Below are 136,519 nucleotides of genomic sequence, written 5' to 3' on the forward strand. Positions count from 1 at the left end.
TATTTTTGTGTGAAATTTGAAATTAATCGACTCAGAAATAAATAACTTATAGTAAATTCCTGTGGGAAGAACTATTGTATTAATGTAAAATAAATATTTGACAAGAACCTTTTAAAATGGCTACAAACTCAGGATAGTCCCATCAAATGTTTATCAAAATGGTTGGGAGTTAAGCTTAGTAGTCACATAAGGACGGGATGTAGCCCAGTGGTTAAGTGCTCGCTTGATGCATGGTCAGTTTGGAATCGACCCCTGTCCGTGGGTCCATTGGGTTATTTCTTGTTTCAGTCAGTGCACAGCGACTGGTATATCAAAGGCTGTGGTATGTGTTATCCTGTCTGTGGGATGGCTGCATATAAAAGATCCCTTGTTGCATGGGATTTACCTCAGTTGAGTGCTCGCTTGAGCTGCTAGCATCGCAGGATCGAACCACCTCGGTGGATCCATTCAGCTGATTGGTTTTTTTCTCATTCCAACCAGTGCACCACAACTGGTCAAAGGCCGTGGTATGTGCTTTCCTGTCTGTGGGAAAGTGCATATAAAAGATCCCTTGCTGCATTAGGAAAAATGTAGCGGGTTTCCTCTGATGACTACCTGTTAGAATTACCAAATGTTTGACATCCAACAATCAATGATTAATTAGCCAATGTCATGATTCAATGTGCTCCAGTGATGTCAGTAATCTGAGTAAACAAAACAAACTTTAGTAGTCACATGCACAGTCAGGGCCCACCCCGTCCATTGACAAATGCTAATTTTTATACAAAGTGGCTGAAACCTTTATTCTGTGACTATGCCAATAATAATAATCAAGGAAAAACTTTGCTAAACCAAAATTTAATGAAGTGCGAGTACTGGCAGTGTACATTTCAAATTTAAGTGACGTAATCCATGCGGCCTTGACTTTGGCATCTCAACTGTTGTGCGACCTTGCCTTTAAAACTGCAAAGGATGGGTTTTCGGTGGAGGTTTTTTCTCTGTGTAGCAACCACCAAGCAAAGGCCGCAACTCTAAACGCGTTTTATCATTTTGCAAAAAAAGCGACCCTGAATACCTACATGTCGATTACGGCTTTACAGTCATTAACGGCCGACTTAATCGTTAAACATCGGTAGTGTTCGTAAACTAGAATGATGAATAAATTTGTTTACGTGAGTCTAGCACCTTAGTTGCAAATTAAAAGTAGTAAAATTATTTTTCCAAATATAGGTTATCAATTTATAACCCTTTATCAGCCATAAACACCATTTATATGTATATGTTATTATGTGCAGTATTTTAAAGAACCGATTTATGTCACTAACATAAATTTAAATCATCGTAAGTAAAAGAATTGATTTATTAAAGTAATTATGATTGACCGGGATTTTTATACCAAGGGACATAACTTTTGAAATTCTCGCCACTAATTTTAAGATTGTTTCTTTCATAGCGCACACAGAATCTCAAACTTGCATACATATTACTATTATAAACAAGACTGATTGATGCCAAAAATTAAATAAATAAATTGCAAAAAAGATTTAATAAGCACAAATCATTTCCAGTCTAGATTTTGCCTAATATTTGACTAAATACAGTTATGGGCCAAATGTTTTCAGTGTGACAGTGGTAAACCAAAAGTATAAATGTAATACATAAACATGACAATTTGGTATATTTACAATGTGAAAATGAAAGACAAGTATGTACTTAAGATATACATTAAATAAAGGTATTGCAATTTGTTCACATATGAATATTTATAGTTCACATTTATTTACCTGTAAATTAATTTTCACCGACAGCCCATCACGACTCCATACTAACGTCTTTCTAGATGCTTTGTTAACCTCATAACAAAACAGTTTCAAAACGTGAATTGATACGTTTAACGCACTCTGATTCAAATCAGCTCTATTTGGATCTTTACTTTCCAGTACAGGCCAGTGGACCTGATTTTAATCAGATTGCGTTTAACGTTTACCTAACAATGTTTATCGTCAGTTCAGTATATTGTCATTAAAATTAAAATGCTAACACTTTGGCAGGAGCAACATATGTAGGCCTACTTTGGCCAGAATTAATGATGGTTGATTAGTTTTAAAGCTAATGTCCACTAATAAAGCATAATAAAATTGCACTTTTCAATGCTTTCTTTATGTCATATTAAAAATACTCTACACCTAATAATTGGTTCCCAACCCAGGGTTTCTGCTAGAGGGAACGCAGGTAAAATTACATGTATGTACTCGAAAATCTCGGAAATTAATGGATATGTTTTGTTTTAATTTTTTAGATAGATTATAGTAAGATAATTGCTGTTTAAAATTTGTAAAAGTTCATTAAATAAAATGTCCAATAAAACAACATTTCAAACCCATAACTACCCAATATATGCCTTTGAATAGATTTAGTTTGTATTACGTAACCTCGAATTATGTTCTGGCACACCCACCCCACCCCATCCCAGTTCCTACGGGCCTGATGTATTTTATATTAATAAATGCAAAGACTACACAATGATATTGTCTATAGGACATATCAGGTGTAAAGTGATTGTCAGTATGTGACAACATTATAATATTTTCCAACATTTCTGTGTTTCTGTGCCCGGCTGTGGACAATTTTGGCAGACGGGCAACAATTTGCTTAATAATTAAAAATACACAGTTTAACCAAACACATTAAAACTTGGAGGATAACTAGCTAAGATAACAGAAAAGTGTGCTAGTTTTTTGTTAAAGTATTATATCCTGCTTTGGTGAGAAGGGGACCCTTTTTAGTAAATTTGCAAAATTGGCCTCTGGAATAGGCTATCCACTGACGTGTCATGTTTACATGTACGCTGAACAAGATTTATGATGAAATATTATTACATTTTGTGTGTTTTTCTTCTAATTAGGTCCATTTGCTTCAGTTTACATTATAAAAGTCATAAAAAAAGTATGTTAAAGGGACATTCCTGAGTTTGCTGCATTGTAAGATGTTTCGACTAATAAAATATTTCTACGATTAAACTTACATATTAAATATATTTTCTTCTTTAGAATGTCAGTGTCTATATATTCAGTGTGTTTCTGGTCGTCTTAATGTTTGTAAGATGCCCAAAATGGATTTTGTCTTCAAATAATTTCGTACATACGAAAAAATAAAATGAAATTTAACCTTTGTCGGAACCAAACTGTTAACAACTACAAAAAATTACTCTCCTACCTTTAATTGCCGTTAGACTTCCTCCAAAGTTTGTCCAGACACAAATCGCAAAAAAAAACCCACTACAAATATATAGATTCCACACACGAGACTGCAACGATGTCGCCGATATTGTCTTTGCTGATTGCATAGGGAAAAATACATGCAGTTTTCTGCCGTCTGCCATGTTGTTTGTTAAATGGAATACTCTTCAAGAGGGGTGAAAGCCTCCAAAGTATGTGACACAATTATTATGAAATCGATGATCTCTAGTGGTATCATTAAAATAATAATAATAATAATAACCCAAAAAAATTAATAATATGACGTCATCGTGTTCGCTTTTATATATCATAACATTTTATGATGTTGTTAGATTAAGTCCTATCCTTTCACCCCTGTTGAAGAATATTCCATAAAAAGTCAAAATGGCAGTTGATACAAAATTCCCTATGCGCTCTCAGCGAAGTCGATATAGATGACATGGTTAGCATCTGGTATGTGGAATCTGTGTCACTGTAATGGTTTTTTCGAGATTTGTGTCTGGACAAACTTTGGAGGAAATATAACGGCAATTAAAGGTAGGAGAGTAATTTTTCGTAGTTGTTAACAATTTGGTTCGGACAAATACTGAAATAGTACAAATATTAGAACATCAGAAACACGCTTAATATATAGCCACTAACATTTTATACAGAAAAATATATTTGATAATTAATTACAACCGTTAAAAAATCTCTCTTTGTCATTAACATCTTAAATATTGCAGAAAACTCAGGAATGCCCTTTTAAAAAAATGTTTCTTGTATGCAGCAGGCTCATATAGTTCATAAAAATAAACTCGAATGTAAATGCAATGTGTATTTACATTCGAGTTTATTTTTATGAACTACAGGCTCATAGCATGCTACTCTGTGTAAAACATTACGTGACAAAGCCTATTTTGCATGCACCTTGGGTTGCTAATACTTGCAGCTTCTCCCCAGTCTTTGCAGAATATTTTCAGTCCATCATCATTTGTAAAACAATTTTCCTGTTTCTGATCTGCGTTGTTATTTTCAGTTGATGACATTATGAAAACAAACTGTTGGCTGGTCAGTGTCACAACTCTGTCTCACGCACCACTGTGTAGGTCACGTGTTTGTAAACAAGTCACTCGGTGATGTTCGTTACCACAAACGAGTGTTTCCGACATCTATCGAGTCTAAACACGGGGCGATAACTCTTAGCTTACTATCATAAATAATTTCATTTTAAAAAGGTCTTTTTTTTATTTTTATAAATTTAACGACACCACCACAACACGCGGACTATTTAATCATCGGCTACTGATTGTCAAACAGTGTGTAACTGCGATGGAACGTAGTTTTACGAGGAAACCCGATACTTTTTTCCATTAGCAGCATGTGATCTCTTTATTTGCACTTTTCCAGACAGGACTGCACGTACCATTTCCTCTGATATACCAATCGTGTAGCACTAGTTAGGACTGGGGAGAGGGGTGGTCAGAAAAATATTCTGTAACTCCATTCATACTCCGCAGGTAAATATCAATGCAGTGATGGTTGTGTACCGGTACTGATTGACTGAAACATATTTCACTGGCGATGTTTTATATATGTGTGTGTGTGCGCGCGCGCGCCATACACACACTTTTTGGCACCTTCCTACGCCCGTGATTTTATTATTTTCTTAAAAGAACAAATAGATTAGGCACAAGTAATACAACTCACTAGGCCTTCTCTATAATACATGCATGTCACGACAGTAATAAAACCAAACAACAACCAAACAAAAAACGTTCATACATTATTTACTAATTAAGGGAAACGTTTTGTTTCATTTATATACAATTATGTACATGAACATTTTTTTAAAATTGTCTTCTTCACTTAGAGCACTTATACCTGTACATTTATTGTCTGAAATTAGACCTCTTTCACATTCCCATTGCGCATGTGCGCGAAGAGTACCATCCCTTGCCGAATTGGACGGTATCGAGGTTATATACAAATAGGGGGGCATGATCGACAGTTGTCATGAGCGTCGTGAGTAGCTTCGTAGGAGCTGTGAATCTCTAGCAACTAACGTACATATTTCGTATCAGATATTAAAATGGCTGCGAAAAACGGTCTACTAAAGTTTACATCGGAATGGTTTGAGACCAAAAGCAGTGAAACATTAACTTAGACGAAGTCTCTGGAGCCGCCTGTCAGGGGTATTTTAACAACGCAAAATTAAAAGATTCATACAGTAAAATTAACTTTAGTGTAATGTGGGTTTTTTACTTTTAACAATTAGAATTATAGTTAAATACTCCAGTGATGTTTAATTCTCCACATGTATCAGTATTTAAAATTTAATAAAATATGCCTCCCCTTCCCTCTAAAACCCCCAACAAAACCCCCAACTCACATAGACCTTTATCACAGCTGTATTTCCCCCCTTATCGTTTCATTAAAAAGACAGTCGTACAACTACTAATCAATGTTACATGTCTATCCACAAATTATTTATTTAAGTATTTATTTTTTACTTATTTATTTATCTTACTTTATTTATTATTTTATTTTATTTTCACTATCATTTATATCAGATACATACAACTTCACTTGAAATAATATCTGATATTTACGAAGTTTTAAAACATATACGAGCTGTCACAGGCGAAAACCTACAACTTAGGGACCGTAACAAAAGTATATTGAAACCAGAGAGACTAAGTCAGTCTGGGGGGGAGGGGGTTTACGATTTCAACATCTCCATTTAGGCTTTTTATCACTTTTGGCTTCATTTGCTTTGAACTTGAAAATCATCATACAAACACAACCCAAAAGGCTTCAAAACACTGGCCAAGGTATTTATTGTCGACCTACTGCCCATGCAAACCAGGATATCAAGGTGGCTAGGTATGTATTACAGTCAACTCTCGTTATAACGGCCATGTTGGTACCACACAGGTCTTGCCGTTGTAACGATCGTAAAGAGTTAGCTCTCTTAGTATGACAAGTGGTTTGGCAATCATGTGTAACACTAATAAATAATAAAGTAATGAAACAAACAAAACAAAAAAACAAACAAACAATTGTTGTTATACATCTTGAGCGTGTTTAGGATGATTTTCTTTAATAAGAGTCACTTCTCTTTTTTCACTTATCGAAATTTGCGTGTGGCGTCGTGTCGCGGGTGGGTGTGATATTTTCTCCCAATAAACAGCGCATTAAAACATTTCACGATATATTGTAACGTCTAATTAACAAAAAGAGACTTGACAGGAACAACTCAACTCTGCATCAAGATATTAACAACAATACAAGTTGTTTAAAAAATCTCTACCTTGCACATCAAGCGCTGGAACAGAGCCGAAAAACGGCAATTGCAACAGCAAAAAAGAAGAGAAAAGAAGCATAAATTATCTTAAATTGCTGGAAAATATGACTTGAGAAATAGGCCAACTTGGAGCTTATGTCATTGGCGTCTGATGAAAGATACCAATGGGCATATTGTCATTGGATGTATAGTTTAATAGTTACAAAGCCTTTCAGAGTGCCTTGGTTGGCCTCATATCACTGTTTAAAAACATTGTTTCACTATGTGCATTCATGAATAAATACTGTTTGTATCTTTTATATTACTACTGTCTTCCTTTGGTCTTTTCCAAACCATGTTCTGTAACGTCAATTTGGATGAAGCCAAAGTCAACTGCCCATTTAGTCTTTTTGAGGGGGGTGGGGGGTCAGAATCAAGACTAAGTGACTTAGTCTCTCTGGCTTCAATATACTTTTGTTACGGTCCCTTAGCAGACGTCGGAAACCGAGTAAACGCGGCTCAAAGTTTGACATCACATGTGAACGTGGAAGTAAAAGTTGCTGTTTGCGTTGTTTGTTTTGAAGAATTTAGAAGATGACATTTTCTTCTTTACGTGAAGATTAGTTTGAAGTAAACATATATCTGTATGTACAATAGTGTTTGGTTACTATTTTGTATTTTGAACATTGGTCGAGATCGTTAACAATACCATCAGCACTTTGATACACAAGTACAGGGAGAAGTCCTATATATCGATATGGTATGCAAGTATCACACGTTTTTATAACGTACATGATTATACATAACATAAAGTGCATCAACCTTTTCAGAGTGGTAGACACATGCAACCCGATACGATCCTAATTTGATGTTTGGTCTAACTTATGAATAGTGTATATAATTTCAGGCTCGTAGCCAGCATGATTAGCGGGGGGGGGGGGGGGGGGGGGGGGTGGGATCGAAATTTCATGTAAACGGAACTCATCAAACGCGAGCGTCGAAGGCGCGGAGCCGTAGATGGGGGGGGGGGGGTGTCCCCAGATATATATACCACTACATAAAAAAGGAAGCATAAATGGTGTTAATAACTATCTTGGTATTATCCTACTTAGTTGCCTGGGTAAACTTTTTACAAAAATATTGAACAATCGACTTAAATGTTGGGCAGAGAACTGTTATATATATGTTGAAGGACAAGCTGGATTTCGCACAGGCATGGGAACAACGGATAATTTATTTGTATTGCATTCGTTAATAACACACTTCGTGAACAGTGGAAAACAGCTTTTCTGTGCATTTGTGGACTTTTCTAAAGCTTTCGATTATGTAGTGAGACAATTTGTGGTATAAATTAATAAAATTAGGAATTAGAGGAAAACTGCTAAATATAATACGCGATATGTATAGATGTACAAAATCCTTTGTGAAGGTCAACGGTTCATTGTCAGAACCTTTCCTATGTGCAACTGGTGTTAGACAAGGGGAATGTATTTATCCTTTTTATTTGCAATGTATATCAATGACCTAGAAGAGGAACTAATTACTAAAGGTGTAGATGGAATTGACATAGGAATGATGAAACTATTTATATTTTTGTACGCAAATGACATAGTTTTAATGGCTGAAAGTAAAACTGATTTACAATTATGTATAAATACTCTTCATGACTACTGCATATGTTGGAAACTTCAAGTTAATATCGAGAAAACTAAGATTATGGTGTTTCGTAAAGGAGGAAGACTGTCTAAAGATATACATTTTAAATATGGAGATTGTCTACTTGAAATTGTTAATAGACTTTCTTATTTAGGAGTAGTGTTTACCCCAAAGGGATCCTTTATTGAACTGCAGAAAACGTTAGTAGGTCAATCACAAAAGGGAATGTTTCAGATGAGAAAATATTTGAATCCATTTATTTCTTTAAAACCAAGTCATGTGTGTTGTATTTTTGATAAGTTAATATTTCCTATCTTATGTTATGGATGTGAAGTCTGGGGTTTTAGCCCGGCAACATACATAGAAAGAGTACACCTAAAATTCTGTAAACAACTGCTTGGGGTTAAACAGAATTGTCAAAACGATTTTGTATATGGTGAACTTGGTAGATTCCCTATGATCATAAATGACACTATAGAATTGTTAAGTTCTGGTTAAAAATTATAAAATCCGATAATAGAAAATATGTCAAAATGTGTTACGATATGATGTTAAATGACATTGTTATATTTCCTAACAAGATTAACTGGGCCATAAATGTGAGAAATTTATTGAATGAAACCGGCTTCTCTGAAGTATGATTGAACCAAGGAGTTACAAACGAAGTACATTTTAAAAAATTATTTACACTGAGATTAAAAGACATATATATACAGAGCTGGCGATCACGACTAGTACAATCTACAAGAGCTGTATTATATCGTAATTTCTCAGATACATTTAGTTATAAGCAATATTTAGACTGTGTGTATGTTGAAAAATTTAGATTTGCATTGTATCAGCACATAGGCTATCTGTCGAAACCGGAAGGTGGGAAAAGCCAAATGCTGTATTACTCGAAGACCGAGTATGTTATAACTGTAACGTTATTGAAGACGAATACCATTTTATACTTATGTGTCCTGTTTATAATACCATTCGTAGAAGATATATTCCTGAATTTTATACAAGAAATCCTAGTATGTTTAAATTTATTCAATTATGTAACAGTGAAAGTGTTCAGTTATTGAAGAAACTAGCTCTGTTCTGCTATAGAGCATTTGAACACCGAAATAATATATTATATAATTAATTTAAAGCTTCTCCAGCATAACTCATGTATAATATTAATATTATTTATTTAATTGTTGTATTAATGAGCTTATCCTCTTATTATTATTACATTGTTAGCATTTATATAATGAAATGCATGTATATATACACCTCCTGTTTTATAATGTATTTACTTAATGTTATTTTGTATGCTCAAGGGCCATGCAGTTGGCCTAATGCAATAAAGAATATATATATATATATATATATATATATATATATATATATATATATATATATATATATATAACCCCTTGCCAAACAATGAGATGATGCCAGTTACACGAACACGAACTTTTGTTGCGAAATATACGTTAACAAGTTGCATTAAGTTGTGGTATGCATGTAAAATGGCCTGGTCACAGAGCCACAACAAGAAACCGTTTGTTTTCAGTCGTACCAATGTATTTATAATAAATGATACATGGCATACTTCTCACATCCCACAAACAGGATAGCATACACGACGTCCTTTGATGGATCATTGGTTGGGACGGGAAATAATCAAACGGGCCGACTGAGGAGGATCGAACTTTCAGCAAATGGAACCTCAGACGTTCTTGTTACGTTATCCCGGTCATTTGGGGACAAGGACTTTTATATGTAAAATCCGAAAAATATGTAAAACTCTCAATCCTGCGTGGGGGGATCGTCCCCCATGCTACGGGCCTGACATGGTACTTAATATGCTTCAAACGAAGTACCTTATGACTGCGCATAATAAACCCTCATGAGTTTATAATAAAGAGACCATCCTGAGTTTGTAACTATATTATCAAGCTGTTGGCTAGTCTAATCTGTTATAAACAAAACTTACATCTTTATTAGGTTAAATAATCTTGCTTCGAATTTAAATAGCTGTATATGCAATACAGTTACTTTTCTGACCATTTTCTGGTCGGTAGCAACCAATAAGTCCGGGGGGGGGGGGGGGAGGGAGAACTATAGCCCCACTTTTATAAACCCGGTTTAAAATATGGTTTTTGAAACCCCCCCCCCCCCCCCACCAACTAGACTGTCTCCCTCCACTACAGATTGTACCCCTCTCCTCCCCCAACTCCAGATATCATTCCTACGGGCCTGATTCTAATGTTTTATATACCATAGCTCAACTTTCATATATATCATTTAATTTTATTCCAAATACCGAATAAAATTTTAAATAACTTGGTGAAAAGAAATCCCAACAAGAATCCTGAATGTATTTATTTGTATAATGCTTTATAAATATTTAAATTATGTTAAATACAATAAATATCTGCATACATACACGCGCGCACACATTAATATTATTTCAGCCCACATCCGATATTTATTGCGTACGAATCCGAACCGATGGTTTGTCGGGCGTTAACAACAAAATATTTTTTATTTCGTGACAAGCAATAATTCACAAATGTCTCCAATAAGTCTTGTTGGATGTTGACAGAATTTTCGGGTTCTCTACTGATAGAATAATTAAACATGGAGATATTCACATTCCTATTGCGTGGCCTCCCATTGTCTATGCCCCCCAACTTGTCCACAGGTCTATTTTTGCGAGATCTCGCTTGAGTTTGCGGTTTGCGTCCTCGAGTTACCTCGCAACGGGCACATGCGCAGTGGAATGTGAAAGAGGTCTATTCCAGAGAATGCGTCTTTGCCTTTCATATAATATGCATTCAAAGAAAAAAAAATTGTTTTCGAAATGATATCCACAACTACACGACGGATCGGTGCCAAGGCCAACTCGATACAAGTCTGCTGGTAAATTACTACACCTGTGTCTTAACTTGGTATGCAATACATTTTCTTTTCTATTACCAAATGGATACTAGTAGTATGGTGCAACGCATAGAACATCGGGTTTTATTGTTTTTTAAAATGAAGATATGTTTCGATAATTTCGAATTTCAGCTCGTAGGTTGTTTCAAACTTTTATTGTCGACTGAATAAATGACGATGTTATTTGTATCGTCAGAAAATAATATCGATACACAGTTTAAGTTATCTGCAATATCATTAATATAATTAAAAATAATAATGGTCCTAAAACTGAGCCTTGGGGTACTCTGGCCATTAAAGTGCCTGAATTTGACAAAGTACCTTTACGATGCTTTCTGTTTAATATAAATATTTTTAATCCTGTTCAGTACATTTCCCGTTATGTCGCAATTTTTAAGTTGATGGATTAATCCTTTGTGCCAAACTATCAAAATCAAATGTCTAACCATTCATAGAACACAGCACACGTGTTCTGTCCAAAGATTCACAAATTTGGGACTATACTTCTAATAACTTATGAACAGTGGTTAGGTCGATAAGCGCACCGATACATTGCATTTGTATGGGTAATAGGATATAAAATAATTGTATAAATGTTTGAATAAAATTCTTTCAAATACTTTTCCAATGCAACTTAGTAACGATATCGGTCTATAATTAGTAAACTAACATTTGTCACCTTTTTTGAAGAGAAGTTTAAAGGGACATTCCTGAGTTTGCTGCATTGTAAGAGGTTTCCGACTAATAAAATATTTCTACAATTAAACTTACATATTAAATATATTAACTTGTTTACAATATCAGTGGCTGTAAATTCAATGTGTTTTTGATCGTCTTAATATTTGTAAGAAGCCCAAAGTTGAAAATGAAGTTTGTCTTCAAATAATTTCGTACGTACAAAAAAAAACATATTTTAGGAAATAAAATGAAATTTAACCTAGTACAAATAATAGAACGACAAGAAACACGTTTAATATAGCCTACAGCCACTAATATGTTATGCAGAAAAATATATTTGATATGTAATTACAATCGTTAAAAAAAGTCTGTTAGTCGATAACATCTTAATAATTGCAGCAAACTCGGGAATGTCCCTTCAACATGAGCTACTTTCCATCGGTTTGAGAATTTTGATGTACACAAAGATTTGTTAAAAAGCAACTGAAGAGGAATTTTGATTGAATGACTTATTTCACTTTGACCCGTTGACTTATTTGTTGCCAATATCTGTATGATGTTGACATGGAGGAAGTTCTTTATTTGTATAATCCTCCAGTATTTGATTAGGATTGCCGGGGCAAAGAGGCTGGGGGGGGGGGGGGGGGGGGGGGGGGGGGGGGGGGGCGCGCAAGAATTATTAAATTCTGTTTCTATAATATACAGACCTGCAGACAGCATGGAAACCTACTCGGGCCTTCCAATGAGCTAAATACTAGGAGTGAAGTTCATATTTTTATCTATTCTATGCTGTTGTTCATACACATAATTTAACCTGGTATGGTACGTATTATAAATAATAAAACTCGGGTAGTTACAGCGGCGTAGAGAGGAGTGTCACGCCCCTCCTACCCCCCCATCAAACGTTTTTTTCCTGTATTAATTATGAAATCATACATATTGTGGGTTGGTCCCCCCCCCCCCACCATATAAAATCGTGAATACGCCAGTGGATAGTTATGCACTCAAGGCGATCTTAACGCTAGGATCTCTTTGTGGAACGGGGCCCAGGACGGATCCAGGGCCGGGTGGTCAAGAGCGTCTCCCCAATCCCACTCACGATGAAATCCCTCCCTCACACTTATTTCAGTGCATTCACTGTAAATAGCCTATACAACTTCTGTTTAGATAGTTGCATGGAGATACCCCCTGCGTATTTACTTGTTTTTTCTTTTATTATTATTACACTACTTTAAATACTTTGTTAATAATTGAAAATGGCAATACCCAAATCAAACCTTTGGGCGTATCATGTTGTGGTATTTTTCGTTTTTTTTTTTTTTTATGTCACGAGAAAAGATAAAATGCATTTGAAACTTTATATTTATATTTAAACAGGCTCTTTGAGAACTATGTGGTTGTATTCGGTGTTAAACATCAAAGAGTAGCATATTATTTAAATTGTGGATTATTTCTAACATTCATTTTGCGACTGAATGTAATTTTTTTCAAATGAGGCTAGAAATAAACTAAACAAATATTAATACACTCAAGGTCAGAATGTTAATTTTTTTATTCTTCTGGATTATCACAGTAATGTAAAACAAAGTAAACACAGTATTGTCAACAGATGAATATTCAATTCAATTCCATACAGTGATAATGTATTCAAAAAGAAGACAGGACCCAAGATGAAACCATGTGGGACACCAGTGGAAATGTTTTTTGTGTATACATTTTGGTTCGTTTACGATTAGCGACATCTCTCTCTGACCAGTCAAATGTTTACTCTTTGTTCCAACATTTACTAATTTGTAAATTAGACCCTTCTGTTAACCTCATTCAAATTGTTTGTTAATGTCACAAAATAAAGTTGTAACTTGTTTTCCATCATGAGATAGGATAATGACAGGTCAGTGCAGATGTGCCTAACCCATATTTCTAATTTGGTTACTCCAAATGTATTTTAAGGTGCCCTTTTCAAGAGTTTGTCCATGTGCCCTTTTACACTGGGTCTTATCCCAAAAACAGTTCCTCAGTCCACCTTCAGTTCTCAACCACTGAATCACAATCCATAGTTTTAACTTGATCTTAATACTTATATCCAGTTAAGGTTCAAGCAAACTCTTCTCAGCTGTCTGGTTACTTGTTATGGTTAATGGGAGAGCAGTCAATTCTTACACTTCCCTAATGAGTCATTAAAACTTGTGGGTGGAAGCCGGCAGTGGGATATGAACCCAATACCTACCAGCCGTAAAATTGATGGCTTTTTTTTATGTCTTCTTTTTTATTCAGAACATCAACATAGTACATATATGTTATATAAATATATAAAAAACCTGAACACACAAACAACTACTCACTAATTCACTCCAACCACTCTTAACAGATTCATTTGTAATCAGATATGAAGGAAGGAAATGGTTTACTTAACAACACACTCAACACATTTTATTTACCGTTATATGGTGTTGGACATATGGTTAAGGACCACACAGATATTGAGGGAGGAAACCCACTGTCGTCACTTCATGGACCACTCTTTTCGATTAGCAGCAAGGGATCTTTTATATGCACCATCCCATAATCAGATATGAATGTGGGTAATACAAAATATAAAAATGGACCTTTTAAAACAGGTGGTTGTGTACTGAGATTGGCCCTAGGGTTAGGGTTGCATAATGGTCTAAAATGATTTCTCCCCCACACCACACCACCCCCAATTCAGAATATATTCAAAATATCAGCCTGAACTATAACAGGTTTTGGACAGAGAAACACTGTAAAGATCACTAAAAATCCAGACATAATTATGCACTATCACCCCTATCCAGGGTCCCCAGCCCCCAATCCTAATATCTCAACTTCATCTGCCCGTCAGATGCATACTTTTAAAATCTAATTCTATCAACCAAGGTTCTGAGTAAATATGAATGTCGGTATCTAATCAGTGAAAGACAACTTATGGTTAATAAACCTAAACATGCACACCCTTTACTATAAACACGGAGTTAAAAATGGCTCACACATTTTCAAAAATAAAATTTGTTTGTTTAATAATACCACTAGAGCACATTGATGAATGAATCATCGGCTATTGGATGTCAGATATTTGGTAATTCTTATTCGTAGTCACCAAAGGAAACCCGCTACATTTGTCCTAATGCAGCCAGGGATCTTTTATATGCACTTTCCCACAGACAGGAAAGCATATTATCATAGCCTTTGACCAGCTGTAGTGCACTGGATGGAACAAGCAAAAATACAATCAGTTGAGGTGGATCAATCCTGTGACACAAGCACCTCAGGCGAGCACTCAACCAACTGAGCTAAATCTTGCCCCTCTGGTTAATAAACCTAAACATACACTCTTTACTATGAACACAGAGTTAAAATGTATTACACATTTTCAATAAACCTTTGCTTATTTTGACAGCAAGGCTTATAAATTATTTTATATCACTAATTATTCATTATTAATTACAGTTTATTTACAATGCTAGACGTTCCAGGTCTGTGAGTTTAGTATTATTTTGACTTCTTCATATACTCCGAGAAATATAGCACCACCAATAGAAATCCAAATCACTCGAGGAACCACTCCTGCAAATAACCTGTCAAAAAGATAAAGAGAACCTATGAACTAATTTCTACATCACTGGTCATTTAAAACAATGTTATTAAAGTGAATGCTAAATAAAAATAGATATTAAAGAAACAAAACAAAAACCACCCTTAAACAACAATGAACAAACATGCATACCAAGTGTCTTCAGTCTGAATTTATTTAAAGTTTTTACCAAATAAGAGGTACATGTCTATTAAAGTATATTCTTGAGCATTCTAATGAAGATAGTCCTACTATAGTCCGTTTGCTGCAAAAGGGAACCAATAAATTGGCATATAACTATATACTGTATAAGCTCAAATATGTATAAAAACATTTTATTAAGTTTTAAGCCCACACCAACTCTCACAACATTTTTTGCAAAAACAATTATGTAAATAAAAAACTTTGTTTACAAATTAACACCCAATTGCAAAGATTAAAGCAATTTTCTAATACAGGGGTGAAGGAAGGAAATGTTTTATTTATTGATGCACTCAACACATTTTATTTGGGGTTATATGGTGTCGGGCATATGGTTAAGAATCACACAGATATTGAGAGGGGAAACCTGCTGTCGCCACTTCATGGACTACTCTTTTCAATTAGCAGCAAGGGATTTTTTATATGCACCATCCCACAGACAGGATAGTACATACCACAGCCTTTGTTACACCAGTTGTAGAGCACTGGCTGGAACGAGAAATAGCCCAATGGGTCCACCGAAGGGGATCGATCCTAGACCGACCGCGTATCAAGCGAACGCTTTATAATACAGGGGTGAAGACAACATGCTGGAGCAGCCAAGGTATGCAGCTTCAACTGCTGTGATCGACAAAAGTAGAATTGCAGGTACTTCACAATGGAGACAAAAAACAATTCTTCGAGAGGTTTTATCACAGGAAAAATTGTCAAAAATCCAAAAAATCCCTAGTTTCTGCCCGTGAAAAAGGAAACTAAATTTAGTTAATCTACAAACCTGCAACACACATTTGGATAAAGTTATAATAGAGAGAAGCTAAAGTCTGTGATGTATAAACAGGGAAATACCTTCTGAAATAGACTAGAGCTTGCCTTGATTACCATTACTTTTCAGACAAACGTGCCTTTTTAGAATTATGAAAAAATGCATTTCAGGGTAAAAACCTGGATGACCATAACAACTTCAGGTGAACCAAAAATTAATAATCTAAATAATAAAATGTAAGTACATCTATTAAACGGTTTTAATAGTAAAAAAATATGTTGCAGTGTTTAAAAACTATGGTCTGTTACTTTAAAACTTGTCAAAACCACATACAGCTTTGGTTTTGTAGAATATTCTTTAACATAATTGTTTTTGTGTAATTAATGTTACATACCCTTTAATGCCCCTTTGCAACCTGATTTGTCTTAAAGTATACAGAATGCTGCCTTGGGCAATCTTGCTGCTTTTCTACAAAACAAGAACAAATATGCTATGTAAGTAGGACACATACAACTGTATATTAAAGACAGAAAGGTGTAATAGTTAAGTCTGTAAAAGTTATCTAATCTTGAAATAGAAGATGTCAATATTTAGTGGAAATAGAACTTTTAAACAGGATTAATACATTTTACAATTAACTATGAACCAAAATATAAATTTTTAATGGACTTTTTCCAGGACCATTTAAAGGATTTTTCTGTAATTAACAAAATATAACAATATTACAGTGAGTTGATTTGAACTGTTAATCTTTTCTTGTGTTATTTTAAATGAGGGAAAATTACATGTAATTATATCAGTTTTCAATGTCCAAAATTCTTCATAGACCAAACTAAAAATTCCACTTTCAAAATATAGGAGATTCTCATTAAACTAGTGACTCAAAACATAATATATTTAAAATAATTAAGAAGAAATCATGAAAGATTCAAAAGTACAGGCTTGTTAAAATCTTGAAAGTTATTGGAAACAGAAAACAAATGAAAACATCACAAACCTCTGCTAACATAATTCTAGTTTTTGCTACATCAAGTGGCGTAGTAATACCAGCTGCAATGCCACCTAAATAAAAATAAAACAACAGCATGTGATTTTAAAAAAATAAAATCATACAACATAGGATATACATGTATATGTCCATGTATAATGTAATGGTCACAGAACTGCAAGCCAGTGTTTGTTAGACAGTAGTAGCATAAGGCAAGATTGTTAAGTGCAGAATTAGCAACCTCTCATTTTTGGTTATGTCACCTAGAACAGATGTGATTGGGAGAGCCCAAATTAACCTCTACCCTATCCCTACAAAAATTGTAAACTTGACTACGATCATTTTCATTGTAAAATTGCCACAGAAAATTGTCTTTGTCATGATTACAAAGAATTTCTAGAGTTTTCAAAAAAAAAAATGAATTTCAAAAATTGCATCATTTATTCAAAATTAAAATAGTTTAAAATTACATTAAGATATTTGATATTTACTGATCACAAAGTTGAAATGATGGTCCTTTAATATCCTGTCGTTGATTTTAGTTATATTTTTCTTTTCAAATATTCCAGGTATGCTGAACAGTGGATTAGGTTCAAACCATATTTCAAGCTTTCTTTCAGCCATAGAGGTGCAACAGTCGAGTGACTGGGCCATATATAAGCTGGAAAGGGAGACTGCCCGATATAAGAGCAAGTAGCTTGTGCAAGCTCGATAAAGAACAAAATGTCACCAAGACGAAACACAGCCTCACTGATCAAGAGCTTCAGCTGACATTCGAACTCCTGGAAGACGACACAGATGAGCATAAAGACACAGATACCACACCAAATGTCCTGTTGACCCTGAAGTATGATATGGGATGGCAGAAACAGTCATCAGGGCAGCGGTATGACAGTGCTTCTGGAATGGGATCAATGATCAGCAACAAAACAGGGAAAGTAGTAGTACAGGCCTGCGGATGTCAACAACACAGTCAAATTTGTGTATTTTGATACAGAAAACACATGTTTGATGAGGAGCATGTATGTATTCAATGCGTATGTTGTACCAAACCAACCTATTCCTCCCAAAGTAACTGACATAACACAATTCTCTATGTTGGGCTCGCAGAAGAAGAAGAAGAAACAGGCTGTTAATAAAACAAGTTATTGATTGATGTCTGTGGTCAGGTACAGTTATTTTGTTACAAAACAAAGTGTACTTGTACCTATTTATGCTCTTCAGTCGCCATCATAGTGCTGGTAGCTGGTGACTGTGTTTGGTGGACACAGTGTGGCCAATTTGAAAATAGTGCATCCCAATAGTGTTACAATTTTAAGAAATATGTCCAGCTTGCTGTTACATTACCTGCCAGTGCTCCACATATACCAGACTGCCATGCAGTAATGGGTACACCTGATTCTCTGGACCACAGAACCTGGAAACGTAACAAATATGTCATGAGATATTGAATGAAACTGTATTCACTGAAGACAAAAACGAAAATGATATATAAAAAAAAAAAAAAAAAATCCCAGTAAAGTCCAGATGTTACCCAGAACTGTTATTTCAGTATCAACGCACTAAACTCTCTGGGCCGAATTTACGACATCTGTTTTTCTTAAACGCAGGTGTTTATGCACTGTAAATGTATGTAGTTACATGCCTGTAAGTCTGTAAATTCAGCTTATTATCTACAAGTGGATCACTACAGTCTAAAATGCTCAAGCTCAAGCACGACTCCTTTATTTGCTGTTTTTTGTTACCTTTTCCTCTTAAAGTACTTTTGTCTCCAATAATTAAATACAGTAATCATTAAGCAGGCATATGCTTAGAGGCTACTTTTGACAGTCTGACACTTTCACAGGTGACTGTTTAACACAGGTATATCAACTGGTGAAGATCACATTTGAGATGTCATACAAAAAAGGAATGGAACAGAAGATTTGTTTAATGACATCTCAGATCATTTTAATGTGTGGTTATTTGTTCAGTTGATCAATGCATGAATGAATGAATGTTTAATGACACTCCAGTAAAAACGAAAAATACACCAAATTAAAGAGGTTAATTGCTCCAGTAATAGAGATTATTAATCCTGATACGAGTTTCATAAAATCAGTACAATTCACAAGCAAATGTGATCATTTCTTTATTATTCACATTATCCATAATATTATTTTTATGAATAACAAGCCAGGACCATGTCAAAACATTTCAAACGTAACTACAAGGAGACAACGAAATGATGTCATTTTCAGAAATGACATCATTTTTGTTAAGGATTATACAGAGCTAAAATTAGGGAAGCTGCATTATGTTATGATGTCGCTTCCCACTATTACGTCATTCGTTGTGCACGTGAAATCATTATAACACGTGTGTCATACTGGATATATTTTCCTGTATATCTTGAACTATGTGGATAATGAATCATGTTATAGCAGTAGATAAAATATGTGATAATGTGTCGATAAAACCCCCCATTCCATTCCATTCCTTTCTTCTATAAATATTTAGTTTGCCATAGCTACATGTATGTAGTTAAAACTCTAGAACTCAAACCTTGAAGTACTCCCACAGTGGAAACTGTATAAATGCAAATGGGATTTCTCTGGATATGGTGCTGATGTACCCTCTGTACAAACCAAGGAATCCCTGCAATAGAAATGCAGACATATTATAAACTTTACACTGTTAAGCTGCTGGTGCAGGACTTGGCCTAGGTGTAAATTGGTATATCAAAAGCCATGGTATGTGCTATCCTGTCTGTGGGATGGTGAATATAAAGGATCCCTTGCTACTGATGGAAAAATGTAGCAGGTTTTCTCTCCAAGACTATATGTCGCAATTACCACATGTCTGACATCCAACAGCCGATGATTAATAAATCAATGTGCTCTAGTTATATAAAACAAACTTTAACTTTAACCTTTTTAAAGCAGCAAAGTCTGTGCCCACATCATCTTCTCCCATATCAAACTTAAGGTACATTGTCCTCTAACAACATTATACAGTTTCTAGCTTAGAATATTCATTTCTATACACTGTGTATAGACTATACACACAAAGGCATGTTCTGAGTTGTACAGTAAAACTTGTCTAAATTGGATCCTGAGCAAACCAGAATCTTGTCAAAATGGGCCAAGTTTCTATGTCATGAACTTTCTAAATTCTAAAATGCGACCCTCTAAACATTCACAGTGGTTTAGACAGATTTCACTGTAATAATTTTAAGGTAGTGTCTTGATGTGACAGTATGGCAATTTCAAAATGAAATATAATATATAATAAGGAAGATTGAAATATAATACGTATTATGTACCATACTGTGCTGCAAGAGTACAAAATACATTATAACAACAAACATGTCCATTAGTCATTTGGTTGCAAAAAATGATGCCAAATGTTCCATGTACCTTGCGTATAATGGAAATTAGGTATTTTAATTCACATTATAATGTCTTTTGATAATAATACTGTAATACGGTACTGTATCAGCACAAATGAGCAAAACTGCAATATACTGAAATAGTTTAAATCAGTTTCATACCATCATACTCTCACCTCAGTTGCGACTGTCTTGCGGAATGCATTAAATGAAGTGGATGAGTGTTTGGTCTGAGTCCGTTGTTTCACTACTTCCACTGGAACTCGTAACAGACAGGCTGTCTAAAAACATCAACAGGAATTAGGTTTGTCATAATATCAGCTGGTACCATGAACCCATGTCCTACTTAATGTACATGTATGTACATGCATATAGGTAACTACAGTAGGCATCAACATGTCCTGTAATTTTTGGGCATAACTCTTTTTTAAACCAAATTACTGGAGCAGGATGTAACTCATCATTGTTAACGTACTTGCCTGAGATTAATAGACTCCGTCATATGTGGTCATGTGTGATAGAAAAAGTACACCCAAGGTGGTGGAAATTTCGACCAGGGACGAAGCTTGTCGAGTCCCAGGGTTGAAATTTCCAACACAGAGGGTGTACTTTTTTTGATCCCATCCCATCCCATTTTTTGATCCCATCCATTCGATAAATAAACCATTATTTTACACGAACAAACAAAGATGGCTAAAAACAATTGACCATTTTATCATAAATAAACTACTCTTATCATATTTGCAGCATTTGTTTCATGTGTTAAATATAATTTAACACTACAAATTAACAAGATAGCTTTTATAATGACGGTTTTAATAACAAAATATTGATCCCAAACTAACCAACTTGCATTGATAAATTGAATGACGTCATTGCCCATTTATTCTGTATGGTCTAATGTCATGGAATGGGTCCGTCTTGCATGGCTGGGATGGGAGAAATTTCTTTCTTTCTATCTTTCTGTCTTTCTTTCTTTCTGTCTTTCTTTAATATTGACAACATAAAACCCTTCTTGCAGTTCAAAATTGCAAAATACATTAAAAACGAAAATGCTATGGAGACTATTTTGTGACAGCGTTTTTGTTTTTTTTGCCTCTAGTAGCACTTTTCTTAATTGCCAGGTTTGGGTATGTGCTGTCCTGTCTATAGGTAAGTGCACATAACACATTTTATTAATAAATGGTAGTTGAGTAAAGGAAAAATAAGAGTCACTTACAACTTCACCAACTGAAGCAGCAATCATGTGTACTACTGGAGCCAAGGATTGTTTGTCTGTGGAGTGGAACGCGGTCTTGATCACTTCATAGGTGCTAAAGAACACAGCCGCTAAAAACAGTATTAGTAACCACTTTAAAGACTTTCATCTTTGTTTTCTATCAACCTTTTTTTATTTTTTTTATTGAGATTATTATATTAAGTTTGAATCTTCAACTACATACAACACAATATTAGATATATAAACTAAATTTTGCCTGTACAATATTTTTTTCTTCTAATTTTTCAGTTATTATTTTGTTTTGATGGTGTAAAATTATAGCTGTCTGCAGCCAATATTAAAAAAAAAAAAAAGATTTCGATAATTTTAAAATATAATATTGGGCTAACAAATTGTTCATGAATTTTTATTTTTAATATGCTGTATTTTTCTTACACAAATTATAAAAAATCCGCAATAAATTGTTTTATAATTTGTGTAAGGAAAATGTAATAATTTTTTTAATAATTTGTGTAAAAAAAATACATGACAATTATAATAAAAATTCTGTGGAATTAAATATCTTGCTGGTTTTATATTTATATAAATAAATAAATAAATAAATGCCATCAAGATGAGATGAAAATTGTCCTTTTTCAAAATAAATGATAAGTATTTGAGAAGTTTTGTTTTTTTAATATATTTTGACTGCTAGATGTTAGGTTAACCTGTGCTCTCCAACTTGTATATCAAAATCTGTGGTATGTGCTGTCCCATTTGTGAGAGAATGTATATATAAAAAAAAGATCATTCAAACTGTTGCTATATGGAAACAGTGGTGTTTTGCTGCTCTAAAATTCTAGATTAAATGTTATAATTACCATTTGGCTTCTTTCTTTTTTTTAAACATCTCAACCAACATAGAAAAAATATTGTATCTGCTGCAGAGTCCGCATGTGACACACAAAATTACCTGTTGGAGCTGATCCTAAAGCAGCTGAGGCAAGCCCCGAGTAGATCCCACGAAATCCACCCGACTGTGTGAATCCATGATGACTTTGTAACCGTGTCTTCAGTGTGTCAATCGGAAACAGAATCACATCCACCATCGTCCCAGCTGATCCACCAGCCTGTCAGAGAAGGAAAGACTTTTCTGCCGCTGACATTCATATTATTAATTACTACTCATATGGTTAAAAATATCTTGGTACATATCATAGTGTTATGTCTCACTAGAACTAGTAGAAGATGTAACATCTCGATGTCATACATCTGGTGCACAATTCAGGACCGTACGTTAATCAAACAAGTTTAATGATATAAATTGAAATTGATTAATGGGTAATAAATAGGATATTAAACTCGCTACCATTTCGTATCGTGCTTATGGCCCTTGTGACAATTGAAAATTATTTCATCGGGACACAAAACATGTATGATATTAAATGGAAGCTGTTTCATATCCTATAAATACACATAATGTATTACAGTCTGTTTGCATGGAGTGGGAGATAGCCCAGTGGCAAAGCACCCGCTTGATGTGCGGTCGGTCTAGGATCGATCCCAGTCAATGGACAAATTGGGCTACTTCTCGTTCCAGCTAGTGTACCATGACTGCTATTCTGTCTGGGATGGTGTTTATAAAAGATCCCTAGCTACTAATACAAAATTGTAGCATGTTTCCTCTCTTAAGACTATATGTCAGAATTACTAAATGTTTGAAATCCAATAGTCGATTAATAAATCAATGTGCTCTAGTGGTGTCCTTAAACAAAAACTTGCTACGTAAGGGCGGGACGTATCCCAGTGGTAAAGCACTCGCTTGATGCGCAGTAGGTTTGAGATCCATCTCCGTCGGTTGGCCCATTGGGCTATTTCTTTTTCCAGCCAGTGCACCACGGGTACCAGACGTTTCGCCCCCCAGCCAGTTCGCCCCCAGTCAATTCGCCCCCAGGTCTGTTCGCCCCCAGTCAGTTCGCCCCCAAATAGGATGTCAGTTCGCCCCCACGTGCATAACCAGTTCACCTCTACAAAGGTACCAGTTCGCCCCCAGTCAGTTCGGGTCATGTTCCTGGCCTGGAAAGTCATGAAATTTTTATATTGGTCATGGAACGGCCCGAGTGTAATAAAGTTCAGGTCAGGTCATAGGGTTTTACATGCATATTCAGAACAAGCTGTTGTAGCGCACGCCTGTCACGGGCCTCCGTCCATGGTTACTAATTAGTGGCCAAAAGAACCCCCGCAATAATCCCTCAGTTAGAATAATGCTCACCAGAAGAGGCCATATCGAATTGCTGTTCAAAGCCCTCTTAGGTGTTAGCCGAATATGCATAATCAGCATGAAGGTTATGTAGCTGATTAGCCATTGTTTTATTTCTTTCTTCTTAAAACAGATCATATCTGGCAGGAATGGATGTTTTAATAAATGTTGATGTGGTTTGTGAATTTGTGAAAAAATGTCGGTGTCTACTCTTATTCAGCACCCTACGTTTAATTACATCTGAAAAAAATATAACCCTGTATTACAATTCTTATGACTCATGATCAGTCCAAATTGTGGAAGGACAACAACCCCTCCCCTCTAAGAAAAGAAACACACACAACACACACACGAACACACTTTAACATCCTCTAAAGAAACAGTACAGTAATTGTTTAAAAATAACAACTAACTGGGGGCAAACTGACAAATATTTGGGGGCGAACAGGCAAACAGTTGGGGGCGAATCGTCTTGGGGGCGAACTGGTACATGGGGCGAACAGGTCAAACTGGGGGCGAACTGGCTGGGGGGGCGAAACGTCATGGATTCGTGCACCACTACTATTATGTGAAAGGCTCTGGTATGTGTTATCCTGTCTGTGGTATGGTACATATAAAAGATCCCTTGCTACTAATGGAAAAATGTTGCAGATTTTCTCTCTAAGACTATGTCAAAATTATGAAATGTTTGATATCCAATGATTAAAGGGACACACCCTAGTTACGGCTAGTTGTTAACCATTACGGCGTTGTTTTTCGCTATTAAACCCATTTTTTCACAAATAAAATTTAGAATATACATTTCCATTCACCTGAAGTGTTTTTTTGTAATCCTGGTAATCCTGGTGTTTGTAATACCCCAAAATGCATTTTTCGTATTTCTGAAAAACGGACTCACGTTTGAGAAAAAACTGTTGAGCAAACAAGGTCTAATCTATTTTTAGACGGGATATTTTCATTTCAATGTCACAGACGTTGGTATACCACGTGACCGTTATCATTTTGGTTCGGTTTGTTTTCTCGTGCACGGTTCGCGCAATCAACATCCGATTTGTTGTTCATTTGTGAGATTTTTCTTCACAGTTCGTGAACATTTTCAGTAACAATAAAGTTCAGACAAGTAAGTATCTCAATACAAAACGTTACAAACCCTTAAAACCAATAATTTTGCTAAGTCTTACGATATCTGGAGAGGGGATACAACCAGGACAGAACAGTTGGAACATGTCCAGGAGAGGTGAAAAGAACGCATCCCAAGTCTGTAAAATTTGTCGTGACGTAGGCATTGTTGTGCTTCGAGCGACATCTACCGGTGACATCAGAATACAAACTTTCAAAATTATTTCAAGCAATTGGGACATGGGGATTCCCATGGTATTTATCGATACAAAACCTGCTTTTTCACTCCATTTGATAAAAACGTGATCTAAGTGTGTTACAGGTTTGTAGATTAACCAAATTTAATTTATTTTCGCTGGATGGAAATAGGTTGTGCGGCTTTAATAAATCAATCATTCAATGTGCTCTAGTGATGTCGTTAAACAAAACAAACTTAAACGATTGCTACATAAAGCTCTAAACACACCAAAAAAAATTGTCACGGTAAAATGACCTTGCCCTCTAAATTGCCAACTTCTAAGTCTGTGGACGTAGATATTTCGGCTTTTGAGTATTTAATTTTCATTAGAATTGTGCTAACATTTAAGTAAACATTTTAAGTAAATGTGGTATGAGACCATTGATTTTAAAACCTTTTCCCCCCACTGAAACTACATGATTAATGAAAGCGAACATTTTCTATTAGGAGTAACTTACAATCAAAGAATTTCGAAAGTCTTTTGCATTGTTCATTGTTTTTACACGTATTTATCATGGTTATTAAAAGTAAGACATGTCACATGGCACCAACAAATGACAGACAGCATGAAAACTCCAGTCTCGTTATTTACGTCGTTTTTGGAAAATCGTATTGTTATATCGAGACTCAACGCGTGTGGGATAAACAACGTGTTTTTGTTGTAAATGAAAAGTCATGAACGAAAAACAAATTGAAGTCAATAGTGATTTTAAAAGCATAGCTGCGTCATGGTTAGGGGTTGATCTTGCCGATCTGAAAACTGAAAATAGAGCCGATTTGGATGACGCCCAAGAGAACACAAGTTTTTTAAACTCGAAGTATGCTTTCAAGTTACATAACATTGTGTATTGATACATTTAATATAGTGCCAAAAGTTTATGTAAGGAAATATGTTATTTAACGACGCACTCAACACATTTTATTTACGGTTATATGGCGTCGGACATATCGTTAAGGACCACACAGATATTGAGGGAGGAAACCTGCTTCTGCCACTTCATGGGCTACTCTTTTCCATTAGCAGCAAGGGATCTTTTATATGCACTATCCCATAGACAGGATAGCACATACCACGGCCTTTGATGTACCAGTCGTGGTGCACTGACTGGAATGAGAAATAGCCCAATGGGCCCACCGACAGGGATTGATCCTAGACCGACCATGCATCAAGTGAACGCTTTACCACTGGGCTACATCCCGCCCCTGCCAAAAATTTATGTAACGTTACTGGGTGTCCAAGTTTTATTTCGTTTGTAACAATTTTACGTATACATATACCGTCTTTGGGGGTAAGACATATGTTATTTATTTTGCAGTGGATTGGCCAATGTCACGTTTTACATTCTGAATTTCTTCCAATAAAAGACAACATTTTACATTTGGAACACCACTAGTCCTAGTTCACCAAGGTAAACATCTGTGGTCTGTTTTTAACATTTTGACATTTATTGGACCTCCACACAGCAATAAACATCACAATAATAAATATTGTGCCGGATACATTTATCTTGGTGAACTACACTAGTGCAAAGCTTAATACCACGGCCTTTGATATACCAGAGTGGTACACACACCAAGCAGGCATACGAGTCATTGACTCATAGATCAAATACTTTTTCATCTTGAGAAAATGTGAATATAATCGTTTCTTTGTGTGTATGTGTTCCACTCTCTGTCACTATGATGATTGTCCGCAGCCCAGTGGTAAAGCGCTCGCTTGATGTGCAGTCAGTCTGGGATCGATCTACATTGCGCTATTTGTCGTTCCACCCAGTGCACCACGACTGGTATATCAAAGACTGCATGTGGTATGTGCTATCCTGTCTGTATGATGGTGCATATAAAAGATCCCTTCCTACTAAAGGAATAATGTAGCATGTTTCCTATCTAACTATGATAACATTACCAAATGTGTGACATCCAACAACGAATGATTAATGAATCAATGTGCTCTAGCAGTGTTCGAGATTAACGGTATCCCGATATCCTGGGGATACCAGAATTTAATTTTGGATACCAGACTTCAAGAACCCAGTATCCCACCGGGATACCATATAATACTAAATTCTCAGGTGGGATACCAGATTTTGAAATGTTAGTATCCAACTGGGATACTGCCCCAAAATTTTAATCTCGAACACTGTCTAGTGGTGTTAAACAAAACAAAAATTGATGATTGTCGGGCACTTGTCATATTATCATATGAGACAGCCCCTGGAAGAGGGAATCACTGAGTGGGCGATCATGTGATGTTAAGTCACGATATAGATCAGCGACCTTAGAATTCTGCTGTCCGAAGTTTGCCGAAGCTAAGTTGAATGTGAGTGCGGTCGCGTTTGTTTCTGTAGTGTGTGTATTAGTGATTAATATGTGGATTTTTAAAAATCAAGGAACTATAAAATGATCAATGTAAAGGTATTTGATGTCAAACATAGGATTGTTGTGGTATTAGAGCGGGAATCATTGACTACTCTTTGGTGGGCAGCAATTGCAAAACAGTTACATAGCTTGGTCTCTGACTCTAATGAGAACGTATAACCTTCCAAATGTCCACAGGGCTTCTAGAATTTTTATAAAATCCACTAGCCATGGGATCAGTGATTTAAAAAAATTACTAGCCATCATTGAAAATTCACTAGTCCCTACTTTATTTTAAGTTAATACAATTTGACTAAATAATCGTAATAATCGGATATATCACCTAAAAGGGGAGATAAAGCTTAGAAACACTAACATTGGAGGGGGGGGGGGGGGGGCAGGATATTTATATTTACAAAATAGACTTAGCAGCAACATTTGACTAACAACAATTTACTAGCCATCGGGCATGGCATTAGTAGTTATTTACTAGTCCAACATTGAATATCACTAGCCATGGGAGCGGGGCTACCATAATCTAAAAGCCCTGGTTGTCTAGCTTTCTTACAGAGTACTCGGGCTGTAATAATATGTATGACATTGCCATGATGTTAAAGTCTCAGACTCTGTTAGATTTAGAGTCTTGAGTCTTAGACTCTAAATTTGTAACTGTTTTATAAGCACTGGGCCAGTAGTGATATAAAATGTAGTAGTACATGTAGTTCATGTAGAGGTATGTTGTGTTGTACTATACTCTTAAAAAAAAGTAGGGGAACTCTAATAAGAATTTACAATTGACAAAATTGTAAAGTATATTAGCTGTGGGGAATGGTTATATGATAATAGTGAATTAATTGGGCAAACATTACAACTAGTAGTTCAGTATTACAGTATGCTTTATGACCACCAAAGATCATGAAGGACGATTGGGGTCAGAAGTGAAATTTGAAAGTTGACGGGTTTTTTTTATCAGTAAATTGCAAATTCAAACAATAAAAATTACTAAAGGTAGTACTAAACCAAATAACTTCCGGCTGGTTCAAAGTTCGAGGTGCACCCAACTTTTGATAGAGAAGTGAACACCACAAGTCCTGTGATTGGTTATAAATGTGAGTGTGTTGGTTATAAAAAAAATCAGTTTCATCTGGGCTAAAAATGTATGCAATTTTATTTCATCTAAGTACCACTGTGTCAAGTAGCCTTGTGCTTGGAACATGTATGGGGTACCTGTAAAAAAAAGTACTCAAATTTTGTGCGGAACTAGGGTAGTCATAGATGCTACCCGTTATCTCAGAAATGAGCAGCTTGACACCCACTTTTTTGTGATTCACTTTAAAGGTGAGGGGTGGTAGTATTTATATCCGTGGCGTTTATGTCGATTGATACGTTGCAGGTAGGAGTTTTAGCCACATACTAGTATGTTACTATTGTCGTCTATGGGATTTGATTTGGTAGTATACACCCTATAGCACATATTCAGTGCATAATAAAACATATTATGATTTTGTGATTTTTTTAAATTAAATGATACTGGTTGATTAATTAGCCGTCACTGGACCACGCAAGTTCACAATGACCTTGACCTTGACACTATTCACTGTACATGGCTCTGAATGGAGTTTGAATCAAAGTTAGCACTGAGGAAAAGTTGGTTTTGGCCTATAATTCATACTGTAAATATTTCAATAATTTCTTTTTACATGGTATTTGACTTGCCATATACAACTGATCTTAAATACGGTGCTTTATATAGGCAACCTGAATTAAGATTTTAATAGCAGTTTATTTTTATATTAAAAATAACATGTGTCAGTAGTGGGTTAATGTCTTTAGTTTCCATTAACATAGTTAATTTTTCATGTATGAAATTCTGAAAACTCAAATTTGTAAAGAACTCGATTTTTATTGTAATTTTGACATATTTATAGGGTGCTAAGTTATATTTTAGACAAATTTGTAGTTTTATGCAAAATATAAAATAAATTTAAAGAAAAACTTCACCAAAGACATAATTAAATTTGTTGTCACTATTGTGCCTTCTGTTCTTAGTTATACATAACAATAAGCTTGTTAAACATACCTTTAGATCTCCAGATCAAATTTTTTCTTTTAATAATCACTTAGTTTGCTCTCATGAAGACCATTTTAGGTTTATACTAGATTCAGAACCAATTTTTTTCAGATTTGATTATCTGCCTTGGAGTAAGTGGATAATTTATTTTATTGTTAAAGCTGTATTACCCAGTGTTACTAGCTAAATAAAATGCTGGATTACTGATCGTAGGAATACATCCAATATACATATTGTATTGATCTGGATTAGAAAATAATGCCAAAAAATAGATGTTCGGGTAATTATGTCATTTAAAAATGTTTTTTTCAGTAATTAATCAAAAATAAATGTGTGAAAGCTGGATGATAATTCCAGATATCACAAATATTAAAAGCTCCAACTACAGTAGGCTACAAATAAAATATAGTCAGGTATATGGGTGGTTCCCAATGGTTTTGTTGGTTCATTGTGAAAATCAGCATGGCCGATGGATTTAAAATTCCCATACCTGGTAACTTGAAGATGGCCACACCCTGCATACAGGATTTCCTCCCAACACTAATGTCCAGGACATTAAGTCATTACTTTATACAGGTACAGTCATGTTGGTGTTTCCTTCCTCAGACACTGCATTTTTTTTAATACTGATATTTCTTTGATGTACCTGTTCAAGTCTCCTTATCTAGGGGTCAGTCAAGTGCATGTATTTTAATGGAATACTTTAAAGGAGTAGAGGTACTCTGACTATCTTTGTTGTCTCTACATATATACCTGAGTACACACACCCAACTGACAGTAAATATCTTCAGGAGTTTTATTTTAAAACACTTTGTTGTTTAATATGACATATTGCATTTGTACAAAACTGTATACAATATATATATGAGGTGTACATTATATTAGGTTGCACTGTAGAAACAACAGTTTCAGTGAGGCTGTCACTTTATGTCAGAATACACCAAATCCTGGTTGTCATAAAAACACATAGCTGGACACTTTTTGAAAAATGTATGTTATCAGTATAGGTAGTACTAAACCAAATAACTTCCGGCTGGGTCAAAGTTCGAGGTGCACCGAACTTTTGATAGAGAAGTGAACACCACAAGTCCTGTGATTGGTTATAAATGTGAGTGTGTTGGTTGTAAAAAATAATAGTTTCATCTGGGTAAAATAAATGTGCAATTTTATTTCATCTAGTACCAATGTGTCAAGTAGCCTTGTGCTTGAAACATGTATGGGGTACCTGTAAAAAAAAGTACTCAAATTTTGTGCGGAACTAGGGTAGTCATAGACGCTACCCGTTATCTCAGAAATGAGCAGCTTGACACCCACTTTTTTGTGATTCACTTTAAGGGTGAGGGGTGGTAGTATTTATATCCGTGGCATTTATATCGATTGATACGTTGCAGGTAGGAGTTTTAGCCACATATGTTATTATTGTCGTCTATGGGATTTGATTTGGTAGTATACACTCTAAAAACAAAACAATAAGAACTGTATGATCAACAGAATGAAAAAACGATTGACAGAAATAATGTTCCACAGTGAATAATCGACCTTCCTGGAAATTGTCAAAATTGAGAATGACACCCTCACGCACATAAACGGGGCAACTGCATGATGCACGTGCAAACTATGGAATGTGTTTCGGTGTGTAGATAAACAGGCCTGAACGTTCTTTACTAGGATGTCTGTGGTCAAAATGTATGTTTGGTCTAATACATGTAGTTGAAATTAACATTAATATTTCAGGTTCCCCTACTTTTTTTGAAGAGTATATTTTGATTATAGACATTACTCTATACCTTAATCTGCATTTTTATTCTGATTGAAATCCAATATTCGTACTCTCTGAGATAAGCCAGCAGTTCCTTGATCCAAGAATCAGTGCATTTTTTAATGATCATTTATTCATATATTAACAGTGCATTTTGTAATGTGTCTTTTAGAGTAAAGACAATATCATTTCACACAGAGAAGCTTGATGACATTCAAACAGTCTTCCCCAAGGCAAAAGTGAAGAATGGCCTTGATTCAACAGCCATGTTTGTCGGCGGCAAGCTTCAGCGAAAATTACAGAAGGCCAAACGAAGGAAAGATGAAGCCAAAGATGGTACAAAACATGACTTTTTGTCAATTTTCATCTCGTCTTGACAAATTCTAAAAGCGAGATATAGATGTTTTATTTAGCTTGAAATTAGGTTTTTACATTTAGGTCCATTTCTCACAAAAATAAACATAAACATTTAGCAACCCTTTGACAGTTATTCGTGAGGACATGCACTCATGGACATGTTTTTTCCCATTCCAACCAGTTCCCCATGACTGGTACTTCAAAGTCTGGTATGCATGCATTGAACTTAGGAATGTTTTGTTTTTTTAGTATTCGACTGGAATGGTAAAAACAATGCACGTAATCTAAATTTTTGGGGATTCTATCTCATAATCTTATGCTTCGAACCCAAAATATCCTTTTAGAAGCATGGAATCCTGCTAAATTTATAGTCTGGTATGTACTGTCCTGTATTTGACAAAGTGTATCAGAAGATTCCCCCTTCTCTATTTCTATTTCTCTCTCTTGTCTCACTGTCTCTCTCTTTGTGTGCCTGTCTCTCGCTCTCTCTCTCTACTCTTTCTGTGTCTGTCTGTCTGTCTGTCTCTCTCTCTCTCTCTCTCTCTCTCTCTCTCTCTCTCTCTCTCTCTCTCTCTCTCTCTCTCTCTCTCTCTCTCTCTCTCTCTGTTAGAACTACCATATATTGGACTCCAAATAGCAAAATAACAGTAAATATGTGCTGAGATGCCGTAAAGCACACATTCCTTCTTTTATATAGTCATGTATTAGAATATGACTAATCATCTAGGATGGATGAAGGATGAAATATATTCTTGTTTATTTACACCAACTTGTTTCTCACTAACAACTAACCACTAACCGTATGCCCTGGACAGACAGCCCAGAAAACTGAGGTGTGTGCCCAGGATAGCTTACTTAAACCTTAATTGGATATAAGCATGAAAATAAGTTGAAATAAAATGAATGTCACAGATTTCCTCTAAAACCAAATGTTTGACATCCAATAGCCGATGATTAATAAATCAATGTGCTCTATTTTGACAATATCTACTGATAATGAAAACATGTAAATTTAATAAAATTGTAGTTGTGTTTGGGTTTTGCATTAGTAAATAACATTGCAGTATTTGAAGATGATATTACTTTAGATTTTTATAGTATTTATAATTTCTTTTTCAGGAGATAGCATACATTCTTCGATTAGGCAAGAGCAGTATTTTGATGAAGACAGCAAAGCATCAGCCATACAAAGCAAGTCTAAGACGTTAAGCAAACATCAGAACATGGATTTACACAACTCAGAAGAGAACATACGGAGACTGTTGGCTACAACAAAGGATAAAAACACAAAGAAGAAATTGCGTAGGAAGTTAAAAAAACTGCTTAAAAAAAGGTACATATATACATGGTGTATATATTTTTTTGTTTTTGTGGTGGACATCAACTCTAAGTTGCATGTATTGATGTATATTTTACATAAATTAAATTTGTAATTAATTAATTTTTGTCAGTTAGTGTTAGCTATGGGTGAGCAGAACATTTTGCCAAGTTATCTATTAAACTTCAAGAATTCTAGAACCCCAATTATTTTTGTAACAAAATGTATATTGTTAAATGAAATTATATATCGCCAGATTAAACCAAAATCTGCCAGTTGTTTTCAAGTTTCACAATTGGCGAGTGCCAGAGCTAGCCTTGCATTTTTATAAAGTAAAGAGGAGAGATGTAATATTTTTTAGTGAGATTCCAGTACAAAGTTTAATTAGGAGCTATTAGATGCTTAAAGCCGCACACCCTAGTTCCATCCAGCGAAAATAAATTATAATTTGGTTAATCTACAAACCTGTAACACACCTAGATCACGTTTTTATCAAATGGAGTGAAAAAGCAGGTTTTATATCGATAAATACCATGGGAATCCCCATGTCCCAATTGCTTGAAATAATTTTGAAAGTTTGTATTCTGATGTCACCGGTAGATGTCGCTCGAAGCACAACAATGCCTACGTCACGACAAATTTTACAGACTTGGGGTGCGTTCGTTTCACCTCTCCTGGACATGTTCCAACTGTTCTGTCCTGGTTGTATCCCCTCTCCAGATACGTAAGACTTACTGGTAGCAAAATTATTGGTTTTAAGGGTTTGTAACGTTTTGTATTGAGATACTTACTTGTCTGAACTTTATTTTTACTGAAAATGTTCACGAACTGTGAAGAAAAATTTCACAAATGAACAACAACAAATCGGATGTTGATTGCGTGAACCGTGTGCGAGAAAACAAACCGAACCAAAATGATAACGGTCACGTGATATACCAACGTCTGTGACATTAAAATGGAAATATCCCCTATAAAAATAGATTGGACCTCGCTCGGTTAACGTTTTTTTTTCGACAACACGTCTTGTGAAAAAATGCAAAAAATGCATTTCGTGGTTTTACAAACATCAGGATTACCAAAAAGCACTTCAGGTGAATGGAAATGTGTATTCTAAATAATAAAATGTAAGTAAAGTGCAATTTTATTTGTGAAAAATGGGGTTTAATAGCGAAAAACAACGCCGTAATGGTTAACAAATAAACGTAACTAGGGTGTGTCCCTTTAAGTCATGCTATGGTCTCACTACACAGATGTCATCTGCCATTGAAACCCATGTTAAATTGCACAACTTTAAATGAAGATTGCCAATAGAACGGGTTCTCGTTGGCACTAACAACATACACCATTGCGAACATATAGTATATAAGCATTTATTTTCACTCCAAAATTGAGAACATTTGCGTCTCAGTTTTTTGCTATATGACTGCATCTGGCTGTAATACCGGTCCGAACAGGTGGTTCATTAACCAATTCACTCCAGCTGTCTCTTATGCTATACACCCATGTCCCAAAAGGTCAATGCACAATATTACAAAATAGCATAGGCAAAATACAGCCAGAAGGCTTACCATTAAACATACATATTGTTTTAATTCTTCACCATTTCCTAGAAGTGAATGTGTGAACCATAACTTGTGTCACAATTAGGAACTATAGTGGACCGTGATGAATGAACTCTCACCCGGAAGTGATCTGTGTAGTGAGACCTAAGTATCAGGTGCAGCTCCAGGCTGAGGGTGCTTGAGACATGGGTTCACACCTCCTTCCCTGAATTTCAAAGTACCATGGAAATCCTCAGTATAATTATAATGCATGTTAGTGTACTTTGGTATAATGTAGGTGCAGTTTTTTAACATTGCACCCGTTCCGTAAGAAAAATCCTACAGCAGCTCCTGATCATAACACTTGATCTGAAAAATGCGAGATGAAACTGGCTGCCATCATATCTGTATATACATATTATTATTGATTAGCTGTTATAGGTTTTTCATAAACAGTTTCTCAATAAAAAAGTACATACCACAGTCTTTGATTTGTGTGTTTGGATTACCCATAGTTTGACACCCAATAGTCGATGTATTTTTCATGCTGGGGTGTCGTTAAATATTCAATCATTCATTCATTCAGTTACCGGTAACTAAAATATGATCAGACAATGTCATTTTTAAAAATGCTGTACATTTACCAAGTTGAAATTGTATTTTTGTTCTCTTAATTATTTTTCAGTTGTGGTTCCATCAACAGTGAAAATGAGTCGAATATGCCTTCTCAAACGAGTGTGGAAACATCAACACAGCTGCAGGAACATGCTGTCACTAACACGTCAAAAAAGAAAAAGAAAAAACCTAGTAGTCCGATATCTGAAACTAATGTTTCAAGAATTGAATCTGAAAATAATGATCAGGCTTTAATAGTGTCCAATAAAACTTCCACAAAAACAAGCATAGGAAAGCACTTGAAAAATGGCAGTAAAAAAACGAAAAAGCAAAAGCAGGGAAGTACATGTAGATAAGAAAAAATATTCCGATTCCATGGATTTTGATTCTACAGATGGACAGATTTCATGTAAGGATAATGAAAGGATGGTCAAAACTGCATCACCGCTTGACAAAAGTTCTTGTCCAACAGAAGAAGGTATGGGTAAAAAGTTAGAGAAGATGAAAAAGAAAGTAAACAATGAAACTAAGGATGCATGTTTTGAGACCAAATTTTTAAAGATAGATAAATATTTGATGCAAACCAAAGATGAAATATTATTTAAACCAGCGAAGAAGAAAAAGGTGACTATGTTATCTGACTTGTCTGGAAAGAAAAACCTTAAACAACTGAAGAGAAAGCTAGATGTATGTGATGATAGAGATAGTGTTTCTGTTATCAAAGTCAAGAAAAATGACAGTCAGACTTCGGAATTGACCTTGGATACTGGACACAGTGCTGGTTCAACAGATAAGGTACAACTTCAGTGGCATGAAATTTGGAATTCTTTATATGAAATAGTGTAAATTGTGGTTCGAAGGGACAGACACTGGCATGTTGAGTTGGATGTAAGAACGTACCAATTAGAAAATGCTTTTAGAGGGTAGAGAAAAAAACACGCTGAAATGGTAGAAAAGTAACATGACACTCATAAAAATAGATGGGGATATCAACTAGAAACCAAAATTGTACAACAGGTTGTTTTGTATGTATACTGATTTATTTATTTTCCATTAGCGGCCATTCGTATATTATGTAATGCTCGAGGGGGTGGGTGGGTGTAGATCCAAACCGTATGTAGTGTAACAGAGGGTGGGTGGGTGTATTTAACAGTGTTACGTAATGCACTTTCTTCATTACTCCGACGCCATATAACTGTCAATAAAATGTGTTGAGTGCATCATTAAATAAAACATTTCCTTCCTTCTTTATTACTAAAATCTACTCTCTTTCTTTTTCTCATAAACACTCTTGCCATGGCAACAGTGTTCACGGCGACAATGTTTAACGTAGGTAGTCATAGCTAGACATTTACACACAATAAGAATTATAAATAGAGTTAAAATGCATGTCTGCACTTTCCCAAATCGCAATACAGTACGTTAAAATTATATTACACCCATTGCATGACTTGTTTGTGAATGGGTGGGGATTGTCCCCAAGCGTTACGTAATATTTGAGGGCGTATGGTCTAGCATTACAGCGGAGATGGAGGGTGTCTAATTTTGACCAAAATAGCATTATGTAATATTTGAACGGCTCCTTAATAAAAAAAACCCACAAAATTGTTTCTTTATCTTCAATTCTTATTTGATTAGTGGCATGTCAGTTTGTATTTGGAGATGGGCAGCAATAAACCCTTGTCTTATGTGGACAGTAAATTTACAAAATATATACCTGCAACAGTATGATGATTAAATATATAACGATAACATTTTAGTTGAACTGTGTTCTCTCTCTCTCTGTAGTCTAATGATGAAGAAGCAAGGAAAGATCGTCCATTCAAAAGGAAGCGAAAAAAGAAGCGGAGTAAACAAAAGAACATAAAGAAAGATCATCGACCTGATCACATGGTATGATGCAGTGATAGAAATAAGCAGAAATTTCAACTAGTCCAACAGAAAAAGACATCTAGAAATTTACTTGTCCGACAATATTTTCATTTGTCCAAATAAATGGTTTGTTTTATTCAAATACAAGGACGATGTTTTTGATTGCTTAAAACGAAACTTCATTGAACATTTTCACTTGTCCACAGGACAACCACCAAGGTACATTTCACTTGTCCGAATATATTTTCACTCGTCAGGACAAACGGACAAGTGCTTATTTTAAATGCTGTGATGTTGTTAGCAATTTATATGGGATTGGGGCTAGCTCTTGCACTCGCCAAATTTGCCATTTGTGAATTTCCAAAACAATTGGCGAATTTTATTTTAATTTGGCAAAATAATTTCATGAAATAATTGATGAAAAATAACAGGGTTCCTGTAGGTTTTAAAGTTTGATAGATAATTTGGTAAAAAAAATTCTGCTGACCCAGAACTAGCCCTGGTTGTATATATATATAATGACGTCACACGCATACAATTTGTATGGCGTTGTCATGACTTTACTGTATCAAACTTGAGTCTAAGACTAAAAGTTTTATAAGCTCATGTTATTTTTTGTTATGGTAATTTTTTAACAAGAATTTATCCAGTTATTCTGTGTTAATATTTTTTTGTGTTTTTCTTTCTTGTTTTCACAGAAACCACCTCACTTGAGAGCTAAAGCATCTGAAGCCGTTGCAGTAGAAAGAAAAGAATATTAAAACTCATAATTAACTTGCCAGGTCTGATGTACCATTTTGGGGTGGCAGGCGTGGTGGTTGCTGCCCCAATATTTCAGCAAGAAACAATTTTTTAAAAAGTCTTAATTTACATTAAAACATTTCCCCTTTTTCTACTTGTACAAGTTTAGTGGACATTGTGTAAAGCAGCAAATGCTTGTATGATGCTGAAACATAAGCTGCAACAATTGGATGCTGTTGAAAATATTTTATCAAATACAGTGAAACCCCACAAAAATCAGAGTCTCAGTAAACTGGTTTTTCATGGTCCCTGTTTACACGCCCGTCTATGATGGGTCGTATTATGGTGTGACGTTGTCCGACCATCCATCTGTTAACATTTTCTTGTCCGGACCATATCTTGCATACAGGACCATCAAACTTCACATGTAGGAACAACTTGGGATGATGATGTGTTGCGTACTATTACTAGGTCACTGTGACCTACTTTTCATGGTCTACTGCACATAACAGTAAATCTTTGTCCAGACCATATCTTGCATACAGGACCATCAAATTTCACATGTAGGAACAACTTGGGATGGCGGTGTGTCGCGTATTACTAGGTCACTGTGACCTACTTTTCATGGTCTACTGCACATAACCGTAAATCCATGTCCAGATTATATCTTGCATACAGATGCATACAGGACCATCAAACCAAATGTAGGGACAACTTGGGTGGTTGGTCCAAAACAAACTTTTCATCCATCCCATTACAAAAATTTCACATAATTGGAAGTGAATCGTACCCATAACATATTCATTAATATCTATGGTTTTCCATCAAACTCCTGGTGGGCATATAACGTAACTCAATGGTACTCTTGTTTTAAATATCAATACAAAACTGAACCTCTCTAAACTGGATACCCCTTAAAAGTGGATGTTTGTCTGGTTTAGACGGGTTTCACTGCATATATGAAAATGAAATTGGTCAATAAATCACCCAAAAGTGAATCAAATTCATATAGATATTTCAAATTTGTTTTGTATGGCAACACAAGCAAAAGGGGGACACAACTCCTGCACCCATCCCCCAATGTCAAATTCCTTCCAATGCCCCAGCCATTAATACCATTTTTTTCAAGGAATGGTGTCCTCAGTGCTGTAAAGTCACAAAAAAGTGTACTTGTAGGCTTAACACAAGAGTATTAATATAATCCACAAGCTTGCAGTACAGTTGTATACAGTATTCTTAATAAGGAATTATTTTTTTTAATGAATAAATGTTAGGAGTTGTTGACAGAGAGCAGGATTTGGGTAACTTGCATTCCCAGGAGTGCAATGTAGCTCAGTGGTAGAACACTTGAGGTACGATGAGTCGCAGGATTGATCCCCATCAGTGAGTTGTGGTTTACCCCATAATAATTAGTGTTCTGTGATATATTAATGGCTGTGGTGTGTGTTGTCCTGTTGAAAAGTTCACACATAAAAAAACACTTACGGGCAGGACATTTCTCTTTTACACTAGACCAGTATTCAAACTACCATGTGTTAAAAATTAATGTTTGTTTTGTTTATCGTCACCACTAGAGCACATTGATTTATTAATCATTGGCTATTGAATGTCAAACAATTGGTAATTTTGTAACTTGTAGTTTTAGAGAAGAAACTTGTTATTTTTCCATTAATAGCAAAGGATTTTTAATATGCACCATCTGATACACAGGAAAGCACATACCACATCCTTTGATAAACCAGTCGTAGTGTACTGGCTGGAATGAGAAATAGTTTAATGGGCCTATCGATGGGGGCTAATCGTAAAATCACTGTGCATAGCTTGAAATACCGGTATGCCAAGATGACCTTAAACAAGATATCATTCTTTTCCATTTCTGGTTCTAGCCAGTGCTTCAGGATTTACATTTAAAAGGTTTTGGTGTATGCTGAAATATCTGTCTACATATAATGGTAAAAAGATTCATAGCTGTCAGTCAAAAGTGGATTTATTCACTTATTCTGTAGACCAATTATTGCACCTACAATCAGTATTTTAAAAATCTCAGCTATGAAGGTGTGTACCCTCCAAGTGGGGGGGGGGGGGGGGGGGGGGGGGGGGGGGGAGACATTTGCTCCTCTGAGAATCTCACTTCTTGTTTTTTACTCCAGAAAATAGGATGCACATCTCAGGGTTTAATTTTCATAGTGTTTTATTTGTTTATAAAAAGTAGTGCCCCACCCCCCTCCGGATTTTGATCATGGTACGGCCCTGTTATGTGCCCCACATGACTGGACCAGCTTTTATGTGAGCCATGTCTAAAATTTCATAAGTTTTTGTGATATTGTCACTTTGTACATCATTGTATTTAGTCCCAAGACTTCTCGCATTTCACAATGCTATGGTAGTATGCTCTTTGTTGCTCCATCAAATTATCTTCAGAACCTAAAAGGTATTCAACACAAGTTATGTCATGATCATTTGAATCTAATGCTCTTTCTGCAACTTTTGGGAATGAAGAAAGAATGCAGAAGAAAGAAGGGAATAAATAATAGCTGAGTGCTACATTATAAGGAAGATGGGGAGGGGCGATGGGGAGGGGCAACTTGAAGCCACATTCACTTGCTGTATTCTACCGTCAAACTTGGTTGTAATCCATGTAAAAATGCGTAACGATTCGTTTGCAACCCTTTATATAGCTGTTTGGTAGTAATGTTAATAACTGTTGTTATGCAGATTCGGGCATTTTCGTTTTAATTCGGGCAAAAGCCAGTCTGTCCCCAGTCTAAAGCCGCCTACAAAAATGGGAGCCCGTACGCCTATGGTTAGGCTGCGGATTGTGGGTTTTTTAATGTTCCCCGCTAATCGTGATTGACTGGAACTAAAACAGCTTCAGTTACATACACTATCCTACTTCATGAAATATGATTGATATAAGTTAAAAGTTACCACATACATACGCAGGGACGGATTATGGGGGTTTCCCAGTTGCACGAAGTCGCCACCCCTCCCCCCCTCCCCCCGCTAATAAAAAACAAACCCACCACGTAGATCTAAATTGATGGCCACGTAAAATGTATACAAATTATAAACATTTACATATTGTTTTGGAACCCTCCCACCCCCTTACCTAAAGCATAATCCGCTCTTGATACGAGTGGTGTATGAATACGCATTTTTTTTTTTTTTCCCCGAGTGCGGCAGCACGAAGTCTTGCACTGTCAATCAAAATTCAAAAATTTATGTTTTGCATAATCCGGTAACTGACAATCGTATAGCCCCCGAGTGCGGCAGGCACGATAAAGTCGCTTTTATCTACTGTCTGTATCAAAACACCTCGTAGTAAAAAATGTGCAAATACTCATCGCAGGGAGACCGGCCTCGGTTTATCGGCATAATACGGTCCCAACGAGGCATGGGATTTTTAATCCAGATTGACTACCATGCCCCTATGGGTAGGTGTAAACCACTTTAGACGATCCTGTGAGAGGTGATGGTTGATAAAGTGCGCTTAAATAGATTTATTATCAGTGCTTGTAGTGGTACAGCGGGTTTCCTCTCAAAAAGCGTAGTGAACAACTAGATGACGCAAGTAACCGTAAATAGACGTGGTCGCAGGGAGAAGACCTGGGGTAACCACACCCCCAACACACCACACACTCACCAGGTTAAATATTATTTTGATATTGCCCCATAACATGACTCATAGACAATGTTGGTCCCTTCAATATGGTCACCCCCACCCCCCCCCCCCCCCCCCCCCCCAATATAGCATATTTTGGATATGCCAGTGGACAATTAGGCCTATGCATATACTCCAACAATCTATTATAGACGCACTGGGCATTGAATGAGGAAGCATGTTGCAGGGGGGGGGGGGGGTTGAAGGTTTGCGAAAAGAAATTTAAAGATTCTGACCCTAGTTTTTTGACAGTGTAAAGTATTTTCGGTTGTCACAGCTTTATTTTTAAAAAAATATTTATTTATTGTTTTATAACCATTACCTTACACATTACTAGCCTAAACGTTTTGCTTAAATCACACATTACATAAACGTTTTGCTTAAATTATACATTTTGGTAAATTCAACGTGTTTCTAACTTTCTGGTCGTCCTATATTTGTAGTAGCTCAAAATTAATTTTATATGAAGTAAAAAATATATATTAAAAAGTAGGCCCTACGTACGTACCTGGAAACTAGGGTCAGCGCCATAAATAACAATAGTATTAACATCTGATTGATCGATCGATTGATTGATTGATATTGTTACGGTAATAAATGACTAACGCATTTTTATAGAAAATCATTTTTGTCGGCAAAACCTTTCACAAGAACTCTAGATAACATATTGATCGGAGTCATATAATTATTATGACACATACAGTGACGTCGAGTGATTATGACGTCACCGATAAAATACCGTCTGATAAATACCGCGATATTTATATACGTTGGATAATAATAACATTGTTACGTATGTATCTATAAAAGGCGCAAAGCAGATTTCGGTGTGTCGATCCGTGTTAAGCGAAGCGATCTATTATCAGGCAAGGCGGGCGACAAACCTGCCGTTTTGTGTTTCTATGTACCCGGTCGTCAAGCGCGCGAGTTAGATCTACTTGCACGCAGACGACGATTTCTATCTCAATATCAACAGCAGCATCAGCTATAAATATGGGTGAAGAAGGTACGTCTGTCACGTTAATAATATAAACAATGGAAAGTAATAACAGTTACCAAATTCATGTATAGCCAGTATATATAATGCCGAATTCGTTTGGTTGTCGTTTGTGCAGGTAGGTACACGCACGGTGCAATTGGTTGTAAATAGGAAGTTCATAGGCCTAGTGTCTCTAGTGCGTTCATAACGAAAACTACCTTCATAAAAAGTGTTTAAAGGAATCATAATTGCATAAAGTCTCTGCACGCGAAATTGCAGTCTGTGTCTAGTAATCGTACCCTCATCAAAACATTATTTTTCAGGGAGTATCTAACATTGGACAACGGATGGGGGGGGGGGGGGCGTGCTAAGATTTTTAAAATTTGACACTGCATTCTTGGTAATTTGGCCTACTCAAAGTACGTTTTACAAATTGAGGGGGCGTGCCCCCTCCACGCTCCGCTGAAACCGCGCCTGTTTTTCCTTCCGTAAGTTATTAGATTCTCGAATGAACGCCATTAAAAAACTACACAGTTGTGTCAAAGATCACAGCGATATAAATGGCTTTGATGTGAGACTCGGGCTGGTATTAATAATAAAGATCAATATAATATCTCGATTCCCTATAGTCTCATTTGCCAGTGTTACGGTCACTCAGAGCTGTTCATTTCCCACACAAAAGGTATGTCGACTGATTGATGGGCTAACCTGTTTGGAGCAAAACAGATTTTAGCTCCATGTCATAAAGGTCTTTGGCTAAGATGACAAGGAACCGCGTATGGGGGGGGCGATGGCATGGATGTTTCTTAAGGTAAACAAAACGCATTTTGGTCCTTGGGTGGTGGGGGGGGGGGGGGGTGGGGGCATATGACCCTCAACTCCTCACCTACCCCATCCCCGGGCGCCTACGGATCTGGAGATCCCATTCCTGCATCAAGGTGTGAAAAAAAGGTTTTTAATCAAAATGTTATACAACAGGGAAATTATATTTTAGCACTGGGAATAAAATGAAATCTGTTGCTTCAAGCATTATGACCGAGTAGAAACATATTGAATATACGAATATTCTAAACAAGAAAATTATTTAATATACCAATTTTAGTCATACTGTATTTAGTGGAAAACATCCTACAATGGCGGGAAGTTCAGGATAATCTCTTTAACGCGATTGGGGTGGGATTTAGCTCAGTCGGTTGAGCGCTCGCCAGAGGTTCTTCGCGTCGCAGAATCGAACCACCTCAGTGAATCCGTTCAACTGATTGGGTTTTTTCTCGTTCCAACCAGTGCACCACAACTGGTCAAAGGCCGTGCTATGTGTTTTCCTGTCTATGGGGAAGTGCATATAAAAGATCCCTTGCTGAATTAGGAAAAATGTAGCGGAGTTTCCTCTGTTGACTACGAATCAGAATTACCAAATGTATGACATCCAATAGCCGGTGATTAATTAATGAATGTACTCTCGAGGAGTCCGTAAACAAAACAAACTTTAACGCGACTGTTACCACATCCCTCGGGTAGATTCTGTTTCAAGCTATTACACGATAATTGTTTTAAAAAAGAGAAAAGAAAAAAAAGATGATAATTCCTAAGCAGACCATTCGCCATATTAGTATATGAGATGGGGATTTCAGTGCAAAATAGAATGGTTATGGTATTTTCTCCCAATACGTTGGGGGTGGAGGGACGGGACGTAGCTCAGTGGTACAGCGCTCGGCTGATTGGACTATTTCTGGTTCCAGCCAGTGCTCCACAATTGGTGTAACAAAGGCCGTGATATGTACTATCCTGTCTGTGGGATGGTGCATATGAAAGATCCCTTGAGGCTAATCGAAAAGAGTAGCCCATAAAGTGGCGACAGAAGGTTTCCTCTATCAATATCTGTGTGGTCCTTAACTATATATCCGACGCCATATAACCGTAAATAAAATGTGTTGAGAGCGTCGTCAAATAATAGGAGTAGTAGTTTGCTTTTTTTTTCCCCGCTTAGTTTGCCGTTATATATTGTGCTAATTAGAGGGTGGGATAAATTAATGATGAAATATTATGGTAGGGGAAGAAATCGATTGGATAATTAGCGGGAACATTAAGATTACCACACCCCCCCCAAAAAAGAAGGGCACATTGACTCGTCAAAAGGGCACCTTACTACAAGTTTTGATATTTACAATTAATATGAATTCCTACAGTTCTACGTCATAATATACTAGCAATAATGAAGTAAATTGGCGTCACTCGCGTTAGAACCTCAATGGGGCCCCATTGAGACTCAATAACACAGACACATATCTGCAAGCTTGCGCATGTACACGAAAATCTTGATTTCATTTATCTACAATATAATTATTGTTTACTTAAAAAAAAAAAAATTCTACAAACAAAAAGGGCACTTGGACATTTTGAGGGCACTTGAACAATTTTTTGGGGGGACGCGTCCCCCTGGTCCCCCCCCCCCTTGGATCCGCCCATGTTTACATTGTAGCTTGATGGCTAGATGTAGTGCTATCGCTTATTGTGTGCATGCCCATCAGCTCTCGCACATTTGGCGCTAGTCTCGCGCATTTGTAACCAATATTACGCTCTCACGCAATGCTATAATCTCAATCTTTTTTAAAATAAAAATATTTTATAATTGTGGTTTGTATTTTAGACCTGAACTGGATTATATGCTTATTTAATCAGGGTCTCTGTATTCGTTACCTACCAATAGTAATACAGCATATCGAATCTGCCTTCTGTTTCAAACACGACAACTGTTTTAAAAAATGAAAGAAATAAAATATCGAATCTGCTACCGATGACCGTCTTATTTGATTTAACACATGTTTTATTTGATTTAACATATATATATTTATATATTTTTTTAAATATAAATCATCATGCAATGTCAATTCTAGTGGGGTATTCTGTACATATAAAAGAAAAATAACCCTCCATATTACTTCAAAAATAAAATAAAATTCAATCCGAGCATGTATCCCAGGGCTTCTAGATTATAGTAACCCCACTCCCATGGCTAGTCATATTCAATATTGGGCTAGTAAATAATTATCGCCATGCCCGACGGCAAGTGAATCTCTTTTCTGGGGTCAAATGCTGCATTTAAGTCTATTTCTTGAATATCAATACCTGAACACCCCCCATCCACCCCAATCTAGGGGTTTTTAAGCTCTTTCTCTCCTTTTAGATAACATATCTGATTATTACTATTAGTAAAATTGTATTTACTTAAAGTTGGGATAGTTAATTTTCAATCGTGGTTAGTAATTTTTTTTAATCACCGATCCCATAGCTAGTGGATTTTTATACAAATTCTAGAAGCCCTATGTATCCAGACTATAAACTCTTGGAATTCACTCAATGTAATATTTAGTTGCGACTTATCCTTTAATATTTTGACATCTCTTCTTAGCCTTAATGAATGAATGAATGAATGTTTAACGACACCCCAGCACGAAAAATACATTGGCTATTGGGTGTCAAACTGTGGTAATGGAAAAACAATGTGACGATCAATATCTTCTTAGCCTTATTTCAGACTATATATAACATTACAACGTCAATAAAACTTACTTTTTAAAATACTATTAATATAATTTCTGGAGATCTTTAATATAAAAAAAAATAACGTCCCATTGATTTCCCTTTGTTTATAACATATTTTCATAGCAGTACTAGTCCAACAATCAATAATCAATATTCATATACGACACGCTTATCAACTCGCCGGTTGTGTGCCAAAGCTCGGGTCAAACGGAATCATTTGAGTGGTCTACAGTGGAGAACCAAAGAAACCTGTCATATAACCTGAATATCAAATATACGAGTCAATAACGCTAAACATCAGTACTCCGATTCATCAGTTAAATTGCACTTAGTGGTAACTATGCAACAGAGGTCGCGTTTTTATTTAGATGTTGTATTTCACACACTTCATGCGTTCGCAATAGCAAAAGTATTGTGCAGTGAAGCTTTGATGTCCTAGTTGACTATTAACCTACACATCTCGGTGATATTTACTTTTCTCTCTCTCACTCTTATATGGAATAAAAATGGCACTGACGGAAAAGCGAAAGATTGTTAAGCGTTTAAGATGTAAGTTAAATATGTGTTGAAGTTACTGAATATATAAAATGGCTTAAAATCTGAACATTAAAGATAACAGTTGAAGGTCTTTTAATTTTACCTAAATATATTAAATACAAATGTGAAAAAAAGGTTGTTAAACGTTTAAGTTCAGTGCATTGAATGCGAATGGCGCTGGTGAACTGTTAAATGGATACTTTTGTTTGTTATAATAATTATAGCCTTTTTAGACCATCTTCTGTTACACCGCAACAGTAAATACTAAAATTTGGTAGTTCATGCATGCCAGTTTCGAAATGCATTCACTGTAGTTCAATAATGCATTACTCATTGACATGGTTTTTTTCTTCTTTCTTAATTTTCTTTCCTTTCACTACAGCTAAAATAGACATGCCGATATTTGATTGGTAAACCATCTATACATTCATTGTTCATGCGCCACGTTATTTTTACGATTCAAATGTTAGAAAGAAGCAAAGAGTTTTACAACATAAAATGTATATTGATTATTTTAATTTTTTAAAAACGTTTTGAGATTATTTTATTTGATTATTTATTTTTACGGAATTTTTTTTTTATTATTATTATTTTCTGTTGTTGTTGTTGTTGTTTATAACACATTAGTATATCTATTTGCCTTACAGTTGCCACTGTCCCCACGGGCAAGAAGGAACCGGAGATACTGCAAGACAGCAGCTTAATCTTGTTGGCGAGACACATAGCCCAAGACAAAATGGACTACCTCGAGTTCGGCATGAGACTGAACATACCCACTACCACCTTGGTGAACATTGTCAACAGCGTGTCCAACAAGGAGATCGTAGACGAGAAACTGAAAAAGACCGTGGCAGAGAAATCCGTCCTGCTGTGGAAAGAACGGACCAAGGAAGTGAAAACCAGGGAAAGAATCAAGGTCATTGAGCACGCTCTCCGGGCCATGGACAAGAATGATTTGGCGGACACTTTCCTTGAAAGACACTCGCAGAATCAGGAGCTCACGGCGGATTGTTTTCAGTGACGAATCCATGCTGAGGCTGGTGTTTCAAATCAAAGTCAGTGATAGACCAATAACATTTTTTGAAGAAGAAAAGTGCTCGATAAACATATTTATGCATTTTGTTGGTACCGATAGCCTTTTTATTCATCAGACGTGTAAAAGAATATGCACTGTATAAATGGGGGAAAAACCCCGCAAAACAAACAAAATGCCAAAACAATTTTGAAGACATTTCAAGATACGAAACAAAGGCGTTGAAATATACTATTGGTATAATTTTGTAAATATATGCCATCAAAATCAGTATAAATATGTGAAATTATATAAATTATTTTCAAATGTTAGTCGTGTCTATACCCATGCAATGCGAAAGTATATTGATTTTAAATTTATATACAAAATAAAATATTTTAACATTAACTCTTCGATTACGTCTGCAGTTAATTATATCCTACGATGTGTTACCATTAACACAAAAGAAAAAGAAACATGGAGGTACATCACGGAACAGGACCCGTGACTTGAGACAATCCCAATATTTCCATCTCTGAGTGGCTTTCAAATGCATTTTTCTCGTTCCAGCCAGTGCACCACGACTGACATATCAAAGGCCGTGTATGTACTACCCTGTCTGTGGGATGGTGCATATAAAAGATTCCTTGCTACTAATCGAAAATAGCCCATGAAGTGGCGACAGCGGGTTTTCTCTATATATACTACTCAAAAGAATTTAAGGGTCAAAAATTTATAACCAAATAAGTTTCAGAGTGCATTAGATTGATGATGTAAACTACACCAATTTTTTTATTTATTGTTCCATATTTACAAAAAACCACAAATAAACGTCACTGTATACAAGAAAGTCACATGACATGCTGTCAAAGTTGAAGGTTGTCAAACATGGATTTTACACATTAGAACATTCGTTTAATAGTGTGTGAATCCACCCCTGGCGAGAATACACTCGACACATCGTTGCCTCATGCTGTTGATCAGACGTCTGAAGAACTCTTGGGGAATGGCCTGCCACTCTGCCATAAGAAGTTGACCCAGATCATGAAGGTTGGCCGGAGGGGCATGGTTATCCCGAACTCTCCTGCCTAATTCGTCCCAGGCGTGCTCTATTGGGGCCAAGTCAGGCGAATATGCTGGCCAATCCATCCTGGCGATACCTTGTTGTCTGAGAAAGTCCGTTACCACCCTGGCGCGGTGGGGTCTGGCATTGTCATCCTGCAGAACTGCCCCGCCGCCAATCTGCTGAAGGCCTGGGAGAACCAACGGCCGGATAATCTCATTCAGATAGCGGATTCCATTCAGATTGCCATCCACCACATAGAGGGGGGTCCTGTGGTTGATAGAGATGCCGCCCCACACCATGACGCTGCCACCACCGAACCGGTGACGTTGTCTAACGTTAACGTCAGCGAAGCGCTCCCCAGGACGTCTGTAGACACGAACCCGACCGTCGTTGAACTGGAGACTAAACCTGGACTCATCAGTGAACATCACTCGACCCCACTGAACACGTTGCCACCGCAGATGAAGCGTGCACCAGTGACGTCTGGCCGTTCTGTGACATGGTAGGAGTGGTGGTCGAACAGCCTGGCGACGGCAGCGTAGATTATTGGCTCTCAGACGATTGCGTATGGTTTGATCAGACACTCGAGTTCCAGTCGCAGTCCGCAGATTGTCACGTAATCGGCGTGCAGTGGTTGTGCGTTGACGTAGAGCCATATTGGTGATGTAGCGGTCCTCTCTATTTGTAGTGCTTCAGGGTCTTCCCGAACGTGGACGATTTCGAACAGAATTCGTTGTTTGGTACCGTTGCCACAGTCGGCCAACGACACTCTGACTGACACCAAGTCTCAGAGCAACATTTCTTTGCGTATTGCCATCCTGAAGCCAAGCAATAGCCCTTCCTCGATCTTCGATAGTCAGTTGAAGTCGTACCATTGTCGAATTTGGAGTGTGCACCCTACACGAACGCAAGCTCCAATTATACGGAAATTCAGCATTGGGAACATGGAATACACGTGCAAAGCGTGCAAATGAAGCGCTTTGTGAAAAAGCAAGTTATGGGCACTTAGCAGACCTTTCTCTTTCGCCCTAACTTATTACGTGCAAATGTAAGCATGTTTTCGCCATTAGAACTAGTCGACAGTGTTAATGACAGTGGATTTTAATTCATTTATGGGTTGCTTAGACCCACTTTCGTCAAAATGGAACAATACCACGCGTGACATTATGGTCTAGCTAATATAATTGACATTCAGAAAATAATGTCGAAAATATCGTCTGACCCTTAAATTCTTTCGAGTAGTATATATCGGTGTGGTCCTTAACCATATGCCCGACACCATATAACCGTACATAAAATGTGTCGAGTGCGTTGTTAAACAAAACATTTCCTTCCTTCAAATACATTTCTTAGAATCTGGAGAACAAAATAACTGTTTTGGATGGAAATTCTCAGCTACTTTAAAAAGGTATTTACAATTACATTCTGTGATCCTCAAATGGGGGATAAACAGCCCACTCACCACTGACCCTACAAGCCTGGGTTTTACTTATTTCAACCTTAAGTAACCTACTTATAAAACTTATTCAGTACGTCGGTGTATGATAATTACCGATAGACGATCCGTTTCAAAATTACTAAAGCTTTGGCAAGAAAAACCAAAAATTCATACTTTGAAAAAGTAAACATTTTCTAAAAAAATAACAACACGCCAAACGCATAGTCAATGCTTTAATGCACTCAACAAAATTAAGGTGATAGCTTACACTGGTTCTACAACTGGTTCTATTTGTGGTAAAATGTAACTATGTAACTAATACAAATTTGGGGAAAAGACGATGACATTCAGTCTTGTACATTTATGATGTGGTCTAACCTCTATAACACTTTATCTTCAGTTACAAGACGGATTTCTCCATAACAGTTCAAATAGAAGTTTTAGTCCTTGATCTAGACTCATTTACACTCAGTTCAATATCACACTATATTGATTTCATTATTTTTGTACTTACATTCAATTAAGAATCAAGCCTGTTGTCATGGGCATGTCTCAGTTATCTAGGCTGTTGATGGTGGATACTGTAGCCTCACACCTCATCAATCAGCTATTCAAAGCTACTTTGGATTAAAGATGGTACTAGGGATCTGGGCCCCGTTCCATGAAGCAATCTTAGCCCACCTTAAAGTGAATAACTACTTAAGGTGATCTTAGCGCTAAGATCGCTTTGTGAAATGGCGCCCTGATACCCATTTAAAAACAAAAACTGAAATTATCTTTAAATATTTTTTTTGTGCGAAAATCATTTTACAAAAAAAATCAACGCATACAAATTGCATGCGAATATCATTAAAGATCTGAATTTTACAACCACAGTCCCAACACCTACCTACCAGTCTTAGAGCTGATAACATACTGTAACCAATACATCATAGAGATTGGTATTACACTCTGAACATGTGATACTAGTATTTTAACTCCAGATAGAACCATATGGTCTACTGATAGTGTTCACAACATTTACCTCATCAGAAGCTTAAACCAATTTGATTTATGCTTTTGATCAAGAAAATTAGGCATGGTTTTTGGACAAGACAGTACTAAGTAGAGGGCAAACTAATCGTTTCAAGAAATGTAAAGTGCAGTTAATCCTTTCTAAAACTGATAGAGGGTGTCTAGAATTTAATAGATGTTTTTGTTAATAAACAATAAAATGACAACATAATATATACATGAATGGTACAACCACTGGCATAAAACAAAGTCCACAATAATTTAATTCAATTTTTTTTTTTAGTATTAAATATTTTCGACTTGATACAAACAAAAATCAAAACATTTCAGATGTATATGGAATCGGATAGTCAGCTGCCATCGTTTTATTTTTAAATTGTTGATAACAGGATTAGCAAGACATAACAGCATTATGACTTCTGCTAAGTGAATATGATGTCATCGTTTTCCCCATGGACATCTCAAAATAATTCACTTTATTTTTTATTTGTAAGAAACCTAGGACATGTTTATCTTAAATTTACTGTATTTATGTTCTTTTACTTCATATCACTTTCAAATAAAATATTTCTGCAGGCTTTATTTGATTTGAATTCAAGAAAGATGAAACTGACATAAGACATTATACAAAGAAAATACTACTTTACAGAACCTAAAAGCCATCTTTTTGGTTGGTATTTTCTGTAAATAGTAATAATTACAATTACATAATTATACTAAATACATAGATGAATACATTTACAATGATAACAAATATGTGATCCATGCATAAAAATGTAATGATATAAAAAAATATTTACATTACCATTTATTTATCCAAGGTAACAAGCAACTATTTAACGATAATCAATTCTCTTTGATCATATATGTAATGATATTAATATTTTGGAATAGCAAACAATTGTGCTGATGCAAAGTTCTATAAAAGTAAACTAACTATTGTAAAGCAGCACATATTTTTAGAAGAAAAACTGTACAATCCCCTTTCATATTTTTTGTTTAATGCCAATTTAATGTTATGTTGAAACTATTATATATAAGAAACATAAATTTAGGTACATTCCCATTCACAACATGAAACAATCATGTTGAAGTAAGCTATGGTTATTTATTTCATTTCAAGTTACATGTATTTCCGTGTTTATATTCAATTAAGGTTCACATACACACGCACACAAGCATGCGCACGCACACACACGCGCTATAATCTGGGCTGCATGTTCAGAACAGTGAGTTAATGGTTAGTTGTATCGTGAAATACTGTGAACCGGGCTATCTAACAAACAGACTACTAGTATTTACAAATCGCTTGTTTTTAAGGAATTTGCACACAAGTGAACACTGACATCAGAATACTTTTGTTGAATTAACAAAAATCTCCCAAAACCAAATGAGAAAAAACAAGTAGGCAAAAAATATATATTTATATAGAGGAAAATGTATACACGACGGCAATTTTTCATGGTAGCACTATAATGAATGATGTGCAATATTACACAAACTAATTCATGTGTTTCAAAACAAATGGCGCTGTACATTTCAATTAAATAAGCTTTAAAGAGATGGCAATATAAGATCAGCTGTCAAACAGTGTATGCGTCAGTTGTAAAATCTTTTTCACTTTTTGTATTCTCATCCATTCTTTGACAATAAATAATTACTCTCTCATGTTCTAAATCATATAAAATAAAATAAAAATCACAAACTCGTACAGCAAAGAAACTCCTATGAAGGGCCTGCTTTGTCAGTCCTTTTAAAGGGAGATGACTCTCATCAACTTACAGTTTGTTTTGAATGAAGAATAAAACAGAAACAGTTAAACACACCACATTATGGGCCAGGAATTAAAAGTCCATTATATACTAAGGAAAACCAAAAACATATCACTAATACAGATTAAAGTACTTCATCCCTGGTTTTCAACGAAAAAATAATTTGCAACATTTAATTTAAGACAAACCTTTTTTTTTCTCCCAATAATGTGACGTACCATTTTGTTAGGATGGTTGATAATGACTAAATATTTACTACTTTTTCCCCCCCAAGAATTGAAAAGGATTTTGGACAAAAAATCGAAAAGACCTTCCTGGTTCATGGAAAATAACAAATTTACTGTTAGCTTTTAATCAAAGAAGGGAGATTTTTGTCTATCTGGTTTTTTTTATTATACTGAAAATAGGCCAAAATTAAGAAAACTATTGTAAGTCGTAGAAAAGAAATAAAAAAAGGAATTAATGCATATACATATATGTACTTTAAACAAGTCAATGACTTGAATTTTACCAATCAAATAAAAACCATTAAAAGATAACTGTATAACTGAGACAAATAGCAATGATAAAGGAATATAATTGAAAACATTACATATCTAAGTTGCAAAACACAACTATCTGAAAGTGTTCATTTGGCTGCTACATCTACTACAGTAATATACAAACATAAATTGTAAGTTAAAACATTAGAATATCACAATAAATATTCTACCTAGAACATGGAAACATTCATTTAAAACTGCACACTGAACACATTACAAGGCTGTTGTTTCCCCTCCCATTTTCCCAGGAATCCTAATTCCTTCAAAAGTACAAACACTCAATATTTTTTTTTATAAACCAGAGCAGCACCTATTCATGTTGCATAAGGCGAATATGACTGTTATACACTGCATAGTTAGGTATAAATTTATTGTCTATTTTATTATTATTATTACTATAAATAATAATGATACATCTGATATATCTCAGCATAAGAAAGTTTGTATTTAATTGCTTATAAAAGTAATAGCCATGTCCACAAGGGTAACAGAAATACCGTGGGAATATGATAAATTTGATTAGAAGAGGATTTCAGTCCAAATATACAAAATACGCAATAAATTATTGTTAAATACCTTCTGTCTACCAAGTGGAATTTAAACTTGTATTTCTTTTTAGCGACATCACACTTTGTAATTAATGAAATATCAGGTTTTGTATTTTCCATCCAATTGTCTAGAGATCATATGCAGTGACCATATTTATTAAAATGTATTTACATGTGTATATTTAATTTATTATATAGAAAATCTCATCACTTTTTGTAGGATTATACAGGGATATGACCACAATTAAAGATATACAAATTTCGCAATATAATGACTTTACAGTCGAAGTTTTCTTATTTTTAATTCTGTTCATAACCCCGTAACACTAAAACAAAATGCAAACAATCCACAATTAATCTTGGTAAGGTGGTTGGGTTAAAAACAAAAGCACAAATTACAATGCAATATTATACAATGGAAAACAATGAAAACAAATGTTGAAATTCACATGCATAGCTGCCAGCATCTTAAATGTTCAATTAGTTTTTACAATTGGGATGATAATATAGTGTGTGTGTGTGTGTATGTATGTATATATATATATTTAAAAAGTGTATGTTTAAAACATAACAATTTAGTATCTAGATTCAAATGTCTGATTTTTTTAAAATGCACTTTGGGTAAACAAAGCAATGAACCAAATACAAGATGTAAATCTAGTAGTTTAAAGATAGTATTTTCATATGTGATCACTTATATTATAACAAATAACAAAACCTTGTTACAGTTGGCAGCTATGCATGTGTGCTGTGATATTTAAAAGAAAATAACAAAATATTGTATGTAAACATACATTAAAATATCAACCAGTTTGTTTTGGGATGAAAAACAATCCTGGATATATTAATTCTTCTTGAAACAAGTACAGCATTTTCTTTCAAAACGTTTACGGCAGCTTATTTTACATAAATCATAGCCCTTTAAATACTGAACACCATTTAAAAAGTAACTTGGGGTCGAGCTCAAGGGCCTAGCTTGGGATTTTCAGGTGGTACGCAGACTTTTTCGGAGATGGAATAAAACGCTATTGGCTGTGTCCACACCCCACATATTTTAATAATAATAAAAAAAATTGTAAGCTCAGGTGGTACGTAGCTGCATATCTGCGTATATGGAAGCTAGGCCCCTGGAGCTGCCAGAGTTAAAGGATCAAACCCTTCAGTGGACCCTTACTCAAATTAATTTTTTCCTGTCCCAACCAGTCCCATGACTGGTATATCAAAGGCCATGGTATGTGCTGTCATGTTTGTGGGGGAAGTGCATAATTATAAAAGATACCTTGTTGTTAAGGAACAAATGTAGGCATTTGTTTCTAAGGCTGTCAAATTGATCAAGTTTGACATTCAGTTGTGGATGATAAATAAATCTAGGTACTTAGCGTTTTTGTAAAACAAAACTTTTTTGTTACTGGGGGCGAGATGTAGGTCTGTGAATTTGAGGTGCAAATGGGTTATAAAAATTACCCTTTTGTTTTTCCTGTCCTAATTGGTGCTCCATAACTTGTCTCTGGTAAAGTGCATATAAAGAACTCGTGTTGCTCCTGGACATCCTATCCTCGACGGAGGAGCCAGCACTTGTGCCCAGAACATATGTGCACTACAACAGCTTGCTCTGAATGTGCACGTTAAACACCATGACCCGACTTAACCGGTAAGAGCAGCCTATGTGGTAGAAATGGGTTTCTGCTTTCACTCTTCAGACCACCTGTCTCAGTTATATTAGATACTCAATACCTGTAATTTATGTACCGTGATTGTCATTAAACAAACGTTCTTATTCTTTCTTATGTTACTATTAAAAAGATTACTTGTTCCTTAGAAAAGTTACAAGTACAACACCGTTTTCATCAGCATTAAGAACAGTTCATGAATTCTCTTTAGGTGTAAAATGTTTACTTTTAGATGCTGTTGAATTTGTAACAAAGTCTGCCATTACACAAATGTGGATTATAAAATTTTACGATTCATTCTGTGGTTCCATTGTGACCACGAAAATACCACAATATGAGTAAAGTTACAAATTACAAGGCTAAAACCACTTTTAACACATTTCCTGCAATGTGGAACAAGATCTATATCTCCAAGGGAAAAAAAAAACAGTTTAAAAAAGCACTTCAGCCAAGTTTGCACCATTGAGATAAAAATATATGTAGTAATATTTGGTTCTTTTTCCACACTAGACAAAATTGATTGGTTGTGAAAGCTGAAAAAGAGAAGAAAAAGGTAAATTAAACTACACATATGTAAACGAAACTTACAAATTTGTATTCTAAGTCGTGTTGTAACTAATATATATTTTGATGCAATTGCACACTATGTTAACTTTGAACTTTCCGTAAGTAAATGTATCAGCATTATGATTTCTGCCTGATATTTCCTGTCAATGTGTTACCCAAGTGTATTATTACAAGCAAATGTATCATTTTAACATTTTTTATTATAACGCCACAGTGTCATTTCTGGACATAGGAGAACATGTTCTTTAAATCCTACTTATAAAGAATGTATCAGTATTCTCACAGCCACAGGTGGGATGTAGCTGAGCTGAACTCAACTGAGGTACAGTGTGTAATAAAAGCAGCTTACGTCACAGCAAAGGATTTGCTCTCTAATACTCTAGACCTAGCAGTGACTAATAACACTCCACAAGTGGTCATGTGGGATAGAAAAAGTACACCGAGATGGTGGAAATTTCGACCTGGGACGGGCCTTGTCGAGTCCCAGGGTTGAAATTTCCACCACCGAGGGTGTACTTTTTCTAGCACACATGACCGCATATGACGGAGTCTTTTTCTCCTATCCATTCAATAAATAAACCATTATTTTACAAGAACAAATAAAGATGGCTGAAAAAGTAACTTCTTTATTTGACCGTTTTATCATAAATAAACTACACTATCATATTTGCCACATCTGTTTCATGTGTTAAATATACTTTAACACTATAAATTAACAAGATAGCTTTTATAATGAAGGTTTTAATAATAAAATATTGATCTAATATGACGTCATATGTTACCAATGCTGTAATACTCCCCATGTTAAATTCAATGACATCATAGCCCATGCAAGATGGATTTACTCCGTATGGTCTGATGTCATGGAATGGGTCCATCTTGCATAGCTATTGGTAACTACATCAGACACCAAATGATCAAATGCATGTAGGTGTTGTTAAACATTCCTTTTGTTTAATTTCTTACAGCCATAAAACACTGACATGACACATTCCTATACTGTGACCTTCTGAATGCAGTTTTGATTAGTCGACAGCTTAAGGGTCACATACCATGTGTGTGATTTTGTTATGTATGGTGGTATGTGAAAAATTACCATATCAGAAAATCAATAACAGTAATTGCATATGAGCCTGTTTCATGTCTGTTTTCCACATACTGTGGCCATGTCACATCAAAAAACCAAACCCATGCAATATGGCCCTCAGGTTATCAGCAATTAAAAAGTATCACATATAACATTATATTAATTCAAGCTATGTTATGCAATTAACGCCAATGCAATTTAGCCATTCTTTCAATAGGAAGAGAAAATATTCCACAAATAATTACTGCAAGTTAAAACAAACCTATATATAAATACACATTCTTACCTGACCCGGAAATGCTGTGGTTGTATAGATTACATTCTGTTGGCCTGTGCCATCAGTGGTTAAAATGCTATTTGATAGAGTATGTGCTGCAAGAATTGAAATAGTATCTATTATTTGTAAGTCAACAAAACATTTCTTTCCAATTTTAAACATTCATGTAAACTGAATCTTTAAGCAGTCATTTATTTCTATATTTAAATGTTATCTTTAAAATAGCTGCATGCTTCATACAGGTAAATGTATTCTATTTTAGATGATCTGGGAGAATAAAGGTTGCCAATTAAGCTGTTTTAACAATGCAGATAAAGTACACATAAACTTTTAGAAAATATTGAGATTATGTGAAACCTTATTTGTAAATATTTAAGGATTGCCTCAGGGTTATTTACTGTGTGAATCGATGAAGCTGTTCACACACAAATTTGTGGATAACCTTTTTTTTGTTCACACCCAGATGAACATAAAAGAAATAACAAAATCCTTAGAGCTAAATATGAAATATACTTAATAATAACACTAAAAGTTTATTTTGAATTATTTTTTTGATAAAAATAATAATTTGCATATTGATTCTGTAAAGTAATATTAAAAGTACAAGTTATGTTACATAAATATTTTCCTAATAATATAAATGTTGAAATCTCTAATTCTTAATCCAATTGGAAAGTTTTATTTGTTTCATGGTAAAACAAAATCTTACCCGTGTCAGCCATTTTCAATGGAAATTTGAAAATATTATGTCCTTCCAAATAAAAATGCCATAACTCAAAACAATTTAGAAAATAATTTTGTTTAAAACTTTAAAAAAAACAAAATCGACTGGCAAACATTGCCTAAATTATTTAGATATTAAACATAATCAAAAGATCTGATTAAAAAAAAGCTATGACTAAATATGATAGGAGAAATGATGAGGCAGAAAAACTGTTTCACAAACCATAAGATTCATCCACTCCAAGATCTTCTAAACTGGTGTCTTGCATGTTGGTCACATTCATAACTTTGTCACCTTTAGCAGACTGAAGAAAACAAAACAACATATTACTGTTTCCACAATACAGTGTTACAATTTCAGCAACTCAATAAATCAAATAATTTATATATTACTACCTCAAATAGGAATACGGCAAAGAAAGTGTTTTAATTTTTTTTTTTAAAGAAAGAAAGAAGAGAAAAAAAAGAAGACTCAAATTTGGTGGAAGTTTTTGTCATTATTGTCTACAAAGAAATAAAAAACAAACAAAAACCTAAGAACTGGAAATTCAACATATATATATATATATACACACTAGAATATCTATCATGAAAACAATAAGTTCCAGTCGTGTAGAAATAAATGGGTGCTGTGTCTTCCACTATTTGAAAACTTATCCAAGTAATTAACAACTTTTCATTAGATTGGCTTGGTTTTCAATAGGTCATACATGTATTATTTGATAATAGTTGCTTGCTCCTGGTGACAAGGAAGCCAAGTGAAAGTAACATTTTTTATGTGTGCATGTGTGTCAAAAAAATTAATGTAAATTGTACTAGTATGTTTTAAAAAAAAGAGGAACCTTTTAAAATAATGGTTCAGTTTTCAAGTTAAGTACATATATGTTATATTAGTGTCTATCTATTTTCTGGCAGTTTGTCAACACTTGTTCAGTCAAGCTGACTACCAGAGTGGAAACGGATGGAAGGCCCCTGTAACAGGGAATGGTGAATACTTTAAAAAAGAAGAAAAAAAGAAGAAGACATTAACAACATACCTATCTCAAATCATGAAATAAAATGGAAATTCTTTCTTAAGAATATGTAAATAAAGCTTGTGGCAATTGTTTTACATGTGTAGATGTGAAGTAAATAACTGATGTGCATTCCTTACAAATTAAAGCCAACTTGCATGACACTTGACAAAACAATTATGGGGTAACTACTCACCTCTCTGTACTTCTGTAAGTAAGCTTTGAGTGGCTCCACGTAATTGTCAAATCCTAACGTAGACATGGCAAACAAGATGTCTTCACCGTTTATTGTTTTTCTTTTCTCCTGGTGGCAGCGTTCGCTAGCTCTAAGAAATTGTGTTAAGGAATAGCAAAGTAGGTATTTAATTGTATTATCTTTAATTCGCCACAACATACAGTTCTGGATATGAAAATTAAATAAATACGCTGACTAGCAGGCAGTTGGGGTATATTAAATTCATGAAACAATGTAATGACAAGCATTTTGAGAGTACTGCTAAAGCAATACATGTCTCCAACTGAGCCCACAAAATTTTAGTATCTCCAATGTTCAAGGGTCACAACTCTGACAAAAATGGGTAAATCACCATGGAAGTCAAACTTGATCTGTAACTGTATATGGTAAGACTATACACAAAATTTCTGCTCAATACCGTGAGGCATTGAGGAGAAAATGTCCAGAAAACTTATGTGGGCCAGACATAAAGCAGACAAAACCTATAGTTATCTCTGGTTGGACCAACAGGAGACTAATAAATAATTTTAATTATGCGATTATAATATGCTGCTGGATGGATACAGATGAGATGAACAGGATTATTATATACTGGTAATTAAAGTCCAAACTTAAGACTAACTAAATAAACGTATGTGATTTGTAGGGCGGATACTTTATTTTCACAGAGTTATGGCCTTTGAAATTTGTTAGGCCCGTTAGGAGACAAGTATTGCTTTAGCAGTTCTCTCATAATGTTTGTTTTTCTGATGTCTATGATTGACTTGTGGCAGTATATGGCATAAATTTCCATTGTTGAAGTCAAACCTGTCATTGAAGACCACTCACGAAGTGGTACAAACATTTAATGCAGGTAAAGATAGCTCAGTTCCAGTTAAACTTGTGTTTTACAAGTCACCCTTTACAGTGGCATAGGAAGGTGCCAAAAAGTGAGGGGGCACACTTTTATATTTACACACTTTTACACTATTATAAAGCAAAATATCTGAAAAGTGGGGGCCACATGCTCCCCTCCCCGCTTCCTACGCCAGTGTTTTATAGTCATTTATTTGTGTTCTGTTTCAGTAATATTCTTTGGGAAATAGTGTCAACAATCTGAATCTTAATGTGTGGTTGAGTATTTTCTGTTTTTACCTGATCCAGGGCTTCTAGATTATGGTAGCCCCACTCCCTTGGCTAGTGATATTTAATGTTGGGCTAGTAAATAACTACTATGGACATGCCCGATGGCTAGTGAATTTTTTTTTTGTCAAATGCTGCAGTTAAGTCTATTTTATAAATATGAATATCCTGACCTACCCCAACCCCCAATGTTAGTGTTTTAAGCTCTGTCTCTCTCTTTATGTGACATATCTGATTATTACTATTATTTAGTAAAATTGTATTAACTTTAAAGTAAAGTAGGGCTAGTGACTTTTTAATCGTGGCTAGCAAATTTTTAAAATCACCGATCCCATGGCTAGTAAATTAATTTTTTTTTTATAGAAGCCCTGCCTGATCCCATGCTTACATAAATGTATGAAAGTTTTAAAGTATATACTAAAAACTAGTACTAGGTAAATCGCCATTAAAGTCAAATTTGATGTGAAACAATACACGATGAAGATCTTGAGGCATTGCGAAAAAAAGTCCGGAAAGTAATTTTTGTATATCCCAAGTTCAAAGGCAAATCACCATGAAGAAGTTTGTTTTGTTTAATGACACCACTAGAGCACATTGATTAATTAATCATCGGCTATTGGATGTCAAACATTTAGTAATGATGACTCGAAGTCATCAGAGGAAACCTGCTACATTTTCCTAATGCAGCAAGGGATCTTTTATATGCACTTTCCCACAGACAGGAAAGCACAGCCTTTGACCAGTTGTGGTGCACTGGTTGGAATGAAAAAAAAACCCCAAATCAGTCGGAATAGATCCACCGAGGTGGTTTGATCCTGCGACACAAGCACCTCAAGTGAGCACTTAATCGACTGAGCTAAATCCTGCCCCCAAATCGCCATGAAAGACAAACTTTATCTGTAACAGTCCATGATAAAACTATACACAGAATTTCGGTTGGACCGATAGGGGACTAATTATATTGCCTGCCTATGTAAGGATACTCGCTGGTGATGAAACTGATGAACTCAGACACACATTCCTGAACACATTCTTTGGCATCCTTAGCAATCTGAATATAACAACAGTACAATGTCAACAACAAATATATACATTTCATATACAGTGAAACCCCTTAAAACCTGACCCTCAAAACCCGACATTTTTTCTGGTCCCTTTCTAATTATAAGTACAGAACAGAAACATATTTAAACTGGATAATAAAACTTGAGGAGGAATTCACTGTGTATACAAGCCATACAGTTACATACAATTTCCATTAATTTTGCTTATTGATAAATTTATGCAATGTTACTTTTATTGTACATGTATTTGTATAGTGTTCCTACTGGCAGTAGATACCCATGAGAGTGGGTACTGTGCTAGGAATTCACACAACAGGTACCTAGTATGAACTGTCTCAGTTGAAATTGAGATTATTACCGGGTAGTAGTAGACTTAAATATCTCTAATAATATGCACTTTTCTTGGAAAGGGTGGCATGGAGACAACAGATTTGAATCGCGTATGGATACTTTATGCACCACTAAACAGGGCTAAAACCTGTTAACCATACAGTACTTCAAAAACTTTACTTGGTTTTATGAAAATGATGGTGAAAAGCATCAATCAAAGTACAACCCCAGTGAAACCTTTAGCTGTTTATTTATTATAAAATCTAACAAATAAAACTGAATGAAAACATTCATTCATTATGATTAATATTGAAGTAAGGAAGGAAGAAACATTTCATGATGCCGGACATACAGTTAAGGATCATTCAGATAATAAGAGGAAAACTGCTGCTACCACGCCATGGGTTAAGATTTTTTATTAACAGCAAGGGAACTTTTATATGTACCATCTCATAGACAGGATGGTATAGTATTATGCCTAGAGTGTTTTTGCATGGCCCTGTGCCATTCCTCAATAGTCTAGCACCATTTCGCCCTAATCAGCAAACCATGAACACCCCTCTGCCCTGAGATTAAATAAGCCTTTTAATTAATTCTAAAATGACCTTTATAAAAACACACAGTAATTCCACAGCTATCAAATTCTGAGTTTAATATTACAACCTGACAAAAATTCTAGGGAAAACACTATGGTACATATACCACAGCCTTTGTTTCACCAATTGGGAGCACTGACTGGTACCGTACAGGAAATAGCTGTATGTGCATATAGTGTCTGATCCTATATTGATTATCTTAATTAATAATGAAAAATAATAAAGCATATTAAGACTTACTTTTCCACTTGATGGGATGGATTTCTTCATAATTCGAGCTACATTTGCAATTGGCAAGAATCGATCCTGAAAAGAAAGGAAAGGAACAGTTCTTTAATGCCCATAAGTAAACGCAACTTTTTCTAAAATATCATAAAAATTGTAAAAACACAGAAAAATAATACTTACCGATTCAAATATGAACTTTATTTTATGTATTTATAAAACATTTAAATGAATAAATTAATCCAATAGTCTAAAGGTTAAACATCGGCAAGGTCTGCTAAACAAGGTGAGTAGTACAAAAGTTGATTTCAACTGGGTCTTTTTTTCATTGGATGGTATGACAGTAGCGACCTGGTGACAACATAGGAGCAGCCAGCTGTATGCAGGGTTCATACACTTCAAATGGTTTCATTTTCCAGGACTTTTAAGGGCTATTTTCGTTCATTTTCCAGGACTATTTTACCTTTTTCCAGGGGTCTGAATATATGACTTGGAAAGAAGTTTTTGTTTAACGACACCCTAGCAGATTGTTTAGTCAGTGGCTGCTATGTCTCCAACATACAATACTTGTTACACACGGTCTACAGTAAACTAAAACTGTTGAAATAAAATATTTTATTAACTACATTTGTTGTACATTGTACAAAATAGTGTTATAAACATGTATCTAATACTCAAATAGAATACATATATATATACACACACACACACTTATTTATTTATATATATATATATATATATAAAATAAAAAAATATTTTATATATATACACACACACACACACAAACAAGTATGAAACAGCTTAGAACGTTTATAATTATTGGTGTGATCTAAACCGGTCTTGTCCACGCCTCCTTGTGTAAATTAGTTGTCAATTAAATCCTTGCAGCTAAAGCTCAGCTGCTAAATCAAAGCGTGTTGCACGTGCGCCTTCTGAAATATACATCTCCTTTGTTTTGGCTTGGCTCAAGTAGATCGAATAAACATAGGCGACACCACCAAAAGAAACAAGTGTAACAATGTTATACACTGTTACGATTGTTGAAAGGAGACCTTTGCAAATCTCTATGGTATTAAACTCATTCTTAATCTCATGTTACATTGATGGGGTTTATTTAAAGATATGGGCTTCTTTCCGGTCAAATGATTAATCATGGTCACGACTCGCTGCACAGGATTCAGACCCAAGCGGTGGGCCATTGTTAAAGCGATAGCTCACTTTGTGAGGTGTTAATTCCTACTTAATTATACACTGTTTAATTAACATTGAGCTAAATGGATTTATTCAGTTACTCAAATTTGTCGGGATTTAACAGGTCCATAAAATGATTTACATGCAAGTAGTCAACTTATATGACGTCAGACGCGTGCTTGTTTTTCTAAAAATAAACTTTTTTATCCACCTGTCGTTAAACGTACACTTTCCGTTAGGCATTTTCGCAGAAGTGATTTACACATCTACCCGTTTTTCTTTTTCTTTTTTTTAATGTCATACTGGTATATATTTTTTATCCGGATTCCATGCTTGAAGAATTGTGTCGCCATCTCAATTAAGATTATCTACTCACGCCTATCTATAGACCAAATAAACCAACACAGTATTTCCTGCTCAACAACTGACCAATGGCAGTCGACCTCATTATAATCATCGATGCGTTTAGGTATTGTTTTTGTGGGGGGGTTTCTTTCTTTCTTTTGGGGAAGGGGTACCTAAGTCAAAGGCGATTATTTATGTATTTGTAACATCACTAAAAAAAAATTAGAAACAAAATTTCTAATTTCCAGGACTTTCCAGGAGGTAAACTGACTTTTCCAGGACATTTAAGGACTTTCCAGGGAAAAAAAAAAAAAAAAAAAAAAAAAATTCCAGGGTTTTCCAGGATGCATGCGAACCCTGTGTATGACTGTAAATTGTTATCACACATATATGTGTTAGTATGTATAAATGATATTCTCACCAATGGGTGTAAGAAATGCAGTTAACCAAAAACGATTACCTGCTCTCTGAGGGGTTCGTCTATTTTCTGATCTTCATCACCCTCTCCTGAACCAATGGTATCATCTCCTTCACCTAAAACAAATGTCTGTATTAATAACTATTATTTATTACCCCAGCAGGCACTCATAACAGGGAAATTATCATGTGTTGGTCTAACAAACAATACTATTGGATGATTTGACGCTCACAAAGCAATAACCTTGTCGGTACTAAATATGATGTCATCACGATTTGGCAAACACACACAATGATGTCACATAGTTTAAAGAGTTTGCGTTTACGGCTGTCTGTTTTTGGTGTTAAATTTATAACAAAATGTAATTTTAATGCAATTCATTATAGATTTTTTACTAGAATAAAGAAAACTTTTGCTTTTGAAAATTATCTATTAACGTGATTAAATTACAAAGTTATAGCAATACTCAGAACACTGCGTAAAGTGGTTTATATCGTTTCTATACACATACGTGCATGTATTGAAAATAAAAGACTTTTCGAGATCTAAAGCTTGTGACAACTGAAAATTATTTCACTCGGGACATAAATTTGATAATAACTGGTAACTCGTTTATTCTCTATATAACTAGTCTGTATTAATAACTATTATATAACTAGTTGCTATTAGTAACTATTATTTAACTGGACAATTTCGATAAATCATTTTCTTTTTAATTTATGAAACTGGAGAGGTGTAATTTTGTTCATCAGTGATATCACCACTCAGCTGGTACAAGGAGATAACAGTAATTTAAATTCATGTGTATACACAGTACTTCTGGGAACCTTTCATTCAACTTTTCTCAAAATAATGTCAATGGATATACATTGTATTACATTTTGGAAATGAACTCATTCAAATATAGATACAACCCATCTCTTAAAACGAATGAATGAATGAATGAGTGTTTAACGACACCCAGCACAAAAATACACATTGGCTATTGGGTGTCATAAATTAAGTATATGAAAATATTATTTATATAATTATGTAAAACCACAGTGTAAGGATCTGTGGGGGAAAGTATAATACAATACATAATCAAGGTAAAGTGTATTTGATTTTTTTTTTATAGAAATCAGTGTTTTAAAAACTTTAAAATTAATTCAGGCTGGAATTTAAAAAGATTCCAAAACATTTCTGTTGCCAAATATATTATTTCTCATTGGCTTCAGATGAACACTCTACCAAAATGTGACGCACAGTCAGTGTACACTGACAATGTTCACACAGGAGGGGGGTCCTTCTTTAAAATGAATGCGTCAAATATGTATGGCCAATAGGGCACTGCACAAGACTACTTCATCCTTCCTACACTGCCTGTAGGATGACTGCCACTCTCCCAGGACTGGCTTGACAGAATAAAGCTTGTTCGCAATCTCTTAAAACATTATCTCTAATGGGACTGTTGATTGAGATAAAGTAATTTATAAAGAAAAACAATAAATATTATTAACAAACTTTATATTTCAGCTGCAATTACACTAATTTCCCTCAACATGTTTTTCTTAAAATTTAAGTCTTAAATATCAATAATATTTTCTATATAATATGACTTACCTTCTACAACAAATGCACCAGATGTTATGTAATTTTCTGAAAGTGTTCCATCTCCAGTAGCATCACCCGAGCCATCCATGCTGTAAAAGACCACATCAATATCAATCTATTTTACTGAGGTAACTACCTTAATTATTGCATTACATGCATTTAGAGTTACATGTACACACCAGGGCCCCGTTCCATAAAACGATCTTAGCCCTAACATCACCTTCAGTGTATGCACTGTATGCACTTCAGGCAATCTTAGTGTTAAGATAGCTTCATGGAACAGGACCCTGGGCAACAACTGATGGATTTTCCAAAAGTAATAAGTCAAACAAAAAAAGGCCTTACGCTGAAAAGAGCCATAAAAGGGTTCGAAGTTCACCACAGCACTGACAGCAATTGCCGTACGTGCCCTCCTTACTTGCCGTTATGTCCCTAAAATCTTACGGTATCAACGGCAATAAAAATGCTGCTGTGCCTTACCTGGTTTGCCACCTTGCACTTAGGAATTATTATTTTTTTAAACCCAGCATTTTATTATTTAGAAATGACACAAAAATTAAATGTAACATGAAAAGTCACATCTAGCGAAGTCGGGCTGCTTGTTGACACATGAAGTGACAGGTAATACCAGGATGTAAAACAAAATGTGCTCAAATGCCCATAACAATAACGTTCTTTACAGCAGTTTAAGTTGACATTTATAAATATATTCTTTGTGACTTACACATTAGTGATTTTAAATATCATATTAACCAATATATATCTTTTCGACTTGGCAAGATGGTTGGGACATTGTGATCACGAACAAGCTTCATTCTGTCAAGCTGGCCCTGAGAGTGGCAGTCTTCCTACCAGTGGTGCAGGAAGGATGAAATAGGTTTGTGACGTGCCCGCATACTTGACATTAGAGGGTTAAAATAAATGAATGCATCAAATATGGGGACACGTCACAAAACTACTTCATCCTTCCTGTACCACTGGTATATGATAGTGCAGAGCTCAAAATAATGGCAGTGGCGTAGGATGGTGTCAAAAAGTGTGTGGGGGGGGGGGGGGGGGGGGGCACACTTTTATATTTACTTTTACACTATTATAAAGCAAAATATCTGAAAAGCACATGCCCCCCCCCCCCCCCACTTCCTACACCAGTGGGTGGCCTGCGAAAAGCAGTTAATGTTTTAGACCTACAACAAATTTCACCTTCTAAAACCACCAAAGAATCACAGGTAATTTTTCAAGGGACAGATGCATACATGTATGATTATCGCATAGATTGCTATTTAGTCTTTGATATGGTTATATATTTTAATTCCATAATGCACTAAAAGACATCTCAGACGTCCTAATTTTTTTTTAAACACTATCTCACGGACTGATATTAAAAATATTTCCTGCATCATATCCATAGTGCATGGACAACTGAACTGGATTGTCATATTTTACCATAGCATGTTCATCATTTCAATATCAAAATTATCTTCTCTTTTTTTGCACTTTCATTTATTTTTTATTTTTTTTAATTCTTAGAAACGTTTGTCTTGGATACCGAGATCACCTGATTATGAATTTGAGATAGCGAGGGGTAATCTTTTCTTGTATTTCTGTTGTCTATAATGCGCTGGATCGGGCTACTTTAATCATTTAATGTCTTGATCTATTTATAGTAACAAGTTACAAGGGCCAACAAGGTTTCTTAAATCTACAAGACTTTCTTACGGATGACTGGGTTCTAGATCTATCTTCATTTGTTAAACTGTTGTTATTAATTTCAACAGAGAAAAATAATTATGTAGATTTTGGTAAGATCTGTCACAAATCGGGTAAATACCTCGACGATCGTCAAAATAAAACAAAATCAAAAGTGAAAGAAACATGGCGATCAAAGTAGGCCATTACGGGTTATTAAAGGGTTACATTATTTTGATTTTACACGTGCCTAAAAGCTTACAAGTTAGTGATGATCATTTGAAAGGATTGCACGTGTAATCTATTGGCCAAAGGTTTATAATAACAAACCTGGGCGATTAAGACAAGCTTGAGAAATTGGTTGGTCAATGACGAGCCAGTGAAATCGCAGAAACCATCAGCCAGTCACAGAAGAATGCAGTCAATGATTCTTTCTACAATATACTACTTACTAAACAACGTATAGTAGATTACCAACTGGAATTGAATTTTTTTTGGTGGATTATAAAAAAATCTCACGCAATGACCATCTTGGAATTTGAGAAGTCTGCATAAACCTATATGACTTATACAAAATGACAATAATAAAAAAACTTAATTTGATTACATAATAATTTTATACATTTTTGAAACAGATATAAAAGGTAACTTCGGATGCACTTGTTTTGTTCATAACAATTTTAATATTATAATTCATTTGAAAATCATTTAAATAAAAGTAAAAATATGCAAGGTTATTTGGTAATTCGATATCTGTATAACGTGTACAAAACGTGAGTAAATACTGAAGAAGAAAATAAAAAGAGGGGGGGGGGGGGGGGGGACCTTGTTATCTCTTAAATGCTCTGTAAAACATCATTTTAGGGATATTTTCGGAAGCCAGTTTAATATTGTCTTGAACTGCCATATTCAACAACAACATTTTTTTTTTTTTTAAGACAATTGTAATGCTAGGCTCAGATTACCAACTGCCAACAGAAAGTTGGCCAATTTTGTGCTGACACGACTTCTACGACTGTCCATTTGCTAGTATGAGCACTCTTACAACTCGATTCTCATTGTATAACCCATTAATTGTTAATCTGAGTACACGCGTCGTAAGTCGGATGTTGCGGGGTGCACCACTACTGGTATATCAAAGGCCGTGGTATGTGCTATCCTGTCTGTAGAATGGTACATATAAAAGATCCCTTGTTACTCATGGAAAAATGTAACGGGTTTCCTCTCTTAGGCTATATGTCAGCATTACCAAATGTTTGACATCCAATACCGATTATTAATAAATCAGTGTGCTCTGGTGGTGTTGTTAAACAACAACAAAAAAGAAGAAAAAAGGTATAGTTAAATACTGGCTATCCTTGATAGAATCTAAAAATTGTACCCTAGAAGCATGTTACATCGAACTTCTGGATCTGGTACAACGTAAAGCGCGTTATAAATTAAATTGGATTTATCATGTCCAGAAATTACTATGTGAAAATGGGTTTTGCTTATGCATAGGAATCTCAATATTATGTTTCAGGTAAAGACATTTCTCTGTCAGTTTAACGAATGTTCAAAACAATTGCGATCATACAAACAAAATAGCATTTACACACGAGATGGTATAAATGATGAAACGGGAAGGTGGATGAATGAATGAATGAATGAATGAATGAATGAATGAATGAATGAATTAATTAATTAATGCCTAACGACACCCCAGCACAAAAAATACACATCGGCTATTGAGTGTCACAAATAGTAAGTAGAAACGGGAAGGTAGGCTTACTTTTGTTTGGAAAGAAACCAATATATTTCTTTTTTCTGTGATAAAGGAGATATTGAAAATAAATTTAATTTAAATATTTATGTCCACAATTCAATTGAATCAGTGATTAATACATTTTAAAAACACTAATTGTATTTATTAAGATATAGTTTTAAAACTAATTCAGCTAATATTACATAACCCATGTATCAAAATCATTACTAACATCTGTAAACTGGTATAGCGAATATGATCAAACTATATTTCTTTTAAAATATTTTCAGTCGTCAGTATTGTAATACCATTTTGTAAGTAGGCCTACAAGACAACCACTTGTACTTAACACATTTGTATTTGTACACTGCAATTAATAATAAGCTTTACAATTAAAAACAATAGGCCTAAACATAAAAAAAAATCATCGTCTCTCACTTTCTTAAACAATGTGCATGCCGAAATTAATTTTTTTATTAATATACTCATCCAAGATTTGGCCTATTGTCCGACATTAATTTTCTGTCTGTTCACATTGTCAGAATTCTGATTGTTTTTCTAGAAGTAAATAATCTACTTTATATATTTTGTAAGTCTATACGTGTAATTAATGAAAAAGTAAATGTGATCGTTTTTCTCTTTTCTTTTTGTTTCAATTACCTTTTCTATGATTTAAACGGTTGCTTCGGCTGCCAACTTTGATAAGCCTATATATCCGATATTGTAGACATACAGGCGCCGCATTGATTCTAAAGATCTGGACCCCCTTCTCTGGAATTAGTAATTAGGGCCTCCACGAGTCCCAAATATTAGACTAGAGTATTCAAGGGTCAAACTCGACCCAGACCTGAGTACCAGACTCTAGATGATAATGAGACTAAGGAACAACGTAAAATAGCATTAATTAGGCCTATGCATCTTAATTCCAGCGCTGAACATGGATGCCAAATCATGCCACTGTAAAGCATTCCACACATTCGACTTTTGGTCTCATAGCCACGTAACTGGCGGTCAGCATATGGAAAAATTACGTAAAGATATAATTAAATTAAGAGTGCTTAATTTCACGGGTACTCGAGTCCTGTGAACGGACTCGAGTCTTGCTAGACTCAGCTTCGTGCCCGAGTACTCGAGTACTTGTGGAGACACTATTAGTAATCATGCATTCTTTAACACTTTAATAACTGAATAAAAAACGGGAAAAAAAAACGAGTTTAAAATAAATGGCTTAAAGGGACATTCCTGAGTCTGCTGCATTGCAAGATGATTCCGACTAATAAAATATTTCTACGATTAAACTTACATATTAAATATATTTTCTGGTTTAGAACATCAGTGTCTGTATATTAAATGTGTTTCTGGTCGTTTTAATATTTGTAAGAAGCCCAAACTGGACAAAATTATATTTTTGGAAATAAAATGAAATTTAACCTAGTACAAATATTAAAACGATCAGAAACACGTTTAATATACATCCAGTAATATTTTATGCAGAAAAATATATTTGATATGTAATTACAATCGTTAAAAAGTCTTTGTTAGTCGATAACATCTTAAAAAGTGCAGCAAACTAAGGAATGTCCCTTTAATTATAATGCTGCCAGAAATAATTTTACTAACTAGTTTTTCCTTGGTCCTACCCTGAAATTTAATAATAAGTTTTACAACTCATTAATGTACATGTATTTATGAATAAACTGATTTGATTTGAAATTTACATAGGTAAATTAAGGGCCAAAAGAGGTAAAACGGCTAAATTTTACACCTTTTTTCGTCCACCTCTCTTTTTGTTTTTATTAACTTACTTATTGGTGGCAAAAGACACTGATCATAAGCGTAAGATAATAGTTTAGTTGTAAATTTTAGAAAGGATTTTTTTTTTAACATCACTACTCTACACTGATTTATTAATAATCGGCTATTGCATGTCAAACATTTAATAATTGTGATATATATCCTCTGTATTTTTTAATTAGCAGCAAGGGATCTTTTTATACGCACTTTCCCCACAGGACAGCACATACCATGACTTTTGATATAGCATACCAGTCGTGTGGCACTGATTGGGACGAGACCGCCTCTCCAGAAAATAAGTCCACATTACTGACTGAGCTAGATTCCACTCATCCCTCCCCCAAAAAAAAAAAAAAAAAGAAAAAAAAGCCAATCACAACGACCATATTAAAACCAGCAAGAGGTTGCAGTAAGTAGTATATTATGTAAAAACTAAAAATATTATTAAAAAACATGTTTTCGGGTCGAAACTTTCCAGAAAAAAAATCCATACAAGCAATCGATGTACCGTATATTTATTTTTAAATTTAGATAAAAACTGTTGACAGCTTAATGTCAATAACAATTAAGCTTAATAAAAAAATAGAAACTCAACTGAACGACAAAGTTCCTTCTCACGTAAATGTTAGTGCGCATTGAAAAAACAAACGAAATAGTACATTATATTTAGGTGTTCTATAGAAATATAAATTCACATTGGCCTAAACATAATACTATTTCTAGGTATGTTATTGCTTTTTGTTTTCTTTGTGTTTTTGTTTTGTTTTGTTTGTTTTGGTTTTGGTTTATTATATTTTAGGAACCCCGAGAAACATTTTCACGGTACACAGATTGATGGACTGCTCACTTATTCAGTACTTTCATATTCGTGCGTATACTAGGAAATCCCCAAGAAAGACGTGTTTCCTGTTAATTATCAAGAGGCGAAACAGGCATTGCAAATTCGTATTTTTAAAAACGAAACATGCATTTGACAGTAAAGGTGTTAAATGGTGAAGAATGTTCCATTGCTGTAGGTGGTTTTATGTACAAGTATTTTATGTATTTCATGTACAGTACAATATTATTGACTGGGGACAATTTTTATTTAATATTTTTAATTTCCAAATTCAGAAAATGGTTGTTTTTTTTATCGAGAAATTGTTATTTCAGTTGCATTTACGGGTATATATACAAACCTCTGGAATATTAAACTAAGTACCATACATGTGGGTTTATTGAAACTGATCATTGTAATTTAAAAATTCAAAAATTTGTTCGTCAATATAAATTGTTTACAATTATGCAATTATTATTATATCGGGGGTGGGGGTGGGGGTGGGGGACGTAGCTCAGTGGTAAAGCGCTCGCTCAATGTGTGGTCGGTCTGGGATTGATCCCCTTCGGTGAGCCCATTGAGATATTTCTTGTTCCAGCCAGTGAACCACGACTGGTATATCAAAGGCTGTGATATGTACTACCCTGTCTGTGGGATGGTGCATATAAAAGATCCCTTGCTGATAATTGAAAAGAGTAGCAACAGTAGTAGTGTAGAATGTACGGAAAATAGTAGTGGCAACAGCAGGTTTTCTCTCTCAATATCTGTGTTGTCCTTAACCATGTGTCTGACGCCATTTAACCATATATTAAAATATGTTGAGTGCATCATTAAATAAAACATTTTTTATTATTATTATATCAAGCAAACTGGCTAAATTAGGTTAACGACGGTAACTTTTAGCACCTGTTCTATGTTTTAGCTTCGTACACAATAAATATAACATATTTTACTGTATATTAACTTCAAATCCATATTTCATAAATAGTACTTACCACTGGATATGTTATATTTATTGTGTACGAAGCCAAAATAAGGGTGCCAAGAATGACAGTCAACGATCTTATATGCTACAGGATAAGTGTCTTTTGTTTTATGTCATCACTAGAGCACATTGATTAGGCCTAATTCATCATCAGCTGTTGGATGTCAATTTTTTTATAATAGTGACATATAGTCTTTAACAGAAAACCTACTACTGGCAAAGGATCTTTTATAAATTATATGCCCTTTTCCACAGATAGTACAGCACATATATGTATAACATGGCTTTTGGTATATACTAGTCATGGGTCACTGGTTGGGGCGGGGAACCTAATCAAATAAAGGGTCCTCTGAGAGGAATTTGAGGATTTGATCCTTGAACCCCAGGGTTTCTACCAGAGGATAAAGTGGGTATGGTGCCATACCCAAAATTTCTTGTAGATTTTTTCTTTCTTTTAAGTTAACCTTTTGACAAATCAAATTACTCTTATCATTACTGAATGATTTTCTTAACCCTAAACCTAAACGTAACCCATTTTCTTTATGAGGAAGGCCCCCCCCACCCCCATACCCCCTGTTGACTCGTTGCATTCAATTCCATAACACCATACTCAAAAACAAATTCTGATAGAAACACTGAACCCAGACACTTTAGGAGAGTGCTGTAGATACCAAATGAGCAAATTAATTTTTTAATTATTATTTTAAAAAACTACATTTCTTATGTCTTCATGAACTGAGACATGAAAATATAAAAGAGATTAGAATTTGAAGAGCAGTGTTTGACGCTCATATAGCTCAAGCCTATAGATGCCTCCAAACAACACAGGGCTTCTAGATTATGGTAGCCCCACTCCCATGGCTAGTGATATTCAATGTTGGGCTAATAAATAACTACTATTGCCATGCCTGACGGCTAGTGAATTTTTTTTGGGTCAATTGTTGCAGTTGTTTATTTTGTAAAGATAAATATACTGACCCCCCCCCCCCCCCCCACACACACACATAGCTATAGCTCTCTCTTTAGGTAACATATTTGATTTATACTATTATTTTGTAAAATTGTATTAACTTAAAGTAAATTAGGCCTAGTGAATTTTTAATTGTGGCTAGTAAATTTTTGAAATCACTGATCCCATGGCTAGTGGATTTTATATAAATTCTAGAAACCCTGAAATAAAGTGCAAGATGTGGTAAATTACTGTTGGTAAAACTCCTCAACGACAGTAAAACAAACACAACTGGTGTACATGATCTGCCAATATTTAACATTCGTACATTTGAAATATGTCGACATGCAACAAAATAGCCTTTTGGTCATGTTTATTTCCTGCAAAAGCAGGGGACAATATTTCAAAATGTTTGGTAACCGGAAATCAGTTCACATGAGTTTTACTTAGGTAACCGATTGTTTGGTTACGTGAATATAGTTCTCGTAACCGATGAGTTAGACCTACCTAATCCTAAAGCATTACAGTTCTGTGCTATATTGGTGGTTCAAATGTATTTAAAAACATATAAACTGATCTTTACTTTCATTACTGATATATGGTACTTTTAATTTTAGAATGTAATTGTTCACCACGTAACCGATTGGCGGTTCTTGTGATTTTAAAGTTGCGTAACCGGCACATGAACAGAACAATGAAATATTGTGAAAAAGTCATTTTTAAAAAGAAATGCTGTAAACAGGCTCAAAATAGCCGTTGGTGGGCCATTTTACCCACCACAATTTCTTTTTCAAAATGCTATGGGTGACAAATTCTTAAGTTTGAGTCCTGAAATATTATTGGGGTTCCAGTGGGGAGTATCTGTTAAATGCTTGCAGACCTGGGTCTGTGCATTAAACCTTTTAAAGTCTAGACTCAAATCTCATTGATGTCACATGCATATAATTTGTATGGCATTGTCATGGCATTAGATTGAATTCTATTAAGAGTTTTGAGTCTGATAAATGTATAAGCACCAGGCCAGCTCAAGAAAATTACCGTAAATAACTTAACAAGATGCCTCATCATTTTGTCTTTTCATCTTAGTCTTGGTCTTTTGATTTATCCAGGGTTAATTGATATAAACTACACAGGTCAAGTTCAGTTTCTCATGTTTTGCTGATATTGTTTTTTAAAAATTGACAGTGAATCCCAAAATATAAAATATGAAATGGAAATCGGGCATTGAATTTAGCTATATTTTAAAAATAAAGATTCAACTCGAATCATAAAAAAATATGTAACATAAATATTTTGTAATTCCATCTTATAATTTTATACTTCCAATCCAAAATTTTGGGTATGCAGGACTAAGGTGATTAGAATCCTGTTAAATTCGCTGCATATAAATAACTAGGCAAAATTATTTGGTCTTTTTGGGGCGTTATTTTTCAAGATCACTAAAATGTTCATTTTCAATGGGCAGGAGTAGCTCTAGTAGTAGTCCATAATGTGTCTTAGTGAAGGACTCAGTGTCCACACCAGACCCATGAACTGGTGGGGCAAGTTGTAGCTTGGTAGTAGTCCATAATGTGTCTTAATGAAGGACTCAATGTCCACATCCAGACCCATGAACTGGTGGGGCGAGTTGTAGCTTGGTAGTAGTCATAATGTGTCTTAGTGAAGGACTCAATGTCCACACCCAGACCCATGAACTGGTGAGGCGAGTTGTAGCTTGGTAGTAGTCCATAATGTGTCTTAGTGAAGGACTCAATGTCCACACCCAGACCCATGAACTGGTGGGGCGAGTTGTAGCTTGGTAGTAGTCATAATGTGTCTTAGTGAAGGACTCAGTGTCCACACCCAGACCCATGAACTGGTGGGGCGAGTTGTAGCTTGGTAGTAGTCCATAATCTGTCTTAGTGAAGGACTCAATGTCCACACCCAGACCCATGAACTGGTGGGGCGAGTTGTAGCTTGGTAGTAGTCCATAATGTGTCTTAGTGAAGGACTCAATGTCCACACCCAGACCCATGAACTGGTGGGGCGAGTTGTAGCTCTAGTAGTAGTCCATAATGTGTCTTAGTGAAGGACTCAATGTCCACACCCAGACCCATGAACTGGTGGGGCGAGTTGTAGCTTGGTAGTAGTCCATAATGTGTCTTAGTGAAGGACTCAATGTCCACACCCAGACCCATGAACTGGTGGGGCGAGTTGTAGCTTGGTAGTAGTCCATAATGTGTCTTAGTGAAGGACTCAATGTCCACACGCAGACCCATGAACTGGTGCGGCAAGTTGTAGCTTGGTAGTAGTCCATAATGTGTCTTAGTGAAGGACTCCGTGTCCACAACCACACCCATGAACTGGTGCGGCAAGTTGTAGCCTGGTAGTAGTCCATAATGTGTCTTAGTGAAGGACTCAATGTCCACACCCAGACCCATGAACTGGTGGGGCGAGTTGTAGCCTGGTAGTAGTCCATAATGTGTCTTAGTGAAGGACTCATTGTCCACACCCAGACCCATGAACTGGTGCGGCAAGTTGTAGCTTGGTAGTAGTCCATAATGTGTCTTAGTAAAGGACTCAATGTCCACACCCATGAACTGGTGCGGCAAGTTGTAGCCTGGTAGTAGTCCATATTGTGTCTTAGTGAAGGACTCAGTGTCCACACCAGACCCATGAACTGGTGCGGCAAGTTGTAGCCTGGTAGTAGTCCATAATGTGTCTTAGTGAAGGACTCAATGTCCACACCCAGACCCATGAACTGGTGCGGCAAGTTGTAGCTCTAGTAGTAGTCCATAATGTGTCTTAGTGAAGGACTCAATGTCCACACCCAGACCCATGAACTGGTGGGGCGAGTTGTAGCTTGGTAGTAGTCCATAATGTGTCTTAGTGAAGAACTCAATGTCCACACGCAGACCCATGAACTGGTGCGGCAAGTTGTAGCTTGGTAGTAGTCCATAATGTGTCTTAGTGAAGGACTCCGTGTCCACACCCACACCCATGAACTGGTGCGGCAAGTTGTAGCCTGGTAGTAGTCCATAATGTGTCTTAGTGAAGGACTCAATGTCCACACCCAGACCCATGAACTGGTGCGGCAAGTTGTAGCTCTAGTAACAGTCCAAAATGTGTCTTAGTGAAGGACTCAATGTCCACACCCAGACCCATGAACTGGTGGGGCAATTTCTTTTTCAAATGCTAGACAAATTCTTAAGTTTGAGTCCTGAAATATTATTGGGGTTCCAGTGGGGAGTATCTGTAGTATGCCATAATGTGTCTTAGTGAATTAACTCAATGTCCACACCCAGACCCATGAACTGGTGCGGTCACAAGTTGTAGCATTGGTAGTAGTCCATAATGTGTCTTAGTGAAGGACTCATATGTCCACACCCAGACCCATGAACTGGTGGGGCAAGAGTTGTAGCCTGGTAGTAGTCCATAATGTGTCTTAGTGAAGGACTCATTGTCCACACCCAGACCCATGAACTGGTTTTAAAAATTGACAGTGAATCCCAAAATATAAAATATGGTAGGAAGTCCATTAATTTAGCTATATTTTAGTGATTCAACTCGAATCATAAAAAAATATGTAACATAAATATTTTGTAATTCCATCTTATAATTTTATACACCCACCCCAGACCCATGAACTGGTGCAGGCTAAGTTGTAGAATCCTGGTAGTAGTCCATAATGTGTCTTAGTGAAGGACTCATTGTCCACACCCAGACCCATGAACTGGTCAATGGGCAAGTTGTAGCTCTGGTAGTAGTCCATAATGTGTCTTAGTGAAGGACTCAGTGTCCACACCCAGACCCATGAACTGGTGCGGCAAGTTGTAGCTGGTAGTAGTCCATAATGTGTCTTAGTGAAGGACTCAATGTCCACACCCAGACCCATGAACTGGTGGGGCGAGTTGTAGCTTGGTAGTAGTCCATAATGTGTCTTAGTGAAGGACTCAATGTCCACACCCAGACCCATGAACTGGTGGGGCAAGTTGTAGCTTGGTAGTAGTCCATAATGTGTCTTAGTGAAGGACTCAATGTCCACACCCAGACCCATGAACTGGTGGGGCGAGTTGTAGCTTGGTAGTAGTCCATAATGTGTCTTAGTGAAGGACTCAGTGTCCACACCCAGACCCATGAACTGGTGGGGCGAGTTGTAGCTTGGTAGTAGTCCATAATGTGTCTTAGTGAAGGACTCAATGTCCACACCCAGACCCATGAACTGGTGGGGCAAGTTGTAGCTTGGTAGTAGTCCATAATGTGTCTTAGTGAAGGACTCAATGTCCACACCCAGACCCATGAACTGGTGGGGCGAGTTGTAGCTCTAGTAGTAGTCCATAATGTGTCTTAGTGAAGGACTCAATGTCCACACCCAGACCCATGAACTGGTGGGGCGAGTTGTAGCTTGGTAGTAGTCCATAATGTGTCTTAGTGAAGGACTCAATGTCCACACCCAGACCCATGAACTGGTGGGGCGAGTTGTAGCTTGGTAGTAGTCCATAATGTGTCTTAGTGAAGGACTCAATGTCCACACGCAGACCCATGAACTGGTGCGGCAAGTTGTAGCTTGGTAGTAGTCCATAATGTGTCTTAGTGAAGGACTCCGTGTCCACACCCACACCCATGAACTGGTGCGGCAAGTTGTAGCCTGGTAGTAGTCCATAATGTGTCTTAGTGAAGGACTCAATGTCCACACCCAGACCCATGAACTGGTGGGGCGAGTTGTAGCTTGGTAGTAGTCCATAATGTGTCTTAGTGAAGGACTCAATGTCCACACCCAGACCCATGAACTGGTGCGGCAAGTTGTAGCTTGGTAGTAGTCCATAATGTGTCTTAGTGAAGGACTCAATGTCCACACCCACACCCATGAACTGGTGCGGCAAGTTGTAGCCTGGTAGTAGTCCATAATGTGTCTTAGTGAAGGACTCAGTGTCCACACCCAGACCCATGAACTGGTGCGGCAAGTTGTAGCCTGGTAGTAGTCCATAATGTGTCTTAGTGAAGGACTCAATGTCCACACCCAGACCCATGAACTGGTGGGGCAAGTTGTAGCTCTGGTAGTAGTCCATAATGTGTCTTAGTGAAGGACTCAATGTCCACACCCAGACCCATGAACTGGTGGGGCGAGTTGTAGCTTGGTAGTAGTCCATAATGTGTCTTAGTGAAGGACTCAATGTCCACACCCAGACCCATGAACTGGTGCGGCAAGTTGTAGCTTGGTAGTAGTCCATAATGTGTCTTAGTGAAGGACTCCGTGTCCACACCCAGACCCATGAACTGGTGCGGCAAGTTGTAGCCTGGTAGTAGTCCATAATGTGTCTTAGTGAAGGACTCAATGTCCACACCCAGACCCATGAACTGGTGCGGCAAGTTGTAGCTCTGGTAGTAGTCCATAATGTGTCTTAGTGAAGGACTCAATGTCCACACCCAGACCCATGAACTGGTGGGGCGAGTTGTAGCTTGGTAGTAGTCCATAATGTGTCTTAGTGAAGGACTCAATGTCCACACCCAGACCCATGAACTGGTGCGGCAAGTTGTAGCCTGGTAGTAGTCCATAATGTGTCTTAGTGAAGGACTCAATGTCCACACCCAGACCCATGAACTGGTGGGGCGAGTTGTAGCCTGGTAGTAGTCCATAATGTGTCTTAGTGAAGGACTCATTGTCCACACCCAGACCCATGAACTGGTGGGGCAAGTTGTAGCCTGGTAGTAGTCCATAATGTGTCTTAGTGAAGGACTCAATGTCCACACCCAGACCCATGAACTGGTGGGGCGAGTTGTAGCTTGGTAGTAGTCCATAATGTGTCTTAGTGAAGGACTCATTGTCCACACCCAGACCCATGAACTGGTGCGGCAAGTTGTAGCTTGGTAGTAGTCCATAATGTGTCTTAGTGAAGGACTCATTGTCCACACCCAGACCCATGAACTGGTGCGGCAAGTTGTAGCCTGGTAGTAGTCCATAATGTGTCTTAGTGAAGGACTCATTGTCCACACCCAGACCCATGAACTGGTGGGGCAAGTTGTAGCCTGGTAGTAGTCCATAATGTGTCTTAGTGAAGGACTCAATGTCCACACCCAGACCCATGAACTGGTGCGGCAAGTTGTAGCCTGGTAGTAGTCCATAATGTGTCTTAGTGAAGGACTCAGTGTCCACACCCAGACCCATGAACTGGTGGGGCGAGTTGTAGCTTGGTAGTAGTCCATAATGTGTCTTAGTGAAGGACTCAATGTCCACACCCAGACCCATGAACTGGTGGGGCAAGTTGTAGCTTGGTAGTAGTCCATAATGTGTCTTAGTGAAGGACTCAATGTCCACACCCAGACCCATGAACTGGTGGGGCAAGTTGTAGCTTGGTAGTAGTCCATAATGTGTCTTAGTGAAGGACTCAGTGTCCACACCCAGACCCATGAACTGGTGGGGCAAGTTGTAGCTTGGTAGTAGTCCATAATGTGTCTTAGTGAAGGACTCAATGTCCACACCCAGACCCATGAACTGGTGGGGCAAGTTGTAGCTTGGTAGTAGTCCATAATGTGTCTTAGTGAAGGACTCAATGTCCACACCCAGACCCATGAACTGGTGGGGCGAGTTGTAGCTCTAGTAGTAGTCCATAATGTGTCTTAGTGAAGGACTCAATGTCCACACCCAGACCCATGAACTGGTGGGGCGAGTTGTAGCTTGGTAGTAGTCCATAATGTGTCTTAGTGAAGGACTCAATGTCCACACCCAGACCCATGAACTGGTGGGGCGAGTTGTAGCTTGGTAGTAGTCCATAATGTGTCTTAGTGAAGGACTCAATGTCCACACGCAGACCCATGAACTGGTGCGGCAAGTTGTAGCTTGGTAGTAGTCCATAATGTGTCTTAGTGAAGGACTCCGTGTCCACACCCACACCCATGAACTGGTGCGGCAAGTTGTAGCCTGGTAGTAGTCCATAATGTGTCTTAGTGAAGGACTCAGTGTCCACACCCAGACCCATGAACTGGTGGGGCGAGTTGTAGCTTGGTAGTAGTCCATAATGTGTCTTAGTGAAGGACTCAATGTCCACACCCAGACCCATGAACTGGTGGGGCAAGTTGTAGCTTGGTAGTAGTCCATAATGTGTCTTAGTGAAGGACTCAATGTCCACACCCAGACCCATGAACTGGTGGGGCGAGTTGTAGCTTGGTAGTAGTCCATAATGTGTCTTAGTGAAGGACTCGGTGTCCACACCCAGACCCATGAACTGGTGCGGCAAGTTGTAGCTTGGTAGTAGTCCATAATGTGTCTTAGTGAAGGACTCATTGTCCACACCCAGACCCATGAACTGGTGCGGCAAGTTGTAGCCTGGTAGTAGTCCATAATGTGTCTTAGTGAAGGACTCATTGTCCACACCCAGACCCATGAACTGGTGGGGCAAGTTGTAGCCTGGTAGTAGTCCATAATGTGTCTTAGTGAAGGACTCAATGTCCACACCCAGACCCATGAACTGGTGCGGCAAGTTGTAGCCTGGTAGTAGTCCATAATGTGTCTTAGTGAAGGACTCAGTGTCCACACCCAGACCCATGAACTGGTGGGGCGAGTTGTAGCTTGGTAGTAGTCCATAATGTGTCTTAGTGAAGGACTCAATGTCCACACCCAGACCCATGAACTGGTGGGGCAAGTTGTAGCTTGGTAGTAGTCCATAATGTGTCTTAGTGAAGGACTCAATGTCCACACCCAGACCCATGAACTGGTGGGGCAAGTTGTAGCTTGGTAGTAGTCCATAATGTGTCTTAGTGAAGGACTCAGTGTCCACACCCAGACCCATGAACTGGTGGGGCAAGTTGTAGCTTGGTAGTAGTCCATAATGTGTCTTAGTGAAGGACTCAATGTCCACACCCAGACCCATGAACTGGTGGGGCAAGTTGTAGCTTGGTAGTAGTCCATAATGTGTCTTAGTGAAGGACTCAATGTCCACACCCAGACCCATGAACTGGTGGGGCGAGTTGTAGCTCTAGTAGTAGTCCATAATGTGTCTTAGTGAAGGACTCAATGTCCACACCCAGACCCATGAACTGGTGGGGCGAGTTGTAGCTTGGTAGTAGTCCATAATGTGTCTTAGTGAAGGACTCAATGTCCACACCCAGACCCATGAACTGGTGGGGCGAGTTGTAGCTTGGTAGTAGTCCATAATGTGTCTTAGTGAAGGACTCAATGTCCACACGCAGACCCATGAACTGGTGCGGCAAGTTGTAGCTTGGTAGTAGTCCATAATGTGTCTTAGTGAAGGACTCCGTGTCCACACCCACACCCATGAACTGGTGCGGCAAGTTGTAGCCTGGTAGTAGTCCATAATGTGTCTTAGTGAAGGACTCAGTGTCCACACCCAGACCCATGAACTGGTGGGGCGAGTTGTAGCTTGGTAGTAGTCCATAATGTGTCTTAGTGAAGGACTCAATGTCCACACCCAGACCCATGAACTGGTGGGGCGAGTTGTAGCTTGGTAGTAGTCATAATGTGTCTTAGTGAAGGACTCAGTGTCCACACCCAGACCCATGAACTGGTGGGGCGAGTTGTAGCTTGGTAGTAGTCCATAATCTGTCTTAGTGAAGGACTCAATGTCCACACCCAGACCCATGAACTGGTGGGGCAAGTTGTAGCTTGGTAGTAGTCCATAATGTGTCTTAGTGAAGGACTCAATGTCCACACCCAGACCCATGAACTGGTGGGGCGAGTTGTAGCTCTAGTAGTAGTCCATAATGTGTCTTAGTGAAGGACTCAATGTCCACACCCAGACCCATGAACTGGTGGGGCGAGTTGTAGCTTGGTAGTAGTCCATAATGTGTCTTAGTGAAGGACTCAATGTCCACACCCAGACCCATGAACTGGTGGGGCGAGTTGTAGCTTGGTAGTAGTCCATAATGTGTCTTAGTGAAGGACTCAATGTCCACACGCAGACCCATGAACTGGTGCGGCAAGTTGTAGCTTGGTAGTAGTCCATAATGTGTCTTAGTGAAGGACTCCGTGTCCACAACCACACCCATGAACTGGTGCGGCAAGTTGTAGCCTGGTAGTAGTCCATAATGTGTCTTAGTGAAGGACTCAATGTCCACACCCAGACCCATGAACTGGTGGGGCGAGTTGTAGCCTGGTAGTAGTCCATAATGTGTCTTAGTGAAGGACTCATTGTCCACACCCAGACCCATGAACTGGTGCGGCAAGTTGTAGCTTGGTAGTAGTCCATAATGTGTCTTAGTAAAGGACTCAATGTCCACACCCATGAACTGGTGCGGCAAGTTGTAGCCTGGTAGTAGTCCATATTGTGTCTTAGTGAAGGACTCAGTGTCCACACCAGACCCATGAACTGGTGCGGCAAGTTGTAGCCTGGTAGTAGTCCATAATGTGTCTTAGTGAAGGACTCAATGTCCACACCCAGACCCATGAACTGGTGCGGCAAGTTGTAGCTCTAGTAGTAGTCCATAATGTGTCTTAGTGAAGGACTCAATGTCCACACCCAGACCCATGAACTGGTGGGGCGAGTTGTAGCTTGGTAGTAGTCCATAATGTGTCTTAGTGAAGAACTCAATGTCCACACGCAGACCCATGAACTGGTGCGGCAAGTTGTAGCTTGGTAGTAGTCCATAATGTGTCTTAGTGAAGGACTCCGTGTCCACACCCACACCCATGAACTGGTGCGGCAAGTTGTAGCCTGGTAGTAGTCCATAATGTGTCTTAGTGAAGGACTCAATGTCCACACCCAGACCCATGAACTGGTGCGGCAAGTTGTAGCTCTAGTAGTAGTCCATAATGTGTCTTAGTGAAGGACTCAATGTCCACACCCAGACCCATGAACTGGTGGGGCGAGTTGTAGCTTGGTAGTAGTCCATAATGTGTCTTAGTGAAGAACTCAATGTCCACACCCACACCCATGAACTGGTGCGGCAAGTTGTAGCCTGGTAGTAGTCCATAATGTGTCTTAGTGAAGGACTCAATGTCCACACCCAGACCCATGAACTGGTGGGGCGAGTTGTAGCCTGGTAGTAGTCCATAATGTGTCTTAGTGAAGGACTCATTGTCCACACCCAGACCCATGAACTGGTGCGGCAAGTTGTAGCCTGGTAGTAGTCCATAATGTGTCTTAGTGAAGGACTCATTGTCCACACCCAGACCCATGAACTGGTGGGGCGAGTTGTAACTCTAGTAGTAGTCCATAATGTGTCTTAGTGAAGGACTCATTGTCCACACCCAGACCCATGAACTGGTGCGGCAAGTTGTAGCTTGGTAGTAGTCCATAATGTGTCTTAGTGAAGGACTCATTGTCCACACCCAGACCCATGAACTGGTGCGGCAAGTTGTAGCCTGGTAGTAGTCCATAATGTGTCTTAGTGAAGGACTCATTGTCCACACCCAGACCCATGAACTGGTGGGGCAAGTTGTAGCCTGGTAGTAGTCCATAATGTGTCTTAGTGAAGGACTCAATGTCCACACCCAGACCCATGAACTGGTGCGGCAAGTTGTAGCCTGGTAGTAGTCCATAATGTGTCTTAGTGAAGGACTCAGTGTCCACACCCAGACCCATGAACTGGTGGGGCGAGTTGTAGCTTGGTAGTAGTCCATAATGTGTCTTAGTGAAGGACTCAATGTCCACACCCAGACCCATGAACTGGTGGGGCAAGTTGTAGCTTGGTAGTAGTCCATAATGTGTCTTAGTGAAGGACTCAATGTCCACACCCAGACCCATGAACTGGTGGGGCAAGTTGTAGCTTGGTAGTAGTCCATAATGTGTCTTAGTGAAGGACTCAGTGTCCACACCCAGACCCATGAACTGGTGGGGCAAGTTGTAGCTTGGTAGTAGTCCATAATGTGTCTTAGTGAAGGACTCAATGTCCACACCCAGACCCATGAACTGGTGGGGCAAGTTGTAGCTTGGTAGTAGTCCATAATGTGTCTTAGTGAAGGACTCAATGTCCACACCCAGACCCATGAACTGGTGGGGCGAGTTGTAGCTCTAGTAGTAGTCCATAATGTGTCTTAGTGAAGGACTCAATGTCCACACCCAGACCCATGAACTGGTGGGGCGAGTTGTAGCTTGGTAGTAGTCCATAATGTGTCTTAGTGAAGGACTCAATGTCCACACCCAGACCCATGAACTGGTGGGGCGAGTTGTAGCTTGGTAGTAGTCCATAATGTGTCTTAGTGAAGGACTCAATGTCCACACGCAGACCCATGAACTGGTGCGGCAAGTTGTAGCTTGGTAGTAGTCCATAATGTGTCTTAGTGAAGGACTCCGTGTCCACACCCACACCCATGAACTGGTGCGGCAAGTTGTAGCCTGGTAGTAGTCCATAATGTGTCTTAGTGAAGGACTCAATGTCCACACCCAGACCCATGAACTGGTGGGGCGAGTTGTAGCCTGGTAGTAGTCCATAATGTGTCTTAGTGAAGGACTCATTGTCCACACCCAGACCCATGAACTGGTGCGGCAAGTTGTAGCTTGGTAGTAGTCCATAATGTGTCTTAGTGAAGGACTCAATGTCCACACCCATGAACTGGTGCGGCAAGTTGTAGCCTGGTAGTAGTCCATATTGTGTCTTAGTGAAGGACTCAGTGTCCACACCAGACCCATGAACTGGTGCGGCAAGTTGTAGCCTGGTAGTAGTCCATAATGTGTCTTAGTGAAGGACTCAGTGTCCACACCAGACCCATGAACTGGTGCGGCAAGTTGTAGCCTGGTAGTAGTCCATAATGTGTCTTAGTGAAGGACTCAATGTCCACACCCAGACCCATGAACTGGTGCGGCAAGTTGTAGCTCTAGTAGTAATTCATAATGTGTCTTAGTGAAGGACTCAATGTCCACACCCAGACCCATGAACTGGTGGGGCGAGTTGTAGCTTGGTAGTAGTCCATAATGTGTCTTAGTGAAGAACTCAATGTCCACACGCAGACCCATGAACTGGTGCGGCAAGTTGTAGCTTGGTAGTAGTCCATAATGTGTCTTAGTGAAGGACTCCGTGTCCACACCCACACCCATGAACTGGTGCGGCAAGTTGTAGCCTGGTAGTAGTCCATAATGTGTCTTAGTGAAGGACTCAATGTCCACACCCAGACCCATGAACTGGTGCGGCAAGTTGTAGCTCTAGTAGTAGTCCATAATGTGTCTTAGTGAAGGACTCAATGTCCACACCCAGACCCATGAACTGGTGGGGCGAGTTGTAGCTTGGTAGTAGTCCATAATGTGTCTTAGTGAAGGACTCAATGTCCACACCCAGACCCATGAACTGGTGGGGCGAGTTGTAGCTTGGTAGTAGTCCATAATGTGTCTTAGTGAAAGACTCATTGTCCACACCCAGACCCATGAACTGGTGCGGCAAGTTGTAGCCTGGTAGTAGTCCATAATGTGTCTTAGTGAAGGACTCAATGTCCACACCCAGACCCATGAACTGGTGGGGCGAGTTGTAGCCTGGTAGTAGTCCATAATGTGTCTTAGTGAAGGACTCATTGTCCACACCCAGACCCATGAACTGGTGCGGCAAGTTGTAGCCTGGTAGTAGTCCATAATGTGTCTTAGTGAAGGACTCAATGTCCACACCCAGACCCATGAACTGGTGGGGCAAGTTGTAGCCTGGTAGTAGTCCATAATGTGTCTTAGTGAAGGACTCAATGTCCACACCCAGACCCATGAACTGGTGCGGCAAGTTGTAGCCTGGTAGTAGTCCATAATGTGTCTTAGTGAAGGACTCAGTGTCCACACCCAGACCCATGAACTGGTGGGGCGAGTTGTAGCTTGGTAGTAGTCCATAATGTGTCTTAGTGAAGGACTCAATGTCCACACCCAGACCCATGAACTGGTGGGGCGAGTTGTAGCTTGGTAGTAGTCCATAATGTGTCTTAGTGAAGGACTCAATGTCCACACGCAGACCCATGAACTGGTGCGGCAAGTTGTAGCTTGGTAGTAGTCCATAATGTGTCTTAGTGAAGGACTCCGTGTCCACACCCACACCCATGAACTGGTGCGGCAAGTTGTAGCCTGGTAGTAGTCCATAATGTGTCTTAGTGAAGGACTCAATGTCCACACCCAGACCCATGAACTGGTGCGGCAAGTTGTAGCCTGGTAGTAGTCCATAATGTGTCTTAGTGAAGGACTCAGTGTCCACACCCAGACCCATGAACTGGTGGGGCGAGTTGTAGCTTGGTAGTAGTCCATAATGTGTCTTAGTGAAGGACTCAATGTCCACACCCAGACCCATGAACTGGTGGGGCGAGTTGTAGCTTGGTAGTAGTCCATAATGTGTCTTAGTGAAGGACTCAATGTCCACACGCAGACCCATGAACTGGTGCGGCAAGTTGTAGCTTGGTAGTAGTCCATAATGTGTCTTAGTGAAGGACTCCGTGTCCACACCCACACCCATGAACTGGTGCGGCAAGTTGTAGCCTGGTAGTAGTCCATAATGTGTCTTAGTGAAGGACTCAGTGTCCACACCCAGACCCATGAACTGGTGGGGCGAGTTGTAGCTTGGTAGTAGTCCATAATGTGTCTTAGTGAAGGACTCAATGTCCACACCCAGACCCATGAACTGGTGGGGCGAGTTGTAGCTTGGTAGTAGTCCATAATGTGTCTTAGTGAAGGACTCAATGTCCACACCCAGACCCATGAACTGGTGGGGCGAGTTGTAGCTTGGTAGTAGTCCATAATGTGTCTTAGTGAAGGACTCAATGTCCACACGCAGACCCATGAACTGGTGCGGCAAGTTGTAGCTTGGTAGTAGTCCATAATGTGTCTTAGTGAAGGACTCCGTGTCCACACCCACACCCATGAACTGGTGCGGCAAGTTGTAGCCTGGTAGTAGTCCATAATGTGTCTTAGTGAAGGACTCAATGTCCACACCCAGACCCATGAACTGGTGGGGCGAGTTGTAGCCTGGTAGTAGTCCATAATGTGTCTTAGTGAAGGACTCATTGTCCACACCCAGACCCATGAACTGGTGCGGCAAGTTGTAGCTTGGTAGTAGTCCATAATGTGTCTTAGTGAAGGACTCAATGTCCACACCCATGAACTGGTGCGGCAAGTTGTAGCCTGGTAGTAGTCCATATTGTGTCTTAGTGAAGGACTCAGTGTCCACACCAGACCCATGAACTGGTGCGGCAAGTTGTAGCCTGGTAGTAGTCCATAATGTGTCTTAGTGAAGGACTCAGTGTCCACACCAGACCCATGAACTGGTGCGGCAAGTTGTAGCCTGGTAGTAGTCCATAATGTGTCTTAGTGAAGGACTCAATGTCCACACCCAGACCCATGAACTGGTGCGGCAAGTTGTAGCTCTAGTAGTAATCCATAATGTGTCTTAGTGAAGGACTCAATGTCCACACCCAGACCCATGAACTGGTGGGGCGAGTTGTAGCTTGGTAGTAGTCCATAATGTGTCTTAGTGAAGAACTCAATGTCCACACGCAGACCCATGAACTGGTGCGGCAAGTTGTAGCTTGGTAGTAGTCCATAATGTGTCTTAGTGAAGGACTCCGTGTCCACACCCACACCCATGAACTGGTGCGGCAAGTTGTAGCCTGGTAGTAGTCCATAATGTGTCTTAGTGAAGGACTCAATGTCCACACCCAGACCCATGAACTGGTGCGGCAAGTTGTAGCTCTAGTAGTAGTCCATAATGTGTCTTAGTGAAGGACTCAATGTCCACACCCAGACCCATGAACTGGTGGGGCGAGTTGTAGCTTGGTAGTAGTCCATAATGTGTCTTAGTGAAGGACTCAATGTCCACACCCAGACCCATGAACTGGTGGGGCGAGTTGTAGCTTGGTAGTAGTCCATAATGTGTCTTAGTGAAAGACTCATTGTCCACACCCAGACCCATGAACTGGTGCGGCAAGTTGTAGCCTGGTAGTAGTCCATAATGTGTCTTAGTGAAGGACTCAATGTCCACACCCAGACCCATGAACTGGTGGGGCGAGTTGTAGCCTGGTAGTAGTCCATAATGTGTCTTAGTGAAGGACTCATTGTCCACACCCAGACCCATGAACTGGTGCGGCAAGTTGTAGCCTGGTAGTAGTCCATAATGTGTCTTAGTGAAGGACTCAATGTCCACACCCAGACCCATGAACTGGTGGGGCAAGTTGTAGCCTGGTAGTAGTCCATAATGTGTCTTAGTGAAGGACTCAATGTCCACACCCAGACCCATGAACTGGTGCGGCAAGTTGTAGCCTGGTAGTAGTCCATAATGTGTCTTAGTGAAGGACTCAGTGTCCACACCCAGACCCATGAACTGGTGGGGCGAGTTGTAGCTTGGTAGTAGTCCATAATGTGTCTTAGTGAAGGACTCAATGTCCACACCCAGACCCATGAACTGGTGGGGCAAGTTGTAGCTTGGTAGTAGTCCATAATGTGTCTTAGTGAAGGACTCAATGTCCACACCCAGACCCATGAACTGGTGGGGCAAGTTGTAGCTTGGTAGTAGTCCATAATGTGTCTTAGTGAAGGACTCAGTGTCCACACCCAGACCCATGAACTGGTGGGGCGAGTTGTAGCTTGGTAGTAGTCCATAATGTGTCTTAGTGAAGGACTCAGTGTCCACACCCAGACCCATGAACTGGTGGGGCAAGTTGTAGCTTGGTAGTAGTCCATAATGTGTCTTAGTGAAGGACTCAGTGTCCACACCCAGACCCATGAACTGGTGCGGCAAGTTGTAGCCTGGTAGTAGTCCATAATGTGTCTTAGTGAAGGACTCAGTGTCCACACCCAGACCCATGAACTGGTGCGGCAAGTTGTAGCTTGGTAGTAGTCCATAATGTGTCTTAGTGAAGGACTCAGTGTCCACACCAGACCCATGAACTGGTGCGGCAAGTTGTAGCCTGGTAGTAGTCCATAATGTGTCTTAGTGAAGGACACAGCAACCCTTTTACCGTGTCCCACCCAAATTATTATTCAACAATTGACCCCCCCCCCCCCATATCATACATTGCCTTTTAACTGGTGCATCAAAGCCTTGACATAGGCTGTATGTGGTATGTGCTGTCCTGAGGGTATGGCAGGAAAATGTGCAGTTGCAAAAATCAGTAACATAAAACTTCACTTGCAGCTGGCAGTGATTGCCCTTGAAGGACAGGGTTTCTTATGGCTCCAAACCCAATTTTTTTTAAGTTAACCTTTTGACAAAATTAATTACTCTTATCATTACTGTATGATTTTCTTAACCCTAACCCTGAACGTAACCCATTTTTATACGCCCGTCTATGATGGGTCGTATTGTGTTATCCGTCTGTCTGTTAACTTTTTCTTTTCCGGACCATGTCTTGCATACATATGCATACAGGACCATCAAACCTCACATGTAGGAACAACTTGGGATGGCGTGTTTTGCATACTATTACTAGGTCACTGTGACCTACTTTTCATGATCTACTGCACATAACAGTAAATCCTTGTCCGGACCATATCTTGCATACAGGACCATAAAATCTCATATGTAGTAACAACTTGGGATGGTAGTGTGTCGCATACTATTACTAGGTCAGTGTGACCTACTTTTCACAGTCTACTGCACATAACAGTAAATCCTTGTCCGGACCATATCTTGCATACAGGACCATCAAACCTCACATGTAGGAACAACTTGGGATGACTGTGTATTGTATATTCTTACTAGGTCACTGTGACCTACTTTTCATGGTTTACTGCACATAATAGTACAATTAGTACATTAATACAGTTACTAGGTCTCTGTGATACAAATAAATGAAATAATTTGTCTATATTCTGAACATCATATGGTTTTCCATCAAACTCCTGACAGGTGTATCATGTACCTCACCGGTACTCTTGTTTTTCTTGGGGAGGCCCCCAATATCCCCTGTTAACTGGTTGCATTCAATTCCATAGCGCCATACCCAAAATTTCTTTCTGGCAGATTCACTGCCTTCTTAAAAACAAAATCCCTACTGTTGTATTATGGTACCTTAGCATTGTTTGTAACTAAAAGGTCACTGAAATGCTTCTTCTTTTCATTCGCTTGTTGACTACACATCGAGGCCAGCAGTGACTATAAACGATACGGTTCTCTGTAGATCACTTCTTGTGCCATACAGCTTCTTCTGGAGAGTTGTTGTAGTTGTCCAGGTAGTCTCCCTCAGCTGCTGAAGGTTTATGCAGTCTTGGATGACATGTTCGGTCGTCTGTTCTGCTTCTCCACAGGAGCACATGGAAGAAGGTACCAGCCGGAACCTCTTATGCATATGCTGGTTCAGCCTGTTGTGTCCAGTCCTTAGTCGGAAAATTAACTGAAATGCTTAATTTTTTGTATTTTGTGTTGCAGGCATCACCAAGCAGTACAGTGTTAGATGTCAAACAACAGGTGTCGGCATTGGACTCTGTGTCCACACCCAGGATCAAAAGTTACTATATTTGGGTAAACGAGTTGTAGGTTGGTCAAGGTTTCTTCACATTGTTCAGTTATTTTTCGATGAAGGACTTTATGTCTATGTGGATTCTACATGAACTTGTTTGTCGAGTTCGAAGGTCATTGCAAATGGCGTCCAGCAATGTGTTTAGTCCCTGAATTTTACTTACATTGTCCACAAAAAAATCCCTAAATTTGGTTTGAAAATTTCTGTATGAACTATGCAGTTTAATTTAAAACGGCATCTCCATATTGACTGAGAATTGACTGCTGTTTTAATGGATACACAATGTAGATCTGGTACTTTACAGTTGTAGCTTGGATTTTAGTAGTCCATGTAATGTGTCTTAGTGAAGGACTCAATTTTAAAATTTGATACCCTTGAATTAATTAAGTGTAATTAAATAATAATAATAATAAGTGGAAGTGGGTTTTTTAGTGTTTTTTTGATTATAAATGTGTGTTAAATTATGTGCAGATGAAAAATTGGGGAAGCTGATGTGCTGGTAGTAGTCCATAATGTCCTCTTAGTGAAGGACATCACCTGTCCACATGGGTACCCATGAGGACTGGTGCGGCAAGTTGTAAATGTGGTGGGTAGTCCATAATGTGTCTTAGTGAAGGACTCAATGAACCACACCCATGAACTGGTGTGGCAAGTTGTAGCCTGGTAGTAGTCCATATTGTGTCTTAGTGAAGGACTCAGTGTCCACACCAGACCCATGAACTGGTGCGGCAAGTTGTAGCCTGGTAGTAGTCCATAATGTGTCTTAGTGAAGGACTCAGTGTCCACACCAGACCCATGAACTGGTGCGGCAAGTTGTAGCCTGGTAGTAGTCCATAATGTGTCTTAGTGAAGGACTCAATGTCCACACCCAGACCCATGAACTGGTGCGGCAAGTTGTAGCTCTAGTAGTAATCCATAATGTGTCTTAGTGAAGGACTCAATGTCCACACCCAGACCCATGAACTGGTGGGGCGAGTTGTAGCTTGGTAGTAGTCCATAATGTGTCTTAGTGAAGAACTCAATGTCCACACGCAGACCCATGAACTGGTGCGGCAAGTTGTAGCTTGGTAGTAGTCCATAATGTGTCTTAGTGAAGGACTCCGTGTCCACACCCACACCCATGAACTGGTGCGGCAAGTTGTAGCCTGGTAGTAGTCCATAATGTGTCTTAGTGAAGGACTCAATGTCCACACCCAGACCCATGAACTGGTGCGGCAAGTTGTAGCTCTAGTAGTAGTCCATAATGTGTCTTAGTGAAGGACTCAATGTCCACACCCAGACCCATGAACTGGTGGGGCGAGTTGTAGCTTGGTAGTAGTCCATAATGTGTCTTAGTGAAGGACTCAATGTCCACACCCAGACCCATGAACTGGTGGGGCGAGTTGTAGCTTGGTAGTAGTCCATAATGTGTCTTAGTGAAAGACTCATTGTCCACACCCAGACCCATGAACTGGTGCGGCAAGTTGTAGCCTGGTAGTAGTCCATAATGTGTCTTAGTGAAGGACTCAATGTCCACACCCAGACCCATGAACTGGTGGGGCGAGTTGTAGCCTGGTAGTAGTCCATAATGTGTCTTAGTGAAGGACTCATTGTCCACACCCAGACCCATGAACTGGTGCGGCAAGTTGTAGCCTGGTAGTAGTCCATAATGTGTCTTAGTGAAGGACTCAATGTCCACACCCAGACCCATGAACTGGTGGGGCAAGTTGTAGCCTGGTAGTAGTCCATAATGTGTCTTAGTGAAGGACTCAATGTCCACACCCAGACCCATGAACTGGTGCGGCAAGTTGTAGCCTGGTAGTAGTCCATAATGTGTCTTAGTGAAGGACTCAGTGTCCACACCCAGACCCATGAACTGGTGGGGCGAGTTGTAGCTTGGTAGTAGTCCATAATGTGTCTTAGTGAAGGACTCAATGTCCACACCCAGACCCATGAACTGGTGGGGCAAGTTGTAGCTTGGTAGTAGTCCATAATGTGTCTTAGTGAAGGACTCAATGTCCACACCCAGACCCATGAACTGGTGGGGCAAGTTGTAGCTTGGTAGTAGTCCATAATGTGTCTTAGTGAAGGACTCAGTGTCCACACCCAGACCCATGAACTGGTGGGGCGAGTTGTAGCTTGGTAGTAGTCCATAATGTGTCTTAGTGAAGGACTCAGTGTCCACACCCAGACCCATGAACTGGTGGGGCAAGTTGTAGCTTGGTAGTAGTCCATAATGTGTCTTAGTGAAGGACTCAGTGTCCACACCCAGACCCATGAACTGGTGCGGCAAGTTGTAGCCTGGTAGTAGTCCATAATGTGTCTTAGTGAAGGACTCAGTGTCCACACCCAGACCCATGAACTGGTGCGGCAAGTTGTAGCTTGGTAGTAGTCCATAATGTGTCTTAGTGAAGGACTCAGTGTCCACACCAGACCCATGAACTGGTGCGGCAAGTTGTAGCCTGGTAGTAGTCCATAATGTGTCTTAGTGAAGGACACAGCAACCCTTTTACCGTGTCCCACCCAAAATTATTATTCAACAATTGACCCCCCCCCCCCCATATCATACATTGCCTTTTAACTGGTGCATCAAAGCCTTGACATAGGCTGTATGTGGTATGTGCTGTCCTGAGGGTATGGCAGGAAAATGTGCAGTTGCAAAAATCAGTAACATAAAACTTCACTTGCAGCTGGCAGTGATTGCCCTTGAAGGACAGGGTTTCTTATGGCTCCAAACCCAATTTTTTTTAAGTTAACCTTTTGACAAAATTAATTACTCTTATCATTACTGTATGATTTTCTTAACCCTAACCCTGAACGTAACCCATTTTTATACGCCCGTCTATGATGGGTCGTATTGTGTTATCCGTCTGTCTGTTAACTTTTTCTTTTCCGGACCATGTCTTGCATACATATGCATACAGGACCATCAAACCTCACATGTAGGAACAACTTGGGATGGCGTGTTTTGCATACTATTACTAGGTCACTGTGACCTACTTTTCATGATCTACTGCACATAACAGTAAATCCTTGTCCGGACCATATCTTGCATACAGGACCATAAAATCTCATATGTAGTAACAACTTGGGATGGTAGTGTGTCGCATACTATTACTAGGTCAGTGTGACCTACTTTTCACAGTCTACTGCACATAACAGTAAATCCTTGTCCGGACCATATCTTGCATACAGGACCATCAAACCTCACATGTAGGAACAACTTGGGATGACTGTGTATTGTATATTCTTACTAGGTCACTGTGACCTACTTTTCATGGTTTACTGCACATAATAGTACAATTAGTACATTAATACAGTTACTAGGTCTCTGTGATACAAATAAATGAAATAATTTGTCTATATTCTGAACATCATATGGTTTTCCATCAAACTCCTGACAGGTGTATCATGTACCTCACCGGTACTCTTGTTTTTCTTGGGGAGGCCCCCAATATCCCCTGTTAACTGGTTGCATTCAATTCCATAGCGCCATACCCCAAAATTTCTTTCTGGCAGATTCACTGCCTTCTTAAAAACAAAATCCCTACTGTTGTATTATGGTACCTTAGCATTGTTTGTAACTAAAAGGTCACTGAAATGCTTCTTCTTTTCATTCGCTTGTTGACTACACATCGAGGCCAGCAGTGACTATAAACGATACGGTTCTCTGTAGATCACTTCTTGTGCCATACAGCTTCTTCTGGAGAGTTGTTGTAGTTGTCCAGGTAGTCTCCCTCAGCTGCTGAAGGTTTATGCAGTCTTGGATGACATGTTCGGTCGTCTGTTCTGCTTCTCCACAGGAGCACATGGAAGAAGGTACCAGCCGGAACCTCTTATGCATATGCTGGTTCAGCCTGTTGTGTCCAGTCCTTAGTCGGAAAATTAACTGAAATGCTTAATTTTTTGTATTTTGTGTTGCAGGCATCACCAAGCAGTACAGTGTTAGATGTCAAACAACAGGTGTCGGCATTGTTGTCTGTTCCAATACAGGATCAAAAGTTACTATATTTGGGTAAACCACTTCAAGGTGAGATCAAGGTTTCTTCACATTGTTCAGTTATTTTTCGATTAAAGACATTTATGCCTATGTGGATTCTACATATTTTGTTTGTCGAGTTCGAAGGTCATTGCAAATGGCGGACAGCAAAGTTTTAGTCCCTAAATTTTACTTACATTGACCCTAAAAAAATCCCTAAATTTAGGTTTGAAAATTTCTGTATGAACTATGCAGTTTAATTTAAAACGGCATCTCCATATTGACTGAGAATTGACTGCTGTTTTAATGGATACACAATGTAGATCTATGTACTTTACATTTTTCGCTAAGGATTTTTGATATTACATGTATTACTGTTTAATGGCAATAAATTGCAATTTTAAAATTTGATATTCTTGAATTAATTAAGTGTAATTAAATAATAATAATAATAAGTGGAAGTGGGTTTTTTTGTGTTTTTTTGATTATAAATGTGTGTTAAATTATGTGCAGATGAAAAATTGGGGAAGCTGATGTGCAAAAAAAAAAAAAAAAATAGTCCTGTTTCTTTTCAACATCACCTGTCCTCATGGGTACTAGTTTGAGGACAGGTGATGCATCTGTAAAAGATAAATGTGCTGGGGTGTCTTGATAAATGTTTAATTGTTGTTTTATATGCAGATGAACGAGTTCTGAGTGAATACAGTGTCAAAGATGGCGGGAAGCTGATGCTAGTTATTAAGAAGTCCACGACCACACCCAGTTCCGACAACGCTAAATCTCCCGAACTATCAGTGGCTGACTTGGCACCAGTGTGGCAGAAACTGTTGGTGTTTTTAAACAGACACTTCACCTCAAAGGATGCACAGTTGGTTCTACTAGAGTTTAAAAGGGTAAGAGTGTGTCGGAAACAATTTCCGTAATATTCGAAGAAGTTGATGAGAAGGGGGCTTAAAACAGAAATAGCTGTTGTGGTATTGCGAGGGCCGTTTTCCCTCTTATTTCTATTTCATCTGGAGTAGGATTGTAGTTCAGCAGTATTAATTCAACTTGTGTCCAAGGAGCAGAATCTAGCTCAAGACAGTACAGCACTCACCTGAGGTGCTTGTGTCATTAGGATCGAATCACCTCGGTGGGCCCATTCTCTGGTTGGGTTTTTCCTGTCATAACCAATCCACCTCAATTGGTATATCAAAGGCTGTCGTATGTGCTGTCCTGTCTATGGGAAAGTATGAAAAAAATGTACGAGTATAAAATTACCTTGTTTGACATCCAACAGCCAATGGTTAATAAATCAGAGCTATATCAGGTTTCCTCTCTAGGACTATATGTCAAAATTACCAAGTGTTTCACATGCACATGCTTACATCAATGTGTCTAGTGGTGTTGTTAAACAAAACAAACTTTATCTTTTTTCTTTTCTTTGATTGCACTTTCTGTTTTAACTGGAAATGCTTTTTGTTGTGATTTCAGGATTTTGAAAAGGGTCTATCCAGCCTGAGTCTTGATGATATTGAGAGACTGGCCCAGTCCAAGATGCCCGAGTCAGAGGAAAGATAGCAGTGCATAAACGACAGAACTGTTAAACTGTGTTTCACTGGATGCTTTAACAACCAACACAAATCATACAACAGCCATGCTTATAAAACTTTAAAGTTCAGGCTGTCGCAAAATCTCCCAACTTTATCTACATGTCATTAGCATGGGGGAGACTCTATCAAAGCTTTAAGTTTAGACCTTTTGTGAGTACACTGTGAGATCTGTAATACTCTTGGGTTTAGGGTTAGACTTACAAAAGAGAAATTGATTATTGTAATCTGGCACTCAGTTAAATTACCCCATCTCTGTCGAATTAAAAAACAAAAAAACAAATCTGGTACAAAAAGTAAATTTTTTGTTTTAGCACAAATGCTAATAACAAACATGTTAATATAAAATGTACATAACCAAAAGTGCCAGGTTCATGTATGTGTATGATACGAAGTTCTGCTGTTGTTTTTGGTTGAAGAGATGAACTGGGTTTTTTTTTTTTTACTGTTAACACTTAGCTATTTGAATTTTTAAGCAAATCCCATAAACCACTTTTCTACTTTGTCAGTGTATATATGAATTTATAAATAATTTCTCACAGTATTACTCTTATAAATAATCATATTATTATTATTCATATGTATAACTCTATGCTACGTTTTCAGCTGTATGAATTTTTTTTTTTGACGGCCACAATTGTAAAAAAAAATTAAATCACCGATCCCCATGGCTAGTGGATTTTATAAAACTTTTACAAGCCCTGATAGTGGTGTGGTGCCTTTAGTCATGATATTGCTATCAGACAGCCAAACATTCAAAAACAATTTATTCTGTCATATGCTTGTTTTTTTGTTTACCAATTTCGATACATGGGCCAGAATATGGTCATGACAGGCATGCATTGTAACAGCCTGTATGACCAGTCAGGTTTTTTTTTACATGTATTTGTTTTTCGCTGTTGAAAATTAAACTAAAAATCAAAATTGCATCTTAGTGTTCTTCATTATAAAGTACAGATGGACTTTTATTATCTAGTGTGGAAAATTATAATGCATGTCAAACTAGTAATGTATATTACTAAATCAATACAAAATTTTAAACATGATATAAAAACTGAAAGTAAAAATTAAGACATAGTTTTGTTTTGTTTTTTATATAGCTGAGCTGTACATGTTTGAAGTTTGTTTGTGGTAGAACATTCCTATCATATCTGCCAGACACAATTACTTTAAAAAAAACCACTGGCCTGAAAACAATGCACAATATAAATTTCATGATTTATAATATCTATTTAAAGGGACACCCTAGTTACGGCTAGTTGTTAACCGTTACGGCATTGTTTTTCGCTATTAAACCCATTTTGTCACAAATAAAATTGCACTTTACTTACCGTTTATTATTTAGAATATACATTTCCATTCACCTGAAGTGTTTTTTGGTAATCCTGGTTTTTGTAATACCACAAAATGGATTTTTCGTATTTCATAAAATGGCACAGGCTTCTGAGAAAAAACCGTTGAGCAGACAAGGCCTAATCTATTTTTAGAGGGGATATTTCCATTTCAATGTCAGACGTTGGTATACCACGTGACCGTTATCATTTTGGTTTGGTTTGTTTTCTCGTGCACGTTTCGCGCAATCAACATCCGATTTGTTGTTCATTTGTGAGATTTTTCTTCACAGTTCGTGAACATTTTCAGTAACAATAAAGTTCAGACAAGTAAGTGTCTCAATACAAAACGTTACAAACCCTTAAAACCAATAATTTTGCTACGTCTTACGATATCTGGAGAGGGGATACAACCAGGACAGAACAGTTAGAACATGTCCAGAAGAGGTGAAAGAAACGAACCCCAAGTCTGTGAAATTTGTCGTGACGTAGGCATTGTTGTGCTTCGAGCGACGTCTACCGGTGACATCAGAATACAAACATTCAAAATTATTTCAAGCAATTGGAACATGGGGATTCCCATGGTATTTATTGATATAAAACCTGCTTTTTCACAATGCCTACGTCACGACAAATTTCACAGACTTGGGGTGCGTTTCTTTCACCTCTTCTGGACATGTTCTGTCCTAGTTGTATCCCCTCTCCAGATATCGTAAGACTTAGCAAAATTATTGTATTGGTTTTAAGCGTTTGTAACGTTTTGTATTGAGACACTTACTTGTCTGAACTTTATTGTTACTGAAAATGTTCATGAACTGTAAAGAAAAATCTCACAAATGAACAACAAATCGGATGTTGATTGCACGAACCGTGCACGAGAAAACAAACCAAACCAAAATGATAACGGTCACGTGGTATACCAACGTCTGACATTGAAATGGAAATATCCCCTCTAAAAATAGATTAGGCCTTGTCTGCTCAACGGTTTTTTCTCAGAAGCCCGTGCCATTTTATGAAATACGAAAAATGCATTTTGTGGTATTACAAAAACCAGGATTACCAAAAAACACGTCAGGTGAATGGAAATGTCTATTCTAAATAATAAATGGTAAGTAAAGTGCAGTTTTATTTGTGACAAAATGGGTTTAATAACGAAAAACAATGCTGTAACGGTTAACAACTAGCCGTAACTAGGGTGTGTCCCTTTAAATAGATATTATAAATCATGAAATTTATATTGTCTGAACTTTATTGTTACTGAAAATGTTCACGAACTGAAGAAAAATCTCACAAATGAACAACAACAAATCGGATGTTGATTGCGCGAACTGTGCACGAGAAAACAAACCGAACCAAAATGACAACGGTCACGTGGTATACCAACGTCTGTGACATTGAAATGGAAATGTCCCGTCTAAAAATGGATTAGACCTTGTCTGCTCGAAGTTTTTTTCTCAAACGTGCATCCGTTTTTCAGAAATACGAAAAATGCATTTTGTGGCATTACAAAAACCAGGATTACCAAAACACACTTCAGGTGAATGGAAATGTATATTCTAAATAATAAACGGTAAGTAAAGTGCAGTTTTATTTGTGACAAAATGGGTTTAATAGCGAAAAACAACGCCGTAATGGTTAACAACTAGCCGTAACTAGGGCGTGTCCCTTTAAAGGATCAAATGCCTTTTTTTTTTTTTTTTCTTCCTAGTCCTAGCCAGTGCCTCACAAGGCCACCACTGGTATATCAAAGCTATGGTAGATACTGTCATGTCTTAGAAAGTGCATTTATTATAATCACTTCATACACTGGCATCACTTCATACATTGGTAAGATACTAGATAGTTTGGGCATTTGCCTAATGTATTTTAGTGGCGATGTTCAACAAAACAAATGTTTTGCCATGCATCATAACACCATTAACAATTACCGATGGCATGGATAGCCACAAGAGACGGATCGCCTGTTGCCGTTGAAGAGATAAGGACTGGGATGTGGAGGTGGACAGCAAAAAAAGATGGAGTAGTTGCCAGATTGGGAAGAAATGAGATGGAATTTAAAGGAGTGAAAGGAAAAGGGGCAGTGGGATAAAAAAAAAAAATAACAACGATGACCGATCCTATGATCCAGTAAGTACTCTACCCCTCGGCTACATTCTGCATCTACAGAGGACAGAAAGTGAACATTTGATTCCATCTGTTTAAATGTCTTCTACTTTGGGGGTTACATCATTTGCATTGTTAGGGGGTTGGGATATATCTCAGTCGGTTCAGCACTTGCCCGAGTTGCTTGCATTGCAGGATCAAAACACCTCAGTGGATCCATTCAACGGTCTTACTGATGTTTTTTCTCATTCCAACCAGTGCACAACTGGTCAAAGACTGGTATGTGCTTTCCTTTCTGTGAGAAAGTATATATAAAGATTCCTTGCTGCTAATGGAAAAATGTAGGTCACCTCTGATGATGAGTCGGAATTACCAAATGTTTCATTCAATAACTGACGATAAATAAAAAAGTTTTTATTGTAAATCAGGTACCACCCTAACAGGGTCTACTGAATGATCAATCTTGAGACCATCTTAGCAGTTTTTTTCAGTTTATGAAAGAAAACAAAACACACATCAACTGAATATATACATTTACTGATGTGTTACTCATACAAAATACATATCTGTATAAAATGTTCTCACACAATTCATTCAGCACCTTTCATTCTTTAATACAACATTTGAGCAAGGAATATGTAATGGATGATATGTGCTATGAACCTGAAAATTTTTTCAACAGTGTTAATCTGTAGGTCAAACACCTTATTCTTTATTTTATATCGGTCATGATATAAGGTTTGAAAAGTTTTTAACAATATCAAAAATAAACTTAAACAATATTAACAGTATTCCTGTGAAAATGATGGTTAGGACCAACTGATTGTCAGTGGTCTGTAAGAAATATTTTGGTGCTTTGTAAGTTATATCTCGGTTACACGGTATCATCTTAGATCATACTAATTGACTTTTTCTTTTTTAGGCATAATAATGAAACAAAATATATTTTGTAATCTGTTAATAAATTATTGATGTTACATTAATTATGTTTATGCCTTTAAAAAAATAATTAGGTAAACTTTCACTGGGTTATAAATTTGTGGTTTTATGTAAACACAAAAGCCACATGAATTAGAATGATGAATTCACAATAGACAACATGGAAATATTGGTCTCTAAGTATGTTACATAATGTATTTTTGTAAGCTAATTCTAAATTCAACGTGATGAGAAATGAAATGGGTAACAATATGCCGTCCAATGACAAAATTTAAAACTCATTTTACTTGTTTTGAGAAAAACTGACAACAGTAAAGTTATATATGCCTGATTAAAAAATAGGTGATTTCAGTAAACAGACTAATGACTATTTGAAGTGAATATTTGTTATTTTTTCCTGGTAAACTGACTTGGTCACTGGATGTTCTGGTTTTATCATGAATATTCCACTAGTAACTTTAATTTGCAATTATTCATTGAAATATATCTGGTGTACAGAATAGTAATTAAAACAATTATAATATCTGGGGGGTTTTAAGAAAAAGTGAATTAATACATTTTGTCATATGATGGCAGCAAAGATATTACATAAAACATTTGTCATCATATAAAATTACAATTCAAACTAAAATATGTGGCATGTACAGGCACAAAAATAAATAAAATGCAATGAGTGAAATGTTCTGTACAGATAAAATATTTCAAATGACAAAATAAATATCTGTATGATTTACAAGATGAATGAAACAAATATTTCATGATACAACAAAGAAGAGCACATCAAATTAAACTTTCTTCTGGATGTTTTAGAACAAAAGGAAGAAAACGGCAAACTTGTAGTATTGGTGTTTATAAACTTTGGCTGGTTTCCATTAACTGTTACCACAGCAATAATAAGGAACAAAAAATCAACTTAATCTAACATCTTGTATTTAATACATAGACAATACCTAGTTAATTATGTAGGATATAGTCTATCCTGCGATGCTAAGAATGCCATTTTTTCCTACTATATATACACATTTGTAAGCACAAAATACTGACAAAATCTAAACCTTATTGAGCAAATGTTTTCGCACATTTGAAAATTAAAATCTTATACTGGTAGTACTGGCTAATAATAGCTTTTACCTTTTAATAACCCATTTCAGACATGCTTTGAACCACAGCAGGTCAACGAATTTTAACACCTTATAGGTATCAACAGAAAGGATTTATTACCCAGTCTGAGAACCAATTCAATGAAAACTAGCATGACCTTTCGTGGTCTACGTCATCTTCTTCTGCTTCTGCGTTCAAGCTATAGTTGATCATGCTTTAGATTTGGAGTCTGGTTGTGGTGATACAAAATGCCATCTCTGTCCAGTCTTCTTTGGAAACCCAAAGCTTGACAGCCAGTGTTGCCCCCGGGTGTATGTCATCAGTTCAGGCATATTGGTTTTTATTCTTGTAGTCTGGCTCTGGATCTCAACATTTTATTTTGACATGATGCTCCAAACCTAACTATTTAAGAAGAGCTATCACTCTTTCTCTCTATCACTCCTCTGAGATTAGTTCATGGGGAGTAATTTTTAGCACCCCTTAGCATGCGAATTTATATGGTATCAGCATGTTAATATTTTAAATGCCCCCCCCCCCCCCCACACACACACACACATAATGCATTTGGGGTGCAATTAATCATCGCTCTCACCTTTTAGCATTGTGAGGATTGATGTACAACTCGTATCAGTTGGATTTGATCTGAACAATGCTAAGATATTTCGTATTCTAATGCTAGCTCGACCAACAGATCTGCCATCATCTTTTTTAATGCATGTTTGACGGTCGTTTTTCCCCCATCCTGATCCTGCATGCTTCAAAACACAAGATTATACTCATGGTATATAACTATGAGAATGGAAAACTTCTCAGCAGATCAGTTCTCGGATGTAATAATAATAAAACCTGTCTTTAATATTTTAAATCTTAACCACCAGACAAGGCATATACAGGCAAGTTTGGAAAGGAATCTTTAGTAAAAGAAAAACATCGGCTAAGTATCTCAAACTAAGTAAACACTGAAGAAGAGCTCAGTTGCTGAATTTTATACATAACTAGCTTAAAAATAGTATTTAACTAACAATTGGTTACTCTTCAATATTAGGCTAGAAATTAGTTACTATCGGGTTACAAATAGGTTTCATTTCAGGGCTTCTAGAATTTTTATGAAATCTACTAGCCATGGGATCAGCGATTTAAAAAAATTAGTAGCCACGATTAAAAATTCACTAGCCCGACATTACTTTAAGTTAATACAATTTTATTAAATAATAGTTAATATTGGATATGTCACCTAAAGAGGGAGACAGAGCTTAAAAACACTAACATTAGGGAGTTGGGGCGAGGGCAGGATATTCATATTTACAAAATAGACTTAACTGCAACATTTGACAAAAAAGTTTCACTAGCCGTCAAGCATGGCAATAGAAGTTATTTACTTGCCCAACACTGAATATCACTAGCCATGGGAATGGGGCTACCCTGCATTTAAATTACAATATGAGCCCTAACTAAAAGCTATATTATTACTCTATCACATATCATTGACTTCTTACCAAATAGCAGTCATTGTCAACACAAGTTTTTATAGATCCTACATTAATGCACAAATATTTTGACATAAAAAATATATTTATAATAATACATAGTCTTCGTTATAAGTGACTGAAAACTATCCAAGACAAACTGAACAAACTGTATGATGATGGAGAACAGCTCCATCATCCAATCGTCCACTTTTAAAGGGACATACCCTAGTTTTTAAACACTAAGGCATATTGTTTTACTATTAAAGCCATTTTTGATAACTGAAATCATACTTTACTTAGATTTTATTGTTTAGATTATTCATTTCCATACATTCGAAGTGTTTTTGGTTATCCTGGTGTTTTTAATAGCACAAAATGCATTTCTCATATTTTTAAAAACGCATGTGCGTCTGAGAACTAAGAGTTATGGAGTCGAGTTTTAGTCTATTTTTAGAGGGTATTTCACCATTTCAAAGTCACAGACTCATGTTTCATTCAATTGTAACTTTTTCCAAAGGTGTTACAGGGTTTGTAGATTAACAAAACTGAGTGTTAATTTTCACGGGTTGAAACTAGGTTATGTCCCTTTAATGAAAATATTTAAGATTTTTGGAAGTTGGCACTGTGAGCCAGAAACAATCATTAAAAAAAAAAGGAGATGTTTTAATTAATTACAAAAAACTACTGTACATAACATACATGAATAAAGAATATGGGCCGAATTTACAAAGCCTGTTTTGCTTAAACGCAGGTGTTTAAGCATAGTAAATGTATGTAGTTACACACGTGTAAGACCTAAACAGGTGTTTAAGCATTGTAAATGTATGTAGTTATATGAGTGTAAGACATAAACAGGTGTTTAAGCATAGTAAATGTATGTAGTTACTCGTGCAAGACCTAAACAGGTGTTTAAGCATAGTAAATGTATGTAGTTACACACGTGTAAGACCTAAACAGGTGTTTAAGCATTGTAAATGTATGTAGTTATATGCGTGTAAGACATAAACAGGTGTTTAAGCATAGTAAATGTATGTAGTTACACTCGTGTAAGACCTAAACAGGTGTTTAAGCATAGTAAATGTATGTAGTTAGACACGTGTAAGACCTAAACAGGTGTTTAAGCATTGTAAATGTATGTAGTTACACTCGTGTAAGACCTAAACAGGTGTTTAAGCATAGTAAATGTATGTAGTTACACGCGTGTAAGACCTAAACAGGTGTTTAAGCATAATAAATGTATGTAGTTACACGCGTGCAAGACCTAAACAGGTGTTTAAGCATTGTAAATGTATGTAGTTACACGCGTGTAAGTCAGGTGTTTAAGCATAGTAAATGTATGTAGTTATACGCGTGTAAGTCAGGTGTTTAAGCATAGTAAATGTAAGTAGTTATACGCTCTTAAGACAAAAACAGACTCTGTAAATTCAGCCCTATATGTTTAGCACTTAATTTGCTCCTCTACAACACTGAAAGACTAGTGGTGTATATTCTCCTCTCTTTAAAGGCAGGCAACAAATAAGCTCATTTATATTTCTTGATAACCGTTTGCAAGTGGTCATTTTAATTACATCAATCGCCTATCTTTTGTGTACAACAAAATAGTTCAATCTTACTTACATTAACACTGGTTTATCATAATTTGTGTACATGAAAATAGTTCTATGTTAACGACAACACTGGTTTATAGTTTGTATACAAAAAGTTATTTCCACAATCTTCAGATGCTGTAAAATTCGGAAAATTGTTAAAAACATCATCAGTATCAATATTACATTGTACATGTTTAAAACAAATCATTCTTATCAACACTTGTAAACTGATAAGGCAAATCCACACCTCTATCTTGTCATGGTAAATCTCAATATTTTTCTAACCAAATATCCACATATAAAAAAAAAAAAAAAATGATTAAAACATTTGGACCTCATAAAATGATATACTGTTAGCCTATAATAAACCAATCCACAGAATCCAATGGTTTAATTTTCAAATGTATTAAACTTCAAACCATCATCATGGTCTTTCCAAGATATAACACCATCCTGTTTAAAAGCACTATTCATGCGTTTCCATCAAGTACAATTGTTAAGACTTCTTGATTTTGTATTTCACATATTCAAACATGTGTCAGGTTTTTTGTTAGTCATTTTCCATGAACAGTTTGTTCTTTTAGTTTTGTTTTCCATAGACTGTTGGTTCTTGCTAGTCTACTATCCATGGATAGTCACTTATTGTAGTTTGTTTGGAAAGTCTGTTTTCTCCGGGTAGTCATGTTGTGTAGTTTAATTGCATGACTATCTGATTACAAAAATATATGTTAGCACTCCCTGCACATACACCAGTATGATTGGTTTCACACCAGTCTATTTTTGACAGTCACTTCCTGTAGTTTAAGTGTATGGATCTCATGCTTGGTTACCACCAGTCAGCACAAATAAATGTGTAAATATGGATCTCAAGCTTGGTTACCACCAGTCAGCACAAACAAATGTGTAAATATGGATCTCAAGCTTGGTTACCACCAGTCAGCACAAACAAATGTGTAAATATGAACATTCATTGCACACATACTACTTCTGATCCTTTAAAAAAAAATATTTTTGGACATTTGTTCCTGTAATTTAGGAGTACAAACAGTATGTCCAGTTGTTATTAAACTCCACAAATCAATATGCAGCCAGACTTGTGAACACACATTGTACACTATACTAATGATATCTGCTTCTTGTCAGTCTATATCGCATTTGGTATTTGCACCTTCTTCAAACATTCTAATCATCTGTTAGGATTTAAAGATTTTCTTTCTATCCCATGAAAAACCCCCACACATTGCACCTTCTTCCAAACATTCTACTCATGTCATTATTTTAGGATTTATGAGGAATTATTATCAATTTATTTCTATCTCATGAATGATGGAACGGACATCCATAATTATTCCAATCAGGATATCTTGGGATAAAAAACAGTTGACATGTGTATGGAGACACTTGCCACTGAATCACTCTTACTAATTCCCAGTTAAATGAATCTCAAGCTTATCTTCATCATTCTAACTTTCAGTCACAGCTCTTGCTTTCATGGGGTTTTTTGGGTTTTTTGGTTGTCCATGAACAAACATCCACTGAATTACTCTAGCTGAATCTAAATTACAGAAATCTCTGTCATTCCTACTCTCAATCACAGCTCTTATTTCCATGGAGAGTATGGTTGTTTCAGAACACAGACATTCTCTTAGAATCATTCGTACTGAATGCAGTGTTACAGGAATCTTTATCATTCCATCTTTCATTCACAGCTCTCGGTTTCACAGCTTGGTCAGTTGTTTGAGAACACACCTTGATAGAGATGACTTGACTGGTCCTGTTAGGAACCTCTGCAGATCTGACTAATCATCATCTCAGAGTAGGCTGCATTTATCTCCCCTTCTACGTGATAGACGGCCTCAGATCCAGTGGACACAGCTTTGACCAATCTCTTAGAGCCTACAGATTTCTTAACATTTTCTTTCTTAGTCATTGTCACCTGTTGGAAAAGAAAACAAAGTAATCTTTCATGATACATATGTACATTTTAGGCTACAGTTATTGGGTATCTAATGTATAGTTATTGCAGCACTTGATGGTCTAAAGGGCAAAAAAAGGAAACTTAAGTTATACCAAGGATTCAACAAATCCACTAGCCACCTAGGCTAGTGCAAATTATCAGCTGTATTACTACAGTAAGGACTAGTGACTTTCTCAGACATTTGTCGAACACTGGAAATCAAGTAGAAATCATGAACTGTATTATATAATATGCAGAGCACTAGCCAAAGCTTTTGTGAGGACTAGTGACTTTCTCAGACATTTGTCAAACACTGAAAATCAAGTAGAAATCATGAACTGTATTATATAATGCGCAGAGCACAAGCGAAAGCTTTTGTGAGGACTAGTGACTTTCTCAGACATTTGTCAAACACTGGAAATCAAGTAGAAATCATGAACTGTATTATGTAATACACAGAGCACTAGTGAAAGCTTTTGTGAGGACTAGTGACTTTCTCAGACATTTGTCGAACACTGGAAATCAAGTAGAAATCATGAACTGTATTATGTAATACACAGAGCACTAGTGAAAGCTTTTGTGAGGACTAGTGACTTTCTCAGACATTTGTCGAACACTGGAAATCAAGTAGAAATCATGAACTGTATTATATAATACACAGAACACTAGCCTAATTTTCTGTGAGGACTAGCGACTTTCTCAAACAACTTTCCTGCAAATAGTACAAAGTATACAAATATTTCTTTAATGGGATACTGGTTGGGAAGAGGGCCCGTGCTTAGGGCCGTGCTTAGAAAACTTTTAGAGTCTAGGCTCAATCTCTAAAGATGTAACATGCATGCCAGGGCCACACCCTCCCCCTGAGAATCTCACTTTTTTCTTTATTTTTCACTCTAGAAAATAGCATAGACATCTCTAGGTTTAATTTGTATAGTGTTTCATTTGTTTATAAAAAGTAGTGCCCCCCCCCCCCCCCCCCCCCCCCGGATTTTGATCAGGTTATGGCCCTGCATGCAATTTGTATGGCACTGACACTACGTTAAAGTCTTAGACTCTATAAGCATGGAGTCAGAAAAAAGCTAAAGGGGTTCACTTAAGACATTTGATCCTACAAATCATCAAACATCAGGCAAGACCTGTACCTCAAAGTTATATCCTTCCCCTCTTCCAAATACAGAAACACTTGCTAGGTTATCTGATGTGAGAAGTACCATCATGCTTGATCCAACACTTTGGGAACACTTTCCTAGCAATTTGGCTCAACAAAGCCTGTCCCTACATCAATATTGATCAGTTTTAGATTGGTAGGTACTAGGTTCAAGTCGAAAAATTGGTGTTATATATGAACATGGTATGTGTTATCTTGTCAAATCTTTAGTCATAATCAGACACTCACACTAAGTGGGAATGAAAAATGACCAACACATTTTTGTCCCTGCAAATTGTTTTTTTTCTATCAGGCCAAAAGCTGTAGTTATTTTCAGACACTTACCCTATGAAAATGACAAGCACATTTCCCCTGCAGAAAGTCTTTGTATCTGGCCATTGTCATGTTGTATGTATCAATGACACTAAATCCATTGGTCTTGGCGTATCTCAGGGTAGCCAGGTTGTGTGACAACAGGCGCTGGTGATCTTTCTACAATAGCAAGTTAAATATTAAGAATGTTTATTTCCAGTTTTGTTTGTTAAAAACCAACTGACTTGGATTGAATGATACCAAGTGTTCAATGATTAAACATATGGTCAAATTTATTATAGTCAAACATTGTTACTGCAATGTTGAAGGGACCAAACCAAACAACTAAAGTTAATGATGAACTGCTGGTGAACATTATGCTATGAGACAACTTCATCACCTCAATATATCTGGGCTCATGTGATAACAACACTAAACTATATGTGTAAATGTCTCCGATATATCTTCAAACCATTAATAGCTGAACTAACCTTTTTATAAAGGCATTAAACATTATGTTTTTATGCCCTTAAATCCATCACTGAAAGTATTTATGGTGGCATCAAACATTATGGCTATTAAGCCCTTAAAACTCAACTAAAACTAGTTTATAACGGCATAAATATTAAGGTTTTCAAACCCCTAAAATCCCCATCAGCTTTTATTAAGTGAAGCTATTATATTAAACATTATATTATATTAAAATTGTGTTTCCAGGTGAACACCTTCTCCCGTCTTGAAATCTTTACTGTTAACAATGTCTCATGTTACATTACTTACCTTGGACAGACAATGGACTCCACTGACAGGTTGATGGAAGCCAGAACCTAAACCTTTCACCACCAGACGGATTCCAGTTAAACCCTCCCTGAAATAAAGATAATTTTTTTAAATTACCACATAAGTATGGAATATTTACCATGGGCAGTTATCATGGTAGAATTATATTTACAATGGTAAATTATCAACAGTATTTGAAATGGCAATTACTGAACAAAGCCAATGATCAAAAGAGAGGAATGGAAAGGAATGTTTGAGTAAAGACGTATCAGCACATTTTAGACGTTTGGTGTCTTAACAAATGAATATTTCAACACTTTGTCTAAAGTATAAGAGAAGAAACCCCCTGCCATTGGACAGACTACTCATACCCAGGGCTAGCTCTGGCACTCTCCATATTCACCAACTGCAAATTTAAAAAACAATTGGGGAATTTTATTTTAATTTGGCGAAATAAATTTCATGAAATAACTAAGTTTCTGCAATTTTTGAAATTTAGTAGATGATTTGGCAAAAATTTCTGCTGACCCCGAGTTAGTCTTGATACCAAATGGCAACAGATGTTCTATGACATAGTTGGGTCATTTAAAAAAAACAAGGGACTCCCAAGATAACTTCCTCTATTGGCTGCCATTTTATAATTCGTAATAGCTGAAAATAATTTGAAATCCACTTGCCTGTTAAGAGCCTTGAGAACCACGTCAATGTGGTGTTTAGCCAGCCAGTGTACGCCACCTACAACTAACACTGTGTTACTGTTGTTCTGCAGTGGTTTATTCCTGTAGACAAACAGAGGTGGTGTTTAAAACAATTCTAGACTGTTAAAGAGCTGATGTCAACTCTAGAAAATATACCTTTCTTACAATTTATGATTGGTTTATAAACAATTATTATCCAGTGAAATTGTTGAATCAGTTGAAACACTTCCTTTGATATATAATTTTTGTTGTTGCAATATTCACGTGTGAATTTACATCACTTCATACCTGTGATGCCATATCTTGTCATAAAGGTTTTGTCAAACAACATTATAAATACAAAATCAATACATAATTAAGTTTCCTTTGTCATAATGATCACATTCATATAAATAAACTAGGTTATGCAAGGAATAAGAGAAAAAGCAACTTGAATTTACCAGCCTCAGTGATGTTGTGGTTAAACCATTGAATATAAGGCTGGTACCGTATATCTTCGCCTATAAGTCAAATTTTTTTCACCCAAAAATTATTTTATAACTTGGGGGGTCGACTTATAAGAGGGTAAAATAATTTCACCAAAAAATATTAGTTTTGGGGATTATTTTACAAGTTTTATTGTTGAAGTATGCCATGTATTTATACTCAAATATGTTAATTTGACACATTTATTTTTTATAACCTATTTTTTTGAGCATTAGAACGGTTTTGGTTATTCGAAAAGGCGTACGATCTCACTCACATGCCAAGACAACAGTCCACTTAGTTAAATTAACAGTCATCACTAATAGTAAAAATGTAAACAATACTAACTACCTGTTGCCTGAGTTTATTTTGAAATCTGGTCACTGGCATTAATGGTTGTTCAAACAATGTTTTGGCGGTGATTAACTTCATGAATATTACTGAGCTTTCCCTTAAAATAGACTGATCTCTGCAGTTCACTATCTAGAGCAATAGGGACACACATCATTTGGTACAAAACCAGTGTACTTTCCAGAGTTATCCTCCTTACATGTATTAATATGGCGGCAAAACGTGATACTTTCAGTTTTATCGTAGTGATCTGTTGTCAGTGTTTATAAATAAAGTTGTTGTCTGTGCACAAAACCATCTGTACAGTACTATACAGTAACAGTCAAACAGCTTTCACTCTCTACTAAGGGAATATTTCGTTTTGATGCTATGTAATAATGAGTTTGATTGGAATAGTCTGATTATATTGCGATGTACAAAACGTGAAAACCGAAGTTTGTAAAATAATTTTCTTTTGTTCAAATATTATTGTTCTCATGTGCTGAAAATAAGAAATATTTCAATATTTATAAGTAGTTTTTCATGGGTCGACTTATAAACGGGTCAATAAAAAAATACGTTTTCAGGGCTTGAAATTAGGGACTCGACTTATAGCCGAGATCGACTTACAGGCGAAGATATACGGTAGATACTGGGTTCTCAGCCCGGTACCGGCTCCCAACCAGGGCTTTAAGGACTCAATGGGTTGGTGTAAGACCACTACATCCTCGTTTCTCTCACTAACCACCAACAACTAACAATTAACCCACTGTCCTGAACAGACAGCCCAGATAGCTGAGGTGTGTGCCCAGGACAGTGTGCTTGAACCTTAATTGGATGTAAGCCCAAAAATAAATTGAAATGAAATTTGAATTTGATTTGAACTTTTAGGACTAATTTTAAACTCCAATTATAAAATCTTGCTATATATTGAAACAGATTGAAGAAACAAATTAGCAATACATCTAAAGTTTGACTGTACTTTTAAAGTATTCTTACTTCTTGATCAGCTGATACAAAGCTTTGTCGAGGACTGGCCTATGTTCTGCGGGTAACCAGAACTGTGGGTAATATGCAAAGCTGAAGGCGGTGTGATTGTGGTTGAGCATGGAGTACACACGCAGGTGGTGCGTCTTGTCCCACTCGTGTAACGACCCGTTCACCTGCTCCATGATGTAGTGCAGGATCCCGCGGTTGGTGGAATCACCAATAAATAAAACCTTAAAAGAAAAATATACAATATATATACTGTATATATGTACTTAAAATGAAAATATTAATAGAATATTTTACTACAGATCATGGCCAGAATTGTATGAGAGGAGTTCATATTAGCCGATTATGGTCAAAGATGTGAGAGAATTTCATATTAGCTACACTTTTCAGTTGGCAGCAATGCGTCTTTTATGCTTGTTTTTTGCCCATAAACCTGTGTCATATGTTTGAAAAAAAAGAGTGTCATTACAGATGTTTCTCTATCAGTGGCAAATCCAAGGGTGCCCCAAGGGCCTGGTCTCCCCCCCCCCCCCCCCCCACCACACATTTTGCTCTTTTTAAAAAATGTATATTGGAGAATCCGAGGAATCCCTTTGGGAATGTTTGTTGTTTTTGGCCACATGTCATTGGGGCCCTTAAATGGATTTTCTGGACTTGCCACTGTACAACAAGTAACTATCACAGAGGAGAGTTAGTCTTCTCAGACATCAGTGCATTCACTTTTACAACACACCCCCCAAAACTAAAGCATGATGGTTTTCAGGTACAAAGCCCCTGCTCATAAAACGTAAGTCCACACACTGCTTTTAAACAAGACTCCAAACGTTACTTTTTATTTGTATGGGCAAGACATTCTTAAAACCTCAAGTGTCGACTTCAAGCTATTATAAGCATAGGGCTTGGCACAAACTAAATTTAGGATTATGTTTTATTCATTCCACCAGTTACGAAGTTGTAAAGACTACCTCTACTCTCTGGTACTTTCAAATTAAATTCTAGGTAACTGGGACAGCAAATTCTAAGAAGAGAATTGTGTTTTATGTACAACAGAATTGTCAAAGTTTATATACCTTTTTGCCAGCAAAACACTGTTTAACTTTTCCCCTTGGCAGCCATTGATACCGACATCCATCTGGTTGCCATATAGCTTGCTGCCAATAGCAACTGTGGGTATCTGTACAACTCTTGCATGGAACATACCATTTGCCTGAAAAATGAAATAGATTACATTATAAATGAAGTTCAGTAAAATAATGAAATAAAATAAAATTTATAATCAGACATGTCAATGGCAAGCAAGGAAATGCACTGGGAAATCTAGTACAAGGCCTTGAGGGCTCGTTCAGAATGAGGTATCTAGTACAAGGCCTTGAGGGCTCGTTCAGAGTGAGGTATCTAGCACAGGGCCTTGAGGACTCGGGCCTTGAGGGCTCGTTCAGAGTGAGGTATCTAGCACAAGGCCTTGAGGGCTCATTCAGAGTGAGGTATCTAGCACAGGGCCTTGAGGACTTGTTCAGAGAGGTATCTAGCACAAGATCTTGAGGGCTCGTTCAGAGTGAGGTATCTAGCACAAGGCCTTGAGGGCTCATTCTAGGTGAGGTATCTAGCACAAGATCTTGAGGGCTCGTTCAGAGTGAGGTATCTAGCACAGGGCCTTGAGGACTCGTTCAGAGTGAGGTATCTAGCACAGGGCATTGAGGGCTGTTCACAGGGCCTTGAGGGCTCGTTCAGAGTATCGAGGTATCTAGCACAAGGCCTTGAGGGCTCATTCAGAGCGAGGTATCTAGCATAAGGCCTTGAGGGCTCGTTCAGAGTGAGGTATCTAGCACAGGGCCTTGAGGGCTCGTTCAGAGTGAGGTATCTAGCACAAGGCCTTGAGGGCTCGTTCAGAGTGAGGTATCTAGCACAAGATCTTGAGGGCTCATTCAGAGTGAGGTATCTAGCACAAGGCCTTGAGGGCTCATTCTAGGTGAGGTATCTAGCACAAGATCTTGAGGGCTCGTTCAGAGAGGTATCTAGCACAAGGCCTTGAGGGCTCATTCTAGGTGAGGTATCTAGCACAAGATCTTGAGGGCTCGTTCAGAGTGAGGTATCTAGCACAGGGCCTTGAGGACTCGTTCAGAGAGGTATTTAGCACAGGGCATTGAGGGCTTGTTCAGAGTGAAGTATCTAGTACAAGGCCTTGAGGGCTCGTTCAGAGTGAGGTATCTAGCACAGGGCCTTGAGGGCTCGTTCAGAGCGAGGTATCTAGCACAGGGCCTTGAGGGCTCATTCAGAGTGAGGTATCTAGCACAAGATCTTGAGGGCTCATTCAGAGTGAGGTATCTAGCACAAGGCCTTGAGGGCTCATTCTAGGCGAGGTATCTAGCACAAGATCTTGAGGGCTCGTTCAGAGTGAGGTATCTAGCACAAGATCTTGAGGGCTCATTCAGAGTGAGGTATCTAGCACAAGGCCTTGAGGGCTCATTCAGAGTGAGGTATCTAGCACAAGATCTTGAGGGCTCATTCAGAGTGAGGTATCTAGCACAAGGCCTTGAGGGCTCATTCTAGGCGAGGTATCTAGCACAAGATCTTGAGGGCTCGTTCAGAGTGAGGTATCTAGCACAAGGCCTTGAGTGCTCGTTTAGAGTGAGGTATGTAGCACAAGATCTTGAGGGCTCGTTCAGAGTGAGGTATCTAGCACAAGATCTTGAGGGCTCGTTCAGAGTGAGGAAGGATCACAGGGACAATGTCCCACAGAAACTGTCAATGTCTTTACAACTCATCACAAGATGAACCCAGACAACTTGGATGTTTTCAGATGACTTCAAAATATGTGGATTCATGAATTTCTATGGAAATTGGTAGATTGTCATGTCTGTACAATGGAACTGAAATTTCTATCACCTTGTGTGTCCTTTTAAAAAAAAAAAAATCTCACATAATTAAACATACATGTAAGTGATTGTTATAACCTCACCTGATTCATCTCCTGCCCGACACTGTGGTAATGAGGAGGATTTCTCTAGGAACTTGGACCAGCTGACAGTAGGACCAATAACCTGCAGACCACACGACTCTCGTGGTGCAAACCGCAGAGCACAGTCCTGTAGAAAATGAAACATTACATTTGTTGTAGGCACCATATCATAGTTTTTATTTATCAATATAAGATCATTCAATGTGAAATACACCAGCCTCGGTGGCATAATGGATAAATCATCAGGTGTAAGACTAATATACCTTTGGTGCATCCATTGTCTGTTTCCCCCAACCCATCCCAACCATGTGCCCCATGACTTAAGGTCGACAACAGTCACGTTTTGCACCCTTGTTTTGGCTTGGTACACATTAAATATAACCTATCTTACTATAATTTCACTCAAAATCCATATTTGGTTAATAGTACAATTTTGTAATTAGGCCAAACAAAATAATAGTTGTGGTTCCAATTATCCGACCATGCCTAAAAAAAACTGTGTGACCATAACGTTTTTATAGAAAATCACCCTCCAAAAATTAAAATTGCCGACCGACCCGAGTCTAAATTGATGTCACCAACAAGAGGATTTTTAGTTTAACTTTTGCATAATATTCAATTGAGAATTAAATTGCATTCAGTTTGATATTTATCAGTCATGTTTTGAAATTCTAGAAAATAACAAAACAGAAACTAGAAATGTGTACGAAGAATATGTTCGTAGATTATAGTACTGTTAAATATATTACACTATATAAAAAATATATTACACTTTGGATCTTAAATGACAGCATACTCTACAATGTATATCATTCATTTCTTTGTCTATTTTACCACAAACAAAATAAACCCATGAAAGTCTCAGACCCAAGCTGAATATTTTATACGACCTAAAGTTGAAAACATTGAACAGCATGTCGGAGCATACAGGGAAACATTCATGGAAAAATGTTTTTTGGTGTGAGTATTTTTATGTTCATTGTTTTATTGTTCAATGTCAATCAAGACATATCAATATAAAAACATTTCCATTTAAAGATTCTGTTTGTCATGATGTTTAAGTATTTTGCTTTATATCAAACACTTTTATCTTAATATAAAACATTTCAGTATTTAATGTTTTGTTCATACAATGCCTCTTATGTAATCAGAACCACACATATTATTTTGTTTGGCTGTACAAAATTTAAAAACATTAGTCGGCTGCATTAGTACTGGTAATGGTCAAACAAAAAACATTTTGCATTAGAACTTTTGCAGCATCCGTAAAATGGAAACATCACGCACCCAGTTTATTGCTATTGTGTTATTTTAAGATGCACAGTGACATTATTTAAAAACGTATATGCAATATCCAGTCACCGGCCCAGTGGTAAAGCGTTTGCTTGATGTGTGGTTGGTTTGGGATCGATCCCCGTCATTGGGCCCGTTGGGCTATTTCTCGTTCCAGCTAGTGCACCATGACTGGTATCCTGTCTGTGTGAAAGTGCATATAAAACATCCTTTGCTTCTAATGGCAAAATGTAGCAGGTTTCCTCTTCTAACACTATATGTCAAAATTACCAAATGTTTGACATTCAATAGCTGATGATTAACAAAAATCAATGTGCTCTAGTGGTGTTGTTAAACAAAACAAACTTTTAATTTTGTTCCATCACAGTGCCTCACCTGTTTGAGACTGCAGACCTGGTGTGGAAGTCCCGGCAGCAATGAGGTCAGCTGGTAGTCTGGTGCGAGTCTCTGTATCACCAGTGTGTACGTGTTCAGCACCCATGGCTCCGCGTAGCTCATGTCAACCACTACCACGCTGATTCGGTTCTCACCAATACCCACGGTAAAATTACCAACTCTGAAAACAAGAATTCCATGCAATTAAATGTGTCGCCTACCATAGTTACTGATATTGTATCCATAGATGGTCATCTAAAAACCAAAAGACTTAATAAACAAATGGAGAAAAACAATTAGTTAAACAAATTCAATTAAAATTTTAATTTAATAAATTTAAATTTTCAGAAATACTGTATTGTTCCTATTTGTAGCGCCCGGGCGCGATGCAAAACACAAAGGGGGTGCGCTAATTAGAGTACTAGAACACGTTTCGTAATACGTGTGAAAAATCCTCGTATCAAACTGTCAATGCGTCTGGCTCACTGAGACATCAAAAGCTTTGCCGCCGAGTCACTCCACCAGTGACGTTTTCTTGTTGAAATGACGTAGCGTACCGTACATTGTCAGCTGATTTATCGAAATACATGGTACTGTGCACGTAGGCATATAGGGCCTGCGGAGTGTATTTGAAAGTGGGGTGGGGGAGGGGTGTGTGATTGAGACCCCTCATACTTGCCCACTTCATTTTGTCACCCAGTCTGAATATATATATTTTTTTAATTTACCCATTTTTAAAATGGTGTTACGGTGTCGGTGTAAATACCTACTGGTATGTTTGTACTTCCGGTTTTGAACAGTGTTAACGGAGTGTCGTGCGTTCATTTTCCGTGCAGATAACAGCGACATGCATTTGATAAACGACATGTGTGACATACTGTTCGTCCATACTAGTGTCGTAGTGCTTCACCTGTTTGGATTTTATTTGTTTACCGATTATAATCATTGCAGGTAAGCCAGTTTTACTATTTTACGGGTACCGTTTCATGATACATTTCTCGTGATCATAGGGGGTGCTTATATTAGAGGGGGCGCTACAAATAGGAACAATATGGTATGCATCGAGATGAATCTTCATAGATGTAACTATAAATGAAGTTTCATTGATTTAGAAATGGATAAATAGCTGATGATTAACAAAAATCAATGTGCTCTAGTGGTGTTGTTAAACAAAACAAACTTTTAATTTTGTTCCATCACAGTGCCTCACCTGTTTGAGACACAATTGCATGGAATTCTTGTTTTCAGAGTTGGTAATTTTACCGTGGGTATTTGTGAGAAATGGGAGTTAAACATGAAACAATTAATATTAAACTAAACACAATTTTTGGGAGTTGAGCTTAAACCCTAAATATAGCAGGATGAATAATCAGAACATAATTTATCAAAACCAATACAAAGTAATTTCGTAATTGTTTTTATTACACACATACCCAGTGGCAGATCCAGAAAATCCATTTAGGGGGGTCCCAATGACATGTGGCCGAAGGCCATAAACATTCCTGAAGCAATTTCTTGGTTTCTCCAATGTAAAAAATGTATATATATATATATATATATATATATATATATATATATATATATATATATATATATATATATATATATATGTCACAAAATGTAGGAGGCCCTTAGATCCGCCACTGATGCCCATATAATAATCATTATTTTCATACATAATAAGGTTAACCGATAAACTTCACTCACCTGCTAACTCCATGCTTATCTTCCATCCTTGCTTGAGATGAACAGCTTTTAGCAAATGCCCACACAGCAATATGTAAAACATCATAATCCACAGTGATGTGGTACTCTGTCATAAAGGGAGAGAACTCGGGACTAAGGGTCGACTTTGGGTTAATGTAAAGATTCTTCAGGTATGGCATACTGGCAGGATCTGAAAGTGCAAGAGTAAAAAACATTAACTCCAACAAAATCATTTAAATAAAAATGATACCTGCAAAGTATAAATGAATCTGTAACAATGTTTTTAATGTTATATGGGGGCGGGACGTAGCCCAGTGGTAAAGCGCTTGCTTGGTTTGGGATCGATTCCAGTCAGTGGGTCCCATTTCTTGTTCCAGCCAGTGCACCACAACTGGTATATCAAAGATCCCATATAACTGGTATATCAAAGATCCCATATAACTAATGGAAAAATATAGTGACTATATATGTCGAAATTACCAACTGTTTGACATCCAACAGCTGATGATCAATAAATCAATGTGCTCTAGTTGCGTCATTAAACAAAATAAACTTTTAATTTTATATACATGTAATAAAATGAAACTTAACATGCCAATACATAATATACCACATACATACATGTGTATATATATATATATATATATATATATATATATATATATATATATATATGAAGCACTGGTTGAAATGGAAAATACAGGCTGTGATGGGAGATAGTCAGGCAAATTCAATTAAGGGTAGTCAAGGGGAACAACTTAACACTTATAGTAGGTGTCATTGTAAGTTTAGTTTACTTTTTACTGAATTTATTGTTTGTTATTCCTCATTGACATAGGTTTAATCAAAGTTAAAGTTTTTTTTGGTTTAGCAATACCATTTGAGTGCATTGATTTATTAATTCTGACATCTTAGAGAAAATCCACAATATATTGTTTTCAATTAGCAGCAAGGATCTTTTATACGCACTTCCCCACAGAAAGGTCAGCACATACCATGAATTTGATATACCAGTCATGGGGCACTGGTTGAGTCCACCAAGGTCATTCAAGCATACACAATCAAAGCAATAAATAAAATATGATCCCAGTCAACTACATTCTATTCCTTTTGGTATTGGCACATTGGTTTGAATTTAGTTTGTGTATCATTATTAGTTATGATGGCAGTTTAATTGGTTGATTTAACTAATATATACCTCTTGTTTTTTTAGGTCAAGTCAATCTGATTTGATCAGTAGTTTAATATCTCTCGAGCGCATACTGCCATATTACACATGTATGATTAAAACTTACTAATCTTATTTTAATTAAATTCATTTAAAAAAACCCCACAAACATACATAAGTGTTGAATGTCATTAAAATTAGAAAAAAAAGTGTCTTACCTTTATCACAGTGAACTTTTATTTGCCCTGATAATCAAAAAAGAAAAAGAGAAAAAAAAGATGTTTAAACATTACATATTTAAATGTCATCTTAAAAATACATAATCAGCTAGAAATGCTGGAATACAATCTACACAAATTACAAGAAATTACATTCTTAGGACTATTCAAGAATTGATCACATGGGATGAGTGGGAGTCAATATCTTTTTGTGCACCTACTACTCACAAAATAAAATTGTATTTAAACCACAGAGAAACCAAGCATTCTGAGAGCTAAAGCTATAAATGTCCCCTAACAGGCCCCAACACATTTTCCAATCTCAAAAGTTCAAGGGCCATATGTAAACTCTGTGAAAATGGCTAAATCGTCATGAAATTCAAACTTGATCTGTATCAGTGCATGTTAAAGCTATACACACAATTTCAGCTCAATATCTTGAGGCATTCCCCCCAAAACAAAAAGTCTGGATTATTTTTTTTTGGGGGGGGGGGGGGTATTTCCTAAATTCAAGGGCCATAACTCTATGAAACATGAGTAAATCACTATGTAGGTCAAACTTTATCTGTTATGATAAAGCTATACAAAACATTTCAGCTCAATATCTTGAGAGAAAAAAATCAGGAAAACTGTATGTGGGACAGACGGACGGACGGATGGACAGACAGACAAACAGAGATAAAACCTATAGTTCCCTCCAGTTGAACTGGTAGAGGACTTAAATTACAGCAGACCCACCAAACAAAAACTAATAATTACTTTAAAGTCTCCCCCCACCCACCATGTCATCAATTCTGGGACAGCTCTTACAAGTCTTCTCTGAAAACTCAGCTTTAGTCAAATAAGAAATGCTTTCACATTAGTTCACTCACTGCTATTCATGCAAACATATTACAAACTAAAATATGTCATCAGCTATTGTGATATCTGTGTCAAGGGCAACCACTGCCAGTCAAATGATCACCTGGACCTCTTTTTCCTTTTTTTTAACGTGCTTGAACATTAAATTTATATAAGCACATTAATTCCTGACATCTGGCCCTTTTTTTTAAGGGATGGTTGTAATGAAACCCCACAAAACTGGACCCTCTCCCTGTAAACCAGATATTTTTCATGATCCTGTTTCAAATGTCAGTATAGAACAGAACCTCTCAAAACCAGACATTTTACTTGATCCCATGAGTGTCCACTTTAGAGGTGTTTCACTGTATATTATTTCTATGTTTCAGCTTTCAGCTATAACAGACCGGCCTCGGTGGCGTCGTGGCAGGCCATCGGTCTACAGGCTGGTAGGTACTGGGTTCGGATCCCAGTCAAGGCATGAGATTTTTAATCCAGATACCGACTCCAAACCCTGAGTGAGTGCTCCGCAAGGCTCAATGGGTAGGTGTAAACCACTTGCACCGACCAGTGATCCATAACTGGTTCAACAAAGGCCATGGTTTGTGCTATCCTGCCTGTGGGAAGCGCAAATAAAAGATCCCTTGCTGCCAATCGGAAGAGTAGCCCATGTAGTGGCAACAGCAGGTTTCCTCTCAAAATCTGTGTGGTCCTTAACCATATGTCTGACGCCATATAACCGTAAATAAAATGTGTTGAGTGCGTCGTTAAATAAAACACTTCTTTTTTCAGCTATAACATTACATTACATTATTTATTGATTATTGATTTATTAACTCGTGGAGAAAAATTATACATTTTCATTCTTCAATATTGTTATGATTTTGCTGCAATATTCTTGTGCTGTTCTGCTATAGAGACACAGCTAAAACTGTTCTAACAGTTTTGTTATTCTGATTAACCTGAACAACATATCACATGTCTTTTCAACTTATTTATACATCAACAATTGTAACCTGTTTAACAATGCAATCGTCTCTGTATGTTTGACAAAATAATATTTTGTAATCAGATTGTCTCGTTAAACTATACATTCAATCAGGCTTACCTGGTACATGAGAAATACTCTGGCGTTTTGAATTATGCAAACTGGAACTGTTGATATTTGGGACGACTTCAAAATCACTGACAAAATAAAAAAGAGAATGTATTAAGCAGATATAAGTTTAAAAATTAACGGGAGTAAACTTCTGCATTTGTAAAATAAATAGGGTTATATACTCAAAACATGTAGCTGCATAATCAAGCCACTGATATTAATCCTTGTCTCAAGAATATTTTTTACATGTATTAAGTTTGAAAAATATCTCCCAAAAATTGTCTATGAATCAAGCATTACTAAGATTAATTGCGCATTCATTTTGTAAATATTCACAAGGCCTTCAACTTGTGTCACAGAGGATAGTGCAATATGCAGATTAAATGTTTACTTTTATGTAGTCTTTTGGTGTATATTAACCAATATCATTAATTAATGAAGAAAATCACTGGTGCATCAAATACACCATATCAGAGATGCCAACCCTAGTTGGAGTGTCATAGGAATCCAGGCCTTCAAAAATAGGAATCCCACCACCCCCAAAATAGGAATGTTATCAGTGATGGCTCAGGAGTGCTTTTTTCGACATTTTGGTAAAGTCAAGTTCAAGGCCGTACCCAATTGGCAAACATCGGGGCTATTTGGAAGACCGATTGCTACTGTTTTATTCTATATCACTATGCTTGCTATAATCCATAAGTTTAAAAGAACAAGGCAGGAAACCAATCTATGACTGTTGACGGTGAAGAGGGATAAAGTTCCATTTCTCCGGTGTTAACATTTGTGCCTTCCAAAATACGATTCAACACCAAATACGCGAAATTATGATTTGTTTTTTTTTAAATTGAAATTTCGAACAAGACAATTGTAATTTAAATTCATAATGATTCTGCCAAATTCATAATAGTTGGCATCTCTGCAATATCATTACTTTTATGTGTGTGTTAAAATCACTTCAAGGAATGCTCCTGTGTTTGTAAACGCTTCAATCCAATATTTTCGAATAGCTGTAAGTATGTGCTGTAGAGTAGACTCATGTAACTACTGAAATAAATCTTTTATGCACTTATTGTTGTGTGCAGTGTACTGATAAAGCAATACATGTCCCCTACCGGGCCTAAAACCTTTTTTTTTTTTTTTGTATCTCCTAAATTCAAGGGCCATAACTTTGTAAAAAATAAATTAAAAAGAGAGGATAAATCGCTATGAAAGTTATACTTGATCTGTACCAGTACATGGTTAGAGTATAGATATGTAACATGTTCAGTTTTACGAATGTCTTCAATGGTAAACAACAAAGAACAGATTTTTTTCAGGCATGTGTGCAGAAGGATGGGTTTGGGATGAACTCCACATTCAAATTTTTTTCTCTCTTTTTTCAATGTAATTTCCAGGGGAGTATCCCCATAAAAACATCACTCACCAATCTAGACCCTACATGCATAATTTCTTTCACACATTGGCATTTTTTTTATTTTTTTTTTATTTTACACAAAGTTATAATCCAAACTTTACAAACTCACATCGGAATGTTCATGTCATCATATGACAGTACTGTGTCTTCTTTGTCGAGATCAGCATAGAAACTCTCCAGACTAAGAAGGTAGGAATGTAGATCAGCTGTTGATGTTGTGTGGCCACCGGTTTGTGCAGGCGTGGCAGCTAGTCCTGTCACGCCCCTAGATACGGGATACATCGTCTGGAGAAGACTCGTATACTTCACTGCAGACGTGGATGGATAAAGCTACAAGTGAGATGAAGAGTTGAAAAAACCCCACCTCACCCATTATTGGACAGTTATGAACACACAACAAAGGTAGAATTATCAAGACTCATTTTATCACTTTTCAAATTCACCAATTGCAACTTTTAGAAACAGTTAGTAAATTTTTTTTTTTTCAATTAGGCAAATGTAATGACTGTTATTTTGTTGGAAAATAACTGTAGTAGATTTCTGCCATGTTTAAATGACACATTTTAATTTTCAAAATGTTTCCGTTTTCCCATGTGAACTTCAACTCAAATGATAGCCATTACATTATTTTAAGAAGACGGCTTAATTAAGATGCAATTGTAAATAAAAAATATAAGTAGTTTTCATAATGGAAATATGAATAAATAGAAAATAACAGGTTAACAGGTTAAACATTTCAGTCCTCACATATACACTTGAGCTGAAATATGTCAACATGATGAATATACTCTTAAAACAACGGAATATTTAAAAAATGCAACAAAAATACCCCACACACATTTCGTCAATTTTCCTCATCTGTCTTCTTTTAGCAGACATACACACATTTAATTACACCATAAAATTAACATGAACAAAGATGATTGGTTCTACGCCGAGTAGGCCTACCAATATACCACATTTTTAAGACCAACCTTAATAAAATTTCCCTTTTTGAAGAATTCTCTACGATTGTCCAGCGAGTACAAAAGCTGATCATTGGATAGACAAAAACTTTCATCAAAATTGCACAATCCATTCTGAAATAGAGCAGATATTAGCATATTAGGAAACAGTGGGCCATAATACAACATGTAGAATTATGTATAAATTGGTCACCATGGCCACCACAGGTCCTATTGAGAATGCCTCCAATCTTTATAATATTCTCTATGAAGTCTAGTACTGGTATGTGTGTAAAATCTCAGGTTTTTATTAAAAGTGCATAATTCAGTAATTTTTTTGCACATATCCTCTAACTATAATGTGATATTTTACTACATTTAATATTCATTATTCTAATGTATTTCATTTATAATTGTAACTTTTACAGTCACTAATTTTGATTATTCTGAAGTAAAGGCCACATGATCATTATCATCATGCATGGATGATAATAACAGCACCTTTTTGACAGGTTAATTTGTTCATTCTCCACAAACAGACATCACGGAGCGTGTTCACCTCCTAACACAAACACCAGACAGACAGTAATTCTAGGACACTACCAGTTGATCGAAAAGCTTAACATGCATACCAAAGGCTTCCTCGTTAAATGTGACAAGAAATCAATTCCTGAATTAGTAGAGTATTATTTTTACTAATAACATCAACAGGTACAGTCAAATATGTTTAAATGTCGCTTCTAATATGCACCCACCTGCCTTAAAATGACATTTTACTGGTCACCTGAATCAATATGATACAGAAAAGAAAGAATATTTGTGTAACGACACCTCAGCATATTTTTAACTTGCCTTCTTTGATAGTGTGTCCATCTCCTAACATGGCATATTGAAACATGTACCAGTCACAAGAGGGGGTGATTGAGAAATTCAAATGAAACTACTGAAGGTGATTACTTCAAAAACTCTTTTGAACCTTAAACAAGCATTCTATCAATGAGGCCTCAAAAAAAAAATGTGTGTTTCTTCTTTCCCGACCAAGCTAATTTTATGTAGTGACCCTGACATTTTTTTAAGAAAAAAAAGAAAGAAAAAAAAAATCATGATCCCTGATTTTTTTGCAATCAGCAAACTAGATTCAGAACACCTCGGCTGATTACGGTTTCTCGGTTAGATTAGATTTTTAAAAAAAGAAAAAAAAAGTTCCTACCTGTCTATCCTATTTTTTTTCAAGGTTGAAACCTGAAACATACTTTTTTTTTTTGTAAGCCTGAGCTAGATCCTGTCACTCAATATGGTACAGAGACCTGTATTAAAGAACCACCTGTCTTAATGGATCACATATTGATAAACTGCCATAGCAGCTGTCTGACAACAGTTTTACGTTTATTGATCACAATAACATCAAATATTATTTCAATAAACAAATTAATCACTAAATCTGTAGGCCTACACACCTGAGTTGGAAATGTTAGACCAAGTTCTCCGAGTCCCATAGCAACATCCCCAACAACCGTTTCCTTGGAAACCAACATAACAGCCAAGTCTTCCAGGATTCTCTGTCTTACAACGTATTCATTCAAGGACGCCATTTTGCCTTTATGGGCATAAGGTTTCACCTGGACGAAAAAGCAAGACAAAATCATTAAACAGTAATTGGTAAGACATTTGCTCTGACAGCTGCTGACATGATTATTGAAACAACAATAACAGTACTGGTAACAAGTGATAGAGGTGCCATCACCAAATTATTATTTTTCAAAAGATTGTTTTTACTGTAAAGAATTAAAAATGATCAAAATTAGCTTTATTATAAACAAAAATATATTTCTAATTGTTCAGTGGAACAGTTTATAGACAGGCAATGTAATGAACTATACAGAAAGGAATATTCGAACAATTAAAACACATCAAGGGAGACCACTCTTCCCAATAACAAAGCTAATCTCACCTGCAGTAAGAATGGATGAAAAGTAGTATTAAACACCATGGTAACTTCTAGCAGTTGGAAACAACTTTGACAGCTGCAATAAGAGACAGAAAATGTTTTTTGTTTGTTATAATGCAAAAAGGTAACTGAAACAGTTATATATATATATATATATATGCTAATTTATTAGTTGAGATATTATACCAAAATATTCATATAATATGCTTGGCATTGTACCACTTCAGATAATACATGATCTGGAAATATGGTTGTGGTTTTTTGTGTGTAAAATAACAGGCCATGAAGGCGAAAAAAGATAGCCTTATTTGAGAAAAATATACAAAATTTATTTTTTTCTAAAATCTTACCAAAACGTTTTCTGTATGCTCTATTTAGAGGAAACCTTGGACTTTTATGTCTGTAAATTTATGTCCGTTTTTATAAGGCAATATGTAAACATCAGCTTCATAGACTTTTAAACCCATGTGTTTAATCATTTTGAACAAATGTAACTACATATTGATTATTGTGAAACACAATTAATCTAGGCCTACCATAATTCAAAATGGCAGTGTGTGAAAACTAATTAATCCATTATAGTTAAAATGATGACAAATTAAAATAAACCTCCAACAACCCTGATTATCGTTCCATGGCCAAGGTTATTTGCATAGGTCTAATATGCATATAATTTACAAAAATATCCAATTAAAAAAAGTATGAAAAAATATCCATGTTATTTTATGAAATGTGTTATCTATTATATTTTTTCATGTCATGTCGTGTCCTGTGTGTGTGTCTGTGTATGTGTGTCTGTGTATGTGTGTGTGTCTGTGTGTGTGTGTGTGTGTGTGCGCGCGCGCGCGCGTGAGCACGTGTGCAGACATTTAATCATATATTCGTACTTGTTTCCAGTTTTTCTCTGGTTGGCGGTTGACTCCAACATAAACATGGCTCTAACAATTGCCTCCTCTAACTGAGCCATTGCTGCAGATGATATGTCCTGACCTCCTGTGTCGGCAATCAACTGCTGAAACTCTTGAACAGTTACACTTCTCTGGGGCTGAAAGAATATAGTTCACTGATAAAAGAATATACAATGGGCTCTGTCTAAACCAGATTCAAGTGGAAAAAAAGAAAAAAAGAACCAATATACATAAGACTTGCAGATTAGACAGATTTTAGCCACGCTATTTTCACCACAAAAGCACATTGACTTATTAATCATCGGCTATTAGAAGAAATGTAGCGGGTTTCCTCTGATGACTACGAGTCAGAATTACCAAATGTTTGACATCCAATAGCTGATGATGATTAATTAATCAATGTGCTCCAGTGGTGTCATTAAACAAAACAAACTTTAACAAAATTTAATCATCGGCTATTGGCTATCAAACATTTGGTAATTTTTTACTTGTAGTCTTAACCTGCTAAATTTTTCCATTAGCAGCAAGGGATCTTGCGTATGCACTTTCTCCCAGACAGGACAGCATGGTCTTTGATATACCAGTCATGGTGCACTGGTTGGGACGGACAAAATCTGGGTTCACTGAAGTGGTTCAATCCTTTGATGAGAGCACCTCAGGCAGGCGCTCTACCGACTGAGTGAATAAATGTTTAATGCCACCCGAGCACAAAAATACTCGGGTGTTGCTAAGCATTCATTAATTCTGTGCATATTAACTAGCACTTTTTGCCACTTCCAATATACATAGAGTTGCAAATTAGACCGATTTTAGCCAAGCTATTGTCACTGAATGAGACACTGAATGAGACTCTGTAACCATGCTGAACTCCGAGTTACCAAGATATGTTTTGACAGTGAAATTTAGGGTTTTATTTGTTTAACATCACCACTAGAGCACATGATTTATTAATTATTAGCTACACGTTGGTTAAATTTGACACTTTTCCATTAACAGAAAGATATCTTTTATATGCACTTTCCCACAGACAGGACAGCATATACCACAGCCTTTGATATATCAGTCATGGAGAACTGGTTGGGATGGGTGGAAAAAACACCCAAAAATGGGTCCATTGTGGGGGTTTGATCCTTTTACCCAAACAACTAAGGTGGGCACTCTGCTGACTGAGCTAGATTCCACCCCCAGCCCAACCCCCAGTTTGGACAGGGTCCACTGTAGTTCACTTACAGAGCAATTGTATTTTCTGCCTTGCTGTAAAAAAGAATTTGCAGACAAACAGAGGGTTGTATGATTGATTCCTCTTGATGTATTCAGTTCTGTTTCTAATCTCCACTGGTGTACACAGCAAAGTCAAGGCATGTGATTATGAAAAATACTTATAAAAGATCAATTGCTGTGGTTTGGTAGGAATAGCCTACGTGGTGTCAGTGAACTTCCTCTCATATGTAGCCTAGTGGTAAAGCGCATGCTCGATGCGCGATCAGTCTGGGATTGATTCCCGTCGGTGGGCCCATTAGGCTATTTCTCTTTCCAGCCAGTGCAGCACGACTGGTATATCAAAGGTTGTGATATGTACTACACTGTCTGTGGGATGGTGCATATAAAAGATCCCTTGCAGCTAATCGAAAAAGAGTAGCCCATGAAGTGGCGACAGTGGGTTTCCTCTCTCAATATCTGTGTTGTCTGTAACCATATGTCTGATGCCATGTAACCGTAAATAAAATGTGTTGAGTGCGTCGTTAAATAAAACATTTCCTTCCTTCCTTCCTTCCTCTCATACTCTAGGACCATATGTTGACATAACCATATGATAACTATTTAAAATAACCAATAGTTTAAATGTTTTAGGGTGTCATTAAACATCTATTTCCTTTCCTTGATTATAGAGTACAACAGGTTATGAATACCTGTGTAGTTCCATGTTAATGATGGTTGTGTTTTCAAAGGCAGTGGTATAAAACATGCAACGGGTATCTAAATCCATGGGGAAGTCGTACAACACATGTATAATCCATGGCTGTAGCCCCAAAGCCATTTTGTTTTATGTACATTTTATTTGTTTAGCTTTCATTATAGACTCAATTTAATACATCAATGTCTAAAAGCATCTGCATTTATGTACAAAAGTGGTAATGACAGGTTAGCAACAAGCTTTCATTGCTTGACTGCAGCTCACAGAAAACCGCTCATAGCAGAGTTCAAAAACACAATTCTCCAGTGAATGCTTGTACAGTACATTACTGCTGAAATATTACATTACTGCAGCTAACTCTGTATACAGATATTAAATCCTTTCTATGCAAATCCTTTGAGATGGAAATACAAGTGAACCAGTTATGACAGGCATACGTATTTTTTTACACAAAGACCCATTTTTGTTTGTTTATTTTTTTTTTTTTTTTTGGGTCGGTGGAGTGGGTGAATGGTGAAAAGCAAGTCTTTGGGCATTTTTATTTATTGATGTGGATTATTTATTACTATATATACATGTATCTAGCTAATAATTTTATGTGTGAGCCAGATTTCACTAACCTTTGTTTTATTTTATACTACTATTATAGTGCTTAATCACAAATCAGAACTCTCTTACAATTTTCAGATAAAATTGTTTCACTCCCCAACCCCTCCAATAAAGTGCCATCCAGTGACATTACCAGGGCCGACAATGCACAATACCTCCAATGAATGTGAATTCAAATATAGGAACCTTATTAAAGCATTAACAAGACATTACCTTCTTGTGCATGTATGCACCAAACCTCTCCTATGCCAGTCCTTTAGGATGAAGATACAGTGAAACCTCTCAAGACTGGACCCTCTGTACTCTGGAATTTCCTCAAAACAGGACATTTTACAGAGTCCCTTTTTAAAAACCAGTACAGAACTTAACCTCTCTAAACCGGATCTCTCTTAATACCGGACACTTTTATTGGTCCCAAGGGTGTCCGATTTAGAGGGGTTTCACTGTACAAGCATAGTGATGACAGCGACATCAGCAGGACCAATGACACATAATGTCCCCAATGGATGTTAATTCAAATATGTGTCTTATTAAAGCATTGTAACAAGACATTACCTTCTTATGCATGTAAGAACTGAATCCCTCCCAAGCCAGTCCCTCGGGATGAAGATATAGGCGTAGTGGTGACAGCGACATCAGCAGGACCAATGACACATAATGTCCCCAATGGATGTTAATTCAAATATGTGTCTTATTAAAGCATTGTAACAAGACATTACCTTCTTATGCATGTAAGCACTGAATCCCTCCCAAGCCAGTCCCTCGGGATGAAGATATAGGCGTAGTGGTGACAGCGACATCAGCAGGACCAGGACATTACCAATGGATGTTCTTATGCATGTTAACAAGACATTACCTTCTTATGCATGTAAGAACTGAATCCCTCCCAAGCCAGTCCCTCGGGATGAAGATATAGGCGTAGTGGTGACAGCGACATCACCAGGACATTACCTTCTTATGCATGTAAGAACTGAATCCCTCCCAAGCCAGTCCCTCGGGATGAAGATATAGGCGTAGTGGTGACAGCGACATCACCAGGACATTACCTTCTTATGCATGTAAGAACTGAATCCCTCCCAAGCCAGTCCCTCGGGATGAAGATATAGGCGTAGTGGTGACAGCGACATCACCAGGACATTACCTTCTTATGCATGTAAGCACTGAATCCCTCCCAAGCCAGTCCCTCGGGATGAAGATATAGGCGTAGTGGTGACAGCGACATCACCAGGACATTACCTTCTTATGCATGTCTGAATCCCTGCGGGATGAAGATATAGGCGTAAGACAGCGACTGACATTATCTTATGCCCTCCCTCCCAAGCCAGTCCCTCGGGATGAAGATATAGGCGTAGTGGTGACAGCGACATCACCAGGACATTACCTTCTTATGCATGTAAGCACTGAATCCCTCCCAAGCCAGTCCCTCGGGATGAAGATATAGGCGTAGTGGTGACAGCGACATCACCAGGACATTACCTTCTTATGCATGTAAGCACTGAATCCCTCCCAAGCCAGTCCCTCGGGATGAAGATATAGGCGTAGTGGTGACAGCGACATCACCAGGACATGGAACTGCACTATGAGTGGCTGCTTGTCAATGTGGTAGATTCGGGATGGAAGAGTCACAGCCACACCACGACTTGAAGTAGATCTGAAAGTATGCAACAGCATATAGGTACACCGAGTTTAGAATGTTGTTCAGCAATACATTTCATAATAATTCAGATAAATAGTTGATTTAAGAATCAATGTTTTAGTTTTTTTTAACCCTGTTATTGTTTTAAACAAAAGCCATGAAACAAACTTAGCCTAAATGATTTACAATATGTTTTGATCTTTTAAATAAAGTATAAAAGAATCCATTTTTTAAAAATGTTTATCATGATTGCATATAAATATTTGATGGAAATACTGCTGTAAGTAATATTTAATAGAAAATATTGTTTCTGGTAATGTTTAATAGAAGATATTGTCATGAATAATGCTTAATGGAAAATATTGTTATTGGCAATGTTTAGTAGAAAAATATTGTTGTGGGCAATATGTAATTTTAAAAATTACAATGGGTAATATTTAGTGTAAAATAAAGAAATCTGTAGTGCTTAAATGATTTTTACATTTCTTCTTCTACAAGTTGTTTGCAATGCTTCAGTGATGGTTGGATTCTGTTTTCTCCAGACTGCAATATCCACATGGTGTGGTTCCCACAGCCCAGCTGACTTCCTGACCCTTTTAAACTGGACAGGTCCTGTGGCAGCAGAAAACATGGGAGAGGTTCTCCTTGCCATTTTCCTGAATAAACAAACCCTAATTAAATTAAATAACCAGCCCTTCTATGTCTAATAATGTGGTGATGTTGAAAAACCATGTTATTTAGGGGATAATATCACAGTGTTTCGTTGTTAACTATAAGTATTTATCACAAAATTTGGATTTAGGGACGAGACAAAGTCGAGTCCCTAAATCCAAACCTTTTGCGATAAATCCTTATAGTTAACTATGAAACAGGGTGTAAGCCAGGGCTCCATTTGGTATAGTTTCTAATATGGGTATGGGCCATTTTTGGTTTACATCAGAAAAAATTTCAAGCACAAATGTCATGGGCACAACCTCAGACTTCACCAAATAGCTCTGTAGGTTGGGAGTACTTATTAGTTGACTGGGACCTAATTCACTAAACTCTCGCAACTTTGCAATATCGCAAGGCAATGCAAAAAGTCTAGCAGAGCCTTAAGAGAGCTTTGTGAATTAGGCCCCTGGTTCCAATTCTGTCACATTTATTTAATATTGAGGACAAAAACCAGTAAGGTAAGTGTTTAATAACACCATGGTATATTACTCAGGTCAGTTAAAAGCAGAGCAGGTCATGCATCCCCACCTAATCCATTGCGGATTATACCATCCACTATTAATACATGTAGTATTATGTAACCTACATTTATATACTTATTTTGTCAGGATCTGGAGGTTTTTTTAGGGAGTGAAAATTAATTATGTAATACAGCTTCCATCTCAGATATAACAAGACCTAGGATCAATCCCTACCAGTGGCCTGACCCAACCAGTGCTCTGTGACTTGTATTTGAAAGAACTGTTTTATTTAATGATGCACCCAACACATTTTATTTACAGTTATATGGCATCAGACATATAGTTAAGGACCAAATATATTGAGATAAAGAAAGAAATGTTTTTTATTTAACGACGCACTCAACACATTTTATTTACGGTTATATAGCGTCAGACATATGGTTATGGACCACACATATTTTAAGAGGAACCCTGCTGTCGCCACTACATGGGCTACTCTTCCGTTTAGCAGCAAGGGATCTTTTATTTGCGCTTCCCACAGGCAGGATAGCACAAACCATGGCCTTTGTTGAACCAGTTATGGATCACTGGTTGGTGCAAGTGGTTTACACCTACCCATTGAGCCTTGCGGAGCACTTGCTCAGGGTTTGGAGTCGGTATTTGGATTAAAAATTCCATGCCTCGACTGGGATCCGAACCCAGTACCTACCAGCCTGTAGACCGATGGCCTGCCATGACGCCACCGAGGCCGGTATATATTGAGAGAGGAAACCCACTGTCACCACTTCATGAGCTACTCTTTTTTAGTTAGCAGCAAGGGATCTTTTATATGTACCATCCCACAGACAGGGCAGTACATACCACGGCCTTTGATATACCAATCATGGTGTACTAGCTGGAATGAGAAGTAGCTCAATGGGCCGATCCCAGACCGACCATGCATCAAGCGTATGCTTTACCACTGGGCTGTATTTTACCACTTAAATTTAATCATTGGTTATTCGATGTCAAAGATTTGGTAATTATGACACATAGTCTTCAGAGGAAACCTGCTACATTTTCCAATTAGCAGCAAGGTCTTTTATAAATCCTTCCCAAAGACAAGATAGCACATACCACAGCCACTAATATACCAGTCATAGAGCACTGGTTGGCATGGGTAAAAAAAATCCAATAGGTCCACTGAAGAGGTTTGATTCCTTGACCCAAGCAAGTGTTCGACTCAAGCAAGTGTTCGACCCAAGCAAGTGTTCGACCCAAGCAAGTGTTCGACCCAAGCAAGTGTTCGACTCAAGCAAGTGTTCGACCCAAGCAAGTATTCGACCCAGTGATGTCATTAAGAATAGAAATAACAGTTGAAATTGAACTTATAGCCAGCTACTGTCATGTCATGTGACATAATCAGATTGATACCGAAGCCAAGGGATGACACAATTTCATTGGTTTATCTGTAATATTAACATTGATAATAAGCTGATATTAACTGATCAGGAACAAGCTTACTAACACACAAATAATAAGGTTGTCAACATGTGTAAATTTGATGGTAAAATATCAACATTTTGTAAGGAAATATTTATTATTAGTAATTCTATATCTGGTGACAATTTATTTTAAAAAGTGGTGAAAAATTGCTCCCTGCCACCTACTAATGACATACATACATACGTGCTAAAAACCCATCCCAGAAATATAAATCAAATCATGTCTTTCATATGGTGTCCTAAGTAATTACATCCTTACAAGTACACTGTATATAAAATACTTCCAGCTGCTAATCACGACTTGTCTATGTGGCAGGTTTCGTCTCTTTATTATTGATACCATGTGCCACAACTACCACATATTAGAAGCTAACATAGGGATAACCACTGGATCAAACCACCTCGGTTCAACTGGTACAAATTTAGTCTGTATTGTATTCGCTTGAGGTGCATGCGTCACATGATCAAACCATTTCTGTGGATTCATTCAGCTTATTTGGTTTTCTCGTTCCAACCAGTACACCACAATTGATCAAAGGCTGTGGTGTGTGCTTTTCTGTCTGTGGGAAAGTGCATATGAAAGATGCCTTGCTGTATTAGAAAATATATAGCGGGTTTCCTCTGATGACTTAGATGAACCTTAAGAACAAATATGTTAATTTTGTTCAGCTGAAGCCTGTGTTTCTTAAATGCAGGCATTTACCGGTAAGCATTGTCACGGACGTGGGAGCACACACACACACATATATATAAATAAATACATGTATAAATATATAAAAAAAACATTGCTGCTCCCACAAAGTGTGTGTGTGTGTGTGGGCGGCACACATGCCGCCGCCCCCCCCCCCCAGTGATTCTACATATATGCAGTTATATGCATGTACATACATACGTTAAAAACAGGCTTTATAAATCTGGCCCTTATTGTTGATATATGAAAAGCTTCCTTTCCTGTGGAAATATATTAGAATTGTATCTTCAAAAAAAATAATCATACCATCAATATAGCATAAGGTGAGCTGTGTGAATTGTGTAATATAATATTCATGTAAGGAAGATTGCACAATCTTCAAACAATGTCTTTATGTTTAATTTCAGGTTTAGATTTTTAAGCTCAAGGGCATTATTCTGCAATCAATCAAAGTTTCACAAAAACTGGCAATCTATCACAGGTTTTTCTTTTGAGGCGTTCTTTATGAAAAATTGATCTACAGAAAACCTCGTATACAAAATTCAATGCGGGCTGATTGCTCTCGTGTTGCTCTGACCAGCCACAATGTGCGTCGCCACAGGCAACACAGACTGCCAGCATGACCCCTAAGTTGGATAGTGACACTGCAAGAGATTAGCATGAAGAAATGCACAATAACTTTTTGTCATCCCAATCACTGAACAGTCTCATTTCCTGTCACATGTTGTCCACATTTCCCTCGAGTTCTGTGCATTGTTGTCATAACCTGCTCACAGCACAAAGTGGATCTGTTCATAGACAGTTCATAATTCAGCCATAAAATGAGTTAAAATGAAATATTTATAAGCTTGCAGTAATATTGCTTTTTTGGAAAGGAAGAGAATATTTTGTTTAATAATGGCTTAGCACATTTTAAATGATGTCTGTTAGTGTTAGTTATTTTCACACTTGTTTTTTTAAAATTAATTCTGGAACAAAAGCAAAAGAAATATTTCTGCTACCAGTACAGATTATTAGATTAGGTTAAATATTAATTCACTAAAAAATCACAAATGAAGGTTAATGTTAAAAAAATCACAAATGAAGGTTAATGTTAAAAAGTTTGTTTTGTTTAACAACACCACTAGAGCACATTAATAATCCACTATTGGATATCAAACATTTGATAATTTTTACTATCTTAGAGAGAACACCTGCTACATTTTTCCATTAGTAGCAAGGGATCTTTTATATGCACCATCCCACAGACAGGACAGTACATACCACAGCCTTTGATATACCAGTTGTGGTGCACTGGCTGGAACGAGCCACCAGAGTTAAGGTTAGTTGATAATTAGAACAGGTTTACTCGATTTTATTTAACAACACACTCAACACATTTTATTTACAGTTAT

At 37.2% G+C, this 136,519-nt stretch overlaps 7 protein-coding genes across 9 annotated transcripts in view; 3 read left to right on the forward strand and 4 right to left on the reverse strand.

Annotated features, from left to right (window-relative positions):
* Positions 1 to 4,296, reverse strand: part of LOC121368104 (monoglyceride lipase-like) — a 21,283-nt gene extending 16,987 nt beyond the window's left edge. Inside the window, exon 1 of the mRNA XM_041492673.1 lies at positions 4,128 to 4,296. Coding sequence (XP_041348607.1) covers positions 4,128 to 4,246 — 119 coding nt within the window. The 5' untranslated portion in view covers positions 4,247 to 4,296. The remainder of the gene's footprint in view (positions 1 to 4,127) is intronic.
* Positions 4,297 to 13,270: 8,974 nt separating this feature from the next.
* On the reverse strand, positions 13,271 to 26,043 carry LOC121368105 (S-adenosylmethionine mitochondrial carrier protein-like). Of its 2 annotated transcripts, none has more exons than XM_041492674.1 (9): positions 25,918 to 26,043; positions 22,816 to 22,972; positions 21,864 to 21,973; positions 20,821 to 20,925; positions 19,819 to 19,911; positions 18,622 to 18,691; positions 17,284 to 17,348; positions 16,681 to 16,754; positions 13,271 to 15,326 (listed from the first exon to the last, which is right to left on the reverse strand). In XM_041492674.1, the coding sequence occupies exons 1-9, from the start codon at positions 25,951 to 25,953 to the stop codon at positions 15,212 to 15,214; spliced, it is 825 nt and encodes a 274-aa protein (XP_041348608.1). In that variant the 5' UTR covers positions 25,954 to 26,043; the 3' UTR covers positions 13,271 to 15,211. The 2 variants fall into 2 exon arrangements, 1 of the variants encoding a protein (XP_041348608.1); XR_005957476.1 differs by lacking the exon at positions 13,271 to 15,326 and adding an exon at positions 18,026 to 18,174 and having other exon boundaries at positions 16,682 to 16,754.
* Positions 26,044 to 26,072: 29 nt separating this feature from the next.
* On the forward strand, positions 26,073 to 38,593 carry LOC121368107. Its single transcript, XM_041492675.1, has 6 exons — positions 26,073 to 26,277; positions 31,820 to 31,983; positions 33,124 to 33,337; positions 35,549 to 36,273; positions 37,267 to 37,371; positions 38,049 to 38,593. The coding sequence occupies exons 1-4, from the start codon at positions 26,135 to 26,137 to the stop codon at positions 35,832 to 35,834; spliced, it is 807 nt and encodes a 268-aa protein (XP_041348609.1). The 5' UTR covers positions 26,073 to 26,134; the 3' UTR covers positions 35,835 to 36,273; positions 37,267 to 37,371; positions 38,049 to 38,593.
* A 3,946-nt stretch (positions 38,594 to 42,539) lies between these two features.
* Positions 42,540 to 48,236, forward strand: LOC121368108. Its single transcript, XM_041492676.1, has 2 exons — positions 42,540 to 42,758; positions 47,459 to 48,236. The coding sequence occupies exons 1-2, from the start codon at positions 42,746 to 42,748 to the stop codon at positions 47,830 to 47,832; spliced, it is 387 nt and encodes a 128-aa protein (XP_041348610.1). The 5' UTR covers positions 42,540 to 42,745; the 3' UTR covers positions 47,833 to 48,236.
* A 2,311-nt stretch (positions 48,237 to 50,547) lies between these two features.
* LOC121368109 (nuclear transcription factor Y subunit beta-like) lies at positions 50,548 to 72,490 on the reverse strand. Of its 2 annotated transcripts, none has more exons than XM_041492679.1 (9): positions 72,479 to 72,490; positions 66,669 to 66,748; positions 65,109 to 65,182; positions 63,128 to 63,193; positions 61,881 to 61,948; positions 59,737 to 59,866; positions 58,751 to 58,832; positions 57,814 to 57,899; positions 50,548 to 56,406 (listed from the first exon to the last, which is right to left on the reverse strand). In XM_041492679.1, the coding sequence occupies exons 2-9, from the start codon at positions 66,745 to 66,747 to the stop codon at positions 56,380 to 56,382; spliced, it is 612 nt and encodes a 203-aa protein (XP_041348613.1). In that variant the 5' UTR covers position 66,748; positions 72,479 to 72,490; the 3' UTR covers positions 50,548 to 56,379. The 2 variants fall into 2 exon arrangements, with proteins under 2 accessions (XP_041348613.1, XP_041348611.1); XM_041492677.1 differs by lacking the exon at positions 72,479 to 72,490 and adding an exon at positions 68,676 to 68,810.
* Positions 72,491 to 72,779: 289 nt separating this feature from the next.
* Positions 72,780 to 98,602, forward strand: LOC121390492 (ubiquitin-like protein 4A). Its single transcript, XM_041522325.1, has 4 exons — positions 72,780 to 72,895; positions 95,882 to 95,987; positions 96,618 to 96,829; positions 97,410 to 98,602. Exons 1-4 carry the CDS (start codon positions 72,848 to 72,850, stop codon positions 97,494 to 97,496), a joined length of 453 nt encoding a protein of 150 aa, XP_041378259.1. The 5' UTR covers positions 72,780 to 72,847; the 3' UTR covers positions 97,497 to 98,602.
* A 7,831-nt stretch (positions 98,603 to 106,433) lies between these two features.
* Positions 106,434 to 130,778, reverse strand: LOC121368664 (cadherin-like and PC-esterase domain-containing protein 1). Its single transcript, XM_041493403.1, has 17 exons — positions 130,695 to 130,778; positions 127,595 to 127,752; positions 126,711 to 126,783; positions 126,217 to 126,378; positions 124,790 to 124,894; positions 123,925 to 124,145; positions 122,411 to 122,487; positions 120,463 to 120,489; positions 119,077 to 119,266; positions 117,360 to 117,550; positions 115,702 to 116,061; positions 113,813 to 113,949; positions 112,746 to 112,966; positions 110,927 to 111,032; positions 110,254 to 110,337; positions 109,507 to 109,653; positions 106,434 to 107,993 (listed from the first exon to the last, which is right to left on the reverse strand). The coding sequence occupies exons 1-17, from the start codon at positions 130,773 to 130,775 to the stop codon at positions 107,835 to 107,837; spliced, it is 2,499 nt and encodes an 832-aa protein (XP_041349337.1). The 5' UTR covers positions 130,776 to 130,778; the 3' UTR covers positions 106,434 to 107,834.
* Between the last annotated feature and the right edge of the window lie 5,741 nt (positions 130,779 to 136,519).

This window comes from Gigantopelta aegis, chromosome 3 (assembly GCF_016097555.1).
Source record: "Gigantopelta aegis isolate Gae_Host chromosome 3, Gae_host_genome, whole genome shotgun sequence".
Taxonomy (NCBI): domain Eukaryota; kingdom Metazoa; phylum Mollusca; class Gastropoda; order Neomphalida; family Peltospiridae; genus Gigantopelta; species Gigantopelta aegis.

Bases quoted from the DNA above. Each gene is read 5' to 3' on its own strand.
- LOC121368105 (XM_041492674.1), bottom strand. From the start codon at position 25,953: ATGAACAATGCAAAAGACTTTCGAAATTCTTTGATT. The intron at 20,926-21,863 runs GTAAGTGACTCT...TGATGTTTTTAG, and splicing joins CTGCTTCAGTTGGTGAAGTT to ACAGCCTGTCTGTTACGAGT. The intron at 17,349-18,621 runs GTAATGTAACAG...ATTTTTATTTAG, and splicing joins TATATGTGGAGCACTGGCAG to GTGGCATTGCAGCTGGTATT.
- LOC121368107 (XM_041492675.1), top strand. From the start codon at position 26,135: ATGAACGAAAAACAAATTGAAGTCAATAGTGATTTTAAAAGCATAGCT. The intron at 31,984-33,123 runs GTACAAAACATG...TTTCTTTTTCAG, and splicing joins GAAAGATGAAGCCAAAGATG to GAGATAGCATACATTCTTCG. The intron at 33,338-35,548 runs GTACATATATAC...ATTATTTTTCAG, and splicing joins AAAAAACTGCTTAAAAAAAG to TTGTGGTTCCATCAACAGTG.
- LOC121368664 (XM_041493403.1), bottom strand. From the start codon at position 130,775: ATGTCGCTGTCACCACTACGCCTATATCTTCATCCCGAGGGACTGGCT. The intron at 109,654-110,253 runs GTAAGTAATGTA...TTGCTATTGTAG, and splicing joins GAGTCCATTGTCTGTCCAAG to AAAGATCACCAGCGCCTGTT. The intron at 107,994-109,506 runs GTAAGTGTCTGA...CTTTTCCAACAG, and splicing joins GTGCTTGTCATTTTCATAGG to GTGACAATGACTAAGAAAGA.
- LOC121390492 (XM_041522325.1), top strand. From the start codon at position 72,848: ATGCATTTGACAGTAAAGGTGTTAAATGGTGAAGAATGTTCCATTGCT. The intron at 72,896-95,881 runs GTAGGTGGTTTT...TTTGTGTTGCAG, and splicing joins GTGAAGAATGTTCCATTGCT to GCATCACCAAGCAGTACAGT. The intron at 95,988-96,617 runs GTGAGATCAAGG...TTTTATATGCAG, and splicing joins TTTGGGTAAACCACTTCAAG to ATGAACGAGTTCTGAGTGAA.
- LOC121368109 (XM_041492679.1), bottom strand. From the start codon at position 66,747: ATGGATGGCTCGGGTGATGCTACTGGAGATGGAACACTTTCAGAAAAT. The intron at 61,949-63,127 runs GTAAGTCTTAAT...TGTTATATTCAG, and splicing joins CCATCCCATCAAGTGGAAAA to ATTGCTAAGGATGCCAAAGA. The intron at 59,867-61,880 runs GTATCCTTACAT...ACAATTTCTTAG, and splicing joins ATCAGTTTCATCACCAGCGA to AGCTAGCGAACGCTGCCACC.